The 119,758-nt window shown below is 43.8% G+C and overlaps 7 protein-coding genes across 8 annotated transcripts; 2 read left to right on the top strand and 5 right to left on the bottom strand.

The window, feature by feature from the left end:
• Positions 1 to 20,393: 20,393 nt before the first annotated feature.
• On the top strand, positions 20,394 to 34,213 carry metap1 (methionyl aminopeptidase 1). The gene is made up of 11 exons (XM_072364962.1): positions 20,394 to 20,556; positions 21,613 to 21,664; positions 21,868 to 21,977; positions 22,178 to 22,238; positions 27,433 to 27,524; positions 27,602 to 27,685; positions 29,281 to 29,419; positions 29,891 to 30,022; positions 32,483 to 32,626; positions 32,705 to 32,770; positions 32,933 to 34,213. Exons 1-11 carry the CDS (start codon positions 20,440 to 20,442, stop codon positions 33,097 to 33,099), a joined length of 1,164 nt encoding a protein of 387 aa, XP_072221063.1. The 5' UTR covers positions 20,394 to 20,439; the 3' UTR covers positions 33,100 to 34,213.
• A 1,426-nt stretch (positions 34,214 to 35,639) lies between these two features.
• On the bottom strand, positions 35,640 to 42,617 carry LOC140269941 (alcohol dehydrogenase class-3 chain L). The gene is made up of 9 exons (XM_072364966.1): positions 42,538 to 42,617; positions 42,014 to 42,115; positions 40,527 to 40,668; positions 38,821 to 38,908; positions 38,513 to 38,732; positions 38,147 to 38,407; positions 37,843 to 37,978; positions 36,026 to 36,164; positions 35,640 to 35,844 (listed from the first exon to the last, which is right to left on the bottom strand). Exons 1-9 carry the CDS (start codon positions 42,553 to 42,555, stop codon positions 35,820 to 35,822), a joined length of 1,131 nt encoding a protein of 376 aa, XP_072221067.1. The 5' UTR covers positions 42,556 to 42,617; the 3' UTR covers positions 35,640 to 35,819.
• On the bottom strand, positions 42,097 to 55,571 carry LOC140269939 (alcohol dehydrogenase 1-like). 2 transcript variants are annotated; one of them, XM_072364964.1, is made up of 9 exons: positions 55,454 to 55,571; positions 54,346 to 54,447; positions 54,071 to 54,212; positions 51,985 to 52,072; positions 51,634 to 51,853; positions 49,875 to 50,135; positions 49,615 to 49,747; positions 48,648 to 48,786; positions 42,097 to 42,115 (listed from the first exon to the last, which is right to left on the bottom strand). In XM_072364964.1, exons 1-9 carry the CDS (start codon positions 55,469 to 55,471, stop codon positions 42,112 to 42,114), a joined length of 1,107 nt encoding a protein of 368 aa, XP_072221065.1. In that variant the 5' UTR covers positions 55,472 to 55,571; the 3' UTR covers positions 42,097 to 42,111. The 2 variants fall into 2 exon arrangements, with proteins under 2 accessions (XP_072221065.1, XP_072221064.1); XM_072364963.1 differs by lacking the exon at positions 42,097 to 42,115 and adding an exon at positions 48,398 to 48,555.
• Positions 55,572 to 57,083: 1,512 nt separating this feature from the next.
• LOC140269940 (alcohol dehydrogenase 1-like) lies at positions 57,084 to 63,720 on the bottom strand. Its single transcript, XM_072364965.1, has 9 exons — positions 63,613 to 63,720; positions 62,813 to 62,914; positions 61,995 to 62,136; positions 61,810 to 61,894; positions 61,453 to 61,675; positions 61,030 to 61,290; positions 59,536 to 59,668; positions 57,884 to 58,022; positions 57,084 to 57,807 (listed from the first exon to the last, which is right to left on the bottom strand). The coding sequence occupies exons 1-9, from the start codon at positions 63,628 to 63,630 to the stop codon at positions 57,777 to 57,779; spliced, it is 1,134 nt and encodes a 377-aa protein (XP_072221066.1). The 5' UTR covers positions 63,631 to 63,720; the 3' UTR covers positions 57,084 to 57,776.
• Positions 63,721 to 65,634: 1,914 nt separating this feature from the next.
• LOC140269942 (alcohol dehydrogenase 1-like) lies at positions 65,635 to 71,161 on the bottom strand. The gene is made up of 9 exons (XM_072364967.1): positions 71,070 to 71,161; positions 69,847 to 69,948; positions 68,093 to 68,234; positions 67,866 to 67,953; positions 67,530 to 67,749; positions 66,544 to 66,804; positions 66,336 to 66,468; positions 65,891 to 66,029; positions 65,635 to 65,802 (listed from the first exon to the last, which is right to left on the bottom strand). The coding sequence occupies exons 1-9, from the start codon at positions 71,085 to 71,087 to the stop codon at positions 65,769 to 65,771; spliced, it is 1,137 nt and encodes a 378-aa protein (XP_072221068.1). The 5' UTR covers positions 71,088 to 71,161; the 3' UTR covers positions 65,635 to 65,768.
• A 2,211-nt stretch (positions 71,162 to 73,372) lies between these two features.
• On the bottom strand, positions 73,373 to 101,881 carry LOC140269936 (serine palmitoyltransferase 2-like). The gene is made up of 12 exons (XM_072364961.1): positions 101,527 to 101,881; positions 98,985 to 99,179; positions 95,913 to 96,067; positions 92,983 to 93,131; positions 90,768 to 90,892; positions 90,104 to 90,197; positions 89,018 to 89,123; positions 88,521 to 88,740; positions 87,013 to 87,139; positions 84,250 to 84,385; positions 82,639 to 82,768; positions 73,373 to 76,756 (listed from the first exon to the last, which is right to left on the bottom strand). Exons 1-12 carry the CDS (start codon positions 101,677 to 101,679, stop codon positions 76,637 to 76,639), a joined length of 1,710 nt encoding a protein of 569 aa, XP_072221062.1. The 5' UTR covers positions 101,680 to 101,881; the 3' UTR covers positions 73,373 to 76,636.
• A 2,303-nt stretch (positions 101,882 to 104,184) lies between these two features.
• On the top strand, positions 104,185 to 109,572 carry LOC140269844 (semaphorin-4E-like). Its single transcript, XM_072364826.1, has 14 exons — positions 104,185 to 104,281; positions 104,463 to 104,608; positions 104,715 to 104,777; positions 104,866 to 104,961; positions 105,364 to 105,463; positions 105,894 to 106,004; positions 106,081 to 106,229; positions 106,585 to 106,760; positions 107,904 to 108,054; positions 108,138 to 108,360; positions 108,432 to 108,550; positions 108,647 to 108,813; positions 108,888 to 108,937; positions 109,097 to 109,572. Exons 1-14 carry the CDS (start codon positions 104,185 to 104,187, stop codon positions 109,570 to 109,572), a joined length of 2,124 nt encoding a protein of 707 aa, XP_072220927.1.
• Positions 109,573 to 119,758: the final 10,186 nt, after the last annotated feature.

Genomic DNA, 119,758 nt, shown 5'->3' with positions numbered 1-119,758 from the left:
GCGTGAGGCCTTAGATGTGAGGCGGTGCGACAGCTCGCCCTTAAACGGCGGCCCCCCCAGCACCACCGCTGCTGCTTTCCAGGGGTTCAGTCAGCTTATGTGCTGCGGCTGCTGAAAGGTCGTGCTTCAGAGTGAAGGCCCAGCACTGAGATAGTCTGAGTCCTCGCATGATTCCCAGTTAAGTTCTGTGTTAACGGGTCTGGAACAGGCTGAGGCTGAGGCTCTTTTTGGCTGACATGTTGTGAAGAACTTGCTTGTATTCCTCCTCTTCTGTTTTAAAGCGGAGAGCTCTTCTATCATTTTTATGTTCGGAACCAGGAAAGAGCTCCTCTGAAAAACTATAAAAAGCTATAAAAGCATCACTCTGAGAGCTCGGGGCGATGCTTGTTCAATTTTTGACCTTTGAACCTCTGAAGCTCTCCTGCCGGCACCGTTTATTCTAAACTTTGTTCTTGATTTTGCTTCATATCCTACAGATATATACAGATATGGCAGAGTTATTATCTTATCTTCTAACACCAAGCAACAGCATGGATTAGTAGGTTTCTAAAAAATATTAAACTATTCCTGAACTGCACTCACTTTGGCGTCAGTTTCCTGATTAGGACCGGACCTACGGTGCTGTGAAGAACCAAGATTAAATCTTTTTCAGGGACCTTTGCTATAAGGAAGGTTCAACCTGTTCTTGGTGTCCTCCAGAGGTGGAACGGCACATCGATCGACTGATTCAACGCCACATGAGTCAGTTTTAAGATGCACTTTTACCCTGAAAGTCATTTAATTTAGAAACTTGTGCCTCCAGATAAAGTTCGTTTGTTTGTAAGCGAGTGAACATAACTTTCCTCTGGGAAATAAATCAGCGGTCTGGAAACATTTAGGCTTTTTGAGAGTGTAAGCAATGCCACTTCGAGATAAAACACTCAGGTGAGAAGAAAAAACAGGGCATTGACTCATGCTAGCAGCTCCAGATAACATGTCAACCAGCTGTTTCCCTTAAAATCACAACCCGATAAGAGCAGTCAGAACGCAAAGACATGATCTACTACATGAAGTCAAATCCAGACAACGCTCCAGTGAAACAAGCTAAAGATGAAGCAAAGCAGCAGTTTTAATTCTATCAAGAGTTTTAAGAACAAACTGAGAGACAGAACCGTAACAACTAAATATCCATTGATATCTGACACCTGTTTTAATCTGAATAACGTGTGGGACAGCAGATGTGAAATGGAACAAAGCTAAGTTTGGTACAACGGATTGTGTTTAACTTAATGCACCTTTTCAGGTGCAGTTCTACGAATAAAAGGAAGTAACGACAGAAATATGTGCTTCTGTAGGTGAGTTTTAGGGTCATTAGTGCAACGCCACGCTGGAGCATGCAGCCACATGTGGGAAAATCTTCTACATGTGGAGAAGCCGGAGATTATACCAAAAATGTGTCATGTTTAAATTAAACAGGTAAAAAAACCACGTTTTTCCATGTTGAACAATTCTACATTCATTTATTTTCTTCTTTGCCAGCTTTTATTTGTTTCCATGCTTTATGTGAGTTTGTCTGACTGTCAAAGACGGCGTCCGAGGCTGATTTAATTGGACAGAGTTCACCAACCCCGACAGCGCATCTGATGTATTTGCATCAGAGAAGGGGAACTCGTTTCATTACAGCCACTCTGCTTTTGGTGTAAAACGAAAAAAAACGCAGCTGATATGAAACTGTCGACCATCTCAGGGTCAGAACATCAAACAGAATCACTGGAATAAACCCGCAACACACGAGTGAAACAATCCAGCACTGGCAGAAGGGAGAGTGGGGTTTATATGCAGAGGGATAGTGATCAGCCACAGGTGAGGGAATCAGCCACAGGTGAACTCAGTCAGGGAATCAGTGACGATGCAGCAGGAGCCTTAAACCTGCAGAAAATCAAACATTTTCACTGGTTTCTGGGACGTGACACCTTTGTTCTCTTTGTTCAAAGCACCTGATAAAGCTCTAATGAAATTAATACATGTGTAACTCCCATCTGTAAGAGACACAGAAGAAACCTCCATCTGAAAGCTTTACTTTGAGCGGCACAAAAAGAGAAAAATCAGCACAACACAGCTCACCAACCAGGGTCTACAAAGGCAACTATGACGGTTTTCAGCTCCAGCAGTCCAGATATAAAACAAAGAAAGTCTTTCAGAAGCTCTAAGATTAAATAAAAAGTGTCTTCTGGATACAGCCTTTCTGTTCCTCTGTTGTAGCTGTTAGATATTTGAATTAATTAATAATATATCACGGCCAAGACTCAATAAAGGTTCTTTAAATGCAGATACACGCCTAAACTATGATTTTAAATAAGCTAAATCATCACAAGATCATGTCCAACAGCTTTATCCTGATATAAAGTGTCTAAATGATCATTTTATTCCCCCTGCTTAAATGTAAGGGTGTGCCATCCATGTTTATGATGGAAGATTTACAAAATAGGCTGAAGATGCTGTGGCAGATGTGTGTTAATGATACCGGAAGTAATATTTAACACTTAATCGCTGGTTTGTAACTTCTCGTCGTCACCTGAGAGGGAAACCGTCGCTACTCTTTCTTTTGGCCGGGCTGTGGGAGTGAAATTGGTCACGAGGGAGCAGCGAGAACCCAGCAACATCCTGCAGTAACAAGCTAACTGGGTGTTCAACATGTGTAACGATGTGTAATCATTTCAGCATCAATGCACGGCGGGTGAGGAGCAGGGAGCTCAGCTCAGGTTCAGACGTGGCCATTCTGCCATATTTACAGCAAGATGCTGGAACTTTTATGATTGCAACACTGTGCAAAGGTTTGTAATTACTGGTATTGTTCATTATTCTGAGTTATGCTCAAATCGCCCTGTAATTTTAGCTGTAGTTGTGCAGCTGAAGCATAATTCTGTGCCGTGTGCGTCTGAGAGGAGCAATTAACCACAAAACAAAGCTTTTTCATTTCACACAGCCCTATTCATTACCCAGTCTTGCACAAATGCTCTTGTTTGGGAATTACAGAGAGATAACAACCGTGAAAAAGTGACAAGTGGCTCAGAGGTGGGCGTTGAATAGTTAGCGGCTGCATCAGTGGGTGAAGCACACAAAGGCGGCAAGTGACTGCACCTGAAGCACAGCAAACAGTCCAGCTGCAACTTCATTTGTTTTTCTTTGTTGTGATGAGGCGCATTTCTGTCTCCACATTTAAAACAGTTATCTACGCGCTGTGAATAGAATGCCTGTTTGCATTCATAAGGTTTTTATCATATTCCAACACAGACAATCGATGTGAAACAAAAAGGCCTTTCCTCTCGGGACACTTCATGAATATGTAGTCTCTGCTCTTGAGTTTGGCAGAGGAGCTCACTGTAATGCACGTATAGGATGACACATATCTACAAAGAAAAGGTTAAGTATGCACATAAATCAGCCACAACATGGAAACCACCTGCTTGGTATTCTTTATGTCCCCTGTTTGACGGTAAAGCTGCTATGATTGGCTGAGACATGGACCCACGAAACCTCCAAAGGTGTTATGTGGTACCAAGCTGCCGGCAGTAGATCCCTTAAGCCCCTCAACGCTGCAGATTTGGGTCTGTATGGTTCACACTTGGCTTTCGAGCACATCCCACAGATGCTCAATCGGATTGAAGTCAACCTTGAACTCTTTGTCATGCGCCACAAAAAAGATAAAGGGGTGTTTGTGGTTTGCAACAGTATGAAATGTATAGGTGCTTGTTGATATCACATCCACATGAATGCCAGGTTCCCCAGAACAGCTCAGTCTCACCAGGAAAGGTTTATCCACGTGTCTAACACATGCTTGTGTTAAAGGGGAACTCTAGTATTTTTAAACCTGGTCCTTATTTCTGGCATGAAATACGTTCATCTGCTCACTGAGAACAGTTTGGTGAAAGTCAGCGTCCTTTGGAAGATATTTAGATAACTGGAGATCCATATAACGGAGTGAACGGGGCTTAGAGGATGCAGCCTCTAAATAAGGCATTATCTGTCTTTATTTCACCAATACTTTAAGAATGCATGGCTGCAGCACAGTTTATTCACTCCGGTAAGAACGTCCATCTTACTCAAAGTCATCGTTCACGTTGTCAAAATCTGATAAATATCCTGCCATGTTGCACAAAACTATCAGCAGCAAACTCTGTGTGAAGTTAGCCGACTGTCACAGAGCACGGAGTGAATAAACTGTGCTGCAGGGGGGCGTGTGGATGAAGTGGTCCCAGTAGAGTGCCTGTGTAGAAATCCCTCCATTAGCTCTCCTATAGCTGCAAGTAGCCACATAACAGCAGCTGTGAGCTAACAGAGCTATAGCACACGTTCATTCATTCATTCTTCTTAAAGTATTGGTGAAATAAAGACAGACAGTGAAATAAAGTGAAATAAAGTCTTCCGAAGGACGCCGACTTTCACCAAACTGTTCTCGGTGAGTAGATGAACGTATTTCATGGCAGAAATAAGGTCCAGGTTTAAAAATACCGGCGTTCCCCTTTAAAAATCATGGTTGAAAACTGTGAGATAGCAGATTATTCCCCGGCTGTTGTTTTCTGTCAGCGAATGGTAAAATGTGCAAACCCAAACCAGGTATTTCACGCCATCTGGACCTAACCAGGCACAATAATTCTAACCCTAACCCAGCATTTTTTATCCCTTAACTATTCATCTGTGGGAGCCTGGTGGGGATATAAGGAATCACGAGTGGAAAAGGTGAAAAAGTAGTTACTGACACACGGGGGAAGTTTTACACTGTGGACAAAGAGCTACGCTACATTCTGCCAAGAGACGGAGTTGCACAGAAGAATATTGGCCAGAGGATCACACTTCCGCTCTGGCTTCCCTTCCTCCCATAATGCATCTAGCTGCTCTCCTCCCAACTGTTGCACAAGGTTAAAAAAAGGTGGGATTCGTCCAATCAGGCCACTTTCTTCCTGTCTCAGCAGCGGATAGAGGTCAGTGTGAGCAAGCACAACGTGTTCCGACACATTTCTATCAGTTTGCATTCAGGTTCCTCCTCTGTGGGCCCCTGACTGATTCACCACTTAGACTATTTTTGGTATTATTCTTCCAGCTTCCAGTACATCAGCCTCTGCAACTGGCTGTTTACTCGCCACCTTACATGTCCAACCGGCTGACAGGTGCCGCTGGTATGAAAGGATTGTTAATTTCACCTGCCAGTGGTTCAAAAGCTGTGATTTCCTTGCTTCTCTGCAACTACAGCAATAAGACTTAAAGTCTCCGTAAGGGGAATAGTCGCCTGTAGGTGTTATAAACCCCAAAGCCACTGCTGACAACATAATATACTTTCCAACATTTTATTGCACGCCGTGTCGTCTCAGTGCCATAAAGATCCGACACAACTCGCTGTTTGTTTTCTGCAAATGCCCGGTCCACCAGTTCTGCATCTCCGAAGGTCGTCTTTCATTTACAGCCTACAAAGATGTAATTTGTGACCTAATTTCATGCGGTAAATACTGTGAAAAGTATAGAAAAAATGCTAATTTACATTGTGTTTTTGCAGCAACTGTGTGAAAGTCAACCCTCTTTATAAATGTATGAAATATAGCAAGAGGAGTGTGAATGTTTCTGTGTGTATTATGCAAATCTTTTGTTTACCCAGGCTGTGGCCATCTCACCACAACCTATTTTTTTAATTTTCTGCAGCTGTGATTACTCCCTAATTTCCTGTATGCTTTATATTGCGATAAAATTGCTCACTTGAGCAGCAAACTGAAGAAGCAGTCATGTTTACTTCGCATTATAGAGTGAACCCATATATTACCGGATGCACAATCACTGGATTTTACTCATTCATTTATTCTTATATTCATATTTAAAGCCACACAAAAGCTTTCTTTCTGTACCAAAGCCTGTATTACACCCCTTTACCAAATACAGCTCAATTTGAAGGCATTCTTGATGTTCTTATCCTGTAAATTGTGGCAGCACCACAGGGTCCTTTTGAATAAAACTCTCCGTTTTAGTTCCTGACTCTTTAGGACTTCCCAAAAGAACCAGCCTGCTCTGATTAGTTCACATGGTGAGGTGGAGACATAACAAGGAGTTTTGGACAGTTCAGGAACACCATTTTCCATGGAATGAAGTTATTCACACCTACACAGGATTATCAGCTGCCTCTGCACCTTTACTAAGTAGCATTTTAGCCCATAATTTACTGTATCTATGCAGCTCTAAGTGACCGACAAACAGTAGTAACTGGCTAGATCATGTAAAGCTGAACAAATAATTTCGAGCAGAAAACCTAAATTAAAGGACTAAGAGGGTAGTGGATTAGGACTTGTCAAAACAAGAGGACAAATAATGTCGAAATGGCTTTATTTTCTTGTGTTTGAGTTTGAGTTGTGTGTTCATTCAGCTAATATAGCTTTTCTTCATGGGTTAGAATGAACATATAAAAGCATACTTGGTCTATTTAGCACATTTCTAACGTAACGAAACATATTGATCGAATTATATTAGCCTCAAACGGAAGAAGCACATCACTGCTGCTTTTTTCAGCCTGCAGACTGTGGGATGGGCACAGCAAAGTTGTAGAATTAAAGGTTTAAAGGGAAAATATTCACATCAATGAACCAAGGCAGCAAATGAAATATGACTGCTGAATCTCTCGAGCTAATTTGTCACAGATGAATGATGCAGGGGGAGCACAAGAGGTTATGTTCCTTGCCAATTTGATACATAACTGCTGGTGCAAACACCATGAAACTTCACAAAAGGCTATGCTAATTATCTTCAGTTTGTCTGAACCCTGTCAGTTGGAACCTCATCTTTGAAAGTTAGATGAATGCAAGGTTCATATTAATGAGAAATTCTATCGATTGGGCATTTTGAAAATGTTTGGAAAGTGTTCAAACTCAATGACTGACCCACATACTTTAGAGAATAACCTTTTCATGTTTTTTGCAATAGCGGTGGTTTTCTATCCAGTGCTTTCAGCTCATTTTTTCATCCTAGTTGTCTGATGAAGGACTAATTGACACCTGCTATGCCAGGTGAATGTAATTAACTGCATTTAAGCACCAGAGAAGACAGATGACCACAAATATGTGGCCCCTGAAGACAGGATTGGGAAACCCTGCTGTCCTCAGTAACAATCACAATGTGCTAATTAACATGGTGTAAACTAAATGTCAGTTTTTTTTCAATTAGCAATGGAAAAAAGAAAAGGTTAAAGTGGTTTGTAGTGATGATTAAATTAGAAACGAGCACACAGTAGAAGAGAGCTGAAGCTATTACCTGTTAGCATAATTTAGCACTCCGCTATTAGCATAACAAAGACTACTTGTAGCTTAAAGTAGGCTACTTGTAGTTATTTTTACACTTTATCTTTTCTACAAGTTCAACAAAATTATATATAGTGTGTTATTTATTGAATGTACAAGCACCGAATTGCTGATTAATAAAAAAATTAATAAATAAATGCTGGGTTTTTTTGCTATCCTTTTGTGGTATTATGCTAACAACAAGTTAGCATAATTGACTTTTTAAGTGTTCCTCCTCAGGAGAGCAAACAACTATATAAAATTACTGCTTAGCAAGGAAAGTAAAACTTAATACTTGAATTATTTGAGGTGCTGAGAGTGAATATTAAAGAACCATTTTAAAGATCATATAAAGTTGATGAGACGAGAGGGCTCTCAGTCCCTGGGATCTGTGAAAAATAAGCAGGTGTTGTTCTGAGATGTGTCTTTGAGGGGATTTACAAATGTTAAAATCAATCTTGTGCTGCACTGGGAGCTAACTTGGGGATAATATGCTATTTCTTCTAAGCTTACTGTCAGGAGACTCGTTCTAACAGGTGTTGAGGGAGTTTGGATCAATACTAAAAATGTGCTCCACTCTGCACATGTGTGTTCCTTGCATTTTATATATTTATATATATATTTGTGTGTCTGGGTATAATCCCAGCACAAAATAACAGCCAAACTGCCTCTCTGATTACTCTTGATTAACTTAATCGGGGTTAACAAATCCTGCCATTGATCTTTACACCACAAAGATAAAAATAAACCCCAGGGACACTGATGAAGCATTAAACTTAACAAATGCCCACGGCTTGGTCCCCAGCTGCAGAGGTGTTTCAGTTTGATTACCTAATTATAGCTGGTGGAAGTCTAAGTTATATGTAGCATTTCTTTGATGCTACATCTCATACCTGCAATGCTTTTGTCCTGCTTTGCACCCACTCCAGATGATCAGATTGCAAGAGCTTCCACAGCAACAGCAACACACGGAAAAGTAGCTTTTTGATGTTTTATGCTTTTGTTGTTTGTGTGAAATGTCCTCTTCACCTCCGTGCCAACACAATGCATTTACAGCTTGTGTGGCTGTCCAACTTAATTGATTTGTTCCCGAGCTGCAGCCATTAACGCCTGAGAAGGACAAAACCCACACAGACAGCGGTGTGATATGTGTGGTCCACATGACACTGAGCTCCTAAATCACTGCCTTTTAAGATGAAAGCCTGCAGGATGCAGACTTAAAGCTGTAAACAAATCCAACCCTGTGCTGCCTTGTGGCTTTACAAACACTACTTTAAAGTTAAATGAGCTTGCAGCTCCCTCCAGTGTAAAACGATGAACAAAATAATTACTTTGAAACCCTCCCTGCAGCCATGGCAGAGCTTATGTATTAGACTGTGCGCCTTTCTGAAAGATTCAGATCAGATATACAGCTCTTGAATGAATGGCCTTAGGAATAAGCCTCTTTGTGACGTCTGTTTTGAGGAGCTTCACTCAGTTCAGATCTATTTTTCATGACAATACACAACAAAAACCATCAGATAAAGTGACTAAAGTCAATTTAAATGCAGTACAATTCAGTTGAATTATAATCCACCTCAATCCAGTATTTCGGTTTAGCTGGCGAAAGAAACCACTGCATTTTAAACGTTACCTCGGTTGCTCGTTCGTGCCGCTTTGCATTACTAAACATAAGAAAGATCAGACCATACCTGACCCAACATGCCCCCCAGCTCCTGCTGCAGGCCATGGTCATCTCCTGCCTCTACTCCTGCAACGCTCTCCTAACTGGTCTCCTAACTGGTCTCCTAACTGGTCTCCTAACTGGTCTCCTAACTGGTTTCCTAACTGGTCTCCTAACTGGTCTCCAGCCTGTGCTGTGAAACCTCTGCAGATGGTCCAGAACGCGGCGGTGCATCTGGTCTTGGATCAGCCTAAAAGAACCCGTCCCCCCTCTGTTCATTGAGCTCCTCTGGCTGCCCTTAGCCGCCTGCATCAGATCCAAGTCCCTGATGTTAGCTACAAAGAGCTTAATGGAACGGCTCCCATCTACTTGAATGCTCTTGCAAAGGCTTCTGTCCCAACTGGGTCCCTCCGTTGGTCCCAGGATTGTCGTCTAGCAGCTCCTACACCACGCCTAAGACAATCCAAACTCTGTTCATGTGTCGTCCCACGATGGTGGAATGACCTACCGAGCGCTACCAGAACAGGGGCGTCCCTGTCTATCTTCAGGAAGCTCCTGAAAACCCAGCTCTTAGAGAGCATCTCCTATCCCAGCACTTACCTTGTACTTCCCTACCCCTCTATCTCTGCACTTTATCTTTCTGCACTTCCTTCTATGCCTGCACCCTATCTCTACTCTGTCCCCTCTGACAGAGTCGGACTCCTGGGTTCCTTCTATGTAGCTTATTGTTAGCTTTTTATAAAGCTGTTATATCTTCATTTGTAAGTCGCTTTGGATAAAAGCTTCTGATAAATACATAAACATAAACATAAACTGTAATTAACAGTGAAATGGAAGGTGACAGAGAAGTGACTCTGCTAGAACTTCAGAGGTAGAACCGAGCCCCATCGGTCAGGCACTGAAGGCAGAGCTGTTAGACGAAGCCGCGGTTACATGAGCGCCATCGGATCGGATTAATGGCTAAATTACAATAAAACTGAGTTATTCAGTTCATGTAGACACCTTAATCTGACTAAGAAAGGGATCAGATCGGGTTAAGACCTCGAGATAGCGTTCTGCTCATTCTCCAGATTTTTTCCCGCGATCGTCACCCGGAAGTGGAAGGAGACGATATTCCTGTTGTTGTTGTCAGAAAGAAAGAAACAACGCGATGGAGAATGCGCCGTTGTGCATCGTCTGTGCCATAACCAGCTCATCACAGATGGAGAGGGACGCAGCTTCATCTCGCTCTGCGTTCGCCATCTTTCTGAATGCCTGAGTTTGTTGTTGTTGGTGGTGAAGACGTCAACAGGAAGTGGCTCTATTAGCGATAGCTGAAATGGGGACAGCGCCACCTATCGTACCGGGGTGTGACATGCTTTGTGCCAGTGATTCCATTCATTCACCAACATATATCCAAGGATAATTACCCTCAGATAAGGAGCAGAACCCAACTGTAGCTGTAATCCAGTTAATCTCATCATAGACCCACTGACTGAGGCGGGATCCTGGTGCCTGCGCTTTAAAAAGCACCAAAAGCGAAGTCAGCAAAGCAACTGATGCAGAGTTAAAAGAAGTCAGCAGCTGCTTCCATCTCCAGACGTTACCGTCTGCGCTGCCATGACTTTTAAACATCCCCAAAGCTTGTAGTGAAATGGGAAAAGGGAGCTTTAAGCCTGCTGCTCTCCTGCAATCACCTGAATCTCAGGGAGCTTCTACCTTTAAAGCATCCGGAGAAGGACTGTCTGGCATGGCTGAATTAAATCTGAGCTTCTCTGATGAGAAGTAAATGTGTAACAGCTGCTAATTAAACTGTGGCCTGTTTTGATGAGGACAGCTGAGATTTCCTCTTTAAATAAAGATCAAGAAGTTGTTTGACAGATAACGTAGGAAACATTTCACCTACTTACTGGAGTGTTGTTCTCGTTCAAAGTGAAAAACCACAGAAGCTTTAAATGATCCTGCTTTAAAAGTCCAATTTTATTTCAAGGTTCCCTTATAATTCTTTTGTTTCTGGTTTAAACAGTTTAAAGGTGCAGTATCTAAAGTTCGTGCCTGTAACTGCAGATAAAAACCTTTTATTCTTTTATTTAGCTGTTAAAAAAAACAAGCATCTTTGTACTTTATCGCAGCTCTTTGTTGCTGCATCGGAGCTTCAGACGATCGAGTTTTTAAGCTTTTCTTCTGAGTTGAGGATGTACTTTGAGCTCGTTTTCATTGGTATTGGCACCGTGTTTCCGTGTCATGTTCATGCACGCTTCCAAAGAATCATACGTGACAATTCATCTGCCCTTTAAAGGTTACAAACACTTCCTTTTACGAGCAAGTATCCCTGGGCTGGTGCTTCTGCACCCGTCTGTCTCCTGTTAAAAAGCAGCTCTTCATCCCACTGTGCAGAACCAGAACCAGAACCAGGAGGTGAAAACCGCTGGTTTCCTTTACCGAACTGAGCTGGATTAAAAGCTTCCTTTCACTGAATTAGACTGAACTTCTCTCTGTATTTAAAGTGCACCGATATGCGTATTGGTGCCATTAAATAATCTGAACTTCAGTGGGGACTCGGTAAAGCATCACATCAGAGGAATTTGTTCTTTTCGTGTCCCGGCTGCTCTGAAGAGGACGAGTCCTTGAGAATGTGATGACATTTTTTCAAGGCTGCGGTGACATTTTTCATGCTTTTCTGGTGCCGATGACCTACGATGGCGCGCCATGTTCTCAGAAATAACCTTTTCTTTGAACATCTTCTTCATTCTGACATTTTGAGAGATCTCGGGGTGACGGACGGTGCCAGTTGAGTTTGGATTCGGCACTTTCACGCTGCTGGGTGATCTTATCTGCTCCACCGTGGGGATGTGGAGCCTGTTATACCGGCCCGAGTCGGGTTCCTAAAACGCAGCGCCGCTGCCGTGAAAAAGACCAAAAAAATTCCACAATTTCACAGTTAATAATTGCAAAACCAGTGTTTTAATTACATCAACACTCAAATGAATATGAGTCATGAAATACTTTAAAAAGGTTGATTACGTGCAACAGTTCAAGGCAAAAAAAGCATAAAACAAAGTCTAACTGTAGAATAATATGCAGGCAAATTAATATAATAAATTAAAAGTGTTTAATGTCATTAAGGACTACAGCAAACCAGTGATGCTGTAAAAATACGGGAGAAAATATACAGTTTTTGCATTTAAGGATTCCCTGCCATTGAAAAAAAGAACTAAATCATCAGAATTTCTTAATTAAGAGTATGAAATATCATCTGTTAATCCCTCTTATCGTTAGTGTTGTGCAGGATTTGTATCGATCGGTTCTCCGTGGTTTTCCCGGGCTGATTCTGGAACATTTGGCGCTTTCTTTTCTTCCTTCAGATTGCATTCGCAGAGTCTTTGCAGCAAAGTAAACTTATGCACCGACAACAAATAAGACCAGAACACGAAAGGAGGCACAAAGGGCATTGCTCAGACAACAAATTTGTTCTTGGTGGTTGAACCGCTTTTGGTAGCCGTGTCTGCGTGGGACTGGTAGCCGATCGTCATCTTCGTGGGAAGTCCCAGACGCTCCTTATAAACTCTCCTGTTGACAGGAAGAAAAGCATCGTGAGAGGCAGGGAAACTTTATTTGTAGAGTGCATTTCATACAAAAGTGTGCTTCACATGGCAGGGAAATAAATGACAGAATGAAAGGATGAAAAGGTGCAAAGACACGGAGAACAAAGCAGGACAATAAAATGCTTTGGTAGGAAAAAGAAAGGATAAGACGAGTAAAAAGGAGACGATAAACACCATCATCACATTTCAGAGGCCTGACAAAACAAGAAAGTTTTGAGCTTTGATTTAAAAGCAGCAACATTTGAGGCACATCTGAGTGTTTCAGGGAGTTTGTTCCAGAAAGAAGCAGCTAAATGGACCATGAAGCGTTCGCAGACCCTTTCCAGGTGGCCTCAGGGTTCTGGATGGTTGATAGAAGAAGATTTAGCAGGTATTTTGGGCCCAAACCATTCAGGGAGCCACTTAATGGGGGTGCGCCTCACCCTATGTGTGTGACAGCGTCCCGGTTTTCGTAGTCCGATGTCCAGACGGCTATTTTATCCCCTTTGTTCCGGATGTTGACCACAGCGCCGCAGACTTGGTCGCTGTAGTCATCGAAGGCCTCCCCGACCAGGCACAGGAGCTGCAGAAAGGATAGAAGAAGAAGTGATGAGTCCCCCCCTCCGGCCGGGCCACAGATCCTTCCTGATAACCCGTAACGGTGCTAATAACCATTTATGCTCTCTGTTCACACTTAGAAGGCATTTGCCATAAAACTCAGAACAAATGAAAGCCGAAGACGTGTTCTGCTCTCAGTCCTGGGATTAAAATCACCGGCCTGGATGCTCTCCACATCACATGGATCCGGCTGTGCAGAGGTAGAAAAGACCGTTTCTTTATTAAAAGGATTTATCTCGGGACATTTAACGAGCACGCATCAGGATTAATGCACGTTCACGGCATATAAAGTTGCATTAACAGGTGGGAGGAAGCATTAAAGAGTCCATCTGGAGCTCTTTTAAGTGTTTAAATGCATCTGAACTTCATCATTTTCACTGAAAAGTCTTTTTGACTGAAAATATGAGACGTTACCTGGTGATGTCATTAAGAGATGAAACAGGACCTTTAGACCAGGAAAATACTTCCTTTTTCTGCTCAGAAATCAAAGCTGGACTCTGCCTGTGACCGGCAGGGGCAGATTAGAGCCAAATTTGACCGAATGTGGAGTCAAAGACTCGTCAAAATGGAGGAAAACTGTGAGGAGAAGCTTGTGGGGAACCAATGTTTGGTCCAAGCACAGAAGGAAGATGTTGGAAAAGCTGAACTGGGACGATAATCTGGTCAATAAACCAGAAGATTTCTGGACTTTTAAACATTTTAGGAGAACACATGAAGACCTTTCCACTTACCCGTCACTTTAGATTAAAAACTAAGCAAATCAGCCAAATACCACCTTAAAAAACTGGTAAAATGAGGAAGAGTCGTGTGACTACAGGGGAAACTAACCCAGTTCCCCTGAAGCCACAGTATTGACAGAACAGGAAGTTCTGTTTGCTTAGAGGGAGACACACAGCAGCGTCTGTGCGACTGTCAGTGACCTGAAGAGCAGCGAAGGGATCACCGTGAAAGTCAGTGACTTTAATTTGATTCGACAGGATCCCTCACAAGCAGCTCAGCACAGTCGAGCCGCTGGTGCGTCTGAGAAATCCCGGACAAAACACACGGCGGCAACAATAAAAGCGTCTGATCTGTGGCTCGGGGGCACCAGAGTCCGGCGTCACCCACTGCTGCGATGGCAGCTGTGTGGTTAGTTCCAGCAGCCATGGGTGAGGAATGCTCATCACTGGGGGGGGGGGCAGAAACTGAAATACTTTGGAGTAAAACAGACACAAAGATCAGTTAAACCTACAGTTTCCAGCCAGAAGCGGTCCAGGTCTGATCTCCTCTGCTGCTTGTTGAGAGTCAGCAGCCAGCGTCCGCCACGCTTGTTCCTCTCATCCTCCCACATGGGCTCGATGCCGTCCTGCAGAAACCGTCTGAAATGGTCAACACACTGAAAACTGCAAAGAGGGACGTTTCTGCACCACTTTCACAGAAAGCTGCATTCAAATAGCTCAAAAAGCAGCCAAAACATGTGCCGTTAGGGTGGAAAACATCCTTTTCTCTGGAGTTTTACAGCAACTAACTTTACAGATAAAACTCTCCAAGAAGCATCCAGGAGTGAGTTACAGCCTGTAAGAACAGGAAGACCCTCCTGTCTCTATCTGGGGCCCAGGCTCCGGGGCCAGGCTCCGGGGGCCCAGGCTCCGGGGGCCCAGGCTCCGAGGCCCAGACCCTGGGGCCCAGGCTCCGGGGGCCCAGGCTCCGGGGGCCCAGGCTCTGGGGACCAGGCTCCGGGGGCCCAGGCTCTGGGGACCAGGCTCCGGGGGCCCAGGCTCTGGGGACCAGGCTCCGGGGGCCCAGGCTCCGGGGGCCCAGGCTCCGGGGGCCCAGGCTCCGGGGGCCCAGGCTCCGAGGCCCAGACCCTGGGGCCCAGGCTCCGGGGGCCCAGGCTCCGGGGGCCCAGGCTCCGGGGGCCCAGGCTCCGGGGACCAGGCTCCGGGGGCCCAGGCTCTGGGGACCAGGCTCCGAGGCCCAGACCCTGGGGCCCAGGCTCCGGGGGCCCAGGCTCCGGGGGACCAGGCTCCGGGGGACCAGGCTCCGGGGGACCAGGCTCCGGGGGACCAGGCTCCGGGGACCAGGCTCCAGAGACCAGACCCTGGGGCCCAGGCTCCGGGGGCCCAGGCTCCGGTGGCCCAGGCTCCGGTGGCCCAGGCTCCGGTGGCCCAGGCTCCGGTGGCCCAGGCTCTGGGGGCCCAGGCTCTGGGGGCCCAGGCTCCGGGGGCCCAGGCTCCGGGGGCCCAGGCTCTGGGGGCCCAGGCTCTGGGGGCCCAGGCTCTGGGGACCAGGCTTAATCCGTACGTATAGTTAAACACACTAAACAACAAGTGGGAACAATATAATAAAAAGGTAAAGTGTAAAACACAAACAGCATGCTAAAAAGCTCCTTTTACTACACTTTATGCACGTTTCTGTACATTTCTGGACAAGGTAAGTGAATCAAACGTACCTTAAAGAGGGAGTAGTCGCAACCCGACATGAGGTTGCTTGATAACTGGATGTGGTTGTAGAGGCTGAAACAGAGCGTAACGTCATAAAAAGGAACAAAAACGCTGATCGGTGTCTAACTGGGACATTTCCCTCCTTCCGCCTCAGTGAAAGTAACGAAAACAAGACTTTTTATTGCTTCTTACGCCCAGAAATCTTCAACGGTGTCAAATTTAGAGATGAGTCGCAGGTTGGCCTGCCACGTTTTGCTCTTGTCATTCTTGAAGAACCACAGAGACCATCTGTTCAAAACAGGACAAAAAATGAAGTAAAATCCAAAGAAAAGCCATTAAAGTCAGAAAAAGGATGAGGTGTGGGCACCGCTGCATGTTTCTGATGCACACGGCTCCTTCTGGTCCATTTATCTGCGTCACATCAGCTCAACTCTGAAGCCTAAAGATCTCCAGCTGCCTGAAACTTAACAAGCTGAGGAATAATAAAGGAAAACGTGGCTGATATGAAGCTATTTCAGCAGCCGCTGCGTCACAGTCGGCGCCTTCAGAGTCCAAATAGATGCCAAAGAAGGACAGAAGAAGTCATCGGATGCAAATTGAATTCCCTTCAGTTGAACTGAATATGCATGGCAAACTGTCAGGTGTGTGTGAGTGTGTGTGTTTTCCTTTTTAACTTGTTCATCAAACAGGAGAATGCTTCATTATGGGCCATAATCAGAGGCAGCATACAGAGCAGAAAGTGGGCTGAGGCAGGCTTTTAGCCACCTTTGGGCCATCCTCATCATCCTACTTCCACAGAGCTGAGCTGTTAAACCCCGCTGAGCTTTTTAGGATCAAACTTGACTGACTTTGGCTTCTCTAGTCGACCTTGTTGGACATAAATATCCTCGTGGAATTTAAATATACATAAAATATTCAGTCTTTGCTTATCTGTATTCAGCAAAGATGGGAGATGGAAGCTATGCGAGTGCAGATTGTGAGAAAAACAGACCGCCACAGCCCCCCCACTGGATGAGTTGAAGCAGCTGCTCGCGGTACCTCCGGACCTCGGTGTGGTGAAAGGCAGATTCTGTGCTTCCATTTGGGCTTTGTGGCATGTTTTTATGCTGCAGACAGCTCTGAAAACGGCTCAGCCGCCCCTTGTGAACACAGCGCTCATTATTTTTCAGTCAGTGGTTGATTCATGTCTCACTTCTACACGAGCGGCTCCATTTAGGTCCAACATGAGTGTGACACCACCTTTTTTTTTAATTTATCTCAACATCCAATGAGCTTTGGTCCCTTTTGCCCCCTTTAGCAGCACATAAGCCCGTTAGAAGCGATGATGAGCGGCGAGGGAGGAGTACGTCTCTTAAATGGAGGGAAAATCGTTTGCCGGTGAGAGGATGCGAGCCGGGCTTAAAGTTTACTGCGTCAGCCATCTTTGACGAGGTGAATGTGCCTCAGAGGGGAAACGCACAGCATGGAACAAATCATAGTCAGCGACTTTATTCATTTTAGTTTTGCTGCTCAGCATCCGGTCAGCGCATGTTTTGGCCGTTTCAGGAGGGCGGTTCGACCGGGAGCTTGGACACCAGGGCTGGGTATTGTTAAGAATCTCACGATTCGATTCTTTAGGTCTCGATTCAGTATCAATCGATGCCGATTCACCAGTTTGTAGGATCTGTGGAGTTTGCTTTGAATCTGCAGAGTCAGCGCTGGGCTGCAGCAGAACGTCTGCTTGGTGGCTTCGCAGCTTTGTCGTGTTGCTGCAGCATTTCAGAACACCGTACTTTTACTCTTTCCTGTGTTCCAGGTTTACACGGGAACACAGAATTAATCCACACGTCTGCTTTCAGGTTTGAAGGCGCTGGCTTAATGCAGGGTGTTGCTCACAGCGCCCCCCGCTGGCCAGGGGCTTGAATCGATTCAGAAGTTTGCCGAATTGATATTGAATTGCAGGGAAAAGAATCGTGATGCATTTCTGAATCGGTATTTTTTTACCCACCCCTAATGGACACTTGTGCAGATGACAGGCCTCGCTTCGCCATGTCGGCTCCAGAGACGTTTTACTGAGTAAAATCAGTTCTCAGTTCTTTGGTTAGCTTCCCACCGTCCAAAAACATGCATGTTAGGATCACTGGTGTCTCTAAACTGTCCGCAGGACTGAGTGTGGCGCTGTGATGGACTGGTGACCTGTCCAGGGTGTACCCCGCCTCTAGCCCAATGACGGCTGGGATCGTCTCTATGACCACAACCTGTTGACCTCGGAAGCTCCTCCCATCACTTCTCTGTGATTCTCCTGCATAAACCACCACTTTCAGTGAGTTTTAGTGTTTTTATTGTTTGTTCTGCCACCAAAACACGCGTCCGTGTAACTGGACGGACGCTGGACCACCGCGTACGCCGTACCCAGCTGATATGATGTTTAAATGTGTGCAGATTCAGCCTGCTACGCTGTGTTATTGGACGCCATTTTTATTCAGCCATATTTTCTTTGCCTTTAAACATCAACTTCCAGCAAATATTCAGGTTTATTCTCCATGTTTCAGCAGGTGATCCACACAAGGACTCAGGGTGCAACTAATTAAATTCTATTTTGGACAACAACAACCAAGAAAACAATTTAATTCTCATTCAAAGATAAAATTAAATGGTAAAAAAGGTCATATAAGTTGGTTTTCCATCTTAAACTCTCGCCTCACTCCTGAAGAGGTTTGTTAGCTACCAAAAACATGATCTTATCAACTTTCTCAAAGAAGCACCAATCACAGTAAGTTCTGCGGTGCTGATACTGATCACAAGAGGACACTGGTCCCTTGTTCGATCTTTGGACTCGAGACATGTGCCGTGTCAGAAGGAAGCTCCCTACACCTATCATCTCTTTTAGAGAAGCACCTACAAACAACATATGTACAGAAACAGTGTTGAGGGTAAAATAAGTCATGGTTAGCAACACTGGACATGTACAGATGTGGTAACTGTGTTTGTTGCAACACCAAATCATTCAATCGTCCTCATACTGGGAGAGAAATCCTAATAAAGGACTTTATAAACTGTAAATATACCCAAATCACTGTGGTTTAGCACATGTTGGACAAACAGAATCAGAATAATATGGGTAAAGCAGTCAATAATGCAGTCCACCCTGGAACTGAGAGGGTTATAACCTCTTTACTGGCTCCATGGGAGAAGCTTTGAACTTAACATTAGGACACCAAATGGAAATGAATTCAGCCCTGGATGTTTTTAGGATTGAGACCGACTGTTTGTTTGGACGTAGTTTTACTGTGGAGTTGAGCTGAAGGAGATGAGTGGATTATTTAGCTGAAAATGACCTCTTTACGTTTAAAACTTAACACGCTCTGATGAAGACTTCAGCACATTTTCATTGTGAAGTAAGCCAAATAAACAGCTAAAATGTGAGTGTTACATTATTTTTTTTCTTAAATAGCAGAGCCTGACCTGTTCTGAAGTGGATGTTTGATGTAGGCCTCAGGGCTCACAATCTCTTGTCCGGTCTCCTCAGCTCCATCTTCATCAGGAAGGGTAGGACTCGGGTTGGTTTCCTACATGTTGAAGAGCAGAAAACATGCTGCATAAGCAAAGTGAGCAGGTTTCCCATCCAAAGGGAATAAAAGCATCATTTCCCAGTGTCATTGCATATGTTAAGATTAGTTTAACTACTTAGCCAAAGATGCTAACTTTAATAGAGTTACAAATTAATGTAAAATAAATAAAAAAAAGAGCTTACAAAACATCTGTTTAAATCGTAAACAATGCAGTAATCGCATGAGTGAACTGAAAATACAATCCAAGGCCGGAAAAGCTCACAAATGAAAACCTAATATGAACATCTGGAACACATTGCGGTGGGATAAAGCCACTGTTTGGTTAGCTGACTCAAGCTAACGTTAGCCACAAGCCTTTTAAAGTAAGCTAGCTCTGGGAAAACAACTCCAGGGCATTTATTAGTCATTTCAAAGATGGAAGACTGTTCACTGGAGCTACTAAACTGAATTTTCATTCATATAAATCATGTCAAAGTTGAATAATTTGTTGCTTAGCAGAAAGTTCACAGCAACGCGACTTTAAAATAAACAACACGAGTAAACAACACCATGTAAATAACATTTAACCATTTAATTTTAACTCGCACGTGTTGTTTTGGGGGAGGAAAACGTCAAATAAATAAAATCGTCTGTTTAAATGTAAGTCCAGACACTAAAGTAGCAGCTGCAGCATCGCAGAGGTCACTACAGACCAGTCCCGACCAGTTTTGACACCTGGAATTTTTAACTACAAAACCATTACTTCTAAAAGAGAAAAAAAAAGACGAATTATTCCACAAATGCCTCAAACAACCGACATCAACGTCGACAAAGTTCGATTTTCGAAAATGTCCGTTTGCAACCACAAAAGCAACAGAAACGCTGCTAATTTTTTGTAATATTGACATTTAGCTGAAAGTGAACAGCACGTCGGTTAGTTGAAACGTCAGCCCGAAAGTTGGGAGATGTCCACACACAAGCATTCCTCTTTTACGCCAGGGTCGTGGCACAGAAGACACGCTTTAAACTACTAAAACCAGCACGTGCAGTTGTAACAACGGTCGACGACCGTTAAGAGAGCAACGTTTAACATTATACATCAACTTTAAATTAGATTTCACTTCGTAATCAAGCCGAGAAGACGCCCCCACCCCCCCTCATACGTTTTTAAATGTTCTTTACAGAGAGTACTCACCGGTTCGGCGGTCGCCATCTTATAAATCTCTGTTAGGAAAGTTTCCGCTGATTGGATCACACTCCGGAACGTGACGACGCCGCTTCGCACATGCGCTGTGTGCCCCAGTTGGCTGGCTGCTCGTCGGCGACTCCACCCCTCCTGCAGACGAAGGCATGGCGAGCACCGAGGCCAGAAGGGAGTGTGAAACAGAGGGCTGTAGCAAGGACGCCAAACTTCAATGTCCCACATGTATCAAGCTTGGTATTCAAGGCTCCTTTTTCTGTTCGCAGGTACTGTCGCTTTCTCGGCCCTTTCGGTTTAAATGTCAGCTTTAGCGACACACCGGGGCCCTCTGTCACATCACGAGGCTGCTAACTGTCATGCTAGAAATGTGAGCTTCAGTTGCTTGTAAACCGATAATAACCTATTTGGTAAACGTTAACGGTAACTTTTGGTTGTGTAATGTTGTACAGACTTTTAATTATTAAAAAAACACATTCAGTCATTTTTAAAAGACACTATATCTGTAATACAAGGCTAAGGGATAACGTTTAGCTTGCTAACTGTTGGTCGGTTAGCTACAGTGGTATAACTTATCAGATTTTATTATTTTTAAAAAGACCGTGGCGTGAAACTGTTTTGCACACAGGGAAATATTACTCATTTGATTAAATATGTAGTAGAGATGGCAATCCATGCGTTTTGAGGTGTAAAGTGCTGCAGAGTTGCATGTCAGGTTACTTGATGCCACGATGTTGGACCCACATCCTCGTGGTGTTTTCTCCAAAGAACACTCTTAGTTTTGTAAATTGAAAGGTGTGGCTGTTACTTAAAGTTTAGATAAAAGCTTCTCTGTCCTGTTACGAAGTAATGCGAGTCACATCTTTGAGGACATGCCATGAAGTTTCTCCTGTTTTACTTGCAGCGGACACATAACTTGTAAAAATGTCTCTTTTCTGATTAGATCCAATCCAAAACAAAGTACTTTAAGGTGAAAAGCTTTAGAAATAGGCAGGATGTGTGCTGATGCTGCTGCAGTGTCTGAACCCAGAGATCTTTGCTGTGAATGGACAACCTGACCCGGCTCTTTTTGTGTTTGTCTCCTTAGTCAGGTTTAAACAAAGAAAACAAGTAAAACATTCATAGCATCCTGTAAAATAAAAGGTCTACCAGCAACTTGTTTGTAGCTGAAAGAATCACTCAGATTAAATGAATCAAAAAGGTTTGATTAAGGTGTGTATGAGGACAAATTTAGTGGCATCAGTGAGATCTGTTTTGGGGCACAATTTGCACTTTTTTAGTAATTTACTAATTACTCTAATTCATTTACTTCTAATTTTCTCCAGGAATGTTTCAAAGGGAGCTGGGTGTCTCACAAACTGCTGCATAAAAAAGCAAGTAGGTATCACTCAGTCATGTTTTGTGTTGTGCATTTTATGGGAATAAGTCGGCCAGACTTCAGGGTTTAAATGTACAAGCAGAGAAGTATCCACAGATCTGAAGCTGTTAGGAAAGTAAAGGGTCGATGACATCCTTTAACCGGGACCTGACACAGCTGTGCCAGATGCTTTAAAGAGCCTTTGTTTTGGTCTTCTCTTTAGAAGATGACCAGCATCAGAATGAAGCTAAGAACTGTGTGGAGAAGGATATGAACACCGACCCATGGCCAGGTTATCGTTATACTGGAAAACTACGACCTCACTACCCACTGGTAAGTTTAAGTCTTTATATTTATGCATATTTTCTTATTCTGGGTTCATTAAAGGAAAAGAGCACAGTTACACATCTCACTGAATACTTTAAAGCCAGAACAAGCTCCTCCTCGCTGTTGCTGTGTGCTTGTTTTAATGTGTTAAAGCAGAAATAACGTTTGAATACCGTGTGGTAACCTGTGGTAAATCCGCTGTTTAGACTCCGCTGAGGCCTGTGCCGGGAGATATCCAAAGACCGGACTATGCTGATCATCCCAGAGGTAATCGAGTCTATTTCCCACTGTTCATCATCCGTTTGGAAGGCAGCTTTTTAACTCTTCTGTCATTCCTCAGTGGGGGAAATGCACTCTTACCTTTGTTTTCTTCCACGGATCAGCTGTGTTATATTTATTCTACATAATGCTGCAAAAAAACACGCAAAATCTTTCATGTTAAGAAGTATTTACTGTCTTAGTTTGTCATTTGATCAATCTGTCTGTCCAGCTTTGAGCTTCAGAGCTCCACGGAGAGGATTCTGTTCTTTTTATTGCAAAAATGTGTAAAAAGTCAAATCCGGTGCAGTCCAAGTGCATCATTAGCTGTGGTGTGAAACCAGGGTGTGGTGGACTTCTTTTCTTGATACAGGACAGTGACAGCTGAATAATGACCCCCTGGCCACATGTCAACAGGTCTATTTCTGGTGTTGTTGAATTGTGCCCCTCATGTGGTCGTAGCTGCACCAGTGAGCAGTTGAATTTTAATTTGCCGGTGCTTGTTGACATCATGTGACAAATGGTGCACATTATGATATCCCAGACCAGGAGAATGAGCCACCCCAGTGAGCCTGTAACCCGTTGAAGCCCTGTCTGAGTGTGCTACCGTGGTCAGGACAATGCGCTCAGCCACGCATGTGCTTGCTATCAGTTGTGCATGAATACACAGATGGGCTGATGTGTCTTGTGCTGCTGACATTCTGCACGGCCCGTCGGCAACGCTGCGACTTCTGTTCTAACTAAAAATCAGTTAATCAGTGGCGGTTTTAGTCACCAGTTCCGTTTTGATTTGACCATAGTGGAGAAATGTAGGCCAAGGTGCAGCTGTGTTACCCACAGTTAGTGCGTGCACATGAGCCGCGGCGTTACCCGTCTGCTCTGAGTGGTTCGGTTCAGAATTACTGTAAAAATCATCATAAAGTCATGTTAGGCCTTTCGTTTTTATCCATTTGAAGAGATTGTATTGATTGTATTTACAAAGACTCCAGATCTTGCAGGTTCACTTTTTGCAAGAACACAGCCTGATTATTTCCCATCATGCACCTGACGCAGCTTATCAAACGATGAAGTCGATTGATCAGCAGCTTTTAGCCACAGCTGGGTTTTTAAGTGCAGATGAAACATCGTCGAGACACTCGTGCTGTTGCCATAATGCAGTGAGTTGCTCCACTGCGTGTTTTTCTGTCTCATCGCCATGGTTACTCTCAGCCACAGCTTCCCCTGCTTCCTGTTTGGAAGTGACAACGGCGCACGTGTCGGTTGAAAACGCAGAAAGAGTCACTGAACGACACAGTTGGCATAAAACAAGACGAAAGGCCTCCGGTGACGTTAAACATGTTTGTTTTTGTCTAAACTCAAAGATGTTTGTGAGAAATACCGCCTTAAAACAGCCTGGGTTGAGTTTTATGGCCACAGGCCCAGAACTCCTGTGAGATTCTTCCTGATTTCATTCCTACGGCTTTGAAATCGCGTGGTGTGTGGCCAGCTTCAGACAAAGGATGGCACTCCACCGTTTTTGGATCAGTCGGCGAAACGCCCCTAAGAGCGTGGGGCTGAGGCCTTCCTGACAGCAGCCTGTGGACGCTACGAGGGTCCGTTAGCCTCCTCTCATAGACCCCCAGAATAAATCTGGTAACCTGAGCCAGAATGAAGCATCCAGAGTTGGTAATCATGTGAGCACCTTTCCACAGATTACGTTTCTTTTTAAACCTTCACCTGGAATTGATTTGTGCTCCGCGGGCGCCGGATTTATGGCAGGAAAAAGTAAACCTGCTGACAGGTTTGCCGTCACGCTGAGTTTTTCATGAGCGGCCTGCTTATTTCCTATGAATTATCACACATTGTGATAACTCGAAGCTGTCGTCTGGGCGAGTCATTCATCTCGCAGCCATGGCAACCCCTGCATCCTTGTCATCGACTGCATAAATCCATATTCAGGTAGCCATGGTTACGGTCTCCTTTCGCTCTCCTGTGATTCCTATGCAGGGAGTGAAGCTCGGTTGTCGGGGGGGTTAATGTTTCTTAACACGTCTCCGATTCTGAGTTCAAATCAAACCCAAAGCAGCGCTTTTTTTCTTCTTTTTTTTTTAATAATCGATTATTTCCACAAATAAAGCAATAAGAAAGCAAACGATGAAGACACAATGATGACGATCTCACTTTTCTTGACAGGTGAATCAGAGCGTAAGTAAGTTGAATTGATTGTTGCGCTCACACTGTCGGCTCGTTGGGTCCAGAGGAGGGCTGTGTTGCTAGGCAGCAGCTGTTCATCCAGCCATCAGCGGGTAGAGTTAATAAATTATTGCTCAGCGACTTGTTGATGACGCCAGCACTTGTTTGTCTGCATCCTTGTTGAACATAAAGTCGAGACAAGTCGCTTTTTTCCTGTTCTCCACGACACACCTGGTCTGTTCTGCCGAGTCGACAGTGCGAGTGTCATTAGAGCTGCCTCTGCTCCGGTGCTTTAAGCTTGTAGTGTTGTCCCTGCAGGAGCAGCTACTCATAGTACCGTAGCACCGCAAGATGCTTCCGTGTTTCTGATTAAAGCTAGAAAACCGTCAGACCTTCATCTGGACCCCCTGTCAGCTAATGCAGTCTCGTACAGCAGCCCCAGTGTGAGCTCTGTTACTTGTTGACAAGTGAAAAATCTGCTGTGTTAATTATTAAGGGCGTCGTGGGTGGTGGCGGGGAATTAAATTGAGCAGTACATCTATTAAAGGATGTGCCTCGTCAGCATATTTTTTTGTGGTTCGAAGCAAAAAGGATTGAAGACCCAAATGGGAACTTGTTAGTTGGGACAAAGAGAGAATGACACGACTGCACCAGAGCTCTGATGGTCCAAAGGATGAAGGTCCAAAGGGTCCAGGGATGTGCAAAGTCGGTCCTCCAGGGCTGATCAGGTGTGTTTAAGCAGGGAAACGTCTGAAACCTGCAGGACAGCGGCCCTCGGTCACAGACTTTGGACATCCCTGCTCTAAAGTGAAGACTTTGTAGAAGTAGAGACATTTGTTTTAAAGCAGTAGGAGAAGATCTTTGTAGTTAAAGACCATCTTTGGTTACTTAAAGGGGAACTCCGGTATTTTTAATCCGAGACCTTATTTCTGGCATGAAATACGTTCATCTACTCAATGAGATATTTAGATTACTCGCGATCCGTGTATATCCATATAACAGTAAAGAGCAGGGCATAGAAAATACAGCCTCTAAATATCTAAATAAGGCATTATCTGTCTTTATTTCACCAATACTTTAAGAAGAATGAATGAATGAACGTGTGCTATAGCTCTGTTAGCTCATAGCTGCTGTTATGTGGCTACTTGCAGCTATAGGAGAGCTAACGGAGGGATTTCTACACAGGCACTCTACTGGGACCACTTCATCCACACGCCCCCCTGCAGCACAGTTTATTCACTCCGTGCTCTGTGACAGTCGGCTAACTTCACACAGAGTTTGCTGCTGATAGTTTTGTGCAACATGGCAGGATATTTATCAGATTTTGACAATGTGAACGACGACTTTGAGTAAGATGGACGTTCTTACCGGAGTGAATAAACTGTGCTGCAGGGGGGCGTGTGGATGAAGTGGTCCCAGTAGAGTGCCTGTGTAGAAATCCCTCCGTTAGCTCTCCTATAGCTGCAAGTAGCCACATAACAGCAGCTATGAGCTAACAGAGCTATGGCACACGTTCATTCATTCATTCTTCTTAAAGTATTGGTGAAATAAAGACAGATAATGCCTTATTTAGAGGCTGCATCCTCTAAGCCCCGTTCACTCCGTTATATGGATCTAGAGGAATCTAAATATCTTCCAAAGGTAGTGAGTAGATGAACGTATTTCATGCCAGAAATAAGATCGAGGTTTAAAGATACCGGAGTTCCCCTTTAAAGGTGTGAACACCATGGCTGAGTACATCTGCCGTGGAAATGTAGTTCAATTATGACGTCACAACACGTTTTCATGGCACTGAAACAGTTCGTCAGACCAAAACTGGATGTTTGAAAAGCATGTAAACACGTTGGTCCGACTGAAATAACACAGAGTCGGTTCTCTCCTGCTCGTTCACGTTCAACTGGACTCAGACGTGCACGTGCATCAAGTTTAACAAAGTCATGCAAAGGCAGAAGTCGTAGGTGGAGCCACACCAACAACATGAGAAGCTCAGAAGATGCCAAGGGCTAAAAGGGGAAGCTGGAAGGATCTGGGAAGTTAAGGCAACGGGGGTAATCTGAGCCCTCGGGGCCGTGACCCCAGACTGGGAGCCCAGACCGTAGAACGGGGTCCCGCCCACATGGGGACGGCTGAATGCATGAGAAACATGTTGAAAAGACTAATAAGACGACACGTCAACATGCAGCTGCTGCAACCTTTTCCAGCCTGTCGCTCTGCTCTAATAAAATCCTGATTTATAACCGAGAAAATCCCCATTTAAATGGCTTAAAGAGAACGAATTCCGCTGTTACATGGACCGTGATGTCCCACAGATGGAGTTAGAAGGCTTTTACACAGTCCACAGCATCATGGCCGATGCTCTGCTTTGCTTTTAACCAAACGAACAGATTTAAGGGAATTATAACAAAGGAAGAAACGTCTAAATACGTGATATTAAGGAACCAAGATTAGTTTTCAGTGGCCACAAAATGTCTTTAAGGCATTTAAATCCTAACAATGTGTCCCTCCAGATAAAAAAAGTCCCATTTGTGCTGATTTTGAGCATAAAAACAGGATAATTCTCCGGCGTTTTATGTAAATTTACACCTGGGGTGTGATCTGACTGCACATGTGGTCACAGACGGACTGAAGAGCATGAATAAAAAAGGATTTACCTTAAAAGAAGCCAGCAGTGTGGCATTTCTGCTGCAGCTCCAGCCTTTCATGCCACAGAAATCATGTTTTTGTCATCGTAACAAAGAGAATAATGTATGTAGAGTTAAACTTTTATAGCGAGTTCACACAAAGTTTAGATTGTAGATGTGGCTTTCTGGCTTCTGCTGTGTCTTTTTTTCTGTTATTTCTTTAATTTTGTTTCATTTGACCTGTTGAAGCTTCCAGGAATCAGACGCCACTGAAGGTAAACCTTTGATTTCTGGATGTAAATCCAGCTGTGTGACAGTCTGACTGACTGCCAGCAGCTGCTTTCTCAAGGTGTTAGCTGCAGTTAGGAGAGTGTTGGTGCCAGCTGGCTGACCTTGTTTCCTCCCCACAGGGATGTCCGAGTCCGAGCAGTTCTTGAAGGGGACGTCACAGATCAAGATCCTCTCCCCAGAGGACATCGAAGGCATGAGAGTGGTCTGCAAGGTGAGGAAGCCGGCTTCCTCAGCCGTGTTTTTAAATGTCTGATTCCACCTCCGTGTTGACACGTGTGCTTGTTACAGCTGGCTCGGGAAGTCCTGGACATTGGAGCCGCGATGGTGAAAGCGGGCGTTACGACAGAAGAAATCGACCACGCCGTGCATCTGGTACACATGCACACACTGGCAGGGCGAACTGGCTCTGAAATGACACGGTTTGGGTTCATGTGGTGCAACTGCGGTTGTGTTAGGATGCGAAAGTGCAAGAGGTCTGATGGGGAAACCAAGATAACTTTGAGCAGGCTCACAGACTCTAAACTCCTCGAGTTGAGCTGTAATAGAGCATCTGGAGGAAAAAGCACCACCTGCAGGAGCATCTGCTGCCGCTGCAGCAGCTCCTGAGGCTGCGCCCCCCTAAAAGGGTCAGAGCCCCTTCAGCTGCAGAGGGCAGCAGCTGCTTTGTGCTATTCTTCTTTAAGTTGGACCTGTCTGTACGGCTTTAGAGCTGAAAGATCCTTCATAATGAATGAAGCCGCTCACACAAAGGTGGAAGCGAGAGGTTTAACAGTGATATCCTGCAGTTGATGAGTTTGCCTCAGCTGTACGTTATATTTAGGTCTAATGGCTACATTTAAGCAAATAAGTAGCAAACTCTGTGTGAAGTTAGCCGACTGTCACAGAGCACGGAGTGAATAAACTGTGCTGCAGGGGGGCGTGTGGATGAAGTGGTCCCAGTAGAGTGCCTGTGTAGAAATCCCTCCGTTAGCTCTCCTATAGCTGCAAGTAGCCACATAACAGCAGCTATGAGCTAACAGAGCTATGAGCTAACAGCAGCTATGAGCTAACAGCAGCTATGAGCTAACAGAGCTATGAGCTAACAGAGCTATAGCACACGTTCATTCATTCATTCTTCTTAAAGTATTGGTGAAATAAAGGCAGATAATGCCTTATTTAGATATTTAGAGGCTGTGGTTCCTATGCCCTGCTCTTTCCTGTTATATGGATATACACAGATCTCGAGTAATCTAAATATCTCGGTGAGTAGATAAACGTATTTCATGCCAGAAATAAGGTCTCGGTTTAAAGATACCGGACTTCCCCTTTAAGTTGGACCTGTCGGTTTGGCTTTAGAGCTGAAAGATCCTTCATAATGAATGAAGCCGCTCACACAAAGCTGGAAGCGAGAGGTTTAACAGTGATATCCTGCAGTTGATGAGTTTGCCTCAGCTGTACGTTATATTTAGGTCTAATGACTACATTTAACTCTCTAAAATAAGATGGTTTCCATGGGAAAAACAACTTAATACCTGTTATTGTGAGCCCAGCTGTTGGGCCTCGCTGAGCTTCCATCACTTATGCTGATTTATCTGATAAATGTTATAAGTTTGAGCTGCTACATGGAAACAAACCTCCTGCTGTGAAGCTACATTTGCATAATATCCCACCTTCAGTGGAGGCGTCCAATCACACGTGACCTTCTGATGTTTGTGGAACTCACAGCTCGGGCTGCGCTGCTGTACAGCCTCTCACACCCAGACATCCAAACACAGCGGCACTCAGTTTGAGACCTAAAACGAGGCTGAAAGAGATTTTATTCTGACTCTGGGAAGATAAAATGGCGTCGTGTGCCTCCACCTTAAGGCCCACGCCGCGCCCGTCGGGCGGATGTATGAGGGAACAGCATCGTTACTGTGTTTGTTTCAGTTTGTTGCCTCGCTGCTGTCTATAACCTGTTCTATAACCTCTATAATCTGTCTGTTCAGGCCTGCACCGCGAGGAACTGCTACCCCTCCCCTCTCAACTACTACAACTTCCCCAAATCCTGCTGCACGTCCGTCAACGAAGTCATCTGCCACGGGATCCCGGACAGAAGACCACTGCAAGAAGGAGACATCCTCAACGGTGTGCTGATGTCACGCAGCCTCTCATGTGTGGGATTTAGCTCCCGGACCATCGTTTGCATGTGAAAGCAGGTCCAGGGAAGGGTTCGGCTCACTTTAGGATGTGGAGCGATGTGTTTGACCCTCTCCCCTGTCGTGAGGAATGGCTGGAGCAGCATCTCGATGAGGTGTCAGCAGGAGTTGGGCCAGTTTTAGCCTCTTTATGAGTGTTTCTGCTCAGGCGGTGTCTTCCATCCCACACTCCCCTCAGAGTGTCTGATGGAGCACTTTCCAGCATCTCGTCTCTCGCTGCGTCCTCCGACCCGACGAATTCTTTCATTAACCTTCTCCGGTGGGGCTTTGCCCCTCCCACCTCCGCACCGTATTTCCCTTAAGTGCTAAAAGTCCCAGTTTGCCTCATTTTAAAGGACATTTTGTTTGCAAACGGCCACCCCTGAACACAATTGACTTTCATTTTCCCTCGTTTACACAGTGGACATTACCGTCTACCACAACGGTTTCCATGGCGACCTCAACGAAACCTTCTACGTCGGAGAGGTGGATGAAGGAGCAAAGAAGCTGGTTCAGACCACGTATGAATGCCTTATGCAAGCCATCGACTCCGGTAGGTACTCCACGCTTTTCTCTTTAATTTCTCTGGCTTCACACACCTTTCTGATGGTTCTCCTGCCGTCGGTGGGAGTTTATCTGGCTGATGTGGGACAGAAATGACTCTGCAGCTGTGGGATGCTACAACCCATGATGCCTTTTACTCAGTCGGGTGATTCTCACGAAACTGTCCTAACCTTTGCCCAAAATGATAACACTGCTAGTTAAAGGGTATAACCCCAACCATTTTTTCTATTTATATGTATATTAAATTATTCGGGATGTATTGTGATAATTTTGGGTTTAAGATAAAGAAATAAAAGCCTGGACACGTTACGGTAATGAACTTTTAAGGTTGAAATGTTGTCATAAAATATAGAGTAATCCATCAAATGCAATGACAACAGTAGTCCTACAATTAGTACATACCATAGTTTTATATATAATACAAAAGTTTGATTGTTTTAGTAGTTTAGTCGATCAAATCCTTACAGACACGTCAAAATGCAATTTCCTGAGAATCACCCAGTCGCTCCACCAGGGAGCAATAAAGACAGGAGCCAGCTACGTCTGGAAGTATTTGGAGGAGTTTAAATCAGAATCTGTGGCTGAAATGAACTGATTTAGCCTGAAATGGCTCCCGGTCACAGATCGCCCATCCAACGGTTGCACTGCGACGTCCCTTTAAGGCCTGAGGGTTGCACCCTTTCTTGGATGTTTCCATGGTTTCCAGTGCACTCACTGCCTGGAAAAGTTCTCCAGGAAATCCATTTTATTTAGGGTTAAAAACAGAATTTACCTCTTTTATCTCTGACCTGACGCTCGTGGTAAAAGTATCTAAATCCTTCTGGTTTCAGAGGGAGGTTTTGATTGGTCTAAATTGGTTGAAGTGAAGTCTGTTTGTAGATCTATTGTCATGCAAACTTTAGGTCATAGTCATTAGTCATAGTCATAGTCATTTATGAACTGGGAAATGGCCTGTTTATTATTTTTTAGCTGACGTCTTTAAACAGCCCAGAAATACCAGATTTTATCATATTTTTGTCTGACAGCTGAGGAGCAACAACTGCTGTGGAAGTAACAATTCAGTCCAGTTTGATCTAAATGGCCCCAAATCACAGAAAATGTCATCTAAAGGCCCTTTAAAGGCCTCCAGCAGCAGAACTATGGGATGTTTCAGGCTCACCTGAGCCATCCCTAACTATAAGCTTTATCAGAAAGGAAAGTTTCAGCCTGATCTTAAAGGTAGAGAGGGTGTCTGCTTCCTGAAGCCAAACTGGCAGCTGGTTCCACAGAGAGGGGCCTGATAACTGAAGGCTCTGCCTCCCATTCTGCTTTTAGGGGCCTGATAACTGAAGGCTCTGCCTCCCATTCTGCTTTTAGGGGCCTGATAACTGAAGGCTCTGCCTCCCATTCTGCTTTTAGGGGCCTGATAACGGAAGGCTCTGCCTCCCATTCTGCTTTTAGGGGCCTGATAACTGAAGGCTCTGCCTCCCATTCTGCTTTTAGGGGCCTGATAACTGAAGGCTCTGCCTCCCATTCTGCTTTTAGGGGCCTGATAACTGAAGGCTCTGCCTCTCATTCTGCTTTTAGGGGCCTGATAACTGAAGGCTCTGCCTCCCATTCTGCTTTTAGGGGCCTGATAACTGAAGGCTCTGCCTCCCATTCTGCTTTTAGGGGCCTGATAACTGAAGGCTCTGCCTCCCGTTCTGCTTTTAGGGGCCTGATAACTGAAGGCTCTGCCTCCCGTTCTGCTTTTAGGGGCCTGATAACTGAAGGCTCTGCCTCCCATTCTGCTTTTAGGGGCCTGATAACGGAAGGCTCTGCCTCCCATTCTGCTTTTAGGGGCCTGATAACGGAAGGCTCTGCCTCCCATTCTGCTTTTAGGGGCCTGATAACTGAAGGCTCTGCCTCCCATTCTGCTTTTAGGGGCCTGATAACTGAAGGCTCTGCCTCCCATTCTGCTTTTAGGGGCCTGATAACTGAAGGCTCTGCCTCCCATTCTGCTTTTAGGGGCCTGATAACTGAAGGCTCTGCCTCCCATTCTGCTTTTAGAAACTCTGGGAACCACAAGGAAACCTGCAGCCTGAGAGCAAAGTGCTCTGTTGGGGAAATATCCAACTGTGAGATCTTTAAGATGTGATGGAGCTCGGTCATTAAGAGCTTTATATGTGAGGAGAAGAATCTTAAATTCTATTCTGAATTTAACGGAGCCAATGAAGAGAAGCTAAAACTGGAGAAACATGATCTCTGCTGTTAGATCTCATCAGAACTCTGGCTGCAGGGTTTTGGATCAGCTGGAGGCTTTTCAGACAATCTGTGGGACGGCCCAAAAATATTACAGGAGTAACAGATGCATGGAGCAGTGTTTCTGCATCAGTCTGAGGCAGGATGGTCCTGATTTTAACAGGATCACAGACAGAAGCTCAAATCTTTCATGTCAGGAACTTATCGAAGCCTCCTGTTTGCTCCGCAGTGAAGCCCGGCGTTCGCTACAGAGAGCTGGGGAACATCATCCAGAAGCACGCCCAGGCCAACGGCTTCTCCGTGGTGCGAAGCTACTGTGGCCACGGCATCCACAGACTTTTCCACACCGCTCCCAACGTGCCACATTATGCCAGTGAGTAGCCGGTCCGCCGCCGCCGCCGCCGCTGAGTCTGTTCCCGCTCAGTGACCTCTGCTCCCTCTGATTTCACAGAAAACAAAGCAGTAGGAGTCATGAAGCCGGGCCACGTGTTCACCATCGAGCCCATGATATGTGAAGGTTTGTTGGTTTCCATGGCGATGCCACGGCAGACGAAAGCCTGTGTTTTCAGCTCTGTTTTTTAATCCTTTAAGAGTTGTGCTCCAAAAGAAAAACTGTGAGCGTTTGTCGGGCTTGTTTGACGCCACAGCCAAAGACGGTGTGTTTTGTGTCGTGTCTCAGGCGGCTGGCAGGACGAGACGTGGCCCGATGGCTGGACGGCGGTGACCAGAGACGGGAAGCGCTCGGCTCAGTTCGAACACACCCTGCTGGTGACGGAGACCGGCTGCGAGATCCTCACCCGCCGCCTGGAGGACAACGGACGCGCTCACTTCCTGAGCCAGATGTAGGCGGGACCCAGGACTGGACTTTGGCACCCAAACACACTCACATCACGTTTAAAATCCTGAGGCACCGCCCCCGGAGCGCAGTGTGACTGCGGCTCTCAGGGCCTCTGAATTTAATGTTGGTTCCTCAAATTAAATGGAAGTACTTGAATGTGTCTTAATTCAAATGTGGATTGCTTTATTAGTGAGATCTGTATCCTCTGGAGGAAATAGTAAAGTATTTATGAGAAGTGGTTTTACTTTGTGGCCTGGTTGCATCTCGGGGCTCTAACCGGCCGTTTGTGGCGTGGAGCTCAGGGCGACCTCAGCCGGCGTCGCTTCCTTTCCGTCAGCCTCTGCTCCCGTAATCCCACGTCAGAGACGGACGGAAAAGAATCTGCAGACGCAGGTGGGCTCCGGGAAGAGATTCGCAGCTTGGGGTTTGCACCTCGGGCCGCCGTGTTGGACGTCCTCAGGGCTGATGGAACGGAAGCAGAAATCGGACGCTTTGAAGCTCGTTTGCTCTCTCTGGCCAAAAAGAAATCGATCAAAGCCGCTCTCGGATGCATCTGCGAAGCGGGAAAAACTGCAAATATGTGCTCCCCTTTGAATTTTACCGGCTGAAACGTAGAAGTTAGACAGAAACAAAGTGACGGTTTATTATCACGCATCAGAGGCGCGTTTCCTGCAGGCAGCTTCGGTTACATCCTGTTGCACTGAGCAAACATCGGCTTCTGCCTCCTTTAAGCCGCTCGTATTTACCTGCTGAGGTTTCCAGGGCAACCTGTAAACCAGCTGTGACGCCCTGACTGCTTATGTTCGAGCTCAGCTGTCGCGCACATCTGTTACGGTTGCTAAGAGACGGGATGGAGACGAACGATGGCGAAGTGCGGCGCTTTTTAAGTCCTCGCTCGCGTTTCCAGAAGCCCTGATGTAGCAAAATGAAAGTCTTGGCATGTGAGTCTGTGAGCTGCGACACGCTGGCTGTGAAATCCGACGTCATCTCCCTTATTCTGCGGTCATCACTTCATTTGACGCTGGGATTCTGGTTATTTCTACATTTTCAGAGGACTCCGGTGACCAGTTTCTCTGCCATCTTTGTACTTCTTCTCATGGAGTAATAAATGACTCTTCTGTTGCTCTGTGTGCCTGAGTTTGTCCTTGAATCTTAATCCAGAAGCGTGGCTAAATGAGCCAACCTTCTGTTCATGAAAATAACTTTATTAACTCAGTGATGGTCGAGGCAAACATTGAGATTTGATTATGATGCCATTTTCACCCTTTGCCCGATATGACGGCCTTGAACTACCCCTCATTTCTTCTGCCAGACACTTTCTAATAGCCTTCTTGAGCAATAGTTCTCCAGACTGAAGGCCTTTCAGTTTATCTTTGGACATCGGCTGCTTTTTCACAAATTTTCAGAGGAATGTAACAGACAACTTTAAACTGGATCTTTAGGCACTTTGTCACAAAGACACATCATTTGTTCCCATTTCTTTAGTTGCATCTATGAAAAACAGCAAAGAAAACACAGTTTGACAGACAGAAAATAGGATTTCTGCAGCAACAAGGTGATTCCCAAAGAGCTATTAGCTGAAAACTTGGCATATCTCAGCATGGTGTGCAGTGTGTCCTTAAAACATTTGAGGAAACTGGACAAGTGGAGGACAAAAGAAGAAGTGTCAGGCCTAAAAAACTATCTCCAGCAGATGAACAGGATCTGAAAGTGATGTCCTTAAGAAAGAGGAAAAAATCCAGCTGTGACCTGACAGGACCTGAGAGATGCATCTGGACCTTCAGCTGATCCATCTACTGTTGGCCCAAGCCTCATCAGAAATGGTCTCCATGGAAGGGTGGCTGTCAAGAAGCCGTTCTTAAGGAAGGGAAACAGGGAGAAAAGGCTGAGCTGTGCCAAATGACACAAGAAGTGGACTGAAAATCAGTGGCAACAGGTCTTATGGAGGGATGAATCCTCCCCAGAGCCCGGACCTCAACATTATTGAAGCAGTGTGGGATCATCTGACAGAGAACGGAACAAAAGGCAGCCCACATCCAAAGAAGAGCTTTGGGATGTCCTTCAAGAAGCCTGGAGAACTATTCCTGAAGACTCCTTAAAGAAATGACAGAAAGCTGGTCTCAGAGGGTTCAGGCTGTGTTGGAGAATAAAGGAGCTCAGACCAGATATTCACTTTAAAGCTGCTGAGAACTGATAAAAACTCTGTTTCTGCCTCAGATTCTTTAATAATAAGATCATCGAAAGTCTTGAAATTCAGAAACGATGGAGAACGATTTCACCTCATAAAGCAGAAACAGTTCTTTCTCTGTTTGCCACACAAACGCTTGTCAGCCTTCCACAGACACACAGGAAACAGCTTTATTCTTCAGGCAGAAACCTACTTTAAGGTATCACATGAACAATCTGAATCAACACTGAATTCTCAAAGCAGCCGGATTGATTCCAGCAGAATGCATGTTGAAAGCCTGCAGGGACGGGAGGTGGAAGATGTGAAAGTATGAGAAGAGTTCAGCGCCCTCACTGAACAACCAAAGAAAGGACCACTCAGCAGTATTTGAGCTGCTTTATTATTCATTCAGAGCAGATCAAAGAATATTTCTGAATAATGTAGTGTTGCTTTCTTTTTCTGCAGCTGTTGATTGTGTGAAGTTCAAATAAAACCCAGACGAACATGAAATGAAAGATTTATTGAAGCGAGCTGCTTGAACGGGGTGGAACATCCCCGTGTTCAGACCTGAAGGACAACTCGAATGCTGCAGGACAGAAAGAAAGGATTAGAAAGGCACATTTAAACACATTATTGACACATAAATACTCAGATTTTGCTTTTAAAGCTTTGCCCTCAGCAGAGGGCAGCAGTTAAAGCCCAGAGGGGAAGGAAAGCACTGCACAATTTAACATAACAAACAACCTGATCTGAAAATGGAGGCTTACCATTTCCCAGCATGCATGAGATCGAACCCCTCGGAGATCTTCTCGAAGGGCAGGGTGTGCGTCACGAACTCATCCACTTTCAGCTTCTTGTTCATGTACTCGTTCACCAGTTTGGGGACGCTGTCCACGCTCTTGTACCCTGAGAAAAGAGGAGATCGAGTTTCTCGTGAGAGGAAAGTTGTGTTTCTTTGGATGGATTCATCGCAGCGATACAAGTGGCAGCAAAGTCCAAATGAGTCCGGCTCTATTCCACCTCTCTGTATCACTTTATTCAGCACGTTGCATCACATTAAAACACAAAAATACCTACATGTATGAGCCCCCCCAAGGTAAACCTCAATCCCAGACCTTAATTAGCTGGTTAGAGCTACAGCTTAGACAGTTACCGTGAAAGAAGACTTCAAAGCTTTATGATAATCTGACTCACGAAAGCTTGTCCTAATAAACAGCAGCTGCTCAACAGAAGTCGTTTCCTCAGGTTGGAGCATAATCATTTTCAAAAAATGCCGTTAATAGGAACGGTCAAGTGCAGGTCTTGCTTGGAAGGCAAATACAAGTTTGTTTTAACTTCAAAGGGTCTTCAGGAAGGTTGTTCGGGCTCTGGAGTCTGTCTGCACCAGATAATAAGGCGTCAGAGGGTCAATGAACGTCTAAATACGCCCAAACTGGGAAGAATGTCGAGTGGATTCATGAAGCTTCGATTGAAAGTACGTTTGGAGAGAAAAAGGAGGCAACAACACGTCTCCAGCTGTGGAGCACAGGGCTGCTGCAGCCAGTTACAAAGAGAAATGACTCAATTTAACACCAGCAAATCAGGAAGTAAGCATCAGAACATCTGTAAAAACAACCCGAGAGCTTCTACTTTATTTATTCTCCATCCAAGGCTTTGACATGGGCCTCCATAACCTGAATGTAAAGAGGTGAGAACGACCTCAGGAGAGAAGTTCATGGTGAAGAGCTTTCACAGAGCGAGAGAAATTTAGCTGGGAGAACGAGGGAGAAAGTAAAGAGTAGTTCACTGCTCGGTTTAGCTTCCGTTGAACAAACTATGAAACCAGGTTTTCTGTTTTATCTTCCTCTAATTTGTGTTTGAGTGTCTCTTTGTGGTTGTTTTCGCCATGTTTGTTGTCTCTGTGCTTAATTATCATTATTTTCATGGATTTGTGCGTCTCTGTGAAGTCGTGCGTCTTTAGTTCTCAGTTCAGTTCTCTTAATATTTCCTGTGACGTCTCCGGAGTCATTTTGGTTTTCCAAAAGACTGTTTTCCACATTTTTATCTCATTGACTTTGCTTATCTTCTTAATTGTTTCATATCTTCTTGTTCTTATTGGAACATTTCGGTGATTAACATCAGATAAGGGTGTTTAACACATCTTGGGCCTGTGTGCACGATTCTGGTACGATGGATGGATCAGTTATACACTGTAAATGATGATGAATACACTATAAACCAACAACAATACAGGTTTTTTTTAATTCTAATGCCAAAATGACACCATATCCAAAGGTATAATGTTAGCATCACATGTGCTAATCTTTAGCATGTTAGCAGGTTAGCATGTTAGCATGTTAAACAGTGGTATTTGTCAGATTAGAAGTTCCACCTGTTGATGGTACTCAAAGGAAAAGATGCTAGACTTTAATGGCTCATTTTTTAAGTAAAAAAAAAATCTGCTGTTGCTTCTTCAGGAAAAGTTGGGCGTAGAGAACAAGGTTTATTTGAGTTCAAACTCATTTGAAGATCAAACTCTTGAATAAGGAACGTCCTTGAGCCAACATTTTAAAACAAATAACCCAGAACAGTCGGATCAGGTTACCTCCGAAGGCAGTGCCTTTCCAGGTCCGCCCAGTCACCAGCTGGAAGGGCCGGGTGGAGATCTCTTGTCCAGCTGCTGCCACCCCGATAATGACGCTGGTGCCCCATCCTTTATGGCAGGCCTCCAAGGCCGCCCTCTGCCACCAGAAGAAGAGACCAAACATCATCATTTCTGACCACAGTGCTGCTCAGAGAGTAAATTTAGCATCAAAATACCACACGACAAGCCATATTTATGATCCATAAAATGAACTTTTGCATGGTTAATCAACCCGTTTAGATGAATTAGACAGAATAGGCCTCACCATAATCGCCACATTGCCCACACATTCAAAAGAGTAGTCCACCCCTCCGTCTGTCATCTCTACCAGGACCTCCTGGATGGGCTTGCTGTGGTCCTTTGGGTTCAACACGTCCGTGGCCCCGAACTCCCGAGCGGTTTTAAATTTGTCAGGGTTCAGATCAACCCCGATAATCTTGGTCGCCCCTGAAGCTTTACAGCCCATGATCGCTGCCAGGCCCAGCGCCCCGAGACCGAACACGGCGCAGGTCGACCCCGCTTCCACCTGCAGGGTTACATCGAGCAAAGGGCTCAGGGAGGACCAAAGTGTTGCCCCACAGCATGGATGTGATCCCATGAGGTGGGCAAAACACAGAGATAACAAACGGACCTTTGCAGTGTTCACAGCAGCTCCATATCCAGTGGTGATGCCACAGCCCAGCAGACACACCTTGTCCAGAGGGGCTCGATGGTCCACTTTCGCCAGAGAGATCGCAGCCACCACGGTGTACTCGGAAAATGTGCTGCAGCCCATGAAGTGGAAGAGGCTCTTACCTTTGCAGGAGAACCGTGTCGTCCCATCTGGCATCAAGCCTTTGCCCTGAGTGAGCCTGGAGAGCAAGATCAAACTATTCAGAGATGCTACACGAGATGGGATGAGTTTTAATGATGTGTGCAGCTCACACACGGGACGTCTACCTGATCTTTTGACACAAGTTGGTTTTGGGATTCTTGCAGAACTTGCACTCTCCACACTGCGGGACATACAATGGTATGACGGTGTCCCCTAAAATTTACAAGCACAGAATACAGTCTGATCACTTAAATTAAACCACTGAAGCAAAGCCATGAAGCTCTCTTTGGAACATCCTTCCTTCTGCTGTCTCACACAATCAAACACTCAGCCAGGGCTTGTGGCTGGATTGCAGTAATCATACAGATATGGGTCAAGACAAGAGCCTCAATTCAGGTTCACATTTAAGCCCATCATGAGGAAATGTGATATTAGAGACTTTAAATATAGCAGTGCTGCTGGTGGTGTAAGCGTTTCTGAAACCGATCCACTCTTATCCCAACTTTGTGATGCTTTAGAAGGAGACTGGCTGCTCGAAAACACAGATACAGAAATTGTATAAAGCAAGCATGATAATAAATGACCTTTGTTTTTGCAGGTTTCCAAACTGGAGCGGAGGTGCAAGGCTAGTTTTTTGCTAATTATTATGGGTAAAACCAAATAGCTCATTTTAAATCAAACAGAATGTGGGGGGGGGGGGTCATTCTAGGGGTCACCTTGGAAAGGCCGCCAGTCCATCACAGGGCCACAGAGAGACGAAAAACCATCCACACTCACACTCCTAGGGCCCATTTAGAGCAGCCAAATAGGCTGATTTGTTGCAGCCCCAATTCACACCAGGAATCTGAGGTAGTGCCTTCAGGGCAGTGCTGTATGGCACCCCAGTAAAGAAAGGAGATGCACAAGGGTTCTCTTACCCCTGATGCAGTTTCTGGGGTCAACAAACCAAACAGTGTAGGTTGTACTCAGATGGGTTACAGTGTGGCTTCTGTTGTTTGTCTCTATATTCTCTGTACTCCATTTTCTAATAATGCATCTATTTTTACTGGTGAGGCCGAAGACAAATTTCCTCCCCTGGCTGGATAATAAAGTTCTTCTATTCTTATTTAAATCATGACGTCAAGAAATTAGGCTGGAAGGCAAAAGGGAGATACCTGCATCCTCAGAACATGTCCCCAGAGGCAGTATCTCCTTAGGAAGCTCAACTCCTTTGGAGTAAGTAAGATCTTTATCATTTTCCTTCATCATCATCATCTCTATGACCTGCTGGTTCCACTCCACCAGCCTCCAGAACAGCAGCAGACTGCCACCGCCTGCTCCAAACGTATCGGATCACCCCTCAGGACTCTGCCTGCTGTTTATGAACACTGAACATGCAGGCTAGCGAACCGGATCACACAGGACCCTTTTCATCATTTGAGTGGCTTCCATCGGGTCCTGCCTGCAGGATGCAGAGGAGAAACGCTACCTTTGAGCCAGGGCTGTCCAGCTCCTAAACTCTTAACCCCCCCACTCTCATACACACACACATCTCACGCCACTTTCATTTGCACACACGGACTTATCTACCTCAATGCTCGTTTGCACCTTGCCCCGTTGCACCCTTTATTGCACCCTTTATTGCACCCATTATTGCACCCATTATTGCACCCTTTATTGCACCCATTATTGCTTATTACTGCTTATTTTATCTTATTATTCTCATTTTATTTGACGTTGAATGTCTTGATTGTACGTCTGCTCTGCATGGCTCCTTAATCCCTTAATCTCCTTAATGAATAAAGTTTTTTTGAATGGAACTGAACTGATAGTGTACGTGGAGGAAGAGAACCTGGCTGAAACTTGGCGACTCCTTCTCCGACACTCTCCACGATGCCAGCTCCCTCGTGGCCCAGCACGACTGGGAAAACCCCCTCAGGGTCAGATCCGCTCAGCGTGTAGGAGTCAGTGTGACAGATCCCCGTGGCCACAATCTGAAACAAAGGTGTGTGATATGACGACGAATCGCTTTGATCACCTCTACGTGCCTAAATGCATATTTGTGTTCCTAATAAAGTGGTGTTGAGTATATATATACATACATAACGCTATAAAAGACAGTTTCTATCTCATGTAAATGCAGGTCTAAAACGTGTTAATAAAGAACAACCAATAACTACAGCGTCATCTGAAGGTAATGACTGAGGAACAGGCTCCAGCTAATAACTGGACCCACAACCTGTTTGTGGATAATCAGAGTTGGTCTGAAACAGCGGAGGCAGCAGTCGTGGCAACGCTGTGGCAGCATCTTACAGGCTTTTACAGCTGCTCTGTGGCACTCTGGCACCCTCTGGCACCCTTTGGCACCCTCTGACACCCTCTGGCACCCTCTGGCACCCTCTGGCACCCTCTGGCACCCTCTGACACCCTCTGACAGCCTCTGACAGCCTCTGACAGCCTCTGGCACCCTCTGACACCCTTTGGCACCCTCTGACAGCCTCTGGCACCCTCTGACACCCTTTGGCACCCTTTGGCACCCTGTGACACCCTGTGACACCCTCTGGCACCCTCTGACACCCTTTGGCACCCTTTGACAGCCACTGGCACCCTCTGACACCCTCTGACACCCTCTGGCACCCTCTGGCACCCTCTGACACCCTCTGACACCCTTTGGCACCCTCTGACACCCTTTGGCACCCTCTGACACCCTCTGGCACCCTTTGGCACCCTCTGACACCTTCTGACACCCTCTGGCACCTTCTGACACCCTCTGGCACCCTCTGACACCCTTTGGCACCCTCTGACACCCTCTGACACCCTGTGACACCCTCTGGCACCCTCTGGCACCCTCTGACACCCTTTGGCACCCTTTGACAGCCTCTGGCACCCTCTGACACCCTCTGACACCCTCTGGCACCCTCTGACACCCTTTGGCACCCTTTGACAGCCTCTGGCACCCTCTGACACCCTCTGACACCCTCTGACACCCTCTGACACCCTCTGACACCCTCTGACACCCTTTGGCACCCTCTGACACCCTTTGGCACCCTTTGACAGCCTCTGGCACCCTGTGACATCCTCTGGCACCCCGTGACACCCTGTGACACCCTCTGGCACCCTCTGACACCCTGTGGCAGCTGCCTCCCAACTTGTGGCAGCTGAGGCTGCCACCGGAAGTGCCATTGCTCGTTGCCACTGCCACGATTTAAGCTTGCCGTCTCTCACTCATTAATCTCACATATGTTTAAGTAATCAGTCAGTTGAACAGGTAAGTAGTCTAACGTTTTGAACTGAAGACGTGCTCAGTATAAATGTGAGCGTCGGACCCAGATTCATTACCTTGACACGGACCTCCCCAGCTGCCGGAGGTGCCACCTCCACCTCCTCCATAACCAGAGGTTTCCCAGCCTCCCATGCCACTGCAGCTCTGCATCGGATCACCTAGAAAAAAAGGGCTTCAGCTGGTCTGACATCACTCAAAATGACATTGTTTTTAAAAAGTATTATTGCAGACGATGATAAACAGGACCAGAAGGTTATTTTCGCTATTTCTCAACTAAATGACCCAACTTTGACCTTTAAGTCCTCTCGAAACTTGAGAGTCTTCCAGTAAACTAATAAAGCTCCTCTTCTGTCTGAGTGTGAAACACGAAATAAAACCACCAGTGATGTTAGAAAGGCCCACATAAGGAAATAAACCCTCTCCCCGCGCACTTCCTCGCGCGCTATAAACACCCCTTTACTCTAGAAACACGAAAACATCCTGGCAGTGTTTTTTTCCTGGATCGTTGCTTAAATCTATCAAACATAAATAAAAGTCTGTTTTCTCGGAATATGAGTAGGTGACAGGCGGGTGTTCTCACCTTCCCCGCGGATGTCATGTCTGTCCTTTCACAGCTGCCCACGCAAGGTTGGGCTCTTTGGAGCAATTATTATGGGCTGGACCTCCCACTGTGTGCAGTGTTCACTTTGTCCGCAGAAACACTGCGCTGATTACTTTTTGCCACATTGAATCCGCTCCTTATTGTTTTTCCATTTCCGCAATCATCCCGCAGTCATTCATAAAAAAAGTACTTTTAAAAAAATGGAGCCGCAGGAAACTATGAAAGTTTGCTGATATGTTGGAAAATATCAGGCTGACGTTTATGAATGGTCCCAGAACAGAACTTTTTACTGCTTTCATGCTGATAGTTTCTCCCACACATGCACTTCATCCATCTAAACATCCATCTAAACATCCTTCCATCCATCCATCCATCCATCCATCCATCCATCCATCCATCCATCCATCCATCCATCCATCCATCCATCCATCCATCCATCCATTCATCCATCATCAGCCGCTTATCCGGCGGTCGGGTCGCAGCAGCTTGAGCAGAGAAGCCCAGACGTCCCGGTCCCCGGTCACTTCCTCCAGCTCTTCCGGGGGGACCCCGAGGCATTCCCAGGCCAGCCTAGAGACATAGTCTCTCCAACATGTCCTGGGTCTTCCCCGGGTCTCCTCTCAGTGGGACGGGCCCTGAACACCTCACCAGGGAGGCGTCCAGGGAGCATCCTGACCAGATGCCACCTCATCTGGCTCCTCTTGATGCGGAGGAGCAGTGGTTCTACTCCGAGCCCCTCCCGGATGACCAAACTTCTCACCCTATCTCTAAGGGAGGCCCAGACACCCTGCGGAGGAAGCCCATTTCGGCCGCTTGTATCTCGTTCTTTCGGTCACTACCCACAGCTCGTGAACTTTAGTCTTCTTTCACCTAATGTGACTCTTATTGTGATGGGCATCATGGTTTTCTCTCAGTTTGCCTCAGAGCACAGGATGTCCCCAATCCTGGCTTTAACTCACACAATATATTTCTGAATTTTTGGTCAAATTTGGAGGTGTCGACCCTCTTCAACCTGCCATAAACCTGTTTAATACACAGTAGATTAATAGAGAAATTAATCTGTATCCACCACAAGATTCTGCCACTCATGCTTTCAAGAAATTTCTCAATTCGACTTATAATTTTTGGACAGAAACTACTTGTTCAAAGCTCTTTTCTTTGTCTGCCTCCCTGTCGACAGGTGACTCAGCAGGTTCTTCTTTCTCTGAGAAATACTCCATCATGGCTGCCTCGATAAACCCTGCTTAACCTTGGCCCCACTGTGTTATCTCTGATTAAAACTTATCAATCCGGAGAACAAAGTAGGATTCAAAGTCTGAAATCAAAGAAAGGAGCTAACAGGAAGAAGGTGTATGCTTGATGCTTGAGTCCCCTAATTCTTATAGGAAGTTACTCATTTGAAACATGTTGAATTATATAAATGAAAGCTTACAAATATTATTCAAAACAAGAGTTCAGGTTAGTTAACATGCACTTATCAACACAGTAAATTGCAGCTCAAGTTATCCTAAAAGAAAGCCCCAAATCCCAACAGGGGAAACATTAGAGATTTAAGTATGTTGGATTTTCAGAATAAGAGTCTGTGGTAACTTAAAGGAGGTTAAAGGGCGCTCAAGAGTGTGCTGGTTGGTTTCTGAAAGCAGTCAGTTCACATATTGAGTCCACTGAGCGGAACAAACACAAGGGAACATTTCACATTAGCATTTTAATGGAAATCAGTCGGCTTGTTAGCTGAGAAGGAAGCTAGCGGAGAACTGAAGGAAGCTAGCAGAGAACAGAAGGAAGCTAGCAGAGAACAGAAGGGAGCTAGCAGCAAACAGAAGGAAGCTAGCAGAGAACGGAAGGAAGCTAGTGGAGAGCTGAAGGAAGCTAGCAGCAAACAGAAGGAAGCTAGCAGAGAACAGACGGAAGCTAGCAGAGGACAGAAGGAAGCTAGCGGAGAGCTGAAGGAAGCTAGCAGAGAACAGACGGAAGCTAGCAGAGGACAGAAGGAAGCTAGTGGAGAGCTGAAGGAAGCTAGCAGCAAACAGAAGGAAGCTAGCAGAGAACAGACGGAAGCTAGCAGAGGACAGAAGGAAGCTAGCGGAGAGCTGAAGGAAGCTAGCGGAGAACAGAAGGAAGCTAGCAGAGGACAGCTGGGCTAAAGCCATTTTTTTGTCCCATGTTTTTCCAAATAAGCAACTTGTTCTTATTGAGTTGGACAAATAGTGTTGGAATATTTATAAATGGCACCTTAACTTGGTTCTGTTAACCTGACATGTAGCTAAATGTCTTGTTAACAGACCTGCTAAAAATACTCTTTTGCCTAAATAATAATTAGCTGCTGCCATCTTCTTATGAAGACATCTGTGATTCAAGGCCATGTGTGTCTGTTGTTACTGATGCTTTCTGTCCAAAGTGTGCCTTTATGTTCATTTACAGTCTGCGTTTTCACTCGAATGCTCTCTGTTGGTGTCAGAAATCTTTCGCAGACGCCTCACTTTTGGGAGTTTCCTGCAGATCATATAAAGCTTCATATTCTTTGTCATCAAACCTTCTGCCATTTGGCTTAATCTTCTGTGACGAACAGTTATGGATAAATTGGCAGCCGTTTGAAACCTTCACCGATGATGCTTTCCCCCTGCAGTGCAATTATTCATCTCAAATCATTTGATAAGCTTTTTGAAGCTCTTGCCAGACTCCAATCTTTAGGAATTCTTCAGATTTTTGCTTTGATGACGCGACTCACTTCAATAGCAAAGAGAACATCACATATACTGTAAAATATTTACTACAGCCGTCCTTCCAGCTTTTGGAGTCAATAGGAATTGAACCAGTTTACATAAGGTTAAAGACAGATTTCTAGATGGTAGCTGACTTTGAAAGTGTTTTCCATGAGCCGATCTGCTCATCTATGAAACCAGATAGTTGGTTAGACTGCTGGCATGTTTAAAGACGTTTTTTGCTTATGAATTCAGAGAAAACCAGCAGCTTAGTCAACCAGCCGCTGTCCGAGGAAGCTAGCCCTTCATTTAATTTAATTAGAGTTGTTTTACCACTTGGGATAGTGTGAGTTTATCCTCTGTTCTTCTGCACATCTATTGAGTGAAGGATTTACAGTCTAACTGTGATTTTTTTTGTTCCTCCGGTCACACAAGAATGAAACAATATTTACGAACCCTTTAGAGGACAAATTCCACTGCTGATAGGGACATGATATTAAATATGACAGACCCAACCCATCACTTCGATGGTTCAGGTCGTTGGCACCTAATCTGGAACCCATAACTGCCAGTTTGAGTGTTACACGACCGCACAGAACCAGTTTGGTTTGGATGCAGCTGCTTGTTCAAAGTCTCTCATTGAACCGAAGTCCAGATTTCCACCGGTTTCATGTGCTTCCCTTGTGTGTGCTCCTCTTCTAATTAGTCTCCCTCAGTGATGGTTTCTTTGCAGTTAGGCGATCACGCCCTGTTTGACACGGTCTCCTCTGAGCCGCTGATGCTGAAACGAGTCTTCTTCTTCAACTGTGAGAAGCTCTGATCTGAAGCGCCGTTGGTGATTTCAGAGGCTCGTCACTAATGAACTTCTCTGCAGCAGAGGGAACTCTTGGTCTTCCTTTCATCTTAATGCTGGACCGCTGACGGAGACTTTGGTTAGTTTCTCTTTACTGTGGGTGGTTTTTACCCTAACATGTGACTGTATGAAGCCATTATGACGGATGCTCTCAGACACATTAAGCAGGGAAGAACTTCCATCAGTTTGGATGCTCACCATCCCATAAATCGGCCTCTTTAAGCTTTTTTAAAGCCATTATCATGCTAAATAGTAGTTAATTCAATGAACCTTAAAATATTTGATGCTTGTTAGTGACCTTTCTATAGTTTTATCTACATAAAAAAATACTTTTATTGCTTTTATTTAGACCCCATTATTCATTTAATTCTGTCTGGCTTTGTTATCTAATGGAGGCAAAGATCCTGTTTCTACAAGACAACAACACTGTGTACATAATTAAACTTAAATGAGGTCCCTTTTGGTTAAAGCTGCATCTGACTTGCAACGTGCGACTCAGCTTGGAGTAAAATAATGCGTTTTGTTAGCTAAGCTTCTGTTTTTCTCATGAGAGTTTGCATGAAAACAACAGCTCAAGGTAACAAGACAAGTCAGTCAGATTCAGTCCAACAGAAATTAGTCTCAAGGAGAAAGACGCAGATGCTAATTTAAAGGCTGACCTCAGTAACATGAGGCTGTGACGTCTGTGTAAGATTTGGGGAAACACGAACAAAGGAAAGGAGCTGGTATTTGTAGAGCACTGATGAGGGAATAAGCAGCAGGTGTGCAGGTGTGGCAGGAGCACCGAGGAAGCTGTGAGTGGCTCTGATTGGACAAAACAACAGAATTATGAATCAGGACACAGGACAGCGAATGAGACTGGTTGGATTATTATGATCCAAACTGCAGAGGAGGAGGAGGCTCCAGCAGATCATTTTACATCAGGAAGGACTCTGATGGAGTTGTGTTGAGGTCAAACAGCTTACATCAAATTAAACTTTTGTGTAGATTCAACATGGAAAGTCTGTTCCCTCACATCTGCAATGATTCCCGGGTGTCTAGACTTTTCACTCAGCTTCCCACCTCAGTCCTAATTCTGTCGTCATGGCTCTGGTCTGAAGGGCTTCCTGCTCGGTACTTTTTGAGCCAATCCACATGATCCTTTTCCTCTAAAAGAGACCCGTTGTGCCTCTTTGTTTAAACAATGTGACACACTTTTTCACTTTGAGACAGCTTTTGGTCAAAATACCTGCTGGTTTAAGCACAGCGGCTCTTGTCTCGGCCCTGTTTCGACACCTCTTTGTTCACCTTTCGTCTCCAAACCAACCAACAGGAACAGGAAGTAGCACGGAATGAACTAACGCTCAACACAATGCTGTTGTGCTGTAAAAGCAGCAGAAGTCTGTATGACGTGTGTTAATTTACATCAGATTCTGCCATTGTATGGGGCTTAAATTGAAACTTTATTGTTCAATTTTGGAGGTAAAAACAACATATTTGGCTTTATTTCAGTCCTTTTTGTCCTCTCTGCCTTTGAGGTGCCTTAATTGTTTCCACCTGTCCCCAATTACATGTCATAGTCTCTCCATTTATCTTTTTTGAGTGTTTTAATGTGTCTTTGCTCTCTGGTTAAACGCATCAAAGCTTCTGAGTTTGGTTTTCTTTCCTTGGCCCGACTTGCATCATCTTCACCTCGTTTTTCCTTTTATTTGATAGTTTCATACTTTAGGTTTTTGGTTACTGCTTTGGACTTTTTTTTTTAACCCTACCTGGCTGCTTTCGGGTCTTTTCTTGAACTTCAACACAAGCTTTTTCCCCTCCAGTCCAGCCTGATTGTGCAAGACTAAAACTAGTGTGTTTAAAAGCTAAATGAAAAAGGGATAACACTCTGGAGATAAAGCAGCAGTTATTAAATGTACCTATATGGCTTCATATCATTTCATACAGTGTCTGGAGTTCAATGCAATATCCTCCCTTTTATTATCAAATCTCCTCACAAACAGGCCGGAGGTCCACTGAGAGTCCCTCAGAAATTAAAAGCACTTATTGCCATTTTAAGCAAACACAGATAATAATTAGGCTGGCCTGTGTAAGCCTGAGTTTAAACAATTGAGCTGATGCTTTAAACATAGCACAGGCAGGACATTCAGGGACATATATACATTAGCTTTTATATACGTTAGCTTTTTGTATAGCTTGTTATATCTTGATTTGTAAGTCACTTTGGATAAAAGCTAAATACATAAACATAAACATACAAGCCAAGAAAACCAGAAAACAAACACAGAATCCATAAAACCATCTGTTTAAACCATTCATTTTGTTTTTACTTAATAAATCTGACTGGACCTGAAGGATTCTCATTATTTTGTGTTAAAATGCTGTATAAGGTCGTGGTAAATTAATCAGTTACTCTGGTGTCAGTTTGGTTACTGTGGAGAAACACTCATGACGGCCCGGATGCTGCAGAACAACAAAGAGAGAGAAGAATTAAGCAGAACTGCATGCATTAATGATAAATCTGAGTATGGCAGATAAGACAAGTGGAAATATACCATTTGCAGTCCTTCATCAGTTCAATGGCGTCATTGACTTGGTCCAAAGTCATGTTGTGAGTGATGAACTCGTCCAGCTTCACCTTCTTGTCCAGGTAGGCTTTAACCATCTCAGGAACGCCATCTTTACTCTTGAACCCTGAGCCACAAAAAGCAAACTTCAGAGAAAATTAGCTCTAGAAGTCGTTGAACGGTGCTTTCTTTAAGGAAGGAGGCGGTATAGCCAATGCAGTTGTACAATAGCTAAGATTTCCTCGTAGTTTTCTACTGTGACGATACTTCCTTTGCTCTACTGATGACGTTTCCTCTCAACTTTGCGAGTTATTAGGTCAGCAGCGCACAAACATGCTGTTTAAGAGTGGAGAAGGTGGTGGAGAGCCGTGTTACACCCTTTATCCCCCTAGTTTTAGATCATTGGTTCAAATCGTGACCACAGTCTTTTCCACAGGGCTTCACTTTTCAACTGTTGTGGTGATTTATTTTTCTACTTCACACCCACCCACAAATGGTTACTAATGGTTACGGTTAGGAAATACAATTAGCCTGAGACTCAATGTGCCTGGTTAGGTGTAGAAGTCTTTCGTTGCCTCTCCTGTCATGTGACACGACACAAAACAACTACCTACCAAAACTTTGTCCTCCCAGAATTCTTAGGCCTGGATTGAGAAACTATCCAATGTTCCTGCTTCGTCTCCAGGAATTGGTTTATTAATGGGATATCTGTGATGATATCTTTGAGAACGCTGGTCAGGCACATGATTTAATTGTTTGGCGCTCAGACCAGAAACAGCTCACTTAATCTTCGTCTTTACCAGATCAGATATGATCCGGAAAGCTGTTTCCTTTAACCCTAAAGTGCATCAACCCTTCTTTCAGTGCATTTCCATTTTCCTTTTCTTATTGTCAGATTCCCAGTATGAAAAGAAACCCACCTATAGTAACCAGTTGTGTTAGTATTGTTTTTTACCTCCGAACAGGGAACCTTTCCACGTTCGTCCACAGACGAGGTGAACTGGCCGGATCGCAATGTCGTGCAAGTCTGTCCAGCCGACAATCACACTGACACCCCAAGCTTGCATGGAGGACTCCAAGGCGCTACGCTGGACGGGGAGAAATAATAAAGTCATCCTCTTGTTCAGAAAGGACCTTCAACAGCTGCTTTGTTGTCATAGTCGTGTAAAATCTTTGAACTACATTCTCAGTCCACATTGGAACGAATCTTCTCACCATGACTTCCACCTTCCCGACACATTCGATGGAGAAGTCCACGCCCCCGTTGGTCATCTCTGCCAACACTTCATGGATGGGTTTGCTGTGATCTTTGGGGTTCACAAAGTCAGTCGCACCAAACACCTCGGCCTTCTCAGCTTTCTCTGGATTGATGTCAACGGCTATAATCCTTTTGGCTCCGGCAGCTTTGCAGCCCATGACCGCTGCCAGACCCACCGCTCCCAAACCAAACACCGCGCACGTGGAGCCCGGCTCAACCTGAGGTAGAAGAGAATCAGCATCACACCAGACGAAGACCTACTGACACATTTATGAATCTAAAGTTTTCTGAGGTATTCAAACCCTCCTTTTTGGCACCAATGACAGCTCAAGTCTTCTTCAAAATGATCCAGGAAGCTACGCATTCTGAAAACATCCCCAAAGCAAGATGCTGCCCTCAAAATGTTTGACTTTAGGGATCTACCCCCCAGTTACAGAGGGGTTAAATCTTTTGTTTATTCAGATCAGAAGACTTTATTTCATGTGGGCTGAGAGCCTTTCAGGTCCTCTTTGGCAAATTCCCAGCAAGCTGCCATGTGTTTTTCAATGAAAAAAGGCTTCCGTCCGACCATTGTACCATAAAGACCTGATAAAGGGAGAGTCACACCACTGGTTATCCTTCTGTGAGGTACTCTCATCTCTATTGGTGGGTCCAAATCTCTTCCTTCTCAGAATGATGGAGGCTGTTGTGTCACTGGACCCTTTAAACGTGGCAGAAATCTACTTCTATCATTCTCCACGTCTCACAGGTCTGTGGGCATTTCTCTCAACCTCATGATTACGATTAAGTTTCTCGTGTTTTTTGGTGTTTTTTTAAGTTTGTGCTACAACACACAAAAATAACTACACAAAGTAACAAAACTCATGTATTGATTGTTATATTGGAGCACCACACTAAAAAAAACCTGTAATTTTTGCATCCAGTTGCTGTTTCCTTATGTTTTCAATTGCTGTTTACGCATCACAAACTAGTTAAAGTTAGATCTTCAAAAGGATATGATCTGATAACATATTGCATGAAAACATCCTTTTCCTGGATTACTGGCTGACTCCATCTCCTGAGCTAAACACAAACAATGTGGCACAAACAATGTCGGTGCCTCCTGGATACATCTCTATGCTGATGATACCATAATTTACTCATCTGGCTCTTCAATCCATTTTGCTGCATCCACCCTCCAACTTAGCCTCACCTCTACCGAGAAGTCCTTTCACGACCTTCACCTGCGTCTCAACTCGAAGAAGTTTAAATGTATGTTATTCAGTCGGAAAGACAGTGTCACCTGCCCCCCCCCCCCCCCCCCCCCTATCAGTTTTTCATTTGTTTTCTTTTGATTTTGTCTTTATTTTTGTCCGCTGGGGCCTCATTGTAAATGAGAAGCTGTTCTCAATTGATTTTACCTGGTAAAATAAAGGTAAAATAAATAAAAAAATACTTTTATTACCTATATAAGTAATTACTTATTTAATTATAATATATAATTACTTATATATTACTTAAATAATTACTTTTATATTACTTTTAATTACCTTTATACAATAAAAGTCGTCTTGGATGGCACAAGAAAATGTAGATTTCATTCGTTAGCATGAATACACAGTTATTTTTGTTACATTACGTTTTGTTGTGAGACTGGGTTGAATTCCACTATAAACTATAGACTAAACTCTCTGCCAGTGTCTGTTGTATTCTTTGCCTTCAGCCTCACATACACACCTTAGCGGTATTCACTGCTGCTCCATAGCCAGTGCAGATCCCACAACCGAGGAGGCAGACTTTATCCAGAGGAGCAGCAGGGTCGATCTTAGCCACAGCCATCTGGTTAATCACAGTGTACTCAGAGAAAGTACTGGTTCCCATAAACTGCAGTATCCTCTTCCCCTTACAGGTGAACCTGGATTCTACTGCTGCCATCACTTCCTGACGAATCCTGGTCCTGGTTTGAGGTCAGAAAGTAACTTTATGCAAATATTAAGTGTTGCTCTTGCTCTGTTTGAGGATCAATTTGTCAAATGAGCGTATTTAAGTGCATGAACACAGCCAATTAAATTAAATCAGAGGGCTCACCATGCTACCTCACACTGGTTGGTCCTCGGACTCTTACAGAAGCGACATTCTCGACACTGAGAGAGGAAAAGAGGAATCACCTTGTCACCTGGAAGACCACAAAAACACATCTTTACTCATCTGGAACCCAATGTTTTATATTTCAGACAGTTTAAAAATCAGATCAGCAAGATTTAACATGTAGATTGAAACAAAAACAAGTTAAAATAGATTTTTCTGAACATAACCTGTTTAGTTTTTTGTCTCATCTCTTACCGTCTCGGGTAAACTACAGCCTGCCACGTCATTTTCTAATTAAAGGGATGGAATACATTATTTGTAATGTCTTCCAGCTCTCCTGCACCAGATTTAAACATCATCAATCTTATTTCTCTCTGTTCTCTGTGGCGATTCCTAACAAGTACATGTGTCGTTCCTTTTTTGGCCACTGGCATGTTTTTGGCGCTGTTGTGCAGCCTTTTTCAGGCCCATTTATCAAATGCTGCAAATGTAATAACATAAACACATTTTTGTCCTCTTATGGCCACTGTAGTTAGAATCCTATGCAGTCATCATAACATAACGTTCACACTGCTCTCACCTCAGTATTGTGTGTCAACAAAAGCCTCCTCACCTAAAGCAAAAGCTTTTTTTAAAAAAAAAAAAAGCTTTTATTAAAAGATACATTGCAAAATGTTTGAATGCATTGTGTTGTTGAATAAGCTGATTAAGAGTAAATTAGACTCATTACTTGCAAAAAAAGTTAATCAATATGTAGGCGTATTGATTTATTGATTAACAATGTGAAAAAAGTTTCACTCGTTAAAACAAACAATTTAAAACCATGGTTTTATGGCATTAAAATGTTCTTAATTCTTGTTCATTCTTGGAAGTTTTTTTGATGCCAAATATAATTGTGTGAATTCACAAATGTTGGAATAAAATAGGCTTTTATTTAACAATATTAATGTCATAATTCTTATTTTGTGATTTCAGCTATTTCCTATCATTTTAACATGATAGTAGCCGAACATAAATAGCCGACACTGGATGGGCTAACATTCAGCTGAGATAGATCTGCTGTATACAGTAGGCCTGTTTACTGTAATTTACATGGAAAAATCTCCAGCCCTCTCACAGAAACATGCAGAGCGAGCCACGGTTGCGTTTCTTGAGCTCAGAGGTAATCATTGATCAAACACTGATGTTGATATGCACACACCTTTAGGTGTGTCTCTGTTACACAAAATACCTCAATTTGACTCCCGTTTTGTACTTTTCTCTTTGTTTTTCCACAGCAGAGACTATTCCCCCTCAGTGCAGGTGATTAGCTGAGGTTTGTGATGACTCGCAGGGAATCTGTCAGAGCTGGAGTTGGCAGCCATTAAACGGCGGAGGCTTTTGACCGTTGCTTGGTAGACGCACGTCTGGCACCTTTTAAAGTAGCAGAACAAATGTGTGCAATGTGGGGAAATAAGCACCATGTGCAAACGCACGCCAACAGATCTGCAGACTGTAAATACAGACTCGCAATCATGATCACTTCTAACTGTGATTGTGGGAGTAAATTTATATCGTATCCGCACCATATATCGTCTGTTAAAACTGAGCTTAGAGTAAACAACAGAAGATGTTTGTGCAAGACACAGACACGAAGGAACCAAGTCGAGGGTATTTTTGGCCACATGCACAGAAATGGTATAAACAGACTCCCAATGTGCTGGCGTGGGGAATCCTCCCATGCTGTTGTTTGACAAGAAGCTGCAAAAACAGTTCCAACTGCTCTAGTTTTACTAGAAGTTAAACGTTACCACAGAGAAAAGGACGCACAGCCAACACTTCTGCCTCACAAATAATAATTCTCCTGATTCTCGTCATGTCACCTGGATGCTTCCAGACAGAAAACATGTTAAAGTTTATAATAAACAGCCTGATCTAACCCTGAACCCTGATCCCAACCTGCCACATCACACAAACCCGCCTCCGAATTCATGTAGACACGTTTCTGTTTTAGAAAATTAAACGTCCTTATTGATCACTGAGAGTCTGAACTCAGAATATCCTGAAAAACAGGCGCATTTTGCCTGGTGAACACTGTAAAACTGACCCGGTTGAAACTCCGTGACCCCTGGCCCGACGCTCTCCACGATGCCAGCAGCCTCATGGCCGAGGACCGTTGGGAAGCCATCTTTGTGCATACTCTCCAAAAGGTGGTACAGGTCTGAGTGGCACACCGCAGTCGCCACAATCTGCCACAAAGACAACAACCGAATAATGAAAATACAGGAAATACACTTTGCAAACACTCTCCAGACTGAACCAAACCAGAGCTTTATTTTCACAGCGAGACACCTGCACCACTGAGTCTTTGAAGTCTCTCACCTTGATGCGGACCTCATTGGCTTGCGGCGGAGCTACTTCAATCTCTTCAATCACCACCGGCTTGTTGGGCTCCCAGGCGACCGCTGCCTTGCACTTGATGACCTAAAGGTCAGTGACAGAAATGTAATCACCCAGCATTTGATCTGCCAGGTATTTCTGAGCGTTGCCACTATTTCTGTGGAAATAAAGTGATACGAGTGTCTAAAAAAAGTGCTTTTAACTCTTTATGTAATGGTACAATTAGGCATTAAAGGGGCATTTATAATCTATAAGAGATTTGTTTCCATCAACCTGCAACACAGGGAAGGGATTTCAAGTTCCTGTTTGCTGTAAAAGACAGAAAAGACACATAATGTCTGCCTTTAACGTTTACTGAAAAAAGAGAGAATCTGGCAGTTTTGTTTTTTCTCTTTGGCTCCCCTACAGTTGTGGGGTGTAACACCACGGTCATAAAAACAAATGAACCCTGCACATGTACAGCCACACATACATTTATTGTTATGTTGAAAAGGTCGTGACACCTTTAGCAAAGTGGTGTGATGCAGGGCTGAACACCAAAGCCCCCCCAGTGCCCAGGAATGTGCATAACAAAAGTCAATGTTCTTAAAACAAGTCTGGGGCACATAGTTCGGAGGATTACAAAAGAACCAGTGCAAGATGCTGCAGTTATTTGTGTTCTAGTTCAAGGTAAGAACTAATCTAAAGCCTCCTTTTGATGGCGGATATCAGCTCATATGCAACAAAATTATACATATAAATGAGTGACTTTCACAATCTCCTTAAATTCCATTTGAAAACAACCGGCTGTGTTGATGCTTTTAATAGAACTGCTCCTCGGAAAAACCAATATCACATGAAGCAACAGTTTAAAGTCCACACATTATCAGGCAAACATGAGTGTGATTGATACAGGATTTATTGCCAGAAAGCCGTCCCCGCCTTCATAAATAACCTTTTCCTTCATAGTCTCAGCTGGAAACATTAAACTGACAGGATACTTTCAAACTGTGTTCCAAGACAAAAAAAACCCCAGAAAAGCAGCTCATAATGTTTAGCTGTTGCATTACAGCCACACAGACAAACAGATAACGTGACAAACTGCGCTCACCTTCCCAGCTGTGGACATTTTTGCTGCAGAAACGATGGCTGGCAGTCTGGTGAGAAGTTAAGAGAAGACAGCGGCTGCAGGGTGGAAGAATGGGGAGGAGAAAGGATCCTGACATTTTATCAGACATTTAACTGGTCCAGGACTTTAACCTTCAACACATGCAGCAAAACAAGGAGCAGCCACAGCTGAACTCAAATACCTTTTTACACCCATTTACAGCTTTATTTAGACATCCTGAAATGACCCAAAGCGACTTTTATGGTTGCCTCGTGCACAGGTGTCCATCGAGAAAACTATTTACTGAATTTAATCACGGTTAAATGAGAAATAGTACGTAGACACAACGCAAACTTCATCCTCATGCAACAACTACACGCACGAACAGGTCGTGCATACGATGGATTTTTACGCATTCATTTTTTTCGTATTTTAAGTTTTCTTTCAGGTACGAACAGAATTTACGAGTGATCCAGACCTGTCCAGGAGTCACGTAAAGTAGTTATTTTACGCTGTTATTCGAGTCAAGCTTGCTTGACTAATAGTATATTTAATTACTTTGAAGATATAATGATTATGCTGACATCTGTTGGACTTAAATTATGCACTAATTGAAGGTTAATTTGACTCTGTATATAACCAGGTAAATGGGAGGTGTAACCAGCGGCGGACTTGCTGCTTTTGGATGCCTTAGCGCAGTGTTTTATCAATTCCGGTCCTCATGACCCACCGCCCTGCATGTTTTCCATGTTTCCCTCCTCTACTACACCTGATTCAAATGAATGGCTCCTGATCAGGCCGCTGCAGAGCCTGATGACGAGCTCAAGCACTGCCTCAGCGCGTCAGGCTCTTGGAAGAGAGCGTGTGTTCCGAGATATTCTCGGAGACCGACGAATGGACTGTGCTGCTGCGAATATGCAGCTTGCTAGAGCCGCAACTCCAGAGAGAACCACACCGATCAAACCCAATTCCACCACAGTCCAGGTCCTCACCACCCTTGGATTTTTGGTCAGGGAACCTTTCAGAGGGCGATTGGAGACAGATCGGGTGTGTCCCAGTCCTCTGTGAGTCGTGCGCTGCCCTTGGTCATCAAAGCTCTCATCAATTTATCACCCATGGTACATGAACAAATACAAATTAAGAGGAACTTTCATGCCATGGCTGGACTGCCAAATATAACCAGAGCAATAGACTGCACAAGCAGGCTGGTTTGCTAAGTGTAAAACCAGTAATATGTGTGCAGTGTTTTACTGTGAGCATCTCCGTGTACTTTTCAGACCACAAATGTCACATCTGGGGCATAAAAACAGCATTTTTATCAGTAACATTTGTTTAAAAAAGGCACTGAGGTACAATAAAAGAAGCTAGCATACACAGACTCATGCATCTGCTTAATTAGCAGTAAAAAAAACAAACAAAACGCACATGTTAGGATTAATATCACTCATCAGAAGAGGCTTAATTAGAAAGTGTGGTTTTAGATGTGGTGATGAGCTCAGTAAACAGTTTCTTTCATGATAGTGTTTAAAAGAGTGGTTGTTTAAACAGAAGTAGAGTTAAGTGACAGATAAGAAAGTTTGTGTCACACTAAACACATTACATAGAGAATTCAGTGATATTACACTGGACAGTCTTGGAGAAACCATCTGTTTAGATCATTTATTTTGCTGCAAAAACACTTTGTAATTTACATTCATGATCTCTTACACAATTATCACAATTTGATTGTTCTTGTGACTCTCTTAAAAGTGTTGGTTGCTCAGAGTAATGCATGTGTTTTGTGCACATTATGAATAATCTCGTTACTACGTGGCTGCAGGGTCTTTGCGCCGGTTCTTATTGTGGCTCTTATCGTCAGGGAGGCCTCTTTGGAGTCAAAACACGTGCTAAACTGCCCTAATATGTCCTCTCGGGAGCCAAAACGCGTGCTAAACTGCCCTAATATGTCCTCTCGGGAGCCAAAACGCGTGCTAAACTGCCCTAATATGCCCTCTTGGGAGCCAAAACGCGTGCTAAACTGCCCTAATATGTCCTCTTGGGAGCCAAAACACGTGCTAAACTGCCCTAATATGCCCTCTTGGGAGCCAAAATGCGTGCTAAACTGCCCTAATATGCCCTCTTGGGAGCCAAAATGCGTGCTAAACTGCCCCCTTGGTAATTAACATTTATGATCTCTTACACAATTATCACAATTTGATTGTTCTTGTGACTCTCTTAAAAGTGTTGGTTGCTCAGAGTAATGCATGTGTTTTGTGCATATTTTGAATAATCTCGTTACTACGTGGCTGCAGGGTCTTTGCACCGGTTCTTATTGTGGCTCTTATCGTCAGGGAGAAACACTTAGAACAACCCGGATGCTGTGGAAAAAAACAAAACATTGTTATTTATTTACTCTCACAATTAGCTGATCTGATTACTGGAGCGAAAATGTACCATTGGCCTCGCTTCATCAGCTCAACTGCGTCATTGACTTGGTCCAGATTCATGTTGTGAGTGATGAACTCATCCAGTTTCACCTTCTTGTCCAGATAAGCTTTAACCATCTGAGGAACGCCATCTTTACTCTTGAATCCTGAGCCCCAAAAACAGACATAAAAACAGATGGTTTTGATACAAAATCCTGACACTGTGCTGGGGTATGTGATCTGAATGCAGCAGGTGTTTTCTTGTGGACCAATTGTTGAAAAACACATTCTAAAGTGCCCTCTTGGGAGCCAAAACATGTGCTAATGTGCCCTAATATGTCCTCATGGGAGCCAAAATGTGTGCTAAACTACCCTAATATGCTCTCTTGGGAGCCAAAACGCGTGCTAAAGTGCCCTAATATGCCCTCTTGGGAGCCAAAACGCGTGCTAAAGTGCCCTAATATGCCCTCTTGGGAGCCAAAACACGTGCTAAAGTGCTTTTTTTTTTGTTGCTTTTTTTCAAACCCTGCCTTTCAAAAAGTCTGTGCACGCCAGTGGCTGTGTTTTCCTCCTGTGTCGGCCTATGGGTTGGCCTTTGGTATATTCTGCCTTCCTCTCTGCTGTTTCTGTTTTCTTGTTGCAGGTCGCTGTGGGTGGAGCTATACCTGCGTGAGCTCGTCAGTGATGCAGCACACCTGAGCAGGCTGGGCTCAGGAGGTGTTAAAAGCACTGTAGTCTCTCTCTCCCCCTGACCAGCAGACTGGCTTGATCTTTGTCTATTTAATCAAATTATACTGTAAATTATTGCAGACTATGTGGGATTTCCCTCTTTTGTCACACACTTTTGAGCCAGGTTTTCACAAAATGGGGGCTCGTCCGGGATCTGCTGACTGACAGAGCCCAACTGATCCGCATCTGATCAATTTAGTTTAATTTAATTTATTTTAATTCAATGATTCTTTTCTAATCCCGAATGGAAATTATATTGCTCATCAAGAACTTTATTAGGGAACCCCTGTTCAATTGCTTGTTAACACAAATAGCTAATGAGCCATCCGCTTGGCCGCAGCTCAGTGCATTTAGGCTTGTAGCTCAAACCAAGCATCAGTGAAAAACAATAATATTTTTCTCCTGATATTCCCACTGTGCCCTTTTCAGGGCTCCAAGCTTATCCATTTCATGCACCATTGATCTCACATTTCCCATGATGATCAAAGAAAGAAGTAGTTTAACCTTCCTCCTCCTTTCTCTGCATCTCCTCCTCATCTCATCAGGATTTGGGGTCTTATTCCAGGCACTGCATTGGCTTTGGAAAGCTCAATCAACTGCTCCAATTTCAAACAGCTTTCCTGTTTCCATGGATATGCATCATGAGAGATTTGAGAAATAACTCCAGCAGCACAGCATCCAAACTGACATGGAAAAATGTGTCAAAATCTGTGTTTTCATAGGATAAAAGCTTATTTAAGAACAGAGCTATTGCAGCAGGCTGCCCCAGATGTGGCGCCACTCACAGCTAAACCTGGTGAACTTCTTTCCAATTCTGAAAAGAATGAACCAGTGTGCTGATCTAAAGCTAAAGCTAGGTAGCTGTGTGTGCTTTCTGTTCATATATAACAGCATGCAGGGTGTGACAACTTGTGATATTCACATAATTTCACGAGTGGTGTCATGTCTCACCTCCGAACAGGGTTCCCTTCCATGTGCGCCCAATGAGGAGCTGAATGGGTCGGGCGGAAAAGTCATGCATGTCTGTCCAGCCAACGATGACGCTGACTCCCCAACCTTTCACACAAGACTCCAAGGCGCTGCGCTGCATGGGGAAACAGAGAAGTCAGGGTACTTTGTTCATGTTTCTGTTTCTGTATTTATCAGACGCTTTTATCCAAAGCGACTTACAAATGAAGATATAACAGCTTTATAAAAAGCTACCAATAAGCTACATAGAAGGAACCCAGGAGTCCGACTCTGTCAGAGGGGACAGAGTAGAGATAGGGTGCAGGCATAGAAGGAAGTGCAGAAAGATAAAGTGCAGAGATAGAGGGGGGAGGGAAATACAAGGTAAGGGCTGGGATAGGAGATGCTCTCTGAAGAGCTGGGTTTTCAGGAGCTTCTTGAAGATAGACAGGGACGCCCCTGTTCTGGTAGCGCTCGGTAGGTCATTCCACCATCGTGGGACGACACATGAACAGAGTTTGGATTGTCTTAGGCGTGGTGTAGGAGCTGCTAGACGACAATCCTGGGACCAACGGAGGGACCCAGTTGGGACAGAAGCCTTTGCAAGAGCCTTCAAGTAGATGGGAGCCGTTCCATTAAGCTCTTTGTAGCTAACATCAGGGACTTGAACCTGATGCGGGCGGCTAAGGGCAGCCAGAGGAGCTCAATGAACAGAGGGGGGGCGTGTTCTTTTAGGCTGATCCAAGACCAGACGCACCGCCGCGTTCTGGACCATCTGCAGAGGTTTCACAGGCTGGAGAGCAGTTAGGAGAGCAGTTAGGAGACCAGTTAGGAGACCAGTTAGGAGAGCGTTGCAGTAGTGAAGGTGGGAGATGACCATGGCCTGCACCAGGAGCTGGGGGGCATGTTGGGTCAGGTATGGTCTGATCTTTCTAATGTTTAGTAATGCAAAGCGGCACGAACGAGCAACTGAGGTAACGTTTAAAATGCAGTGGTTTCTTTCGCCAGCTAAACCGAAATAATGGATTGAGGTGGATTATAATTCAACTGAATTGTACTGCATTTAAATTGACTTTAGTCACTTTATCTGTAAAGTGCCTTAAGATGGTTTTTGTTGTGTATTGTCATGAAAAATAGATCTGAACTGAGTGAAGCTCCTCAAAACAGACGTCACAAAGAGGCTTATTCCTAAGGCCATTCATTCAAGAGCTGTATATCTGATCTGAATCTTTCAGAAAGGCACACAGTCTAATACATAAGCTCTGCCATGGCTGCAGGGAGGGTTTCAAAGTAATTATTTTGTTCATCGTTTTACACTGGAGGGAGCTGCAAGCAGTTGGGTTAGGTATGGTCTGATCTTTCTTATGTTTAGTAATGCAAAGCGGCACGAACGAGCAACCGAGGTAACGTGATCTTTGAAGGTTAGTTGGTCATCAATCATGACACCCAATCATGTTCAGTTTGTAAATATCAACAAAACGCCTTAAATCTCCTCACCATGACTCCCACATTTCCGATGCATTCAAAGGAGAAATCCACCCCTCCGTTAGTCAACTCTATCAGCACCTCGCTGATAGGTTTGCTGTGATCCTTGGGGTTCACAAAGTCAGTGGCACCAAACACTTTGGCCTTCTCAAACTTATCTGGATTGATATCAACGGCTACGATCCGTTTGGCTCCTGCAGCTTTGCAGCCCATGACAGCAGCCAAACCCACGGCTCCGAGGCCAAAGACAGCGCAGGTGGAGCCCGGTTCAACCTAAAGCAGGAGACTTTGGTCAACATTTCACTTTAGACGGATCATTTCCTGTGGTAATGAATAGCCCTGTCTCACTAATGTGCAACCACAGACAGTTACTCTGTTTAACTTCAAATGTCTCATCTCAAACTGGTATTTTCCCAAAGGGTCGCACATACAAACCTTTGCAGTATTAACTGCGGCTCCATAGCCAGTGCAGATCCCACAACCAAGGAGACAGACTTTATCCAGAGGAGCGGCAGGATCGATCTTAGCCACACAAATCTCCTTCAACACAGTGTACTCAGAGAAAGTACTGGTTCCCATGAACTGGACCACCTTCTTCCCCTTACAGGTAATCCTTGAGTTTTCAAACACCTTCTTGTCATGTCCAGGGTCCAGAATCCTGAACAAAAGATGTACGACTGTGACTTTAAATGTCAGCATAAATGAGCGATTTAAAGGTTAATTTACCATCAAAAGGGTCAACAATCTTATGAATGAAATTAAAGGACGAGAGGAAGAAGATGAGCTCAGTACCCTTTTTCGCACAGGTTGGTCTTAGGACTCTTGCAGAAGTGACATTCTCGACACTGGGACATGAACAGCGGTATAACCTTGTCTCCTGAGTTTAAATAACAACATGTCAAAAGAACTTCAATTTGATGTATATTATATGTGGAACAGGTGTTTTTTGGTGCCGTAGCTAGTGAGGGTTGGCTGACCTGGCTGGAATTCAGTCACACCAGAACCGACGCTTTCCACGATGCCAGCTCCCTCGTGGCCAAGAACTGCTGGGAATCCATCTTTGTTCGTTCCCTCGTAGAGGCGGTACAGATCTGTGTGGCACACCCCTGTGGCCACAATCTGCACAGAGGACAAGCAACACAATGAAAACACTGACACTTGCAACTTAGGTTTCCTAAATCCTGACCTCAGACTGGAGTTACAAATCTAAATTTAAGGAAACAAGAGTTCCTGGACACATTCAAGGGGAGAATCCAGCTTAGATTAAAGGTTTCCCACGCTGACCTGGACCTTTGGTCACATGCAAATTCACAGATCTATCCATCAATCCACCAATTCTTTCCAACATAACACACCTCCCATTCAAACATCTAACATCTAAATGATTAAAAGTTGATAACTGTGAGGATGATTGTCAACGATGAAAATATAGTTGTTTTTGGTTTTGTTTACTCAGAAAACAATAACTGTTTGACATAAAAGTCATGAGAAAAGAGAAATAACAGATCCCACAAACAGTTTATCAGGAAATATATGCGTCCTCTTTTAGCAGTGATGAGTGCTTATTGTTCATGTAGTTAAGCAACAAGGCAACTTATAGGCAGCTGTGTGGTAAATGGCAGTTGGCTGGAAATACGAAACCAGCTTTTCCTCATTTATTTATACAAAACAACTGCAAAAAACAAGTAAAAAATGTTTATCTCTTGGAGTTTTTCGGTGACAGCATGACTGCAATCTGCAGGATGTCTAATCACCTCAGCTCACACTGACACTGACATGTCAGCGAATGCCTCACCTTGATACGGACTTCACCGGCTTGAGGTGGCGCCACCTCAACCTCCTCAACCACCAGAGGCTTGTTGTGCTCCCAGGCTACTGCCGCCTTGCACCTGATGACCTAACAGCCAGTAACATACAGCAAAGTAATGACATATTATTGTAAAACTACATGTTGACTGAACACATCTGTGGTTTTGTGGATATCAGGCACATAAATTTGGGCTTTTTCATTACTAAATGGCATGAAATATTACAAGTTGTTGACTTTAACAGACACAAACAACTCATTGCTTTGGCGGCAGCCAGCTGCTTCAGTTGTTTGTGTTCTAGCTCAAGATGAGCACTTATTCCAAGTCTAAGATTAACTCATGCAGCTCGTACTGTTGGAGCGGGTTTCACAACCTCCGTAAATATGCTCAAATCATATCACAGTAGCTGTGATGATGTTAATATAACTGCCCCTGCAGAAGCAACAATTTAAAGTCCACACATGTGAGATAAAGATGAGTTTTACTGCTGCAGCATTGCTATTAAACGACTGAAGAAGTAGGCTTTTGGAATTTGAAATCTATTTGCAGGCCTTCCTTCCATTTAAAGTCTCTATCTCATATTCAATAGTTTAGACAAAACAGACAGGGTAAAAACTTTGTAAAGATGATAAAAGAAACAGAAAATCAGCACATTAGGAACCTGTGAGTGTAGCTGTTGTAGAATTAAAAAGGTCTTTCTTGCACCTGTGTGTCTGCAGCAAGTTAAACAGTAAAATACACGATTAGAGGCTATAAAGCAACAAGATGCATGTATAATTCTTCCTACCTTCCCAGCAGCTGCCATTTGAGATGCAAAGATGAGCTTTCACAATCCAGAGAGGAGTTAAAAGAAGACTTCAGCTGTAAAACAGGAAGGGGAAACAAGGCCTGTGCACCTTGTCAGATATAAACTTTGAAGGACTTTGACCTCCTGTGAGGCTGTTGTGGAATTAAAAAAACAGCAGCCACAGCTTTAAACCACTTTGCAGCTAAACACAGTTTTGAGTGGAAAGACATTTTAAAACCTGGACTTTTAAGTATTTTCTGAAAACAGATATCTTATCATTGTTGATGCCAGTTACTCATTTCTTTCCTGAGTTGAGACGCCTCATTTGAAGCTGAATAAATATCAGGATGAGAGTCCCTTGGTTTGTTTTCTTATGTGCACTTATTCCCTCACAGTGGCACCTTTAACACGTTAAAACAACAAACTTTAACATATTAAACTGCTTCAAACTATAAGAGATCACCAGTGTGTATCATCAGTTGGCTGCACAAAAGTAAATATTTCTGTGCGTAAATCTTTAACAGAAATATACATTTTTTACATGTTTTTTTCAGAAAAATGTCTGAAATCACTGACAACTACAGTATGAATTAAACTGATTATACTCACACCCACAGCACTAACAAGGCAGGGTTTCAGTTTCCATCCTGGGCATGATGCTGGTGCCCATAATTCAATAAAGAGATTAAATAGGGGTGTGATTGATGAGCAGCGCAGTGAGAATGAAGTGTTTTCAAACAAAAGTTGTGTGGCATGAATCTGCCAGAAGATACATAGATACACTATGTATCACCAAAAGTACTCGCTCATCTGCCTTTACACACATAGGAACTTAAGTGACGTCCCATTCTTAATCCTCAGGGTTTAATATGACGTCGGCCCATCCTTTGCAGCTACAACAGCTTCAACTCTTCTGGGAAAGCTTTCCACAAGGTTCAGGAGTGTGTTTGTGGGAATTTTTGACCGTTCTTCCAGAAGCACAGCGTCTGGCTCTCAGTCTCTGCTCTAATTCATCCCAAAGGTGTTCTATCGGGCTGAGGTCAGGACTCTGTGCAGGACAGTCAGGTTCTTCCACACCAGACTGGCTCATCCAGGTCTTTATGGACCTGGTGTGCAGCCATGTTGGAGCAGGAAGGGTCCATCCTCAAACTGTTTCCACAGAGTTGGGAGCTTGAAATGGTCCAAAATCTCTTGGTATCTGAAGCATTCAGAGTTCCTTTCACTGGAACTAAGGGGCCAAGCCCAGCTCCTGAAGAACAGCCCCACACCATAATCCCCCCTCCACCAAACTTTACACCTGGCCCAATGCAGTCAGACAAATACCGTTCCCCTGGCAACCGCCAAACCCAGACTCCTCCATCAGGTTGCTAGGTGGAGAAGCGTGATTGGTCCCTCCAGAGAAGGCGTCTCCACTGCTCTGGAGTCCAGTGGTGGCAGCTTTACACCACTGCATCCGACGCTTTGCATTGCACCTGGTGACGTATGGCTTGGATGCAGTTACCATGGCAACCCATTCCATGAAGCTCTCTACGCACTGTTCTTGAGCTAATCTGAGGGCCACGTGAAGTTTGGAGGTCTGCAGCGACTGACTCTGCAGAAAGTCAGCGACCTCTGACCCCGCTCTGTCAGTTAACGTGGCCGAACACTTCCTGGCTGAGCTGCTGTCGTTCCCAATCGCTTCCACTCTGTCATAAAACCACTGACAGCTGACTGTATATTATATATTTAGCAGCGAGGAGACTTCACGACTGGACTTGTTGCTCAGGTGGCCTCCCATCACGGTGGAATCCACTGAGCTCCTGAGCCAGTCTTTCACAGATGTTTGTAGAAGCAGTCTGCATGACTCGGTGCTTGGATTTATGCACCTGTGGCCGTGGAAGGGATTGGAACACCAGAACTGAATTATATGGATGAGTGAGTGAATACTTTTGGCAATATAATATATATCAAGGCTCATATCTGGGAGAACAGTATAATATATAAACATTTCAATGATTTATAAAACAAAACTGACACAATCTGTTTTAATCATTTATTTTACTCCACAACACCTCACTTTTGTGGGATTTACACGCTGTAATTATCACAGTCAGTACACATGATTCCAAGTATTTGGACAATCTTGTTTCACTGTGGCTGCAAGCAACACCATGAATTTATTGTGGAGAAACTCTCAGAACCGTCCGGATGCTGTGAAGCAAGAAAAAGACAAATTAGAACACTTTACATTTAGTCTTTGCTCACAAATCGTAAAAACCGAGCAGGTTTAGGAACGTACCATTGGCCTCGCTTCATCAGCTCAATGGCTTTGTTGACTTGGTCCAAAGTCATGTTGTGGGTGATGAACTCGTCCAGCTTCACCTTCTTGTCCAGGTATTTTTTAACCATCTCAGGAACGCCATCTTTACTCTTGAACCCTGAGCCCCACCGAGTAGATACAATAAGATAAACTGAAAATGATGTCTTGTATTATTTGAACGATTGCAGGTTAAACTCTGAAAGCTTTTAGATGACCATCATGACTTGGAAAGTACTCGAAAGTGTTGCTCACTGCACTCCATAGCTGAACAAAGTCAGCCAGCAGCTGTGCACTTACAGAACGTGATTCATTAAAATGGAAATCGCATTGAGGCTGGTCCACCTCTAGGAGGAGCTTCCCATTCATATCAGAAAAGAAGCTATGATTGAAAACCAATACTTTACTCAGCGGCCATTTTCTTCACCTCCGAACAGGGATCCTTTCCATGTACGTCCAGCAATGAGCTGAATGGGTCGGGCAGCAAAGTCGTGCATGTCAGTCCAGCCAACAATCACGCTGACTCCCCAACCTTTCATACAAGACTCCAAGGCGCTGCGCTGGATGGAAAAACAGCACAAAGTCACTAAATTTCATTTAGAGCTAATAGTAAACGTTCTCTCCATCGATCTCACCATTACTCCCACATTCCCGACACATTCGAGGGAGTAGTCCACGCCTCCGTTGGTCATCTCAGACAGCACTTGGCTAATGGGCTCACTGTGATCCTTGGGGTTCACGAAGTCAGTCGCACCGAACACTTTGGCCTTCTCGAACTTCTCTGGGTTGATGTCAACGGTGATGATCTTCTTTGCTCCTGCAAACTTGCAGCCCATGACGGCTGCCAGACCCACAGCTCCCAGACCAAACACGGCACATGTGGAACCAGGCTCAACCTAAAGTGGAAAAGACCTTGTAGTGTCTGGCTATCAGGATGCCTAACAATCCCTGAATGTAATACTATGGAAAACACCAATGTGTAGCTCTGAGTCTATCATTAATGAATGATAATGGGGCGCCATGTCCAGGAAGGGCCTTACAAAGCCTGACACAATCTCTATCTCGTAGTTAGGACTATAAGGTATGGCCCCCACGCTAAAATGATGATCACTGGAGCTAATTAACAGCCATGGTCTCCACGCTAATTGCAGCCAAAGATGATCAAAGGAGATCTGGATGTAGGGGAAAGGTCAGGAGTAGGAGGAGGGACTATTATATGAATAAATGGGTTTTTAAAAAAGACAGGACCCAGCCTCGGGTAAAAGTAGTAAATAAGACATAATGGTGGAAGGATGGGGAAAATACGCCATATGAAAGGAGGGGCCCGGGGAGGAGCTGCCTCAGGCCCCAAATTGTATAAAAGATGGAAACTTTCAGAAGAGACTTCAGACTTAGCCCGGGCTACTTCTCATGTATGGTCATATTGTAACTCTGCAGGAAACCATCATTGGACCGCGATCCAGCTGAATCTGTCTCATCTTTGATTCTTCGTGACTTCTCATCTTTAACTACTGAGTATAGCTTATTAGGTAAATTGAACGTCCACAGAAAGTCACAACAACCTGAGGTTAATAGCAGTTAATAACAGACTCCCAACAGTGTGCGTTTTACACACACAAACCTTAGCGGTATTCACTGCTGCTCCGAATCCAGTGCAGATCCCACAACCAAGGAGGCAGACTTTGTCCAGAGGAGCAGCAGGGTCGATCTTAGCCACAGCAATCTGGTTAATCACAGTGTACTCAGAGAAGGTACTGGTTCCCATAAACTGCAGCACCTTCTTCCCCTTACAGGTCATCCTGGTGTCTGCCAATGCCATCACATCATGATGATCAGCAGCCCTGTGCAGAAAACGTGTGCAAATGGCAGCTTGATGCAACACCAGATGGGTCTGAAATGCAATGAGCATATCTTTGATGGCTGGAATAAGAAGATCAGAGGTAAGAGATTAACTCACCATCCTTTCTCGCACTGGTTGGTCTTAGGACTCTTGCAGAAGCGACATTCTCGACACTGGGAGATGAACAGGGGGATAACCTTGTCTCCTGAAAAATTTACAACTTACAAAACATCCAGTGTTCCAGTCCACCTCCACATTGACTTTCAGGACCATTGTAAAACAGGTGTTTGTTAAATTAGACCAAATTGCAGTTCTTTTTTTGTCCAAATAGAGCTTTGACTGACCTGGCTGGAACTCGGCGACACCGGGACCGACACTTTCCACGATGCCAGCTCCCTCGTGGCCGAGGACTGCAGGGAAACCGTCTTTGTGCATACCCTCAAACAGGTGGTACAGGTCTGTGTGGCACACCCCTGTGGCCACAATCTGCAAAGAAGAACAAGCACAGCAATGATGTGAATGAAATCAAATAAAAACAAACCCGATTGAACTATATCTTTAGTTGCAATACGATTAGCATCCATCCATCTGTCCATTTGACTATACGGTACTGTTAAAAAGGCCAAAACTCAAGATTAACAGAACATACTTCAGAAAAATATCCATAGAAAGGGACGGATCCATCAGGAATGGTCATTTTCTTTGGCTTCAGTACAAATAGTCCTTTTTACGTCTCCAATCACAGGAGTCGCCCCCTGCTGACCATTAAATAGAATGCACCACATCTGATCCATTTAATCTGAAGCTGAGAGTTTCAGCTGAGTATTTTGGTTACTGCTACAGACAATAACACTTGAATAATAAAAACAATGCTGGAAGAAGTTGCGGGTTCTATGGTCGGCAACTCGTTTAAGGTTTCCCAACCTCCACATTTGATGTCATTCCTTCAAAAAGCAGCAGTCACGGTCATATTTAACCTTCGACAGATCATTATCACCACATTTTTACACGATTTATTTAATAAATTAGTCCATTTCCATCACATTTTTCCCCATAAACAGTCTTCCACCTCTCCCAAACATAATAACTTGCATCATTTAAAGATTTGTCTCCATTCAGCTGAAAACAACCAAATAGAAATGACTAAGTTTAATGTCTTCAATTTGTGGTTGAGTCCTAAAAAGCAGTGACCTCTCACTCATGAATCCCAAACCCTTAAAGGAAAACTCCGGTATTTTTAAACCTGCACCCTATTTCTGGCATGAAATACGTTCATCTGCTCACCGAGAACGGTTTGGTGAAAGTCGGCGTCCTTTGGAAGATATTTAGATAACTCGAGATCCATATAACGGAGTGAACGGGGCTTAGAGGATGCAGCCTCTAAATAAGGCATTATCTGTCTTTATTTCACCAATACTTTAAGAAGAATGAATGAATGAACGTGTGCTATAGCTCTGTTAGCTCATAGCTGCTGTTATGTGGCTACTTGCAGCTATAGGAGAGCTAACGGAGGGATTTCTACACAGGCACTCTACTGGGACCACTTCATCCACACGCCCCCCTGCAGCACAGTTTATTCACTCCGTGCTCTGTGACAGTCGGCTAACTTCACACAGAGTTTGCTGCTGCTAGTTTTGTGCAACATGGCAGGATATTTATCAGATTTTGACAATGTGGACGACAACTTTGAGTAAGATGGACGTTCTTACTGGAGTAAATAAACTGTGCTGCAGCGGCGGGCGTCAATGACGTCATACCAGTAGACGAGTGTGTAGAAAGCCCCCGATAGCCACCAATAACAACAACACAGCAGCTATGAGCTAACAGAGCTATAGCACACGTTCATTCATTCATTCTTCTTAAAGTATTGGTGAAATAAAGACAGATAATGCCTTATTTAGAGGCTGCATCCTCTAAGCCCCGTTCACTCCGTTATATGGATCTCCAGTTATCTAAATATCTTCCGAAGGACGCCAACTTTCACCAAACTGTTCTCGGTGAGTAGATGAACGTATTTCATGCCAGAAATAAGGTCCAGGTTTAAAAATACCGGAGTTCCCCTTTAATCACAGGTGTGTCTTGATATTGATCGTCTCACCTTGATGCGAACCTCGTTGGCCTGAGGTGGAGCCACCTCAATCTCCTCGATGACCAGAGGCTTGTTGGGCTCCCAGGCCACTGCTGCCTTGCACTTGATGACCTGAAGCAGCGGTGAAACCAGCATGAAACGAGTCCTGCTTCTGCTCTTTAATTATAACAGTTTGACAGAGCGGACTGTGACGAAACATTCAAGATGTTCTGCCACTGCTATTTTTTTCTGTTGGAGATCATTTCACCCATAAGTAGAACCGACTTCACTGCACAGATGCTATCTTTAAGATACTTGAAAGGTGGTTTTGTCGGGATTTTATTAGAGCAGAGCGACAGTCTGAAATTCTTGAGACGTAGTCTTAATGGTCTGATTTTCAGTCATAATTTCTGACTCCTTTAGAAACCAGAGTGATAGCAGCTTTATTGGTGATTAAGCTGCATTAATTTACACTTACGCTTTAATTTTTCTATGAAGTGATGCAAAAGGTTGGAACTTCAGAGCATTTAAGCCTTTTTGAGTGATTGGATCTGCAACTGCATTAGTTAGTGCGTCAGCCTGGTTTTCAGAAGCTTGATTTCGGTCTGAATAACGTGTTTAAGTGTATCTTAAAAGTCTGTTTTTTCTCTTTTCTAGAGTCACGTTAACTCTAGAAAAAGACAGAGCTGCTCCTGGAATAAAAAGCAAACATATAAAAAGTAAGAGTTCAAAGTCCACGAGTTATCCAGCAAAAAAACTTTACGAGGACAGTTTTATTCAATGTATCATACAGCAAGTTTAGCATCACTAGGAAAACCATTCAGGAGATAAACAGTGAGATATGAAGTAATTTTTAGTGAGTTCCTCCAACATTTCTCTGTTGGCCTTCTACTGTTTGGTGCTCGCCAGTTTCCGCAGTTGTGCAAATTGTCAGGATAGTTTTAAATGCAGCCAAAAGCAAGACACAGATGGATTTTTTTAATTTCACGTTTTCATTGTAGAAGTATTAACTCTGAGCTTGTTTAAGTAGAATAAAAATGCATGTTAAAAACATCACGAGAGGCTGGAGTTAGTATATTACCCGGTGTTAGCCTCATTTATCACATTAATCTGCATTTGGACTCTCAAACTAATCAAACCTCAACAGGCAAACAGCACAAAAAGCTCGTTTTACTTTGATTATTACAGTTAGAAGAGATAACTGAGGTGTAAAAGATCCCAGATGTGCATCTCACATTAAACTGTGCACCTACCTGACCAGCTGTGGCCATTTCTGCTGCAAATGTGAGACTCAAAAACAAAAACTGAGCAGGAGGAGAGCTGCAGGACGGCGGAGTGAGGAGGAGAAAATCTTGAGTTGAAGCTTAAATACAGCAGCTGGAAAAGCAGTTTTGCAACCGTTCAAATGGGCAGGGTCTCCGAGTGTTTGCCATCATAGTTTCAGACTCTATGATCGATTACTTTGGATGAGAATGCAAAGAAAGAAAATGTTAGTTTCTAACTCATAGTGGCGCAACGGATCATCATTGATCCGTTTGGAACAATATCTTCGATTCGGCACGCACGTGATCCGCGGATTGATTTATGAAGAAAAAAGAAAGTTGTGCGCGTGTTAAATCCACTCACAGCGGTCATGGAGAGCGGAGCTTTAACGCACCGCGTCATTTAAGCCCCCTGAATGGGGAAAAGAGGTTAGTGGATGAAAAAGTGACGGCGTGCAGACACTGTGGTGCAAGAAAGTGAAATGACAGGAAGCGCATCAAGCGTGGCCGCGCATTTATAGCAACATCACCTGGTTTCACTGACAGGAGTGAAAATAAAGGCTGCTCAACAGCCGCGGCAATGATGCAGCGCCTTGTTGCACAAACCGACCGGTTAAAGCATCTCAAACACTATGAGTGTGTTTATAGCTGCAGACATGAGGCCAAATTAAAGGAAAAATGCCTTTTTATGCTGCACTTTAAGTTGTTTTTCATTAATTATGTTAAAAAGAAGATATTATGCCTTGTGCACAGATGATTTTATATATTTTAATTTAATAATTTAAAAGTGTTAATAAACAAAAAGACCAAACTTGTGTTTATTTATCGTCTTTTTTTTTGCTTATTCGAAAAATGATCCGATGCGTGTTTTTTTTTTTATTTTAATTTTTTAAAAATCAGCTCAAGCCGTCAGTTTCAGTTTAGAAGCTGCTTGTTTTTGTATTTTGCTTCATTCTGGTCGGCGGTTATGGAGTCCTCTTCTCCATTTCTAAGAGAAAGACAGATGGAAAGAACAAAACACCACAGAGGCTCACAGGGAGGATCTCTTCAGCTCTTCTGGCAATGTTTCACAAAGATTAATGAGAATGGTTTCCAAATTCAGCTTGAACTGACACGATATCGTTCCTGAAGGGCAAAAAGTTACTCCAGTGTTAATGAAAGCACATTAATACTATGTGAGGTGTTATATTACACATTCTCGTCACACTCTTTCTGAAACAGTACAACGAGCGCCATTCAAACTCCATACAAGCACATGCGCTGGAGCACAAGCAGCATATTTACCCATCTTGATCCCATAAAATCCATTGTTGGCTGCACGTGAGAGCAGCTGACTGAGCTTTCCAAAGCCCAAGTAACGCATGGAATAAGACCCCAGATCCAGATGACTTGAAGAGGAGACGTCTCGGATGTAAAGCAGAAACAAAGTGGAGAGAAAGGATGCGACATCTTTGCAGGGAAAGATCGGTCATGAAAGTGACCCGTTGTGTTGGGGCGAGTAAATCCCAACAGACCAGTGGCGTGCCACAGGGCTCAGTCCTTGGACCCGCTCTGTTCCCCATTTATAAGCAGACTCTTGACCTGCTTATTCAAGAAAATAATGCATTTTACTATTTTTATGCTCACTTGCTAATCTCAACGCTCTGACTTTTAATGCAGAATGGACCTAAATGACCTTAAAGGGGAACTCTGGTATTTTTAAACCTGGACCTTATTTCTGGCATGAAATAAGTTCATCTACTCACCGAGAACAGTTTGGTGAAAGTCGGCGTCCTTCGGAAGATATTTAGATTCCTAGGTTAGGTTAGTATTTCATGCCAGAAATAAGGTCTCGATTTAAAAATACCAGAGTTCCCCTTTAAATTCAATAAACTGCATATAAATGTGTTTAATCTCCCATTGGTCCTTATCTTAACAGTCTATGAAACAACATCACCCAGCCTGCAGGAACCTAGGAGTTATATTTTGGTAAATTCTTCGCTCAGCTCGACTCATTACTGGAAGGAAAAGGCCTGAACACATCTCCCCTGAGATTTCACGTAGATTTGATTACTTTAAAACCTTACAGTTCACCTTTAAATGAGCTTGTCCTCACATACAAGACTTCCTGACCTGGTGTATACCCTCCAGACCTCTGAGATCCGCAGATAGAGCCGAACCATTTCCAGATCTCTTTGCCCACTTCTGATACATCCATCCGACTCTAACAATCATCACAGTTTGAATGACACTTAAAGTCCATTTATTATGTGGGAAAAAAGATGACAAGAACATCCAATCTCAACAAAACTGAAGGCAGTTTCAGACATCTTTGTTTTTATTGTTAAAGGTTTATTGATTTAACTGATAATGGTGAAACTTTACATGTTAATAGTTTGATGATGTGTTGCAAATGGTGCTTTTCCTACAATCAAATGCATGATGATTAGTCAACAATGACAACACATCCAGTGATGACAATAAGTACAGTTAAAGACAAGAGTTCAAATGAAGATAAACAATCACCATCATCAGAAATTTTAGAAAATAATTTGCTTAAAAGGCACTACTGTAGAACGTCTCTGACGTGCGGACACCAATAAAAAAGGAAAGAAAAACAATTTTATAAACATCTAGTTGTACGTGAAACAATATAAACCGCTTTCCACGGCAGCATTTCATGCTGTCCTGCACCCACAAAGGCATCCTTTTCAGTAACAGAGGACTTAATGGCTGATAGCTTCCACAGACATAGCGTGTTTGTGTTTGTCAAGTATAAATAAATCTGAAACAATCCGTCTAACTCATGTTCGACTGCATCATTAAGACATCATGAGGTTGAGCAGTTTTACAGAGTGAGATCTGAACCGCTTTCTTGTGTGCAAACGTAAATGTTCATTTTCAGTTCGCCCACAGAAAAGACACCAGACGGAGGTCAACAGGAGCTTCTCATGAATGGAAAACAGCGAGCACCACCGTCTGTACACAGCAGCTGCAGGTGCTCACTGTGTGCATGCACCATTGGTATCGGCGGCCCGACAGCAGACATGCGAGAGCTGATGAATGCGTCTTTCAGCTCGGACAGCTGCCTTCAGCAAGGAGTGTTGCAGCTCAAAAGCTCAGTAGCACAACGCAGATAAACCCAGAGTTCAAAAGCACGAAAAAGTGCAGCAACACACACATTTACAGCAGAAAACATGACGGTGATCACACACCCGCACCGTGATTACAGTCATCAGTGAGCTCTTAAAGGCATTAAAGCGGATGTGGCCACCATCTCCTGGGGTCCAACGCATCACAAAAACCAAGAAACAGTTACAGTGCAGCAGCTGACGAGCACAAAAGAGACGACAAAGGTGGACAGTTCCATTCTGGCCTTGTTGCTGCACGTTTAAAGGTCACATGTGGGGCGGTTTGTAAGCACGGCTGGGTTCAAACGCTCCATTTTCCAATGCAAATCGATCAAAAATCCCTTAAAAAAATGCTCAAATCGATTTTTAACGCGCCGAATCGTCTTGAAATGCGAAGCGATGAGATTCAAAGACCCGGGGAGAGCGGCGCCAGCTTTTTGGATACGGAAAGAACGCCGAGCGCGAGGAGCTCTACAGAAGCAAAGCAAAGTGGAAGCATTCCTGCGAAAAGCTCCTTCCTATCTGACTTTAAACAAAAACAATTTTATCTGAATCGATATTAAATCGGAATCTTGTGAATTGGACTTGAATCGATCGCGATAATCAGCCCCGTTTGTAAGACTTTAATAGGCTAAAATGCAAAAATACAGGCTGTTGGACAGCAGTGATGATTAAAGCTGATTAAATGTGACGTTTAGTGATAAAAGTCCTGATTAAAGTTTCACTAAATCTCACCTTTTATCAACAGTCTGACCCCAAACAGCAGATATAATAAGAGTGGGAACCATCACTCAGCAACAGTTTCAGCTAAATAACTCACTGGCTGCTGATTTGGGCGCGTTGGACTCGTTTAGGTTCCTTTTATGTGCTGCACATCAACCTCGGACAGCTGAAGCAGCTCTTTTGGCTGTTTGTGACTCACTCCAGTTCTCCTCAGATCCATTTCCACTTTGGCACTGTTGTTCTGACCCAGATCTGAGCCAAACTCAGCTGAGGCAACTCAACTTAACGAGAATTACTTTTATATTTTCACGAAGATAAGAAAATCAGCTCATTTAAGAACGTCTGAGACATTAAAACTAATTAAATCAGATTGGTTTGTGAGGCTCAAACGACCTCCGAGTGCAGAAATCATCTCTCTGTACCGAAGAAAACCCTCAAACCTTGTTGCGAGCAGTTTGATACCGAACTACATCCAGCAACAGTGTCCCTGCTCAGAAGGAAGCGTTCAGCTACTCGTGACGGGAGGCTTCGGATGGAAACACGATGTCTCACGCCGTCACAGAACCTCGGAGCATCAGGTGGCGAGAAAACCAGCCGACTTCCAGCTGGGTCTGAGTGCATGTGCGGCGGTCCCTTCTGGCAGCAGCCATGCTGTCTCCAGCAGTGAGATCGTCGATTGATTGATAAAAACTTGACTTCTAGAACTGCTCACAACAAAGTTTGTGGCTTTTTCTTAAGTGACTGCGACTTCTGCAAAGAGAGATTACATTTGAGTTATTAAGCGATGCCACGGAGGGGAATGCAATTTGCTTGGACAACTGGGATCTCTCATGTCTTTATGCTAAACCTGTAGCGTTAGCTGCCGTTAGCTTAGCTTAAGCCCTGAAACATGGAGGAAGCAGCTCGTGTTCAGTTCTTCCAAAACAAAAAGGAAAGTGTAAAATAATACTTCTATGGGAAGCTGCAGCTAAGTGCCTGCAGGATTTACCTTCATATACACACACATTAGTGCCCCAAATTAATGCTGATCCTTCAGTAAAAGAAAACTACTTCGCTAAAAAGCTCACACGGTATTAGCTGCAGTTAGCTAGTTGGTTAGCCAGTTAGCTGTGAGCTACGAGTTTAAACCCTCTTTGAGTTACTCACAGGGCTTTCTGGAACAGTTATGTTCATTTAAAGGACTTTTACTAAGTGATTTTAACCGACAAAATCGCAGAGTGAAACCTTTCTGGCGAGCAAACAGGCGATTTGTGTGATCCTGTGCAAACATGCAACATTTACCACCTTCTGCTGGTGGAAAAAAGCAACGATCTGGAACGTGCTGCATGACAAAAATGGACCTTTCACGGCTAAAAGAGTAACTTTAAGCCACACTTTAGACTTCTGTTTGTGACGTCTGCTTCACACGTGTAACAACAAGGTTCAGCAGCGACAACGAATGCCACACAACATACAACCAAATCATAAATCTTTAGACACAAACTTAAAAAAGTATCACAAAATGTGCGCAGGAGAGAGCCGAGGTGCCGTCTTCAGTGTCTTTACTAGTAAGGCAAAGTAGGATCAGATGATGGATTTCCATTTATTGTGAGGTTACATTATGGCAAGCTAGTGACAAGGGGCATGTACGCACATTTCTGTCCTCACGGAAGACTTGTGATGCATCTTGACCTGTGTTTCCCGTGGTTACTCGGGTTCACACCTCTTCAGCAGAGGAGTGGTTCATCAGTCATCAATGTCCTCATACACGCCGTCATCAGAGGGTCGGGCCAAACACGGTCGTATCCTGTGACGGGAGTACTTTAGATGAAGAAGGTCTCCAACCTCGCTGATGGCACTCAGCGCCTGTGGAGACATTCATACAATGAAAAAAATGTAAAAAAAAAGCGGGAAACATGAATGAAATGAAGTGCAGCCGGGGAGATCACACAGGCTGAATGAAGAAAATGAGCTGGAAGAGAGGAACACGGGCCCAATCAGATCACAGATTCATGCAGATGTTTGTTATGTATTTAGCAGATGCTTTCATCCAAAGCAACTTACAGGTAGGGTAAGGGGGCCTTGCCTTACTTAAGGACCCCTACTGGAGGTACCTTTCATGCAGGGGATTTGAACCCAGGTCACCCACATGAAAGGTGGCAATCATACCACTACCCTACCCAGATGTGCATTCTGGCTGAAAGGAGACGTTTAGCTGGAGGTAACAACATGCCGATGATGACTTCCTTCGTGTTAATATCATTATATTTGGAGATATTTTTACCACGTGGAAGGAGAGCAACAAGGTGCAAACACTGACATATCATCACCTTTCAAAGTTAAGCTAAGATATCATCTTCAGGTGCTAAATGCTAGATTCTGTTCACCAGCTTTCTTCCAGGGCTACACAGTGCAGTGACTCTTCCTGCTGCAAACATTAAAGGTACAGGCCTGAGAAGCAGAACAAAAGCAGGGAAGCTGAGTGGAGCTCGATCAGGGTCTCTGTGGGTTTCTCACCTCTCATCTGAGCAGCTTTAACAGGCTTTATACTTATTCATCTGTTACTTTTCTCATTTGCATTTCACAGTCACACCTCTGGTCTGAATTAAAGATCAGAAAAAAACCACAAAGGACGAGGTGAGGAAAGCCACCGCTTCCCGGTGCATTTTTGGTCATTCTGCTTGACCGTGGAAACTTTCTTCTCTAAACAGGTTCATCCTCGTCACTAAAGACAGAAACATCCACCTTTATGAGTGATGTGACAGAACCGCAGAGCTGCTGCAGCTCTAATGCATCACGTCCATCCTTTTGGCTGAGTTGATACTCGTGAGTCAACTGTTGGCTAACAGCTGGCAAACTGTTGTGTGACCGAACTTAAACCTCACACATGGGGCGCTTTAATGGTGGTGGGCGGGTCTGATGTTTGGCGATGGAGCAACGTATCTGCCACAGGATCACAAACTGACCGTCCTCCTCTCTGACACTCAGTATGGAGCCGATTGAGGGGGTGTGGCCTCATGCATACGAGCAGGTGGCCACACCGTTTGTCTGCATTCTTGCTTATGGCTGCGGCTGGATTTCCCGGTGCTGGTCCGGGCTCGATGTCGGCTCCTTTGACCATTTGGAAAGCGAGCCGTGCACTGACCGTGGCGTCTGGGCCAGAGTGTGAGTGGCTTCGCCTTTCTGGGCGGTGACGACAAGGCTCACTTTTCTCCTCGCCTCGGGGAGCGCAGTGAGGCGCTGCCGGGCCTGGCTGCGGGTTTGTCTTTACAACATCGTCTATTTGCATGTTTCTAACGCTTAACCACATGCTAATGAACACGATCCGAAGTAGAGCTTACGTTTTCTCTGCATTTGAGTGAAAAATGCATCTCCTCCCTCTTCGTACGCCGCTCTCTGCCCCACGAGCAAAGCAAAGCGGTTCATTCAAAGTGAGACCGTTAACTGTCACAGTTTGCAGCTTATATAAAATATTTCCAAGCTTGGACATTAGAAAAACCCACAGGAGGGTAGAAAAACTGTAAAAACTCCTCCAATCAGCCACAGCTTTAAAGTGAACGACCCCGAAAAGCTCGTCATATTTCTACATTCTGCTGGAAAAACGTCAGATCAGGTCATTCATGTTTGGGAAGCATCGATTCATCAGCCACAACTTTTTCAATAAGAGTAAAAAATAGATGCAAAGATGATCCTTTGTTCTGTCTGTAAGGGCAAAACAGGGCGTTCGCTTGGCTTAAAAGGTGCTTTGTTGCATTTCCTAAAGTACAAAAGAGACATTTCTCTGATGTAGAGATGGGTAAAAAAAAGAGAACCGGGTTTACAGCCTGTAACATGGAGCATGTGTCACTTCAGAGCTAAACTTCCTGCACATCACGTTCTCAGATCATTTCTGGATATAAACGCTCGTCTTTGAATCTAATTATACAGTTTGTACAGTATATAGCGTCTCTGGAACCGAGTGGAATCCATCATCTAATGTTTTTAATGTTTAGGAGTGCATTTCATCTTTAGACTCTTGCTGCTGTAAGAAGTGAAGATGAATAAAAATCAACAAAAAGCTTCAATTTAGGAGCTCAGTTCTCAGAAAGAAGATCAGAACTGACCAGTAAAGCAAGTACGTAACTCCCTGATGGATGAAAAACAGGTCGAGTCCCCTTTATAACGGCCTGAGGAAGACGATAAAGAGGTCAAGGCATCTGAAGCCCCCAAATCCCGCTCCAATCAAGCATCGGAGCAACGCGCCGGGCTCCGATCCTGAGCACCCAAAGGACCATATAGGGTCCCGTTTCCTTATTAAAAACCTCAGATTTCAGTTCACAGGCAGCTCCAGCTGATCAAAGCACCAAATGTATCCTTTGTTCTGAAAAGACGCGCCTTCACTAACACTTCGCACCTGCAAGCGATGAGTCTTCGGGGCGGGAACGAAGGCCAGTTAAGGCTAATTTGTGCCACGTCAGCATGTTCGTGCGGCCAGTGAAATGACACAAGCGTGACGATGAAAGGGTCGAGCGCTGACGTGTGGCTGTTTCTGCGTGAGAAGACAAAACGGCCAAAGCCCGTCGGTGGATGAAAGAAACAAATCAAAGTGACACTTCAAAGAACAAGAGAATGATACAGAGAGGACGGATAAAAGAGAGATTTCAACGTGACAGACAGATGAAAGCGTAAACTCCTGCAGCACTCCCACACTCCCCGTCTTCAGCTCATATTGTTGTGTTATTCTAAAGAGATCAGAACTGATCACAGGAGCCCACTGATGCCCCCATATTAGATGCAGGGGACCGTTAACCCTCAGTGCGAGTGATTCGCATCAGGGGTGAACGACCTGACAAACCTCAGGGCTAGTTTCAGGGCTAGTTTCAGGGCTAGTTTCAGGGCTAGTTTCAGGGCTAGTTTCAGGGCTAGTTTCAGGGCTAGTTTCAGTGCTAGTTTCAGGGCTAGTTTCAGTGCTAGTTTCAGGGCTAGTTTCAGTGCTAGTTTCAGGGCTAGTTTCAGGGCTAGTTTCAGTGCTAGTTTCAGGGCTAGTTTCAGTGCTAGTTTCAGGGCTAGTTTCAGGGCTAGTTTCAGTGCTAGTTTCAGGGCTAGTTTCAGGGCTAGTTTCAGTGCTAGTTTCAGTGCTAGTTTCAGGGCTAGTTTCAGTGCTAGTTTCAGTGCTAGTTTCAGGGCTAGTTTCAGGGCTAGTTTCAGTGCTAGTTTCAGGGCTAGTTTCAGTGCTAGTTTCAGTGCTAGTTTCAGGGCTAGTTTCAGGGCTAGTTTCAGTGCTAGTTTCAGTGCTAGTTTCAGTGCTAGTTTCAGGGCTAGTTTCAGTGCTAGTTTCAGTGCTAGTTTCAGGGCTAGTTTCAGGGCTAGTTTCAGTGCTAGTTTCAGTGCTAGTTTCAGTGCTAGTTTCAGTGCTAGTTTCAGGGCTAGTTTCAGTGCTAGTTTCAGTGCTAGTTTCAGTGCTAGTTTCAGTGCTAGTTTCAGTGCTAGTTTCAGGGCTAGTTTCAGGGCTAGTTTCAGGGCTAGTTTCAGTGCTAGTTTCAGTGCTAGTTTCAGGGCTAGTTTCAGGGCTAGTTTCAGGGCTAGTTTCAGGGCAGTCCAAACAGTGGCAGAGAGCTAATGGGTGCAAATAGTTTGGATCATAAGCCCCAAGTTGAAGTGCCAGATTCAACGATATTTTGTTTTCCAATAAAGAATCGATTTTTTTTTAGCCTCGAGTATCGATTTTTTTAGATTTAGCAAACTTTATTGAAAAGTCAGATGTTACAAAACACAGTGAAAACACAGAACATTAAAATAATATAAAACAATACCGGGAGGGGGGGGGGGGGGGGTCACATTATACAAAACAGTAATAAATTAGTTCATAAAAATATTATATAAAGTGCATAGCTCTTAGTTTATAGAGTGTAGGATTGTTGTAATTTATTGTTTGAGCTCCTTCTCAAAAATTAACAGTCCAATCAGCGACAATTCATGTCAAATCACACTGTCCCTTTAAAATCTCTCAGAAAATTATGCCCCAAACCTCCATCTTTCTGTTCCCAGTCCCAGTGCAATTAATCAGGGCTGAGCGATTTTATCGATACTGCAATATATTGATATTTTTGTTTCCCGGGAAATTTTCACCCGCGATTATCGATATATAAGTCGATATATGTAAGTCGCTTTGGATAAAAGCATCTGCTAAATACATAAACATATATATATATATCGATATATATATTTTTTTCCAGCAAACTTTATTGAAAAGTCAGACGTTACAATTAGTGAAAAGACAGAACATTGTAAAAAAAAGTGATAAATTAGTTGATAAAAATGTTATATAAAGTGCATAGCTCAGTGGTTTTGATGGCTTTTCTGTTTATAGAGTGTAGGATTGTTGTAATTTATTGTTTGAGCTCCTTCTCAAAAATTAAAAAAAGACGGTTTGTTGTTGGAGAATTTGGATTTGTGTTTATGGTATTTAGCAAGTAAAACAAGCAGGTTGATGATGTAATATTCACAACATAAACATGAGTCTGATTACGCTGAAGACACGTTTGGGACATGTTTGTTTGTTTCCGTTTGTCTGGCAGTGTTGACCTTCCGGGTCAAAGGTCGGACCATCAGTCCAATCAGCAATGATTCATGTCAAATCACACTGTCCCTTTAAAATCTCTCAGAAAAGGATGTGTATTAAATCGTATCGTATCGTATCGTGAGATCAGTGTATCGCTGCAGCCTTCGTGCTTAAACCAACAGAGTCTCAAACATCTCAATAAGACCTCAGACATTTGTTTAAGAACATGTGATCTTTAATGTCAACACACAGCTGGTCTCCTGAGCCGAAGTTTGAGAGGGAAACGCTTCTAATATAAAACACTGTGAGCTGCTTTTAAAACGAGCCACTGAATGAGTTACTGAACACTCTGGCTGTCACACACAGAGCTGGGCGGGGGGGGGGGGATGCAGTCTGTTGGAAGTGTCTAAAATAATTCTCCCGCAGACTTTGAGGAAATGAAAAAGCACACCTGTCCTTCCAATCCTGACAACCTCTCCACACGTTAAACAGCCCAGATTCCCTTTAATGTCTCTCTGATCTGTTGGCTCAGGTTCAGATAACTTGAAGGTCATTACTCCACTTTGTAAGAGGAGGGCCCAAACTTTAAAGGATGCAACTCTGAATAACAATCAGTACCAGTCAGATAGGCCCTCTGCTGGTGAAACACTGGAACTGACTTCATTCTCCTCCTTCTGGACTCCTAAAGGTTAAGTTTTGCTAACAAGTAAAAAACTTTGACGGTAACTTTGCCCTCTTGAACTGAACTTTGTAAAAGCACCAGTGAGGTTAAAGCAGCGCGGTCTGGGACTAATAATTCTGCTTAATTAGATGAATTTTAACACCCCAAAGAGTGTTTTTCCCACTGAATAGTAATGGCTTCAGCTTCTCCTGTGTGGGCAGAGAACAGAGAGATGTGGCCACGCAGGACTCGTCAGGATCAGTCCGCGAGAAGCTACCGTGCTGCAGTCCAACAACATAAATAATGGATTCAAAGTGGTAACGTCAGACGCTGGAGGACACCGGTACCACTAATGAGAGTCAAGGGCTACAAATGAGAGGCTGAAACTCATATAAATTGGTCCTGATGCAACAGGTTTAAGAACAGATTCCATGACGGAGAGGAAGAGCATCCATCAGTGCTCGTTGGCTCAGTGTACTGCAGTATTTTCTCTAATGACCAGTTCTGCCTCTGGGTGTGACTCAGCCAGTGAAAGCGATTACTCACCCTGTCCAGCATCTCTTTAGAGTGACCCGCTGAGATGCAAAAGCGTGCCCGTGACTCGATGATGGGCGTCGCCGGGAAGCCCACCACCACCACCCCGATGTTCCTCTTCAGCATCTCCCTGCCAAACGCTCTGAAGGCAGACAGGAGGGAAAACACCACGTCATTCCCGTCTAAAACACCGTTATTACCCGATATCTCCTCCCTCTCAGCCGGGGGTCGAACATGAACAGGTATAAAAACCGCTCTGACGTGCATGTGACCGGATCAATAACAATTTCATCTCGGTTAAAAGAAATATTGATTTACGAGGAACTTCGTAACTTCCTCCTGGAGCTTTGTGCTTATGATGTCAGCAGACCCGTCTCCATGGCAACTGAGACACTTGATGCAACCACAGGAAGCTTTTCCAGGGACGAGGCTCTTTGTTGGGGGAGCCTCTCCCCTCGCTGCCCTTTTGTAGTGCAGAAACTCGGGGCTAAACACGGTTATTTCAACCCCAGGAACAGCCCCGGTCAGAAGGCAGCACTTCTGGGTTACCACGAGCCTTCAGGGTCGGGTTTGCAGCTCTGAACGGTTCTGATTGGACACTGATTCAGTCTTCTTCATTCACCACAGCTTGTTAAACTTAACCATTAATCTTGTAAATAAAACAATCAAACAGACATTATTCGCAGCTTTAACCCTTTCATGCTCAATGAGTGGAAATAAAAATATGTTTTTTTGTCATAATAAATGTGGGTTTTTTTTGCACATAGGCCACTAAAGTAAACGTTAAAGCATCACATTTTCTGTTTCTGTTCCTCAGATGCACAATTTCCATTTCATGGGACATTTCAGTAACTCCTTAAATAATAATAATTTGTTCTTTTTATGCCTAAAGATAAATAAAAACACGTGCATGAAAGGGTTAATCAGAGAAGACACACCTAACTCAGAGTGAATCGAGGCAACGATGTGTTAATATTTCACAGAAGTTTGAGGTTAGACTGAAGAAAACAGCCACAATCCAGGGAAATGTGTAACATTTAAAGAGCATGTGGCTGATTGAGACACTTTAACCAGTTTAATGATCTTAAAAAAGTGGGTCTTTGGCTGAGATGAGAGCCGGAGTTCTTCCACCTCAGGTTATTCAACGAGTTCCACAACATATTTTCCTGTTTTCTGTCATTTCCATCAAATTTAGTCAAAAACAAAGAAAAATCTCGATTCTTCTGGTGTGACGTTAACCAAAAGTATGAGTGATCAGAATAAATTAAACTGGATTTAATTAGCCTTGAAAGGGATTAAACTCAGATTAGATGAAACCTCAGATGTATTCTATCAGAGCAGCCTTCCAATTATTCCAAAGGCAGAGATGAACACATGACTAATTATTCATAATATAGACGTAATACAACAGTATGTAATGTCTAATTATCCATCTCAATGTTTGGATTAATATGCTCCATTTAGAGTTTGTGGTTAACACCATTTATTATTCTATCAGAGCAGAAAAAGGTCAACCAATCATGATGCAGATGTTTGATATCTAATCATAGTATTTGTCATAATGTTTAGACTAATATCACCATTCGGGTTCTACCAGCAGCGGCCGCACAGTTCCAGGCTCACCCTATCTTGGCGGGCATGTAGAGCATCATGGGAACAACGGGAGAGTCGTTGTTGCCGTAGGTGATGAAACCCATTTCTCGAAGCCTCCTGCGGAAGTAGACTGTGTTCTCCGCCAGCTGCTGCACCCGTTCGCAGCCTGGAAGTGATAAAAGGAGACTGTGAAACATGAGAGCTGACAGCGAATGAAATGCAAGTTAACCACACGCCATCTCGATCATCCCGGCTTTACGTTGCAAGGCGCCGACGACTGCCGGCACTTTAATTCTGAACGAGTTGCACAGCTTTCACCACCTGGCGACGTGTTGTTCAGGAACAACCCGTAGATATTTACAGGACTGTAGATTACAGCCTTCACACCTCTTTTGCAGGTGAGAGCTGAATAAAGGCCACTCTTCAATCCACGTGGCTTTATTCTTACCCCAAATCTCATCTTTCTTCTTTGAAAAGAGGAAAGAGGAAGGCTGACGAGCATCCGAACACGACTGCATTCATGAGACGAGTGAGAGAAAACGTCTGCGAGCATGCGGGCACCTTGGGGAGATTGAGTTTTTAGCTTCTCTGAAATGTAATTTTCTTCTCCCAGAAGACGTCGTGCGATTCGCCGGGCCCTTTGAAATGCAACACTGACATCAAACGCAGCACAACAAACCCTCAGTATGCTCACAAATTCAGGTTCTCCTGCACACACAGAGCGACGACACGCAGGCTCATCAGGAGCAGCACGGCGGCACGAGCTAAAACATAAAGTCTATTTGCATTTGTGCACGATGCACAACAACAGCCGACTAGTTTGATAATGTTTAAAGGTCAGGGCGAAAGATGGAGCTGTGCAAAACCTCTGAGATGAAACTCAAGGGACAAGAATCAAAAGAATAATTCAGAAAATGCAAAACTATCAAATTAGGATGAGGTTAATTCAGAGCAGTGATCATAAAGAACCTACTGAGGTTCTTTACAACACACAGAACTCATTTAAAACTCCCCTATTATCAGAATCTGGTGGAATAAGAGACATTTTAGCAGTTTGTACTGACCTCTGGTGCCTGATAATGAGATTTACAGCCATTTTCAGGGAGAAAATGAGTCCTAAAGCCATGTTAAGAATGTCAAAAACACTAAGAAAGAACAGCTTCAGGTCTGCAAAAAGTCTTCTGTAGAATCATTTTTAGTCTGTTAGTCAGTTTCAGGCTGATCAAGCTGTCGGCTCCTTCATCCATTATTAGTGGAAAATGTTATGAACCCAGCACTTGATGGGCAGGTCCTTTTATTGGGTGTTTTGTATGTGAAAACAACAAAAAACCACCCGGCTCAATGATGAGCTCCTCTGTTTGCACCGAAGGAACACAACAAAGAGCCTGAGGTGTTCATCCTGCCAAAGAGCCCAAAGAAATCTACTGCCAACATCCCGTTAGCAGACACTCCAGGACACAGAGCTCATCTGGCGCCATGAGGAGGGTTTAGTCAATATCAGACGAGTGGCCATAAAGTTATGTCCGATAAGTGTAGAAATAAATCGACTGCCAGTGAAATGTGGCCATAGACTCCTCTTGTAGCGCTGCATCTTTTCAGAGGACAAGTGTGTTGAATATAGCATTAATAGACTGGTTTCATCAGTGTGTAATCACTGTGAATAATAAAAAATGACGCATTTGTTAGTTCAGAATGAACCCTTTTTTTATCTCCACAGGGTGCAGGATTGTGAAAAACACCTGGAAAGGCAGGGTTATCCAACTGATTAAGGCTCCCACCAACTTCTACACACCAATCCTCACAGAACTGGGTTAAATTGGTCATTGGTGCCGGCATACAAGAGGCCGTATGCACAAATTGTATACAACTAGAAAAAAAGTGAGAATGCTGAAAAGCTGAATGGGGATATCTGACCATGCTAAAAAAGCTGAAAATAGTGAGAATTTAGCAGAAGTGAAGTGAATAATAGTTAAAATGGCTGCAGTGTGATATGTAGCAGAGATGTCCTCACAGTGATAGGAATGTGTGTGAACAGCTGTGGCTAAACGGCTCCCTCCCAGTAGAACCAGCAGAAATGGCTGAATGGATACTCCTGTGAGAAAACTGTAAGAGCGAGGAAAATAATTTGAAGACCGTAAGAACCAGAAGGGTTAGAGGAACGCGGTAATGTAGTTTTTATTTCAATGGAGAGAAAGATTTTTTAAACGGCAAATCAAGCTACTTTGGTGTCTTTCCAAACTTTCCATTGGAGTTAGTGAGAGAATTTGAAAAGTTTCTCTCGCTTCAAGGCTTATAGCTGAAATTCTGTAAATGTGAGCTCTTTAGTAGTTACATCAGCTGAAAGAGGACAACTTTTCCTACATTTTAAGGTATAATTTGTTTCTATAAGTTAAACTGTATGAAAGTTAGAGCAATTTGTTGGAATATCAGAAAAAGTTGGAAATAATCAGTGTGTCACTCTGCTGGCTTCTCATTCATAAAAATCAAGAAGGAGCAAAAATTTTCATGTCTTTGAAACTGTCATATTTCAAAATTGGCTTATTATTTGAAAAAGCTGAACAAATTGGTAATAGCTGAATGTCTTGTGACCCGTTTAACGTTTGAATGGTGTCTCTAGCTGAAAGTATGCAGAAGTAGTTAGGCTGAAAAGAGGAGGACGTTTTTGAAGAGTTGAAGTCACTTTCCATTCATTTGATGGACGGGACAATTTGAATGATTAAAAAGCAGAAGTTAATAAAATCTGAAGTTTTATGTAGAAAAAAAAGCAACATCTTTACTGAAATCTAGCCTTACCTATTGTGGTTCCGTCCTCTCCCATAATGCACTTCATAGAAGTGATGATTTGCTCCACCACAGGAGGAGACATGGAGGTGGCGTAAACAGCGCTGTGGGAGTGGGAGCGCAGGTACTCTATAAGCTCCTAAACCAAGCACACACACAGGAGAGGTCACACAGGAGGTCACACAGGAGAGGTCACACAGGAGGTCACACAGGAGAGGTCACACAGGAGAGGTCACACAGGAGTTCACACAGGAGAGGTCACATAGGAGAGGTCACACAGGAGGTCACACAGGAGAGGTCACACAGGAGAGGTCACACAGGAGAGGTCACACAGGAGAGGTCACACAGGAGAGGTCACACAGGAGAGGTCACACAGGAGAGGTCACATAGGAGAGGTCACACAGGAGGTCACACAGGAGAGGTCACACAGGAGAGGTCACACAGGAGAGGTCACACAGGAGAGGTCACACAGGAGAGGTCACACAGGAGGTCACACAGGAGAGGTCACACAGGAGAGGTCACACAGGAGAGGTCACACAGGAGGTCACACAGGAGAGGTCACACAGGAGAGGTCACACAGGAGAGGTCACACAGGAGAGGTCACACAGGAGAGGTCACACAGGAGAGGTCACATAGGAGAGGTCACATAGGAGAGGTCACGCAGGAGGTCACACAGGAGAGGTCACACAGGAGAGGTCACACAGGAGAGGTCACACAGGAGGTCACACAGGAGAGGTCACACAGGAGGTCACACAGGAGAGGTCACGCAGGAGAGGTCACACAGGGCTCAAGCATCCTTTAGCACATGATGCTCAACTGGTTGAGTCCGATCATCTTACACACAGTAACGCCAACCACAGAAATCCCCCAACATGGCTGTTTTTACATCATTTTAACGGCATCCAGCCATCAACACAGTGCAGAAAGCTACATCTCACAACCTGTTGGCTAACTTTCTCAGGCTCTTTGTTTGGTTTAGGAACCTCAGCAGTTTGACTCTTCTTCACATCAGAATTTAGATGATGCAAAAGGGGTTTTAATTCCCAGCTCAGGGCTGCTGGGAGGACAGCGCCCCGTTAATCTCACATTTCAACCCTCATCTTAAGTCTCTTTGCACAAAATGACACATTTATAAAAGGAATAAGTTTCTCTTTTACGCTGTTTAAGGCTAAACTAAACCTCCAGCTTGTTAGGAGGGTGAATGCCTGGTGATCTGATGCCTTTGCATCTCTTATGGACTAAAGATGATTAAAAACTTTTATTAAACCTTAAAGTACTGAAATGACGGGACGATCCTGGGCAGCTGAACTTGTACAGGGGCTTAAATATCCTGAATTAGATTTTTAAACATAAAAACCACTGTGATGATGAAGTTAACAGACTATGCTTGAACCATCACTCACGATGCAGCTTTAGTGAGCACAAAGTGCATTTATTCATCTTTATTTCCTAACTCTGCCTGCTAGAACCAAATTCTGCACTCATAAAGTTAACCTACAGCCCTCAAACTGTATCCTCACCCTTTTCCCTGCGATGTATCCTCCCGCAGCTCCAAAGCTCTTGGTAAAGGTGCCCATCAAAACATCCACATCACATGGGTCAAGGCCAAAATAATCCACCACACCTCTTCCTCTTCGACCCAGGGCCCCGATGCTGTGGGCCTCGTCCAAGTAAAGGTAGGCCCGGTAGCGCTTCTTCAGGGCGATGACCTCTGGCAGGCGCACTATGCTGCCCTCCATGCTGCAGGTGGGAAACAGGCAGGTGTTACAGATGTTTCAATCCGTGTTCATTCATTTTCCAAAAGCCCAGGAAAATTAGCTCATGGCCACGAGCCAAATAACGTGTTCAATGACCTGTACAAACTTAAATAATCAAACTCTGAGTGATGTTTCATATTCTTTGCTTATTTTTGAGCCAATCTGCCGACAGAACTGATAAAATCACGAGTTAAAATGAACAACCTCCCCATCTGGGCGACTTTAAGCATCAAAACAGATGCCTGAGAGCGAGTGGATACCTGTAAATGCCCTCCACCACTATCAGAATCTTCTTCCACGGCCTGTGAGTCCTGGGCTGCCCATGAACGATGGCTTCTCTCAGCAGCTTCTCCAGGCTCTGCATATCTGACAGAGAGCGACACTCGAAGTAAGACAACTTTAGCAGTTTATTAACACAACAGACTTTCACGAACACAGATATTATCTCCAACGCAGCTACCGCATTGCTGGGATTTAACTACTTTCCAGTCCCCTGAAACGGCTTTCTTTGGGCCTAAATGGCCCGACCTTTAGTTACCAATTCAGTGGTTTTGGGCTGTAGTTTCAAAACACCCAAAACAAAGTGTGAACAGTTACTTGAGTGCGTTCTTGGCTCATCAGCCACCATTGATTAAAGAATTTAACTGACCTCAGGTGTCAGAAGACAGGCAAAGCGCTGAAGTGTTTGAAAAGTTAGCTGGAAGCTAATGGCTAAGTACCACAAGGATGCTAACCATTAGCTGCTAATAACAAAGGTGGAATTAGTATTAAGCTACTTTAGGTGAATAAAGTCCTTATAAAACCCTTATATTATACTATCCTATAAAGCCAGATGGATTTTTCACTAAATGTAGAACTGATAACCAACCAGGTTATCTGGAGACTAAGTTAAACTGGTCGCTAATATATAACAATTAGTTATAAAAACAACTCCTCATGTTTAATACGACACAAGCTACTTTATGTGCTTTTCTGCAAACACATTCAACATATTTTAGTGTCTAACCATGAGAGGAAAGTTACATTTTCTCTTTATGTGACCTGCAACCATGTTTTTTTGTGCTTTTTTGAGTTAATGTTATGTCTGAAATATACTGGGAAAAGTGATTGTGATACTAATAACATAAAGATATCAGCTCACATGTTAAATACCAAAACCTTAACACAACATTAACATAAAAGTAATGAAAAACAGACAATAAGAGACTGAGAAACAAAACAGGATCTGAGCCAAAGGTTGGCTGCATGGTTGGAACAACAAAAACAAAGCACTTAAGCTGGAGGACGGACAAATCGATCAAATCTACAGACGTACAAGTGACAGCAGGAGACAGTATGCGACTCACTGTTGTGCTTGAAGACTCTGATGGTGGACCCAGAGAGTCTGGCTCCCAGGACCAGAGAAGCATGGTTCAGCTCATCGCTCAGAATCAGGCATCCCTGCAGGGCACCAGAGCGAGGACAACGAGAAGAAGTAATTCATGCATACTTTATGATTCACTTTAAGCCATCTGAGAGGGCGGCGCACAGGACTACGTAACACAGTTGAGTGCATTTTGTTTAGTGGCCTGGAAGTCTGTGTTAACATTTTAAATGTACACGACCAGAGCGTTAAAAATGACCCAGAGGATGTTATTTGCCTCATATCGCTGCATGATGCCACGCTCACATCGTTGGTTTGCACTCTGCCACCTGCCAAACTGCCTCAGCGGCGTGACGAAACGCTCTTTGTTGTTTCTGCACTTTCAGTCTCGTTTAACCAGCACAAACTGCTTCCTCCTGATATGACGTCAGAGGCTGTTTTTGTGCCTCTCGCTGCTGCCGGTGACCTGTGATAGTGTGAGGTCGTGTTTTTGTGCGAGCCTGCCCTTAGCATTGTGCTGAGGAAAACTCTGGGCAGTCGACTCGTTTTATCTTGAAGCCACAAAGTGAGAAACCCAGAGAGTCTGGAAGAGTTCAGGAAGATAAACAGGAAGCGAACGAGCAGCCGTAAGTGACGTGTGCTCTGACCTTGCCAGCCAGAGCTGGTATGTTCATGGAGTTTGTTGCAAACCCCATCCCAAACGCCATGGCTGACTCCACGCCGAGGAACTTGGCCACCTGCTTCTCCATCTCCTCGTGTCTGTCCAGATTACCTGAAGCGCAGAAAAGCAACACCAATGAATCATTCGGCACCTTAATGCCCCCTGTTGATGTCTCATATGGAACATTAAGCCTGTTCAACAGCTTTTTTTAGGCTACATACTTGTGAGGTTGCCAAAAATGATTATTATTTCAACACTTTGATAAAAAACAAAGTGCTTTTCCTCTCTCCACCCAGTCTTTGTGCTACGCTGAGCTACAACAGCCGGTTGGTGACAGTTTCTTTTCTTATGGACACTGTAAAACAGCCCTGAAGGACTCTCTGCATCATCTACTGTGCGCTGCAGGCATGCTGTACGCTATAGAGCAGCCTTCTACGTTACAGCGTGGGCTGGCCTCGGGTCTATCGCTGTAAATCTGCCCGCCGGACGAGCTGCTGGATTTTATTTCCTGCAGGGTGATCTGGATCTTATCAAACTGGCTCTGCGACACAGTTTGGAAGCAACTACAGACAAACCACTTTCAGATTTACTCCATAAGGGACGGATCATTTCAGTAAAACCACTAAACCAGGCGTAGATATTTTGTGGAGGTTATCGATTAACATTTGAAGTCAAACTCTGGCAGTAATAATTCCTCTAAAAACTCCAAATTGTGCATTTTGCAGGGAAGAAAAGCTTCCTGGTGGGGAGGAACGGAAGAGTCGGAGCTGAAGCTTTAGCAGATTCAAAGCATCGTTTGTATTGTAACATGAAAAACACTTCGGTATATCAAACATTTTCGTGGATCTATTCTTAAAATATACTTTCAACACAGAGCTTTCCTAATTGTTCTGCTTCTCTTTTACTGACTGAACTGTTCTTTTCACTTGATTTGATCTCATTATTTAGGTTAATCTGTATAAATAAAGTTTATTATCATTATAACATTAACATCCAGCAGCAAAAGATTTCTGGTTATTTTCCTTAATGACAAAAAGAGCAACTGATTGCTCACCGTTTTAAAGCGTTCAACATTTTAACCTCCAGCAGAGCCACGCAGTGATGTTTATTAGTGATGCGTCGAGGCTTCGAAGCCCGTCGAGACGTCACCGCTTCAAGTGGAATTTGAAATATAAGCGCCAGCGAAACGCAACGGATCCACTCTCACATTGTGTGGCTTTAGAACCTCATGGTGCTCAATGTTCAAAGCGAGCTGCCTTTTTGTTACAGAGCCAGTCAGAAAGGAGATTTTCAGCTGATCTCTCCTAATAAGGCAGGCACACAATAATAATTGCATGAAACATAATAGAAATACTTAATCAGTCCCATAGGGGGCGCTGTGATGGACCGGCGACCTGTTCAGGGTAGATCCCGCCCGATGACCGCTGGGATAGGCTCCAGCGACCCGACCGACGGATTCAGCGGGTTTAGAAAATGGATGGATGGAATCCCAGAGGGGAATTCTTGTAGCATAGCAAAGAACACAGAATAAATAGCATATATATCAAAACTAAGAAATAAAATGACATTCATTATGGTGGAGCCACGTTTTCCTTTCAGTCACCACCTGCTTTACATTTATCGTCCACCTGATGAAGCTTCGGCCCGTTTTTGAGCTACTCAGATGGGAAGCTTCAGAGCTTCATCTCACCATCACTAATGTTTATGTGGGCCACTGTTTCGTTGGCACGGTAACCGTCAATTTAAAAAAAGAAGAGGGCTTGATTTCCTTGATAACTCAAGGTGAAATAAACCGATTCAATAACGCGAAAGCGTCCGAATTAAAGCTAACATACAACAGCAAAGAACTCCTCCGCGTCCTGGGAGTAGATAAAGATAAAACCAAAGGAATAAAGATGGGTTTGGAACAGAAAGTGATGAGATATTTCATATCAGCACCAGTCTGGGAAGCGTTAGGATGAGCAGTTCAACTGAAAGTGAGGTCAAAGTCTCGTGCTTTCAGGCGACTGATCAGTAGCTACCGGAAACATTTAGCGGAAACGACAACTTTACCCTAAATCTGATAATGTTTAAAGAAGGGAGTTTAAAGCTAATCCAGAGGTAGTATCTGCTGTCGTTTCTGTGCCACATTCAGATGTTACCCATCATGCACTCTGAGGCGATGGCAAAGGCAGCTGGCGTGTTTTGCTGTGTGTTCGTACCGATCTCCTGCCTGGTGCTGGCGACCCCGACGCCGTACGCCGCGGTGACCTCGGCCGCAGCGTCGGCACACAGACCCGTGTTCTCAGCGAAGCCGAGGTAATTATACGAGCCCAAGTTAATCACATCCCGCACCACCCGACCCGTGTACCTGGCAGAAAGAGGGAGGAGAACATAAACAAAAGGGAATCATCAGTGACAGGAAGCTAATGATCGCTATCATTAATAGCATTGATAGGTACAGATAACTACAAACTAGAGTCAAGTGGAGTGTAATTCTGGGTTGCTTTTGCAGTCTGTCCTACTCCCCCCATTCCTCTGGTTTGGCTTCATCGCAGTGCAGCATCCTACGTACTCAACACCTTCCAGCTTTCATAAGGGAGGATTTATGAAGACAGAAAGATGGACTGATGCTCATACCAGCATGTGAAGAATGAGAAGAATCCCTTCACACTGTCATATCCGCCAAACACTATAAAAGCAGGACAGATGAGTCATTTCCAGTTAAAAAGCAGCCCGACTGACTCTTTAAAACACCTGCAAACACAACCTATTCCATCAGTTCCCTGCGCTTTCTGCTTCTCAGAAGAACACCAAGTATTCAGTGGAGACAAATTTGGAAGTTCACTCGCTCCGGAGGGCGTTGGAGGGACTCCCACGCTGCGTTTTCCTCCCTGATATGCAACAGAAACTCTCAGAGCCACAGGAAGGGCGACGCCGCGGCGTTATCAGAGGTCAAAACACCAGAATAACCTTTAAGCCCATTTAAAAATACAAGAAATGCTGTTGTGCACAAAGTCTGCTTGCTGAAACATTTCATTCCAGCAGTCAGATGCACAAACCATGAGCTCTCATGAGAGGACGGTTTTATGTCACGTTACAGGTAAAATAATCAGAAATATCCCAAAAATAAAGACAGATCTGACTGAAATTTAATAGTATCGATAAACATGACGACTATCCAACAAAGACTTCTCATTTTCTTAGGATTTATGATCAGTAGAGTCTAATAATCTTTATTTGTGATCAGGATGGAGATGGAAAAACAGACAAACACATTATTAGAGACCCTATTTAACAGAGTTATTTAGTGGGACCCTGTTTGAATGAGCTTATTGAAAGTCAGGAGCTTCAGCTAACGTTCACCATCAAGCTTCAGAGTGGGGACAGTAAAAGAAGTCACCTCATTGGCTTCGACTGGGACACGATGCGACTACTTCCAGAAGGTTCTGAGACTTCCATGAGAACAGTCTCTGGAGTTCTCAGAATGTTTGAAAAACAACAAAACCCTCTGCAGATAGAAATGTTCTGTTACTGAGAGAGATCAGAGAACAGCCGGACTGGTTGGAGGGGACAGAAAAGCATGCATCAGGTCTTTAGAACTGTTAGAACTGAGCGAATAGCACGTCCAGCCTGGAGGAAGATGGGCGACAGCAGCAGGAAAACCACATCGAGCTCCACCATCGCAAAGCGAGACTAAGAGCATCAGCTGTCCTCATGTCAGACATCTGAAAATATAGAGAAAAGTCGGCTGTTTCTAAGCACGGCAGCCAAAGAGAAGAATAACAGTGAGGGCGCTGTGGACATGAGCCATGCTAGCAGGGACACGGCCTCACCAACACAACTACAAGCAGGTACGTTAAACAGGAGTTATCTGAGCATCCGTCTTCCTTAGCTTACGCTCTTAGCTGCGCACGGCACGTGCACACATGTAAAACCCCCCATCCTTGCATATGAAACATGTATGAAACAGTGAATCATATACCAGGATATCTGTTGCTGCAATTCAGGCTACAATCCACCACATTCATATCCACCGAAGGTTGTGTCAAACAGCAATAATGTTCATGTCTGTGGACCAGATCTGAGTCCAGAAGAACACCTTCAGCTTATGGAAGCATGAGGATGCTTCACAGCGATAGACGTAAGGTGATGTAGTCATGGAAAAAAGGGAAACATTTCCACAAAAATAAGAACTAGGAAGGGGTTCTGCAGCAGCCTCGGCAGCGATACATCACCACAGGAAACCGCAGGGCACGAATCTGACAACATGCTTATTTAAAGCACATTCAGCGTCAATTTAAACAGCCCGCGTCCAAAAGTAGACCGAGAAACAGCCCGGTAATCTATGCATTTAATGTCATCTTAATTAGCCACACGCTAAGTGTTGCTAATGCTAATTAGCGATAAGGGGCGGGAACTGAGAACCAGTTTTCCTCTCCATCATGACAGAGAGGAAGACGTGCTCCCAAGCGTTGTTATTTCAAGTATTTGTGGAACTATCTTTCAACACATCATGGGATTCAACTCCTTGAAATCCAGGCATCTAATGATCAGGTCATCTGGCACAACAACATTACCAACATGCGATTCTTCGACTAAGGAAGTCAAAATGAAAACAATATGCAAACGAGCGTCACCAGCAGTCACAAAGGCTGTTGTGGAAAGCTTTGAGGCTTCCTCAGCAGACGAAGAGCCACGTGTCCAGCGAGTAAAGCTGCAAAAAACTGGGATTTCAGACGCTGGACTGGCAGTGAAAACCTGTGCAGGTGTGTTTCTTTGGGTCAGAAAACAATAAATGAGCATTTAAGTAATATTCACTGGTGTAAATAAAGACGAGGAAACCAATAACAGCGCCAAATAATATATAAATCAATCAATAAATAAAAAGATATTAGATTCCAGGTTAACAGTGCTTCACATGTAGATCTGGCTCCACTCTAAAATGTTCAAAGAAACCTTAAAAAACGAGAAAAAACCCTCAAACTGTCCTTTTGGCGACTAAGAAGGCTGCGCTGGCGTCTAAAGTTTAAATTCAGACCATAACAGTTCACTCTGCTGGAATTCATCCTTATCTCCTCATGCTATCATGTGTTTGAATACCTGGGGGTAAGCTTACAGATAACGTCTTTTACACTCGAGTCTTTCTTACTCAAAGGTCCAGTTGTAGTCTCGGGACGCCCGTTCCAACAGGTCCACCTTGGCTCCTGGTACGCTGCAGATGGGCCTGTTCCAGTTGTCTCTTATCCGCATGTAAAGGTTCCTGGTGTAAAAGTTCTCAAAATCCTGGTAGAGTGGCACAAAGTCCTACACAGGTGTGGACAAAGAACAGCAGAAGAAGAGAGAGTGAGAGTGTTTCATGGCCGCCGGGAAGCTGAAAGCACAACCCACATTTCCAGAGTTCATTTTCCTCATTTCTTGGAGGAAACATCCGTGTGACACCTCCAGGGTGATTCGATGACTTCCCAGCATTTATCCCACCGGCTTCCTTTCCTCAACACGACCACAGCGGGAAAACAATGCGAGGACGTGCTCTGCATGTGCCCCACTGCTGAGATTTCTAAAAAAAGAAGCTATCTTAGGCATGCACACTGCCGTCTGCTGCGAGGAAAAGGTTTCCTGGTTGGGTTCATATCAGGTTAACGCTGCTCAATCTCATGCTTTGACTGCCTCAGTCATACAGGTTTGACATATTTACGGTGAAGTGAAAGCATCCCGCCTGCACCGATCAACCCCAACTCATGAAATAACAGCACAGATTTAACAGAAGCGGCTCGATGGCGTCCTTTCGTGCACTTCTGGTTAAACTGTGACCCTGCTCAGGTAAATCACAGATATCCCCAGGAAAGGTTTTAGTATTTGAGGCACAAACTGACTCAGATGCAGCTTAAAACGTGGCCCAAAATGTAAGCATGCAGAGGTACGATACTTTCACCTGCTTATGAAAGATTAAAAATAAAGAAAATAATATTTATTTATCATTAGAATGACTGAGCAGATGTTAGTGGATCAACATGCGCTCCGAGACGCGCTTTAAATGGTCGTTTAAATGCGTTTCACAGACTTTGTGACCTTCTAATGTACAATCTGACATTCATATCATGAGCAATAAACTTATCTAACAACCATCAAATCTGTCAGTCTCCACAGTGGACGGTATTCTCCAAAGTCTCGTATTATTTAGACTGGTCAACACGTCTTATCCAGAAACATTTCTCAGATTAATAAATATTCTATTTTATATTATAAATTATAATAAATAGATTATAAATAAATTATTCTTAACACTAACTAATCTGTCATTGATTTGAACAGAACATGACGGCCACATGTCCTCACAAAGCAGTAAAAACACAAGATGACGCGGCTCAGTAATGAACACAGTGTGCAGGTTGATGTTTTGGAGAAGGAGCTGTAAGCCATGAACAGATTTCACCTCTGATAAGTGCACCTTGGAGAGTGTGGAAGGCATAACCAGGTTTGAGGAAAGTATCTCCTGAAAGACAACCAAAGCTCGGCTGTGGCAGCTCGAGCCGACTCCCACGGGAGGAGATAAAAAGCTGCGGTTTGGGTTGGTTTGCAGGAAAATACGACCAACTATCTGATCAATTTATGAAGGGAAAGGTGTGAAAATGTGACTCTAATGAGGCTGAAGTCTCAGCTCAGTTTGAGACGTTTCTTTCTGGCTCCAGCACCGAAGTCCAGTGCTGCACTGGCACCGAAGTCCAGTGCTACACTGGCACCGAAGTCCAGAGCTGCACTGGCACCGAAGTCCAGAGCTGCACTGGCACCGAAGTCCAGAGCTGCACTGGCACCGAAGTCCAGAGCCAGTGCTGCACTGGCACCGAAGTCCAGAGCCAGTGCTGCACTGGCACCGAAGTCCAGAGCCAGTGCTGCACTGGCACCGAAGTCCAGTGCTACACTGGCACCGAAGTCCAGTGCTGCACTGGCACCGAAGTCCAGTGCTGCACTGGCACCGAAGTCCAGAGCTACACTGGCACCGAAGTCCAGTGCTGCACTGGCACCGAAGTCCAGTGCAGCACTGGCACCGAAGTCCAGTGCTGCACTGGCACCGAAGTCCAGTGGCACCGAAGTCCAGAGCTACACTGGCACCGAAGTCCAGTGCTACACTGGCACCGAAGTCCAGTGGCACCGAAGTCCAGTGCTACACTGGCACCGAAGTCCACTGGCACCGAAGTCCAGAGCTACACTGGCACCGAAGTCCAGTGCAGCACTGGCACCGAAGTCCAGTGCTGCACTGGCACCGAAGTCCAGTGGCACCGAAGTCCAGAGCTACACTGGCACCGAAGTCCACTGGCACCGAAGTCCAGAGCTACACTGGCACCGAAGTCCAGTGCTACACTGGCACCGAAGTCCAGTGGCACCGAAGTCCAGTGGCACCGAAGTCCAGAGCTACACTGGCACCGAAGTCCAGTGCTACACTGGCACCGAAGTCCAGAGCTACACTGGCACCGAAGTCCACTGGCACCGAAGTCCAGTGGCACCGAAGTCCAGTGCTACACTGGCACCAAAGTCCACTGGCACCGAAGTCCAGAGCTACACTGGCACCGAAGTCCAGTGGCACCGAAGTCCAGAGCTACACTGGCACCGAAGTCCAGTGGCACCGAAGTCCAGTGGCACCGAAGTCCAGAGCTACACTGGCACCGAAGTCCAGTGCTACACTGGCACCGAAGTCCAGTGGCACCGAAGTCCAGAGCTACACTGGCACCGAAGTCCACTGGCACCGAAGTCCAGAGCTACACTGGCACCGAAGTCCAGTGGCACCGAAGTCCAGAGCTACACTGGCACCGATTGTTTGCCGGGCCGAGCAAAGAAGCCCTGTGTGTCAGGGGCTGGGACGGGATTATGGACACCAACGGAAATGTTGTGAGCACCACGTATGAAAATGCTTCCCCACGTTAGCATAATTCAAGAGAGGAAATAAAAAAGTGAGCAGCAACATGGACGTCCTCTCTTTCTGCTCCATTTACAAGCCAGACTCTTCTTTATTAACACAGCCGGGCGGTTTATGTTTATGCTAACGTACAGCTGGGGCCGTTAGCATAAAGGCAAACGAGACCAACGCTGCTCTGAACCTGGACTGGAACCGCTTTGGTTGAAATGAGGTCATCAACAGGCCAGTGGAGCAAAAGGAAGGAAAGAAGGAAGCCATCAGCGGCAGAGCAGAATGTGGCATTAGCTTTGGAGCCTCGGCCGCCGTTACCTTTTGTTCCTCCTTCTCTCGGGCAATGTGGCACCTCTCGATCTTCCAGTGACGGAGGAAGTCGCGGAGGTAGCCAAAGATGGTGAGGATGCCGTAGCCCATGTAGGTGAGGACCGCCACCAGCATGGGCGTCTCCTCAAAAGACTCAACGAAAGGCCGGCGGACCAAGCCGCCATGATGCGATGTGGCGTGGACCTGCACAAAAAGGAAAATGAGACAATTCAGCGCATGAAGTCAGCTGCAACGCAGTGACCTCGTTCCTCGCTGTGTCCGTTGCAACATCACCCTTCCCGTGTTCAACTTTTGACACCAGTGAAGCATTTTCATGAGACATTTAGCTAAGCAATGCCCTCACACGGATACTCACGCCTCACATTCATTTCATCACCCCTGACCAGGACCCACGGTGACCTTTCCCCAGAATTACGGGATCGTGATGGAAAAAACCCCCCATTTAATCTCACATTAATGCCTGCTTTTGTAGTCTGTTATATTGTGCTTGCAAACACCATGAAAAGCATCTGCTTCAGAGCTAATAAAAACACTTCTCGATCGATAAACTATGAACGCTGTGGCGTCTCGCTGAGAACTGTATTAATGTCATAAAGTGAGATCTATTAATGATGAGCTTTATAGACTGAAACACATGAACATTTCTCAGTTTACAGCATGTGACACATCAACTCGCACCGACAATATTACTGCAAGCGCTTTTAATTGCATTCGACCTCCATGCAGCAAACATTTTCACCATTAAATCTAATTCTAATGGTCGTTAATGGAAGTTAATGAGTTATTCACCCGGAGGGCTCAGCGCGGGTTTGAAAAGTTTAAACCTAGTTTTTATGCAAACTGGTCCAAACTTACAGACAATATATATGATATCAATGCTTTTTGTATGAATTTGACCTTTTAGAAACACATTTTAGTTACTTTGAAGCCAAAAAACACCAAACATTTGAGCTGCTGGAGTCTAAAATGTGGTTTCCTTCATCGTTTCAGCGGATTAACTGAATATATTTGCATTCTGAACACAACAGTAAACGTCTCTACTTCTGGATTTATACGGCCTATAAATTAATCACTTCATGTAGGCAATAATCCCTGAACATTAAGACGTGTAATCAATTCATATTAAGCGTCTACTCCCTGTGCTTTCATCCTGATTAGGGAAATAAAATGGTTTCCATTTCTCACACTTTTTAATACTGGAAATGACTTTGAGGTGACTTATCTGTGGTCAATCTGCACGTGTGAAGAAGATAAGACTAAACATACAGGAAAACCCTGAAAGACCAGATTTGACTGGCAAATAAAGGAGGAACAGTGTGCGTCGATGTAAATCTGAGCACATAAAACGCACCTTCATGTGCACAGCCTCTCCATTTCAGACGCAGAGAGAGAGTAAGAGAAAGCCATTCCTTGCAGCTATTGTGTTGCTCGTCTCTGCACTCGTGGCTTTGGGCTCTACATGTGACCGGTCATGCCTCTTTCTCTCAAATACCTTACAGAGCAGCAACCCTGACATGAACATGAACTCTAATCCGCTGAGGTTCAGCCACCAGGCGCTCGGCTCCTAACCAACCCAACCAGAGCCAGTGCTCGACCTGATCTTTTTTTCTGAAACACATATGAAAAACAACATGTGAAAAACACGCATCCTAACACATCCGGTCTAAATGCCCATGCATGTGACAGCATCTAATTACATCCTCAGAGGGGAGCTGTTAATTGGGACAGTTACCCTGAATGTGCACCCTGGGGTGGAAATTTCATTAGACTGTTTGGAAAAAGATCAGTTTTAACTAATAGCTTGAAGTAAAAAGCTGCTCTGGTTCACAATCACCGAAATAACGTGATGAACACAGCATTTCACCAAACTTCTACACAAATGAGGAGTAGCCAACACTGTAAGAGGCACACATCAGACCCTCACTCTCAGCTGACAAGACAAGGATGCGACCTGTAAACTTCATGTTATCTTGCAGGGGAAGACATGTGATCTGTCCAAAGTTGCTGGACTGGCTCTGATGAGTATTTTGGCAGGAACTCTTAAATTCGGCACACATATTGGCCACTAATCGGGATTAACTGCCAGCTCAATATCGACTCAGAGCTGTGGCACCCGCCTTTTTTTTTAATAACAACCGCCCGTCTTTAAAACTGCTGAAGGGCAGAACTAACCCGGGAATAAAGTTGCTTGGTGCTAATATTTTTTGCCGTATTACAGATTGGTCTTTCTTCACTGAGAAAAAGAGTCAGAATCATGTTTTCAGGCAGTGCACCACAAAAGGAGACCGTTAAAACTCTTAAATCCTGACAATTGTTGATGGAATCTGGAGTTATTCGCTTAGAAGTGTCATCACAGTTTGATATCAGCAAACTGAGAGCATTGCTCCATGAGCTGCATTCGTGACATTTTCCAAAAAACAACAGTGGAAATGACAGCAGTGACAACATCAACCGCTCCTTTCCGGGTCCACACAATGGATGTTTCCCCGGATACACCAACCTCTCCCCACCGTCCCATCCCGGGCCTCACCTCCTCTCCGTCCGAGTGGCAGTGGTGCTTGGGCGGACGCTCGAGGCTACAGTGGAGGCTCTTAGCGAAGCCGTTACTCGCCGGTTTCAGTCCGTTCTTCACATGCTGACACAGTTCACCGTTGGCTAGCTTGGTCGCGGGGCTTTCGGTCATCGCTGGGCAACGGCTGGGAAGCTGCGACTGTAACTGGCATGTATGAACGCGGAGCCTGCCTGCGGTGCAAAGCGGTGACAGTATCCGAGCTGGGAGCGTTTACAAACACACACCACAAACTCTCACGCTCTCACATGCACGTACAGCCCACACGCAAACACACATACTCAGTAAAACCTGAAAATCCAGACGCTGAAAACCGGAAATTAACGCCCCATAAACCATCATATCAGCCCGCGTCGAAGGAGGCGGGGCCACGATGGACTAACGGGGCGTGGCCTAAACACTGTTATATTAAACTGGCGACGAAGAAAAATTAGATCAACTGAGTACCTCCAGTCTGCGTTTATATGATCAATAATACGACAAACAAATGTTGGAGTCTTTCACATATACAAAAGATCATTTAGATGAAAACAATTTGGAAAAAAAGTGATGTATTTTCACACGAAATCCAAACTTTAGACAATCCAAAAACAGTTTTTTCTAAAAAATATATACAGTATATCATGAATACAATTCAATTCAATTCAATGGTATGGGTATATTTTAGACTTTTTAAGCAACGAACCTGCGAAGCTATGAAGTTGGTCAATTACATGCTCCTCGATAGGCAGACAAAAAAGTAAATAAATAAGATAGAAATAATCTCATAATGCTAATGCTAATAATAATGTTATTGCTTTAGGCAGAAGTTACCTCATGTAACATCTTTGAAGCTGAATAAGCCTCTGACTGAACACACTGGGTTTGTGCTTGGGGCCGCTCAAGCCCCAGTCTTCTTCATTAGTTTTTTTTTATGTTGTTATGCTGTTTCCCCAACAGATGGCTGCAATCTAAGCTTCCTCAAGAAGTAGAGTCTGCTATGTCCTTTTTGTAGACAGCCTCAGTGTTGCATTTCCTGTTCAACCTCCACCTCTTCTCCCAGGATAGAAATAGTGTTTGGTTTTGTCATGGTCCTCCTAAAATCCACAGTCATCTCCTTTGTCTTGTTTACATTCAAAATTAGCGAAATTAAGTGACTGTTCCCACTCCATGCCAAACATTTTTTACAAATTGTGATTGGTTTGTCAGGTAGTCAGTATCCCAGGTGGTTGTGGAGGCATCCACCTGTATTTTTCTGGAGCTTCTCACATAACCAGTGCAGACTACAATGTATTAAAACCACTGGAGAAATCAAAGAACATGATCCTCACAGTGCTGCCTGCTTTGCCCCGATGATTTTGGGCTCGCTGAAGCAGCTAGGTGAGCAACTAAACCCCACAACTACAACAAAACTGTAGTGGGTTCTGAGCTGTGACCCAAGAACTAATAACTAATAAATAAGGTCTTTCCAGGACTGTCGTGGTGTAATGACACATTAGGGCAACTGGTCACTGAGTGCAGATGGTTGAGCACGATCACAAGTCACAAATAGTGTCATTTTGATCTGTAAAATTGTGAAGAAATTCCAGTGATGAAGACTTTAAAAGGAAGTTTATAAATAATCAATAGAGTGGGATAAAGGCAGTCTCCAAAAATCTGTTTGCTTAATGGATAAAATGAATTAGTGAACAGAATAGCTCCTTAAAAATCTTATAAATTCTGGTGCAAATAATGTGAATAAAGTAACACCGATGAAGATTAATATCATTTGATGATAAACATCCTCGGAAATTCTCAATATTTGGTCATTATTCAAGGCTGGTAATTATTAAATTTGATATAATTACTTAGATAGGCCCTTAATTGGCCTTACTAGATCACTTATAGCAATGACTTATTTAAGCATGAAGAAAATCAACTTAATTGGAGGGCAAAAGTACAAATATTTGTTATTAACCTCTCAGATTTATTTCTTTTCTCTGTTTAATGCATTGACAAAAAGAAAACTTAAACATTAAATCACTTTTCTGAGTGAAATACATTCATATTACATTTTTATACCAGAAATTAAAGTGTTGTCCTTGTGATTTGAAATGGCATTAATTTCATGAGGAAATCATGGTTTCCTTGCTCCCTCTTGTGGTGCAAAACCTGCACTTTATGTTGTAATAAAATAGTAAAAATGTTTGAGAAGCTTCAATCTTTAGTTTGACCTACGACCTGCAGGATGTTTGGTCTCTCAAACAGCTGTGAAAGCTTTTCTTTAAACATTCTTAGTCTAGTGAGGAGGAAAGTCTGTGTTTGTTTTGTGTATAAATGCAAAGTACTTTTACCATCAGACTTTAAGACTGTTGTCTGGAATCACATGCAACAGTAAGTGATGTTTTAATGCATCGTGCAGTTGTGCTGTGCTTCACTGATCATAACACTTATGCAGATAAGGGATTTATTAGAAGGGAATGTGGCTTTATTCGTTGTTTTTCTCTCTTGGTCTCTGAATATCATTTTAACAAATAACAAGCCACAGGCTTAATGCACGGAAGCTGGTCGTGGTTATCAACAGCCAATGGAAATATTACAGCATAAGACTTTCTTTTCTTAAACTACTCCAACATTTGACTTTTTCCTTGCTTACAGGTCATGATGAGACCTTTGCTAATGCTCTTTTATGTCCTCTTCATTATGACCGAAGGCCTCACGGAAAGCAATAAACCCCGCAGAAGCATTTCTTTCCAAGGTGAGGCAACACAGCTGTAAGAAACAGCATCTTTCAGTGGGAACATTCCTGTTACCTGTGCTAACAGCTGTTTACATACACAGCTTTCGCAGCTAAAATCGGATGATTTTACATTACAATACATAAAAAGGCATGGGTTTGAAATGTAACCCGCAGCTGCCTTTCTCTCAATCTCTCACAGACATGAACTTGAAACAGTTCAAAGAGTCTGAGCTTGGCAGTTTTAGCTCTCTGATGGTCAGAGATGACATTGGTCAGCTCGTCCTCGGAGCCAGAGGGAAGATACTCACCCTCAGCTTGGAGGACATCACCAAGAAGATCAGCGAGGTAATTTGTTTGTTCGGACGGACTGGGCTGCCACTTGTGATGTAAAGAGAAGTAAAATCTCTTTACATTTTTACGTATGGTCATCACCAAATGTTTTGTTTCTCAGGAAAAATGGAGTGTCAGCTTTGCAGATAAAGCCCTCTGTCAGATGAAGGGCAAGGGCGCCGAGGTGGAGTAGAAACTGAATCCTTTTACTCCCAAATGGAGCTCGTCATTTAAAATGTCATCCCATTGAAATGGCTGTGTTCTTCCAACAGGAATGTGACAACTTCATCAGGGTGCTGCACATGATGGAGGACAGTAAAATGCTTGTTTGTGGAACAAATGCTTTTAAACCGGCCTGTGACACGATGGTAAGTTTGCTGTTAACAATAACACATGAAATACTAAAGCTAAAGAGCTTAAAAACACCTTCTTGCTCAGATGATAACATTCATAGGCGAACCGCCGACAGCTGCAGCAGATTTAGTTAAAGCCAACAAGTGGTTAACTTAACTTTGCCTCACATGTTGGTGAAGTTTGGAGGTGCTGAAAGGTGAGTTTTATTAAAAATCCAAGCTGTTTAACTCTAGTTTGTATCTCTTATGCTAAGCTAAGCTAATCTAAGCTAATCTAAGCATGTCAACCACACCATGTTAGAGATGCAATAATCGTCTAATTTACCAGAACTCTCAGCATGAGGGTTCATACATATTTAATGGATATATATTTAAATGATATAGCTTAGCTTCCGATATGCAAACCTTTTCCAACAGACCTTCACAAATGGAAAAGCCTTTTTGGAAAGAAAGCCTCAGGATGGCAGAGGGAAAGTTCCCTTTGACCCCTACCAAAGCTTTGCCTCCCTCGCGGATGGTGAGTGCTAAATGTAAACTGTCCACATATCTGCTATTTCCATAAGTTTAAATATTCTTAGTTTGAATCTATTTTGTCTGTCAGGTTGTAACAATCCACGCCATCACAAATCCGTGCACAGGATCTCTGACATTGCAGTTTTTGTGGTTGTGCTAGCTAAATTCACAGCTAAAGCGTCTCTAAAAAAGGTTTTCGACACCTGAGCATCGTTTGAAAACAAGCTCTATCTGAACATGACTGAATTTTCAACATTCACTAAGACAATCATTTCACAGACGCTGAAGCAGGTAGGAAAGAAAAGCTTAAAAACTTCAGCAGACTGGTGTCTTGGGAAGGGTTTATTGGGAGTTGTCGATGGGATCCTTGTTGCTGATCCAATCTAACGAAACATGTCAGTTTCAGTTAGATTAAAGCTCTTTCCACTCAACAGGAAACACTCTGTACTCGGCCACATCCTCAAACTTCTTGGGCACTGAGGTGGTTTTCCAGAGACACGGGCTGAACCCTGTTAAGACTGAAGTGACACGATCCTGGCTCAATGGTAAGTTGACCGAGTGATTAATGAGAAGAACCGGTAAAACCTCTGTGACCCCCCATTCCAAATCATTCAATCTCAGAGCCCACCATGATTTCCATAAACATCGCAGAAGTGAGCAGAAACGGAGAGAATGGCGAGGATGACGTCGTGTTCCTGTTCTTCACTGAGAACGCCGTGGAGGAGCGTCGCAGCAACATCTGGGTGTCGAGGATTGCTCGTGTGTGTAAGGTACGCCTTTAAAGTCACCTGGAGCTGAATCAGGCATCTTTATTAACCAACGACAGAAAGCTGAAAGTGTAAAACAATCTTAAAGTTTGAGTATGTGATTATTTAGATTTTAAAGCAACAGAGACCTTTTTGCTGTGTGAGTTACTCTCATTTATGGCTGTGATGTGGCGTCCAATCTGCTCATGAATGCTCATTAATGCACGCAACTCTAAAATTAAAAGGAAAAAGCTCCCTTCTTCCTTTGCTTTTCACCTTCGGTTTGGCTGCCTTCCTTTCAGACTGAGATCCTGCTGCTCCGGTGCAACACTCGGTGATTTTCTAAAGTTGTGTATTGGACATTTTTGCGCTGATTTAGAGCGACTTAGGGGGCAAAAGGACATTGCAGAAGAGGTGGACTTCTTTCTTGAAGGCCCGGCTGGACTGTCCATTTGGCGATGCTGGTTCACCGTCTCTGGTCCAGGATGTTTTTCTCCTTCAAGACCAGAACAACGTGAAGGACAGCGTTTTCTACGCAACATTCACCTCCAACCCGTAAGTTCTGCAGAACCAGTGTGCAAGTTTCACTCTAAAAAGGAAATGCAATCATTGGCTCATGTTGTCTCTGGGGTTTTATATTCATTTTGCCGGTGGCTGGATGATAAACATTCAGATTCCTCTCTGATCGTATTGTGTGATGGATACTGATCTAAGATGTGAAGTGTGCTATATTTTTGTTGCATATATAGCTGCTGATGAATATCATAGCATACTAAATAAAGCATACTATGTAAAAAATGGTCAATTAAGAGCAAATATTTCCGTTTCTGCATTATTCAGCAATGTTAAATCCTTTGTACTGAAGGTTGAAATTCATTAAGTTGTATTTCTCTGTTGAAGCAGTATTCAGATGACAATTTCATCAACACGCGTTCAAGTGAATCAATGTGCAGCTATTGTTCCCCTGTTATAAATATAGCTGAGCTTCAGAGGCCCAGCAGAACACTGCTGACTGAGTAGAACTGTGATAAAACTTAGATTAAAGTGTCAAAAGTTATAGATTATTCCTCTGAATAAAGAGGGGGAATTCTTCTTATTTTTTATTAGAATAAAATTATGGGCTAACTAAGGGATTCTGAGGCAGTATTACGCAGTAACCCGTTGTGGAAACTGGATCAGCTTTATCCGAAGCAGCATCAGGCATGTAGAGATGCAGCTTTATTACAGAGACAAAATGAGCTTAGGTAAGAAGACAGGGTAATAATTAGTGAAAATCCCCTCATAGAAGGCTGCAGTGCCTTTCTAAACAACATTTTAGGAGTGATAAATCAAACCAAACAAGATATCCCGGCATTTAAAAGTGGAAGATGGAGAAAGAAGTCATATATACTGATTTATCCACCTGAGAGTGTCTGTAAGGAGATAAAGACGAGACAGGATGGTGCTTGGGTTTGTTCTAACTCTGCTTTTTCCAAGAAGAAGTAACACATCTGTTTTCAGGAGTCCATGAAGCTGGAGTAGTGCTGTGCAAAAGTGTTATAAAATAAAAATAAATTCAGATTCCACTTTTTATCCTGTTGGCCAGATGGATGAAGAACTCCATGAAATGACATAATGGAAGCGTTTTCAAAAGATTTTGAAGATCTATTCGACAGTATGAGTATGAATAAGTGAAAATATTTCTGGGAACTATTACAGGGAGCCCTCCAGTCTTTGCAGCCAGTCTGCTGTCTGTGCATACAAGCTGTCAGACATCAGCCATGTGTTCAGGGGAAAGTTTCTAACTGGGAGCGATACTGGGAGCTGGGACACATACACAGGAGAGGAGCATTCCCCATACCCTGGCTCAGTAAGTTTCAGGCCAAACAGTCAAAACCTGTTGATTTAAACCATTTGATCGTTCCAAAATGATGCTTTGTTTTGTGTTTCCAGTGCATTGACGATGAAATGAGGGCCAAAGGTGTGATGACCTCTCTGAACCTCTCAGACGCAACTCTGCTGTTTGTGAAGAAACACCCTCTCATGGAGGGCTTGGTTACCCCGATCACTGGGAAGCCTCTGCTGGTCCAGACCTCCACGCGGTTTTCCAAAATTGTCGTGGACCAAGTCACATCTCTAGACGGACAACAGCACCGGATTTTCTTCATTGGCACAGGTAAGTGAGACGTGCATCTACCAAGATCTAACAAGGTACACGTCAGCTTCGTGTTCGATTCCCTCCTTTAGACTCTGGTTGGCTGCAGAAGGCGGTGAAATTTGATGGGGAGAAGGTGCACATCATCGAGGAGCTGCAGATATTTCAAGATGCTCTGCCTGTCAACTTCCTCCAGTTCTCCACCAAAACAGTAAGAGTCTATAAAGTGGCTCAAAATGTTCTCAATTTAAAGGACTAAATCAGTTTGAAACAGCCTTGCAGCGATGTAAACTCTGTATTTCTGTAGGGTCAGCTGTACAGCTGTGCCAGAAGCGCTGCTGTTCAGGTTGATGTCAGGGACTGCAGCCGCTACACATCGTGCGATGACTGCCTTGTTGCCAGAGACCCGTACTGCGGTTGGGACCGGATCACACACCAATGTGCTTCTGTTGTCGGAGCATCAGCCGGGTCTATGTAAGTCAAATACCTACAAAACCCGTGATCACCGTGTTGAACTTCACACCAAAGCAGCTGTTTCTTCTTTAAAGGATTCAGAATCTCAGTGATGGAGACAACAGAATGTGCCCGAGCTCTGATAGTAAGTGAAACATTCCCCCGTCTTCCAATAGGAGACAGTGCCAGCCGGCAAAAAAGGCTGGAATTTAACAATAAGATCTCGGTTTTATTACTGAAGACATTCAGATTAAGAGTTTGGTCGTATAAGAGGTTTTAATCTTTCATTTTTAACTTCTCCCAGTGGAAAAGAGATTCGCCATCATCCACTTAAGTATCGGCATAGCACAGTTCCTCCCATGCTCCCCTGAGACCAACCTACCTGTCAGGTGGCGCCTCTTTGACAACGTCCTCCAGCCGGGTCCCCGACACACCTTTCTCAGCCAGGGTCTCGTCATCAGACCCTCCTCTTCTGATGCTGGCCTTTATACCTGCGAGACCTTGGAAACAGTGAAAGGCAGAGTTTACAGGCTGATCGCGATGCAGTATCTCATCCAAGTTCAGGATCCTGACAGCATTGTCACAAGCCTTAAGATAGCATTGATCACCTTGGCTGTTTTTACTGGTTTGCTGACACAGTTTATATTCAGACACCTAAGGGCAAAACTGCTCAACTACTATAGGTGCAATCAAAACGGCAGCAACAGTCATGTGATGCCCTCCCGTCACCATGAGCAGGCCATTAACAGATGCATGGAGGAAGATGTGCCTCACGTGTGAGGGCCGCTGACGCCACAGGAACAGCAGCATCGGTGGCAGCGGAGGGAGGAGAAAGCTGCTGATGACAACAGCTCAACTGTTACCGTTTTATCCCGAGCCCCGTCTTTAAGGCTTTGTTTCATTGTACTGTGCATGCGTGCTTTAATAAATCCAGTTCGTCAATAAACAAATAACTAAAAAGTGTGATCACGATTAGGTTTGGTAGATAAATATAGAAACAGGCCACCCATGTCAACCTGCAGCAAAACACTACAACAACACAAACTAAACACATTTTAGAATTAAGACTCGGGCAATTAGGGACGACAGGAAACCGCTGAGGCAGCAAAGGTCAGTGGTACTGAGTCAAGGCTCATTTATGGTAGCACAGAGATGTGCAGTCCTTCCAAAATCCGACAGCCCATAGTACTTGGAGATGACACTCCACATATGTTGAATGCTAATTCGTTGACAGCTTGCACCAGGAGAGGCTGACAAATAAAGAGGACAAAGTGCCAAAAAAGCTCAAGTGAAAAGCCCAGATAACAGCTGCAGCTGCACATTTCAGTTCCTTCACGAAGCAGGTCTTTTCCCCCACTTTGACTTCAGTCTTTTCCAAAGCAGGGTAAAGCTAAAGGACCAACGACAGCATCAGCACAAGCAGGAGCTGCCCACAGCTCGGATCGTTCCACGTATTTCTGAGACCAGAACACTGTCCCATGTACAAACCCCCAGTTCCAGACAAGTTGGGACGCTTCATGAAGAGTAAATAAAAGTAATTTGCAGATCTTACATGATGGGCAGCTTGCTCAACATGTTGTGAAGTGGATGGATTCACAGCTTGTTAGTTTTCTTAATGAAAATGCTCCTAATGAGACCTTCTCTGTGCAGAGTGTGCATGCAAATGTACAGAAATGGAATTATTCTCACCCTTCCCATGACTGCTGGTCGGTTTTCTAAGCCTTTTAAATCCTTACGCCTCACTGGATGGCGGCATGGGATGCAAGTGGAGGAGCTGTGTGTTTTATTAGCAGTTTCTGAGAAAATGTGGGAGGAAAAAAGACACATTAGTTTTTTTTTAAAGTGGCCTTGAACTGGGCTCGATGGTGATGGTGTAATTAGTTCTCAGGGGATCTGCTCTCCGACTGTCTGCTGGTTCTCACTTTCCTGCCTCTCTTTTTACTCTCCTCCCCTGCGTCTGTTTTCTCCGCATGTCACCCTCAGTAATTTTCCCTCTTTCTTTATTTTCTCTTCCCTTTGTAGTTTGTCTCCCTCTGACAGAGCCGTGACTGGAACAGCTCGCCTTTCCTTTGGGAGCATTTTGGAGAAAGTCACTGGATATGTCTCAGAATAAAGACAATCAGAATATGTTGAATTCTGAAGAAGAGAGGCAAAGGACAAATAAAAAGGAAGGATAATGCGTTGCCTGTCATGAGACTAACTTGCTAAAAAGGGCAGGAGTCACATTTACATGCATGTAATTGTTTCCTTCTGCAGAAGCAAAATTCAGGCAATAAAGGTCCTAAAAGCAGAACCTGCTGATAATCTTCACCACCCTTTAATGTATGTGAGGTTTGTAAAGGCATGGATGAAAGAGCATGAGTATAACTGCTGGTAAAACTGTAAAAATGAATGTATTTTCCTCTAAAGTCAGTGGCTTGGAAACCAGCAGTGTAGCGTGCTTAATTCCCTCTTTGAGTCTGATATTTTAAGCTGTATCTGAAGGTGAAGAAACAACAACAACACTTCTGGTAAAACGCACACCTTGTGCAGGTGGGGATATCATATGCTGGCACAAGATGGCAGTCATGGATAACGCATGAGTTTCACATAAGCCTTAAACTAGAACACAAAGTAAGTAATCCCACAGCCTTTGAAATATGCTCTTCTTAAAGAAAATGCCTCCAATTATTTGCCTACCAATTATTTGCGTCTTTTTTTGTGGGTTTTTTCTCGGATTCGTGAGGATTAGTGATAAAATGAGGCGACCCTCTTTTGCTTCAGACAATCACAGAAGACACAAAGCATTCTATTACATTTCTATAAACAAAGAGATTCAATATATGTGAAATTAATCATTGAAATGCCTCTTCTTCTTGGCTTTAGATTATAGTGCAAAGCCTAAATAAATCTCCTGACCTTTTCCATGGCGTATGACAAAATATATTAGCGTCAGGAAAAGAAAAGAAGACATTTTGGTGGGTTAACTAATGGATAACATCGTGTAAATGTGTAATTGTTGAAGCAGCCCATTCAATCTAATTAAATGACAGCTTCTTAAATGAAACCTTTTGAATTTTACGGCAGGAAAAGCACTGATGTGTCCCAATGAGACACCACAGAAAAGTCGAGAACTTGGACTCTAGAAATGAAACCATGTGCTTTTTAACGGGCTTAGCTTTTATCAGCCCTCAGAAACAAAGAGACGTGCTGCTGATGGAAAGATTGCTCCTACGAGGTCACCAAGGGACCTTTTACTTCTAGTTGAAGTTTATCAAACATGATTGAAAGGGATTACTTTTGTTTGAGCTTGACTGATCAGATCATCGACAATATTAAAAGCCCCTGACAGGTAAAATGAGAGCTTGTTACGATGCAATGTTCTGCTGTGAAAACCTGCATCTGGCCATTAACACGGGTGTTACTTTGACAATTTCCACTTCCCCAATATGGCAACATCACCAGCAGGGGGTCTATTCACAGCTCTTTCAGCAGCACAAGGAGGACGAACTCAACACGGATGTCCAATGGACATGAATCTTTCTGCTTAGTCTGCTTTCAACTTTGATGCTGAAGAGGAGACAAAGGGAGTTATAAACGCTGATAAAGGCTTCTTCAGTCTCGGGGTGACCAAGACACAACATGAAGAAGGATCTATCTTTTCTAGGTCTCAAGCAGCCCCAAAGGCATTGTTAAAAAGAGTTAAAGTTACTTCATGGTGGGCAAATAGTATCAAAAGAGATGACTTATCCAGGAAAAAAAGAAAATAGACCGACTTGCCAACCGGGACTGACAGAACGGGGGGGAAAGGGGAATGAAAAGAAACAACAAACTTCTTGTTATCAGGGAAAGTTACATTACAAACATCACATTTGCTACAAACCGTGAATAGAAAGGGAGATTCAATTCAATTCAGTTTTATCTATATAGCTCCAAATTACAACAAATGTCATCTCAAGGCACTTAAATAATAAAGTCCAATTCAAGCCAATTGGAGTTCAATTCATTCTAATCATAATCCAATGAAATCCAATGAATCAATTTCAAAATAATCCCATTCATTCATATAAAGACAATTTAAAAAACAATATCCTAACTAAGGAAACCAACAGATTGCACCGAAGTGATTAAGATAAATGATTCCTGTGACATCATCTCAGGTCTTTATGGTTTGAGCGTCTCTCTGAGAGCCAATCCTTGGCAACCGATCACTGCCTGCACCCTACGGTCTACAGTCATCAGGCAGGTAATCTCACTGTTATTGGACAGGCTCATTGTTGCTCAGTTCAGAATTCATCCAGTACCGGTCCAGCTTGATCTGAGATGTGCAATCAGCTGATGTTTGGACCTAAAGCAGCTCAGCCTGGCTGGAGATTCACTGTGCTGGAAGAGTTTGTTGTATTTTCTTATGTTACATCTACATTTTATGAAAATAAGCTGAATACATGACATTATTCTGGCTGAACTGGTCTCCAGCAGAACTTCTTTACACAAACACATTTTTACTTCAAATAGTAGAACTCGCAGTTCAGTGCTGCTCATCGTTTCAGTTTCATTTGCCGACTTTTCTACAACTTTCCCTCATTTCTCACTTACCCTGCTCTCCGTTTCATCCATTTCCTTCGCTCCTATTTCACTGCCTGTTTCATAACTTGCAAATGAGGGCAGGTCCATAATGTTTCTCTTCCATAAATGATAGATTAAAGTTATAACTTCACTAATATTAAAAATCTGATTTCTGCACCTATAATGTCCCAAAGACCGGGCCTTTAGCTGTGGAAAAAGAGGAGAGAAATGAAGATGCAGAGATAGTATAAAGACTTTTACACCTAGTTGTTCCTTTTTCTTCCACAGTCGGCAAGAGATACAACAGATATCAAATCTATAATAACCTATAACAGCACCATAGGCAGTTCAACAGAGCTTAAAGTCAGTTTAACCCTGAGAACGACTCTCGGTTCGGACACAACCCCAAATACTGTAAATGCTACCATGTCCAAGGATGATAAAGACCCCAGCTCCTCTCACGATGACCCCTCCGGGTTATTAAATGAGTTTTGTTTAGGCTTTTTGTAGGACATCCGCTTGAGCTATTAATATAGTCCCAGGAAAGCGACAGAGGCAGCCTCTGTTGGTTCTCAGGCCCCTTTGAAGGCCTTTATTAATCACATCATGGAGAAGTTAGGTCACTAATCACCTAAACTTTATTCAGGTTTTACCTAAATTGCTCAGTGCTTAACTCCCAGCTGCTACCAAAGACCCCTCAGGATAAAACCTAATTAAATACAGGCATGTTACAAAGTGGCTTCTTTATGGTGCTGTATAATTTAATGTCAGGGCGCCAACCTGTAATAGAATTAATTCGATATTATACAGGGACACAGCATTATTTAACCCTCTGCAGCTCTTTCAGCACAGCATCAGCAAAGAAGATATTGTGCTGTCAGCAATAGAAAGTGATCGGTATCGATGGGATTGCACCAGTGTAGCTCCTTCACAGCTCCAATGGCTGTAGCTAAGGAGGAAGGGTCACTTGTCGAAGCGTCCTCGGGCAACAAACTGATCCCCACGTTGCCTACAGATGCATCCATCGGAGTATGAATGTGTGTGAATGTAGTAGGAAGCCCGTAGCTGTATGGGTGAATGTTGCATGTAGTGTTAAAAGCGCTTTGAGTGGTCCAGTACAAGTAGAGCCCATTTACCAACATCTCTAGAAAAAAACTCCACATTTTAGGCCAAAACAAAACCATCCTTAACCTCCATCAGCTGTTATTTTTCCAATGGAAGTTTGTAGGTCTCACAGAGACTCTTAAGTTTTTGTATATTGTCGTGTCACTTCCTGTTTTATTTTGAAATGAACAACTCCTCTCGTTTCAGATAACTTGCCCTTCCTCCCGTGTCTCATTATCTTCCCTGATTCCCAAAGTGTTCCCACCTGTTCCCCTTGGTCCCTCAGGTGTATTTAGTCTGGGTTTCCCTTGTCTCGTTGCCAGTGTGTTGAATTGTCTCTCGAGCTTTCGTCCACTAGCCTCCACAGTGATTCCACGCCTACGTAAACCAAAGATCTTGTTTGTTAATGATTTCCTCCTTGAGAGTGATTTTTTGTTGTAAGTTTTTTCATAGATCTAGCGAAGTTAAGTTTTCTTTGTATGTTCAGTGGTATCTCCGGTAGAGGAGTGTCTTTGATTTCTAGTGATAACTTTCATAGCAACTCCATTAGAAGGAGCCTCTTTTGTTTATTGGTTTTGTTAAATTTCTATAGAGCCTCCGACGGTTCGGAGAGGGATAAGTTTAGTTGTAAAATGTATATAACCTTTTGTTTTTTCCTCCTAGCATGGAGAGAGTTTTCTTTTGATAAGTTTTATAGTCTCACTCTTCTCCCCACAGGTATTGAGAAGAGTGAGGTAGGAATTTATAATCTATTGCTTTGCTCTGCAAGCGACTATCATTATATAAATAAAATCTGGTTATTGTTTCTACCCTGCATCTGTGTCCAGTGCTTCACGGTTCTTGACAGTAGGAATGTGAAACAAGTGCTGTTGTCTTGCTTTACTTTTAAAATGAGGGACTGGGAATGTGAAGAAAGACATGGTGCCAGTAACTGTGTAGGAATATGAGTCCTTAATGGAGAAATGTGAAGAAAAGGGAGGAAAAGTAAGGGAGGTGGGCACTTTACCAAGTTTATCTGATTGAAACAAGGCGATTAAAAATGAGAAAGTCTAGAAAATAGAGTGATCGGGAATGGCCTGCAGTGACTCCAGAGTCGAGTTTTCAATGTTTAGTTCTACATCTTCGATTGACTTTATTCTGTCTACTTCAGTTTTATTCAGTTCAGAAAAGCATTAATTTGACAGCAAGTTCTGATGGAAGCAGCGGTAATGTTTGAGTGTATTAAACATCACAAAAGGATGGAAAAGTTGGAAATACTAATCATCTCCAGGAGGTCCAGGAGCTGTCCGAGGTGCTGAACCGAGTTAAGTGACTGTTTCATCATCAAATCCACTTGTTAAAAAGATTACTCAGTTTCTCTCCACTCATGGCCAGTGAGTCATTTTCTCAGGAGGCTTTGATAAATGTTGTGTTAATGATGAAGAATTCAGAGCTGTTGATCTGTCAGACATTTGTTAGTCATCTTTGTTCGGATAATACCCAGTTTTGAGTTGTTTTCTTCAGACTTCAGTTTGAACCCAAACAGCACAGTTCCCTTTGTTTCAGAAATGCTCAACAAAGTTGTGCCAGTAGGCATAGGCATATAGAAATGACTTCATACTGTTCCCACAAATCAGTGCGTCCTGAATGGAGCACAGACTGGGATTAATCCTTTAAGACTTTACTTGAGCAAGTAGAAATTTTATTAACAAGACTAATGGCACTTAATTCGGCTCAAAAAGCTTTAAAACGTCAGCAGTTATCATGGGAAAGCTAAAACGTAAGAGGCAGCTACAAATATTCAACAGAAGCTCAACTCAGAAGAGAACAATTTTACCACAGAAATATTTAATTTTTATTTATACCTTCCGAAAATGTTCATTTTTACCCAACTTTTAAAGTATTTAGTGATATAAAATCATTGGTTCTTATGACACAACCTGTGACATTAATAAAAAGGTCTGTTTAATTATGTGCCAGATACTGAAGTTCACAATAAGGGTAAAAAGCAGACAGACCATGATCTGGTGGTTGGGTTGGGGTGACAGTATGATAAAAGCCACACTGTGGCACAGTGTAATGAAAGTGTCCACATACTTTTGACCATCTTCTGTCTGTTTATGAGGGCACTCAAAGCTCGAAATTTGTACACTAATTACAAATAAGTGAATCCATTTTCACAGTCTAATTTGATTCTTTCTCGTTCTTCCCCCTCTCTCCTTGATTGCATTGTCTTCCCTCTGCCCCACTTTCTTTCTCCTGTTTTAAAAAACAGAGAGCGTCACGACTTTGATCCTGCATTCAGAGTCTTTACGCTCTCCCACTTGAGTCAAGGGCTTTCTGAAACCTGCCTGGGTGATACTCCCATTCCCAGCCAAAAACAAAAACAAAAAAAAACAAGCTCACCTGCTTCTAAGGGTCAGCAGCAGCAGAAAACGGCAGCTTGAGAAATGATAATGAACATTTATTTTCCTCCAAAAGAGCTTAGCATTTAGGCTCTAAATAAGGCATTATCTGTCTTTATTCCACCAATACTTTAAGAAGAATGAATGAATGAACGTGTGCTATAGCTCTGTTAGCTCATAGCTGCTGTGTTGTTGTTATTGGCGGCTATCGGGGGGCTTATAGAGGGCTTGTTGTCGTCCACGTCGTCAAAATCTGATAAATATCCTGCCATGTTGCACAAAACTATGAGTAGCAAACTCTGTGTGAAGTTAGCCGACTGTCACAGAGCACGAAGAAAGCATTTCCATGCATGTACATATACATATATGGTACATATACATGTACATTTGCAGAAGAAGAGAAAAACTCCAATACACAAAGTTTTAAATACAGCAACAAACAAGTTTTGTGGTCACTTTCTCACTTTCTCTCCGTGCACTTCGGTCCAGCTGCACGTTTCTACTAATCTGTACAGATTGAGCCAACCTCTGGTTAAAAATCGTTCCACAAAGAGAGCGTTAGACCAAATAGAGAGATCTACAAGGTACAGAACTGCAAGTTAGGTTTCTGTTTTGGATATATTGAACTTTCTTTAAGGCGTTATAGTTATTTTGTTATAATTAGCCCAGGTTTTGACATGTTATTCTCTAGTCTACGCTGCAGTTACCTTATTGAAGATCACTTGTCTTCATGCTGGTCTGCATAGACAGAAAGGCCCCCAAATCAATATTCTCATACCATTTACAGATGAGACTAATGATGATTCTAATACACTTTATTGAATTAAGACTGATGTGTCCTCAATAAAGGTTACCATCAATGCAGAAGCTTAAACTGCCCTGCCAGGCTTTTATGGTTAATTCTAGTTAATTATGTTGCACTGGTGATGATTACTGGATCTCTTTCATACAGGAGAATATAAAGGTCAGTCTTTTGATGCTTGGAGCAACACTTAATTTATTATTTTTTTGTCTGAATTTGGGGTCACCATATATTTGGATATTTCTCTCTTAGACATTGAATGAGGCATAGCTTGTAACAGCTGGCTTGTATCTGAGAAAATAGGGTAGTTGTATAACTTCAAAGCTCTGGCAAACACATCGTGCTTTTGAAATGAAGATCTTCATCAAAACCCCAGAGTTGTTTGACTTATCTTTGACATTGAAACCGATTACACCATAAACAATATGGTGGACAAAGAATGGCAGCAAGTGGACAAACATCCTGAAAGAAGAGATACAAATGACCACTTATGATCAGAGCCTTCAGAAATAAATAAATGCAGAGATTTGAGTTGGACTTTAAAAGGTGACAATTGACAATCTTGAGAGGTCTTACTGAGCTGTATGAGGCAGGCTTTTGTCAAAATACCTGTTGGTTTATGCACAGTTTAAACACTCTCTGTCTCAGCCCTATTTTCACAACTCTTAAAAGAATTAGTTAGTTAGCAGCAGATGCTAGCAAACAATGCTTTCTCATCATCAACAGTAATGGACCAAGCCGGAGATGTGCACAGCGTAACTCGTATTAATGCATGTGCACCGTTAATTACTGCGTTTAAACATTTTGGATATATTAACCTCATTAAACAATTGTACCTGGAGACCTGCATCTTTATCAGAAACATGCTGAGAATGTAACGCTAACACACCGAGTTGGTGTACGTCATCTTCATTAGCTAAGCTGTTAGCGTTAGCTGCTGCTAAAGGAAGAAATAAACCAATAAATAAACCATGAGGAGTTATTTCTCAGATGCTTCCATTTCCCTGCTCTGAAGTTCAGGCTCTGAGAGTTGGAACTGATCCTCTTTGTGGCTCAGTTCTTTCAGTCCAGCGTTGAACTGGACCAAGTTGTTAAAACAGTGGGATGAAAAGTGTTTGCTGCACATTCACAGTCTTTAGCTAACTCTGCTGGAACATTAGCCTCAGATATAGTTTATCCACTGGGCTCTTATATCCTCTGAGGCTGCTGCTGGATGGAAGATGCATGCTCCTCAGTGCAGCTGACAGCAGAACATTTCCACCAGAAGCTGGCTTCATCCGTCCAGCAGGGTGGATATGAGTGGGCGGGGCTTAGCAGAGGAGGCGGAGCCAACTTGAGGAGTGACGTACTTTTGAAACGAAAATCGTAACGGCTCGTTAAATGAAACAACAAGAAAAAAACAAGGTTGTGTTTTACACTTGTTGGTGACTTCAGACACCCTAATATATGCTCCCAAGTACAGAAAATAGGGTTTTTAAAATTAAATGGCTTCTACCTTAATCTTCAATATGATATTACATTTTCCAAATAACAGGATGGTGAGACATATTCATTATGCTGTGTAATACTGAATCTACTGGGCCATCACATCCCTCTGTAGAGGCACAGCGTGTCATCTGAGCAAAGGTTAAGTGTGTGTACAGCTGACTTTAACAGTCAGCACAGCTTTCTGCTTGGGGGAATTACCACGATGAAGAACAACACCACTTTTTTTCTCAAGTTGATGAATATGAATCCACTGAATAGTCCTAACAGCGACCTCACACTTAGAGGGAGGCTACGATGATGGTGTCAGTTGTATCCCAGAATAAAAATGTTTTAAATATTTAAAGAATGCAAAAATACAGTTGCTACAAACAGCTCAATAAAATGAATCCACTTGACATCCCTGAAATTAAACTTTCATAGCAGTGAGTTAAAGAAAGAGACGTGGTCCGTCTGTACCGGTGCACGCTTGTGGCTCAGTTTGTGTCTGTTGGACACTCGGTGTATTAAACTTTCATGGCCCCTTGGTTTGAACTGGTTCTCTCCCTCACAGCATGTGAATAACTGCAGCGTCGTATAAATAAGTGCGTATGGGTGCGTTGAAGCGCGTAAGACAGAGTGGGTGAGGTGGGTGGGTGCAGTTCTT

This window comes from Leuresthes tenuis, unplaced genomic scaffold, assembly GCF_036924035.1.
Source record: "Leuresthes tenuis unplaced genomic scaffold, fLeuTen1.0.hap1 SCAF_15, whole genome shotgun sequence".
Classification (NCBI taxonomy): Eukaryota; Metazoa; Chordata; class Actinopteri; order Atheriniformes; family Atherinopsidae; genus Leuresthes; species Leuresthes tenuis.
The sequence above is the reverse complement of the archived record's forward strand: the minus strand, read 5'-3'. Positions and strand labels throughout refer to the sequence as shown.

Excerpts from the sequence above, each read along its gene's own strand:
- metap1 (XM_072364962.1), top strand. The coding sequence starts at position 20,440 with ATGGCGAGCACCGAGGCCAGAAGGGAGTGTGAAACAGAGGGCTGTAGC. Across the intron at positions 21,665-21,867 it reads ACTGCTGCATAAAAAAGCAA|AAGATGACCAGCATCAGAAT; the intron begins GTAGGTATCACT and ends TCTTCTCTTTAG. Across the intron at positions 30,023-32,482 it reads TATGCAAGCCATCGACTCCG|TGAAGCCCGGCGTTCGCTAC; the intron begins GTAGGTACTCCA and ends TTTGCTCCGCAG.
- LOC140269941 (XM_072364966.1), bottom strand. Across the intron at positions 38,733-38,820 it reads AACTTGTGTCAAAAGATCAG|GCTCACTCAGGGCAAAGGCT; the intron begins GTAGACGTCCCG and ends CTTGCTCTCCAG. Across the intron at positions 38,408-38,512 it reads CTGCTGTGAACACTGCAAAG|GTGGAAGCGGGGTCGACCTG; the intron begins GTCCGTTTGTTA and ends GTAACCCTGCAG.
- LOC140269939 (XM_072364963.1), bottom strand. Across the intron at positions 49,748-49,874 it reads TCGGGAAGGTGGAAGTCATG|CGTAGCGCCTTGGAGTCCTC; the intron begins GTGAGAAGATTC and ends CTCCCCGTCCAG. Across the intron at positions 48,556-48,647 it reads CTGATGAAGGACTGCAAATG|CATCCGGGCCGTCATGAGTG; the intron begins GTATATTTCCAC and ends GTTGTTCTGCAG.
- LOC140269940 (XM_072364965.1), bottom strand. Across the intron at positions 61,676-61,809 it reads ACCAACCTGTGCGAAAAAGG|GATTCTGGACCCTGGACATG; the intron begins GTACTGAGCTCA and ends TCTTTTGTTCAG. Across the intron at positions 59,669-61,029 it reads TCGGAAATGTGGGAGTCATG|CGCAGCGCCTTGGAGTCTTG; the intron begins GTGAGGAGATTT and ends TTCCCCATGCAG.
- LOC140269942 (XM_072364967.1), bottom strand. Across the intron at positions 66,805-67,529 it reads CAGCAGTGAATACCGCTAAG|GTTGAGCCTGGTTCCACATG; the intron begins GTTTGTGTGTGT and ends TTTCCACTTTAG. Across the intron at positions 66,469-66,543 it reads TCGGGAATGTGGGAGTAATG|CGCAGCGCCTTGGAGTCTTG; the intron begins GTGAGATCGATG and ends TTTTCCATCCAG.
- LOC140269936 (XM_072364961.1), bottom strand. The coding sequence starts at position 101,679 with ATGACCGAAAGCCCCGCGACCAAGCTAGCCAACGGTGAACTGTGTCAG. Across the intron at positions 89,124-90,103 it reads CAGAGTCTTCAAGCACAACA|ATATGCAGAGCCTGGAGAAG; the intron begins GTGAGTCGCATA and ends GCTCTCTGTCAG. Across the intron at positions 87,140-88,520 it reads GATACATCGCAGGGAAAAGG|GAGCTTATAGAGTACCTGCG; the intron begins GTGAGGATACAG and ends TGCTTGGTTTAG.
- LOC140269844 (XM_072364826.1), top strand. The coding sequence starts at position 104,185 with ATGATGAGACCTTTGCTAATGCTCTTTTATGTCCTCTTCATTATGACC. Across the intron at positions 104,962-105,363 it reads AACCGGCCTGTGACACGATG|ACCTTCACAAATGGAAAAGC; the intron begins GTAAGTTTGCTG and ends CTTTTCCAACAG. Across the intron at positions 108,551-108,646 it reads TCCAGTTCTCCACCAAAACA|GGTCAGCTGTACAGCTGTGC; the intron begins GTAAGAGTCTAT and ends GTATTTCTGTAG.